The 144179-nt window shown below is 34.0% G+C and overlaps 1 protein-coding gene and 1 long non-coding RNA gene across 2 annotated transcripts; one reads left to right on the plus strand and one right to left on the minus strand.

Moving 5' to 3' along the window:
- Positions 1-3720: 3720 nt before the first annotated feature.
- On the minus strand, positions 3721-48777 carry LOC116419761. Its single transcript, XR_004230059.1, has 4 exons — positions 48270-48777; positions 42218-42349; positions 42070-42120; positions 3721-7218 (listed from the first exon to the last, which is right to left on the minus strand). It is a non-coding gene; the product is annotated as an uncharacterized LOC116419761 (long non-coding RNA).
- Positions 48778-51137: 2360 nt separating this feature from the next.
- PCDH10 (protocadherin 10) lies at positions 51138-109884 on the plus strand. Its single transcript, XM_031944121.1, has 5 exons — positions 51138-54734; positions 56466-56524; positions 57104-57210; positions 66427-66732; positions 106426-109884. The coding sequence occupies exons 1-5, from the start codon at positions 52086-52088 to the stop codon at positions 106443-106445; spliced, it is 3141 nt and encodes a 1046-aa protein (XP_031799981.1). The 5' UTR covers positions 51138-52085; the 3' UTR covers positions 106446-109884.
- Positions 109885-144179: the final 34295 nt, after the last annotated feature.

Here is a 144179-nt window from a genome sequence, read left to right on the forward strand (position 1 = left end):
AATTCTGAAATCAATTTAAAAAAGGACACAAAGTCACTAAACTGTGCTTATACTTTTTTTTTTCCTGCATATACTTCTTATTCAGTAAAATCATATACACAGATAGATATATATAAACTGAATATATATGTGTGTGCATGTGTGTATGTATATGCGCGTATATATTCCCAAAGAGATTTTCTTTAAAAGAGGGACTCCTTATTCTACAAAATTCTCTATAGCAACACTCTTCATTGTAGTGGAGAAATAAAAACAAAATGATCCCTATCAATTGTGGAACAAACAAAAGAACGATGGTATATGATTATAATGGGAAATTATTCTAATTCTATGAAATAACAAGTTTTAGATTGAGCAAAACTTGAATGATTTTAGGCAGAATGAAGTAAACACAAGCAGGAGATTAAGTTATATAATGAGTATGGTATTATAAAGAAACAAACAAAAAATAGGAAGGACTTATGTATTCTGATCAGTGCAATTGCTATTCCAGTATGCTTCCTACCTCTTGGCAATAAGAATCAGTGCGATGTTTAAACTTATATCTCTTAAATATTCCACTAAATACTTGTCCCATATGCTTAAAAAAAGCCATAGTGATTAGAATAGTGTAATTTCTATAAAGTACAGATTTACATTTTCTTCCATCTTTCATGACAAATAATTTTTGAAATTAGTTATTGATATCAATATACTGATGGAAAATACTGTAGTTTAATATGTGAGGTTAATAATGATAAAGACATCAGCTGGATTTCTTCACTAGTCTAATTTACCTCTTGACATTGTACAATTAGTGTTGAATCAACAAATTGTATGATAAGTATAGAGTATCCTAGGAGATACTGCTTTAGTGATCTTTAGCAAATTGCCTAATCTTTCCTATTGCCTCAATTACCCTATCTCTAAAATGATCAGTTAGAATTAAAAGACTTTCAAGGCTTCTTTTAGCTTCAGATCAATTATTCTATGATCTCATTATGGTATGGTTTATTATTAATAAAATAATTAAATAATTTAGCTACATTGCATGTCTCATTGTTTTCAAGTAAGTTTTATCCAAGTACATATGCTTGTTAAAAAAAAAAAAAAAAACCAACACTTTTTTATCACATCTGGGAAAAAAAGGTGATTTTTAATCATACAAATGGTTTAATAATATCCAATCAGCATAATGCAACCAGACTCAGCATCAGAGGCAGTTATCAGACTTGGGTTTTTGTTCTGACTGATGCTAGCTGGGTGTTGTTGGGCAAGTCATGTTAGCACTCTAGGCATAAATTCTTCATCTGTAAACCTGTAAAAGCCCATTGCCTTAGAATTTAATAAGAAGAATTCCTATTTCTTTACGAGACATTCTTTCTATTATTTAGTCCATTGTATTGCAATGTGAATTTCTTGAGGATAGGGACATTTTTTTTTTCATTTTTGACTTTTTAATCTTGGTTCCTAGCACCAAAACCTTACATGTAGCAGGCACTTAATTAAATCATTGAATGGAATAACTTGTTTACTTTGGTCTGTACTGAATTGGTCAATTCTAGAATGTTTTAAAAGAATAAAAGTAGTACAGTACTTTGGGAACTGGAAATAGGCAGAAAAAAAAACAACACCAAAACACCAAAACAAAACAAAACTAGACTGTTTAGAAGAAAGCCTGCTTTAATGAATAGATAAGTGATCTGTAATTAGCATATCAAAGCAATAGCTTCAACCATGCTGGTCTCTACTTACTTTGTAATTACATGGTTTGTATGTAAATGATACTTCTCTAGTGCTAAAAAAAAAAAACAAAAACAAAAAAAAAAAACAGTTTTCTGTCCCAAGGAAGTAAACATTTCTCTTTCACTTTAGTTTAAACTATTCATTTGCTTGGTAAACCCCTTTCCTCAGTAAGTTGGGTAAGCAAATTCAGATTCTTGAAGTCTGAGTTTATGCAATTTAATCATTCTCTCTTTCTATAGGTTTCAGACATTTACAACGATTAAATCCTTCCTTTGAATCAAACGAGAATTGCAAGGAAGCAAGAGAAAGAAAGAAAGGAAGGGAAGAAAGGGAAGGAAGGGAAGGAAAGGAAGGAAGGAACTCAGGACCTCCTGATTTCAGGGCTGGTGCTCTATCCACTGTGCCACCTAGCTGCTCCATAATTAAACTTTATGTTTGTGATGAACCTCTTCAACAATCTGGTAATGCCTATGGATACCTTTTCAGAATAGTGTTTTTAATACAAAACCAAAAAAACCCCCACAACATTATAAAGAAAGTAATTCTATTAAAATAAAGTTATTAATATATTTTACAGATTCCAGGTTAAAAACTGACTGTCCCAAGAGCATTTTTTTTTTAAAGTACCCTGATAAAACGATGGGAGAATTATGAATGTATAGAATTTCACTTTTCATTTAAAAATCAGGGAAATCACGAAATGATTTCTGGGGGTGGAGGAGTTGCAGCCAAGGTGAGCCACCACTTGTTCTGTTCATAGTTCCCCTTTTGGGAATGTTAATTCACAAAGAAATTATTCTTCACTTTCTTATCAAACTGAAAGAAGGGTCAAAACATTACCACAATTGGTCCAATGCAAATAAATTTATAAAGGTGAAACATGAAAGTTAAGTGGAACCAGGCACAGAAAATCAAATTAGCTTAAGGGTTTAACTATGCACCCCTGGAAAGAAAGGTTATTCATTGTTGCAAATACAAAGTAGTCTCAGACTAGTCTAATTAATGAATAGAATTCTTGTCTCTTTTACAATAGACCTTTAAACTTTTTCAACTCAGCAGGCTAGAAATGACTTCACTGGGGGTTCCAGGGCTTATGGTCCTGAAATGGCAGCTGTTGTTTTCCTTAATCTAGAAAGAATCTGTGAGTCACATTTGGCCCACTAACACCCCACTTCTAGACACACATACATATATACACAAGCCCACACATGCACAAACTTGTTTACAGACACAAAAACAGTCACATCATTAGCTTAATATAAAAAAAAAATCAAGAGAGAAGTAGGATTTCTTTTTTAAAAATAATTAAAAGAATTATACCAATTAGTCATTTACTATTTCCCTTATTGTCTTTCTATTCCCTGTGCCTTACAGAGTGCCTGGCATATCCTTAGGTATTTCATAAATGTTCACACAATTTAATCATTTATTTATTCATTTTTATCTTAGGAAATCTTATTATTGAGCAGATAAAAATTATTTGTGATTAACACATTCACTATAGTCAAGTTATAAATTCACTATTAGCTATGGGGAAAAAGGAACTACTCTTTTAGAAAACAGTGAAATAAGACAGAAAGGAAAATTTAGCTCATTAAAAGTCATCTTTTGGATCATAATTTGGCAAATATTGGATGTATGCATTAATTAATGTGTGAATTACAAATATCACAAATAATTATCTGCTCAAATACAAAAAGACCAAGGACTGGATTTTTAAAAAAAATTCAATAGTATTTAAGTTTTCCAATTACATGTAAAGATAATTTTCAACATTCAATTTTGTAAGATTTTGAATTCCAATTTTTCCCTTCTTCAATTACCTCCCCTCCCCCCCAAGACAGCAAGCAATTTGATATGTTATACATACACAATCATTTTAAACATATTTCTATATTAGTCATTTCATGAAAGAAAAATCAGAACAAAAGGGGTAAATCATGAGAAGGAAAAAGCAAGCAAACAAACAGCAACAACAACAAAGGTTAAAATAGTATGCTTTGATCCACATTCAGTCTCCATAAGTTCTCTCTCTAGATGGCATTTTCAAGGACTGAATTTTCATGGACAATTAAGGGACCAATGAAAATAATATTCTGATGAACTGCTTCTCATTTCCACCAATATCAATTGAACCGGTTGCAGAATGAACTTCAGTTACAACAATCTCCCATCCCCACACTAGTTCATACTTAGTCACTTCACTACATATCTTCATTATAACAATTATATTGAGGAATCTTCCACTGAAAATGTTTTCTCCAGCTCCCACTCTGCCACCCCAAATCACATTCTAAGATGATTCCAACAAGTTTTACACCTTCTTCTCCCTATCAAAGAATGATTTTTTTTCTGAAGGAAATGAAAGAAATTTTTAAAAAAATTAAAAAAAAGAAATTTAAAAAAAATCTATATTTATTAAACTGTGCAATTAAAAGAAGGGTGTTAATATGTAATACCGGAGGAACTGATCAAGATAGAGATTAAAAAGTATTTAATAGTTTATTAAATGGAAAGAGATACTGGGATCAAATGGATCCATGGTTTGGTCCCAGGACTAAATGAGACTATCGTTTCCAAGAATCCAGGAAACAATGTGAGTTCTCAAACATGTGGCTCAGAGGCAGGGGGTACACTGAGGTAGGGGTGGACTCAGGGTACTGAGAGCCAGAACAGAACTCTGACAGGGTGGGGTGAGCCTCAGAGATGGGATGACATACTTAAGGGGAGGCACTCCTGGACAAGGAGAGGCATCTTGATAAGACAGTATCTGACATTCCAATATTTTGGGATGGGGATTGGCATTCTGATATTCTAAAACATAAGATCTTTTATCCTTATCAAGTATTCTGCTAAAGAAGGAGGGGAGGTTTTACAAATCAGAGAAACAGGGAAACTGAGTGAGGACTGGGTCAGGATAATTATGGAAACTGAGAACTGTGGCATAACAGTCTGGGGATGTCAAGAAATCACTGGACCACATTAAATATTTAATCAATGTTATACTAAGGGAGAACTGGATGACAGCAAGATTATGATTATCAGGACATATTTGAGTCCCCAGCCTACATTCAACAATACTCTACTACAATATTTCAGGATGAAGAAAAATGACCTTTGAAGTTCATTATACAATGATCCAATGTCCAACTAAATGACATTCAGAGGAGTACATTCATAGGGCTTTTTTGGCCAGTGAGTTTGTCTGAATACTTGAAGAAATGGGAGGTAGAATGGTACAGCAAATTTGAAGTAAGAGGACTTGAGGTCAATTATTGTACATTTATTATCTAGCTGATCTTTGTCCAGTTACTTAGTCTCTCAGTGACACTTCTTTCCCTCATCTATGAAAGAAGAAGGGCAAGTTTGGATTTTCAAGACTTTAACCTTTTCCATTTCCAATCCATTTTCCTGAAGAAATTTTTACATGACTCCAGGCAAATAGGTGCATAAAACAGATACACAAATCAAACATTCACTAATAATAAATCAAAATTGTATGACCCCTACATTTAATTATGAAATAACATATGGATCAAAAACTTTATAGTTTGGAGATCTTGTGAAATAGGGATGGTCAAACTCTTGATGGAATAAATTAACCAGGGAAGGATTATTGTCTGTTGCCCATTTGTTGGTTCTCTGTGAAGCTTGCAGAAGATTATAAATATACAGAATAAGTGAACTAATAAGTATTCTCTTACTGAAAAGACAATTATTTCTAAATTAAAAGGTTCTATGATTTTGATGGTATAAATGCAGGACACTATTACATCTCTAGGACTGAGTTGATGGTTTCACTGGATTGTTATGGAAAAATTCATCCCTCCCATAGCTACATTGGGAGTGACCTTCTCCTAAAATTGGTTGTATCCTTAATCTTCGCCCCACCCCAAAAATGACAGAATTTATAACTGAGTCCATAGATATCAAGGTTTCTCAAATGTGACTTTTACCATGATCTATGAAGCAAAAATGTCACCTGTGGAAGTGAATCTCTGCAAGCTATAATGTTAGTTAATAGGAATATAAAATTCAATATAAATTTTCACATTTTTGCTTCACATACAGCCTTTCCAGACCTTAACAAGTTAGGTTGAGCTATATCTGGATTTCAGAGAAGTGAAGGGAAAACCAAGCAACGCACCTCCAAGAGAATTCTTTCATATTTCTCTGTTCTACTACCACTTCCCAAAGGATCCTCATAGCAAACCTGTCCTCAGCCAAGTTCAGACTATGGATGAATGGTTGGTCACTAACTCCAGCCTCCTGATTCTGCAAACAGAACTGGGCTCTAGGTACCAGCCTCCAGAGGTGAAGTTACTCTTCTCAAATTTAACAGAATTCACTTGGGTGGATAGGACATTCTCCCAGTGTCTGCCAACTCCTTCTTGACCCTCTCATGTCAAAAGACTTGCTTTTTGTAAATTTCAAGAACTTGTTGGCTTTTTCTCCCTAATCTCCAGATGCACCCTGCTTGACATCAAAGGAATTGTCATTATCCTGAGAATCCATCTCATTCTTCTTGTTTTCTATAAAGGAGAGGATGCCTTTTTCTCTCTCTTGCTTTGAGAACCATATTTGAAGTCTGAGGCTTTTACTTCTTCACTTTTGGGGCCGCTGGATCCTTCTCCTTTTCTTCACTCTCCCTAGGAGGACTTGACTTCTTATTGTGGGTGAGTGGAGGGCAAAACGCACTGGCCACCAGGATAGAGCTTTTTTAAGGTTTGGGGTTTTCTTCTTTTCATTGGATCTGCACGGGCTGAAGCAGACAGTCATTCTTGGCTTTGAATATTTTTGGCCAAGGTGTTTTAGGAAGGGCTGCATTCCCCATTTCAGATTCATTTGCATGATGGTGAAAGTTCATCCTTTTTACTACTGAACATCTCTGAGTCTGAACTGCTGTTCTGGGTGGTTACTTTGGCCCCTGAAGATGAGATTCTTTCCCCACTTTAGGTTTAGAGACAGTCACTGCTGCTATTGTTGCTACTGCTGCTATTGCTCTCCCCGGCTGTGGAATTGGCTAATTTGGAGGGAACTTCACAATTTTATCTGACTTATCTGGTGTATCAACTGAAATCTGGGCTTAGAGTTTTAAATGGAGTTTTAAAGGAAGTCCTTCATTTCTGTCTTCATCCTCTAAATTGCAACCAGTCAGGTTCAAAATCAGATATGGAGCTTTTAGTTTAGTCTGGCTTGTTAGAGGAAGGGTTGCCTATCTTGGATAGGAACTTGAGTCCCTTATGGTCAAGCTTCTTCTGCTTCTGTTGTCTTTTTCAATAATGGAATCCTCACAGCTACTTCTGTTTTATACTGCTTTGTCAGGGATGGTTGATTTCTCATACGGAAAGGATGCACCAGGTAACTTGATTTTTGTTGTTTAGAGGCTGTTTGGTCTCTCCCTTTATGACTGGCATCAGCAGAAGCACTTGATTTCTTAGCCTTCTTGGCCCGCTGTTAGGCTGCAACTTCTGCTTTGGAGTTTTGGAAGATCTATTGAAGCAAAAGGATAGATATCAAACAGGAAAGTTATGTAGTCATTCTATTGGGAGGTTCCTGTAGCCTCAGCAAACTTGCTGAGTGGAACAAGACATTGAACATAAAGAGGAACACCTATGTGACCCTTCCTACTCTGCCATTTTCTAGGTCTGAATGCATCATTAGCTTAGGACTAGAACTAATTTAATTTTTTTTAAAAATTAATTATTCCATAGTAGGAAGTTACGGGGAAAACCAAATAAATTCAAGACCTCTCCTAACAAGTTAATACACAAAAAAGATTGGAAGTTTCTTGAGGGCTAATATTAATTTTTTAAAAGTTTTCTTTGTTTTCTATACCCTTCACATAGTACACATAGTGACTGGCATATTAATACTATTTACTTCTGTTCAGGTCTCAAAGGCCATCCATTATCTATAAATGCCCTTAATTTTATAGAAAAGGAAATTTAATTCAACAAGCATTTACTTAATACTTCCTATGTGCCAAGCATTGACATGGGTCCTATTAATTTCAAGAGAAAATTTAAAACAATCCCTGATCTCAAGAATCTTACTTGCTTTTGGAGGAATTTGAATTACATTGGAAAAACTCATGATCTATTGGGGAAATCAGAGTAGAAGTAAGAGAATATAATTTTCTTCATTAAAAAATAAGCCAATAAAATATTATTAGTGATTGTAAGGTGCAACAGCAAGAAACTAAATTTAGAATCAGAGAACCTGGGTTCATGTTCTATCTTTGACATTTATTTTATGTGTGGCCTTTAACTTCCTTGCCTCTCAAATTTCTCACCTTTAAAATATGGTCTTAGAGTATATAAATGACTACAAAATTCCATCTATTTCAAAATTTATGCTACAATGACTTCTTTATAAATTAAAAAAGGAAAGATGATCTAAATGTGGTTTGTATATAATTTAAAATGTTATATACATACATATATGTATATCATTAAAAGTTTTATAAACCCTAGTTCAAATTCTTTCCAAATTTGAAATTACCTGACCAAAGTCAATAATTTGGCAAAGCAGATGCTGTGAATATGAAGGACATACATAATATTTACATGAAAAAGAAGAGTAAAGCTGAGAAAAATGTCAACAAATCAAACATGAAATTCATCAGAAGACTTGGGACCTATACATTCCAAATTTAACTTTAGATAGAATGATCTTGTATTTACCCAAGATTACATGAAAATTAGCTTTTTCATATAAAGAAAAATTTCATATTTTAAAATGTAATCACGCAAAATAAAATTTTGAATTTATTTTTAATAAATTTCCCTTTACAAACAGATTACATTAAACATGTTAGCTCAATTTTTCATAACTTTCCCTATAAACACTAATGTGTCATTGTGATTCTGAATTTCGAGTGTAGGGCTCAGTTTTTAAATATAGATTCTGTCATATGATATTAATGTAGCTACTCATGAACAAGTTATTTTGTCAATCCTTATTAGTAAATGATGTGGGAGTAAAAGGGATAGAAGACAATGAGAAACTCAATGATTTTTAAATTCCTTTATAGCTTTTTCTGTGGTATGGGGAGGGATACACTCGCAAACTGTTGAATGATTAGGATTTGCCAGGCTACTCACTGGAGTTTTTAAAAACTATATCTTACATTTTCATTCTCAGACTCTACATGCACTTCTCTCCCACTTTGTTCCTTCTAATCTGTTCTATGTTGTAATACAGGAAATTGATGGTTATTATAGGAAACTAGATCTGATGGCTGTTCAAGAGAGATATTAGACCTATTCATTTTAAAGGGTTGAAGTTGGAGATGGGGTGGAGGAGGGGGGAAATTGCAGAGGCAAATCTAAGACTCATTAGTGGAATGTACAAATAATTAGAGATAATTAGAGAATGTACAAAGAATTAAAATGTACAAACAATTAAAAGAAGCTGACTGAAATATGGCAGGTTCCCTTTTACTGAAGACCTTCAAGCATAACATGAAAGTTATCCTTTTTTTTTTTTTGATATTTTGTAAAAGAAATTTTGTCAATTTCAGATTAGACTAGATCTTTTCTCAATGTGTGGTCCAGAGATCCTCTAGATCTTTTAGAAGTATCTCTAAAGTCCAAACTATTTTTTTAAAAATAATAATAACATGTTTACATTGTAATATAGTAAATATCAGTTGATATTACTCACATAAATAAAAACTCTTCTGGTGGAGTCTTCAATGATTTTTAAGAGTGTAAAGGGGTTCTCATTCCAAAAAGATTGAGAACTTTTGAACTAGATAAATTTTGAAATCCCTTTCAACTTTGGGGACTGTGATTCTGTGATTCTCATGAAATATATAATATGTAAGGTTTGAGAGTAGAGAAAGTGACAGGGTTGGTGATGGTAGTGGAGGCAAGATGCAGTTGAAGATAAAGTTCTTTTTTTGCAGGCCCATAAAAAGATGCCATGGATTACCTTCCTGTCTTTGATGTCTAGCAAAATCTCAAAAGATCAAAGTCCTCCATGACTGGCTTCAGTCATTTTCATAAAAACTGGGCCAAACTATTCTCATTTACTCATTCCTTAGGGAAATCTTTACATGCTTGGAATAGATATTCTCCCTATTCTCAACCTGCCTTAGCACATCTGCCCCAGACAGTTTTACCTGGGTGTTGCAGCTGTGCATACTACAGCTTCTTGAGCCACAGGTGAAAGTTGGGGGAGAGATGAGCACCAAAAGTTAATGAATAGCCCTGAAAAGGTCTTAGTAAGCCCCTATACCAGAAGTTTTAGTCTTCCTTGAATATCCCACATTCCTCATCATACCTCTTTCAAACAGACAAATCAGTTTTTAGATACAGAAATTAGCATAAAATACCTTGATTTTAGGTTAAATGAATTATCCCTAAGGCCTATTCCTCCTAAACTGTTTTTCAATAATCTTTGATTCCTTGAGTTGAAAAGAAACCTCGGTTTTGTGGGGGGGGGGGGGGGAAACAGAGCCTTATGGTACCTTTCTTGGCCTCTTAATTTTGGGTGCAAACTTTCTACATGTAATGTAGGAAGAATTTTATGATACTTAATTCCAATAGGTCATTGAAGTCAGATTTAACATAATAACTTAAAGATTGTAAGAGCTTTAATAGTATTTTTTTTCAATTGAACTTATTTTTCCATTTCTATTTTTTTTGTTTTGTATCCTGGATGGTACCTGGATGGTAAATCTGACTGTGATTTAATTCAGATGTGTAAAGAGTGCCTGAGATAATGACTTTTTTTTCTAGGTATGAGTTTTAACACCTTTATTTACAGTGAGTTGCAAGAGGATTGATATAAGCCATCTATAAATCTATTTTATTTTATTAAAAAAAATTTGGTCTTCTCATTTTCTCAGTCTGGAAATTCAGAGACCCAATTCCACTACTGATTGACACTGGAACTTTAACCTACTCAATTTTTAAAATCTGGTCAAGTATGACCCTCAAAAGGGCCTTTAAAGGCCCTTCAAATCCAAAAAACTCCCCATATTAATGAAGAATTTGCAACAGATAGCTTATTTAAACAGCCCCAAAGCATCTCAGAACTTCAAAACTCAAGAGATCCACCAGCCTCAACCTTCTAGGTAGCTAGGATTAAAAGTGTGTACACCATACTCAAAAATAATTTATTTTAGTTTAGCTGACAAGGTGCTTTCTGGAATTAAGGACAAATCAAGAGTTGACTCCTTTAATGAACATAGTAGAGAAATAATACAAAGAGGCTCAACTGCTTTAATTGGAGTAATTTTTTCCATACTCCAGAATTCTGTATAGAGAATAATTGAATCTCAGAGCTATGAGGGATTTGAAAACCTATCTAACCATCCAACCCATCTCTAAATAAGAACATTTTCCATATCATATCTAGTAAAGAATCATTTAGCTTTTGCTTGAGACCATCTAGCTAAGGAGAATTTACTAAATCTCTAAAAAGAAGTTTATTATACTTTTGGTAGCTTAATTATAATCAGCAGGAAAGTTTTCCTTATATTGCCCAGTAAATTGGGCCAGTTTCTCTGTCTCGGTGTCTTTGTCTCTCTCTTTTCTCTTTTATTCTCTTTCTTCTTCCTGTTGCCCTCCTTCCTTCTTCCTCTCTCTCTCTCTTTCCCTCTTTCTCTTTTCTTTCTTCTTTCTGCCTTTTTCTCTTGTTTCCTCTTTTCTCTCCCCTTGTTTCTTCCATATCTTTGTCCCCTTTCCCTTGTTAACTGCCTACCTCCTATCTACTGAACTTAGCTTAAATTACACAACTTTCCCTCCAACATATGGAAAGTATATTTGTACAATGGGGGGAAAAAAACACCACCACCAAAAAAAAAAAAAAAAAGAAAAAGAAAAAGAAAAAGAAAAAGAACACTGCCCATACAGTCACATGACTGATATTCAAATTCTGTCTCTGCTTTACTTTTTTTTGAGTGACTTAGAGCAAAGAGCAAGTCATAATTTCACTGGTCTTCAGTTTCCTGTTTTGTAAAATAAAAGACTGGACTAGAAGGCTTCTAACTCCTCCATTTTTATTTCCATTTTTTTCCCATTGCCCCACTTCCCAAATACTCCCCCATTGATCTAACTTATGCTCTAATCAAACTAGACTGTTTATTGTCTCCCAAACGCATTCCATGACTGTCCTTCTCTATGCCTTAGTTCATTTTGTTTCCTCCTAGAATACTTTCCTTCACTATCTTTATATGTCCAAATCCACTCTATTTATCATGGTCTATATTATATATTACCTCCTTACACATAGCAGGCACTCCACAAATCATCAGTTAAATGTTGAACTTATAGGAGAAAAAGGTTTGAAGGGACAAAAAAATTCCTTGGTATATCATACAATGTCTTGACTGGAAAAAGAGGTAAGTTTCTAATTGATGAGATATACTTACTATTCAGATATAGCAACAGGAAAATGTGACTGCCCATTCTATGATTGTTTCTGTCAGAATAGGAACTCTGATAAATGGAGTTCAGAGATATCTCAGCAATATTTTTTTCATAAATATTAAGTTTAGAAGGGAGGACAAATTAGGAGACTCACAAGAAAGAAGTATTTACAAAACATTTTGTTGAAATGATGTAAACAAACCTTTGCTGAATCACTACATTTACTTTTTCCTCCTCTAGCAATCCATTTTTATATCATCAGCTGTGACTTGATCAGATTTTTCATTTTTAAAATGAAAATATTCAATAAATCTGAAGATTTAATGTTTAGTTTATTGACATATTCTCTGATTCTCCTTGGAAGATGAGAATGTTCAGTGTATTTTTTTGGCACTGGCTCCTAGAATTAATTTCTCAGCATTCTGTTCACATATCAGTAAAGGGAAGGCTACAAAGTAGAGATCTGATCCCTGTCATTTTAATCAGACCTCGTAGCAGGGTGGGGAAATAGGATGGAAATGCAATGAAGCAGTCATACCACAGATGTAAAAATAATAAGGTAACAGCTTTAAATCCTTGTAAAACCAACTCGATGTTAATTTAGTTTGTTATCTAATAATGCTTATTTATATAAAGAAGGTAATTTATAAGAAATTAAAGAATATTTCTCTGATTGTCATTAATTTTTCATTCCACACAATTATAAAAAATAATTTATTTTAAAAAGTAAGTTCACTCTCTTCACCAGTTAAATTATCCCTATCGATTTAGGTATTAAAAGGTTTGTGTATTAAAAATTAATTCAGCTTAAATCAACAAACACTTATTAACCAAATACTAAGTTTCAGGCACTGATTTTTTTTTTTAACATTAGGGACATAATGATAAAATCTCTACCAGTAACTCTTCTGGTTGACAATACAGTGGAAACAGCAGTGGCTTTAGAGACAGAGGACTTGGGTTTAAATTTTACCTGAGTTACTTATTACTTATGTGGCATTAAATAAGCTAATTTGCCTGAGTATGACCCTATTTCCTCAGCTGTAAAATGAGAGAAGTTAAATTACATGGGCTGTAGAGTCTCTTGCAGTTCTAAATCTAAGATCTAGAACTCTGGGTCACAATTTCCTAAATGAATATAAACCCAGTCTCAAAATCTATTATCGCTTTGGGATTCTTTCCTTATGGGTGATGGAGATCAGTGTTCTCAGCTTGTGTAAAATGGGATGAAGCTGGAGAGAGAGGCACTCATAAGTTCTTCATTAATCGGACTTCCAACCATTTTGGAGAGTAGTTTGGAACTATGCTCAAAAAGTTATCAAACTGTGCATACCCTTTGATCCAGCAGTGTTACTACTGGGATTATATCCCAAAGAGATTATAAAGAAGGGAAAGGGACCTGTATGTGCACGAATGTTTGTGGCAGCCCTTTTCGTAGTGGCTAAAAACTGGAAACTGAATGGATGTCCATCAGTTGGAGAATGGCTGAATAAATTGTGGTATATGAATATTATGGAATATTACTGTTCTGTAAGAAATGACCAACAGGATAATTTCAGAAAGGCCTGGAGAGACTTACACGAACTGATGCTGAGTGAAATGAGCAGGACCAGGAGATCATTATATACTTCAACAACAATACTATATGATGACCAGTTCTGATGGACCAGGCCATCCTCAGCAACGAGATCAACCAAATCATTTCTAATGGAGCAGTAATGAACTGAATTAGCTATGCCCAGAAAAAGAACTCTGGGAGATGACTAAAAACCATTACATTGAATTCCCAATCCCTATATTTATGCACACCTGCATTTTTGATTTCCTTCACAAGCTAATTGTACAATATTTCAGAGTCTGATTCTTTTTGTACAGCAAAATAATGTTTTGGTCATGTATACTTATTGTGTATCTAATTTATATTTTAATATATTTAACATCTACTGGTCATCCTGCCATCTAGGGGAGGGGGTGGGGGGGTAAGAGATGAAAAATTGGAACAAGAGGTTTGGCAAATGTTAATGCTGTAAAGTTACCCATGTATATATCCTGTAAATAAAAGGCTATTAAATAAAAAAAAAATCGGACTTCCAGTTTTTTCATGTCCCATAGTTGTTTGAGGTACTTCTGGCTTACAGTGGGAAGACAGAAGATGTTTATCCTACTTTAGCTTGCTGAAGAAAAATTATTTGGAAAGAGATGAGTGGACCTAGCAGTCCCATCATGTCCCTCTCCCCAGCTCACCATACTAGAGACTTCGGGCATTTCTCACACTACTTTGCATCTGCTACTCTACCTAGTTTTTGCTGCTTCAAAAATAAGCTCATCACTTCTAGCCTCATCTCATCAACTTGCTGCTAACTCAAGACTTGAATGATATCATTTTTCTCAGTTTCTTCTCTCCTCTGTTTTGGAGGGTTGGATGAACATGGAATCCTATCAGATCAATAGATATACATTGCAAAGAGACAGATTTAAGAAAAAAATTTCCTAACATACATGCATGCATGCATTCATATATACAAACACACATAAATATATGCATGTGTAGGCTTAAATGGCATCTGAGGATATTAGTGGCTCTGAGACTGCAATATCACTTTATTCTAACTCGTAAATCAGAAACTAGGAATAGAATGTCCTTGTTCTATAATTTACAAATATCTTATACTTCCTAAAAGCACAAGTATTTTCTGTTTATTTGGGAGAAAATTGTATTTGTGCTTCACCTCATTAGGAAACTCCGATGATTTTTCACTGAAGTTTCTTACATGCATAATTTTAAGATCATGCAAGAGAACTAAGAACAGGGGGTGGAAGATGTTAAGCAACAGAACTGGGCTATTTGTAGAGAACAGAGAAATCCTAACAGAGCAGGCTTTCTTGGGATGATGGTGGGTTCTTGATCACTGGAAGTTTTCAAGTGAATTTGGTATTCCTTGATAGAGAAAAACAAAAATAGTTTTTTTAGGTATAACTAGGTATACCTAGTTAAAGGTATATTTTTCAGCTAGGTAGTACAATGAATAGAGTACCATCCCTGAAGTCAGGCAAGTTTAAATCTGGTCTCAGACACTTAACACTTCCTAGCTGTACGACCCTGTGCAAATCACTTAACTCCAATTTCCTCAGCAAAAAAAAAAATATATATATATATATATATATTATATATATATGTATATATATATATATATATATATATATATCTTTTAAAAAAATCTTTTGATTATCACTGTCAAGTAAGATATAAGACAGAAAACCAATTGTCAAAGATGCTTATCACCATCATGGATGATGTCCATTATAAAGATTCAAAAAGAAAGAAGGATTCTCTATAGTTTGTGCTCCAAGTGTTCCTGGTTACAGAAAACTTTGTAGAGATTGCATCAAGATATCCAGCACTGCAGATTTTTCTCAGTAAATATTCAAAAGAGATCATGCTAATGATCTTGAAGAGGGGAAATATATATATATATATATATATATATATATATATATATATATATATATATATATATATATATTTCTATAGTTTATACAAGGACATGCAGCTGGATGGGCAGACCAATGAATTAGTGCATTATTATCTATACTTTGGATAGGTATTGTAGATAATGGGCCAGGATCAGAATTGAATAGGAAGATTAAAGTTTATTGCATTTTGGAAATTATGTAGCACTTTTAATACTCTCAAAAGGCTCCCTCACAGGGAACAGTGGTATGGAAGGGGCATTCCTTTTTAACAATATTCTGTCAGCAGGGATAAAGGGATTCAAATCACAGAACACCAAAATGTTCAAAGAAATAAAATTTGAGATCGTCCAAAAGTCAATAGAAAGGCTATCCTAGTTCAAGACCATTTCACTTCTCATCTAAACTATTATAATTTACTTTTATTTGAAAACTTAGCTTCTTGTCTCTCTTTTCTCCAATCCATCTTCTGTGAACTACCAGCAAAACTTCCAAAAATACATTCCATCATTTCACGCTGTTGCTTGAGGATTTTTGATGAATCCCACTTGCCTCCAGGAAAAAATAAAAATAAAAAATAATAAAAAAAACCTACCAGACTCCTCAGCTTTTCACTTAAAGGCCTATTCAATCTTGCTCTAATCTACCCTTCTAGACTTATTGAACATTATTCCCTCTAAGCCTTCTATATTTTAGCAAAATTATCCTATTTGTTCCCTAAACTCTATTCCTTAACTCAGGTTCTATACAAACTTTTCCTCATGTCTGGAATGCATTCTATTTTCTCCTGTCTTTCTTCAAATCCCTAGTTTCTTTAAAGCTTACCTCATGCACTATCTCCTAAAACTGGGATTGACAAACTGTTCTGATATAATATCAGAGGTAAGAATGGTCTTGGTATTTATTGAATGTTGTTGTTGCTGTTGAATGGTTCCAGTCATGTCTAACTCTTCATGACTTCATTTGGTTTTTCTTGGCAAGATCCTGGAATGGTTTGCCATGTCATTCCCAGCTCATTTTACAGATGAGAAACTGAGATATACAGGGTCACACAGCTAGGAAGTGTCTGAGACCAGATTTGAATTTAGAAAGATAAATTTTCCTGACTTCAGGTCTGTGACTCTATCCATTATCTTACCTAGCTGCCCTATTTTTTTTGAATAAGGCACAATAAATATAATTTATTAATTTTAACATAATCTATACATCAAAATATAAAAAAAATTATAGCTTAAAAACACCAACATTTTATTTTAAAATGTTAAAAAAACTACATTCTTAGTTATAGAAAAAATAGGCTAAATTTGACTTTCACACCTTTTTCAAAAGGTGCATAGATTTATGTTTATATGTTTTATTTTTGTTTGTTTGTTTGATTTTGTTTTTGGAGAGGCAATTGGGTTTAAATTACTTGAGCAAGGAATAAATTCCTTGAAGGAAATGTGGTATAGCAGAGGAAAGGCTAGATTTAGCTTTACTGAGTAAGATCAGTAAGAGCTGGACACAATTCTCAACTCAGATGCCCAAGAACTTAATCAATTTTCTGAACGTTAGTTTCCTTATTGGCAAAATTAAAAAAAAACAAGACTTGATACCCCCTAACGTCCCTTGTCACTCTCTATATATTTTCCCAAAGCAAGGACTGTTTGTGTATTTGTATGTGTGTGTGTGTGTGTGTGTGTGTGTGCTTCATTATATCTAGCACTGTCTTCCCCTCCTTGTTTCTTTTATGGAGCTGTGATGAATAAGGAATTCTCAATATGAAACACGCTTCACTGATGAAGATCAGCAATTCATCTGTAATATGTCATCCTAGAAATTTATTGGGGACACTGAAAAGTTACTACTATTCCATGATTATACTCCAAGCAAGTAGAGAAAGACCTTGACATTAAGTTTTCTAAAATATAAAAGCAGCTCCTTATATACTTATGCCATGCTGTTTTTTAGCCTTGTACACAGAAAACATTTTTAAAAATATTTTTAAATTCCCTAATGAATACTGATATAAAAATTGAAATAAATTATTAGCAAAGAGATTACAATCATTTATCACCTGGATAATACACTATGACCAAGTAGGATTTATACCAGGAATTCAGTGCTGATTTAACATTAGGAAAACTATCAACAGAACTGATCATATAACTGATCAATAACCAAACTAACAGAAATCATATTATCACAATAGAGGCAGAAAATCTTGACATTCTTATTAAAAACACTGAAAAGTATAGGAATAAATGGAGTTTTTGTTAAAATGATAAGCAATATTAATCTAAAATCATAAGCAAGAATTATATTCAATGGGGTTAAGCCAGAAGCATTCTTAATAAGATCAAAGGTAAAGCAGATAAAGAAGATATATATATATATATATATATATATATATATATATATATATATATATATATTTATAGTTTATACAATGACATGCAGTTATCATTCAATATTGTACTAGAAATATTAACTTTAGCAATAAGAGAAGATAAAGAAATTGAAAGAATTAAAATAGGCAATGAAGAAACAAAACTCACTCTTTACAGATAATATGATGGTATACTTAGAGGATCCTGGAAAATCAACTAAAACTACTGGAAACAATGGCAACTTTGGCAAAGTTGTAGATATAAAAATAATAGCACATAAAGCATCAGCAATTCTATATATTAACAACAATGTCCAACAGAAAGAAATAAAGGATAAAAATCAATAAAAATAACAGTAGATAATAAAATATTTGGGAGTCTGCCTGCCAAGATAAACCCAGGAACTATATCAACACAATTACACAATATTTTGACATAAATAAAGATCTAAACAATTTAGAACAGATCAATTGCTCATGAATAGGATGAGCAAATATAATAAAAATGAAAATTCTACCTAAATTAATTTACTTATTCAGTGCCAAACCAATTAAACTACCAAAAATTACTTTTACAGAGCTAGAAAATAATTATAAAAAAATTCATCTGAAAGAATAAAAGGTCAAGATGTCAAAGGAATTAATGGGGGGGGGGAATGCAAAGGAAAGTGACCTAACCATACCAGATCTAAAAGTATAATAAAGCAGAAATCATCAAAACTATTTGATACTGGCTAAAAATAATGCCTATAGTAATCTTCTGTTTGCTAAACCTCAAAACACCAGCTTCTGGGATAAGAACTCACTATTTAATAAAAACTTCTGGGAAAACTAGAAAATTGTACTGCAGAAACTAGGCATAAATCAACATCTCCTACCATATACTAAGCTAAGGTCAATATCATAGGTGATAAAATAAGCAAATCAGGAGAGCAAGGAATAGTTTATGTGTAAGATCTAAGGAAGGAAAGAATTTATGACCAAGCAGGTGACAGAAAACATTATGAAATAAAAAATTAACAGTTTTTTATTATATTTTTAAATTGCATAAAGCCAATGCAACCAAAATTAGAAGAAAAACAGAACACTGGGAAATAATTTTTACTATCAATGTTTCTGATAAGGACCTTATTTTTTTAAATAATAGAGAACAGAATCAATTTATAAGAATACAAGTCATTCCCCAATATAAATGATAAAAAGTCAAAGGATTTGAATAGGCAGTTTTTGGATGAAGAAATTAAAGCTATCTATAGTCATATGGGAAAATACTGTAAATCATTATTGATAAGAGAAATGCAAAGTAAAGCAACTCTGAGGTACTATCTCACACTTATTAGCTTGGTTAATATGACAGAAAAGGAAAATTATAAATATTGAACAAGATGTGGGAAAATTGGAACACTAATGCATTGTTGGTAGAATTGTGAATTGATCTAACTCATTCTGGAGAGCAATTTGGAGCTATGACTAAAAGTTTATAAAAATCCAAAGATATTATAAAAGTATGGGAAAGGATCCACATGTACAAAATATTTTTATAAAGCAGCTCTTTTTGTGGTGGCAAAGAATTGGAGGGAAGAAGGAAGGAGGGAGGATAGGGAGACCAAGAACAAGAAATTAGATTTATCACAGAAAGGATGCCTTATTTCTGTTACAACCCATGCTAGCAGCTTCCCCAAAATACATCGACATGGATACACACACACACACACACACACACACACACACACAAATACATACTCTTGCCTCTCTTCATTTTAGTCTCATTTTTTTCCATGGGGAGTAGCTCAATCTATGTCAAGGCTTCCACTATTTTTACTTTTTAATTTCAGATAAATCTGCTGGCCCTAACATTAGCAAATTTCTTGTTAATCTTCTTCCTTCCCCTTCTCCCTGAATTGTTTCCATCAGGCTGTATGTCACATATAATCCCAGCTAATCATCAGTAGGTGATAGCACTGAAGAGACTTCCACAAAGAACACATTCTAGGGGAAAAAAAGTTAGGAGCTGAGCTTTCTGCTACCTGCATAGTTGCTGGGATTAACTCCAGGTATGTCTGTTGAACAAAAAATAATTCATTTGAGGAAGGTAAACTCGAAGAATAATCCCAATTCCATGTCATATTCAATTTACAAAGCAATTTATTCACAAAAACCCTTTGAGGCAGGTAAAATAGAGTCTTCATTTGTAGATGACTAAACCAAGTTTAGATAGCTTAAAAATATTTGCTAAGAACCATAAAATTAGTGAGTGAGAGAGGCAGAGTTTGAATTCATCTATAATTTTAGGCCCAGTGTTCTTTTCATTGTATAATGAATGTACATTGAATATTTTCCATTTTAATTTTTTAAATATTTCTGGGGAGAGGGAGTAAACTGAGAGCTATCTGGGTGAAGGCTTAACATTCTGGAAGTTGATATCATTTTTTTCATTTCCAGCACTAACATTTTTGAAGGGCATTGATGAATTGGAAGAGATCCAGAGGAGTATGACCAGCATGGTGAGATTACTGGAAACCTTGTCATACAAGGATCATTTGAAAGATCTTAGATGTTTAGCCTCGAGAAGAAAAGTCTTCAAAGGGACTTGACAGATGTCTGCGAAGGATTGTCATGTGAAAGAGGGATTCAATTTGTTCCAATTGACCCTAAGAGGCAGAGCCAAGAGTGATGGTTAAAGATGGCAAAGAAGCAGTTTTCAGAGGTGATATAAGAACAATCATTCTAATAGTTATCCAAAAGTATAATGAGCTTCCTCAGGAGGCAGTGGTTTTCCTATAATTGAAGATATCCAAGTGAAACCTGGGTGACCATTCATAGACTCATATATTCAACAAATACTTTTTAAGCAATTGATATGTTTAAGTCACTATATTGTCTGACTCAAAGATATTTCCTCTTGAGTTAAGGAAAGCTTCCTAAAAAATAGCTTTGTCCATAAATACAATGGATTCTCTTAAGGAAAAAGTGGGTTATAGGGAAACTTTAGTCAAGTGTATTGAAGTGGAAATTCATGTTAAAATGTACATTGAAGTAGTGACTTCTGAGGTCCCTGCTGTCTCTGGGAGTCTGGGAGAATGGAGTGGGGAGAGACAGACAGACAAAGAGACAGAGACATAGAAAGAGACAGAGAGATAGAGAGAGAGAAAGAGATACACACAGAGAGAAGGGAAAAAGAGAGAGAGAGAGAGAGAGAGAGAACCTTCAAATTTCTGTTGACTACTTGATCACTATTAATTGTGGGATAGGAGAGGGTCTCTGAGGTGTCTTCTAAGAATAGAGTTGTCATTGGCAATCCAATTCCAACCACCCTATTGGATGTTGCATCAGTCAACCTGTTAAAGACCTTAACTTAAAAACGCCCAGGTCTCTCATTATATCCATATCATGCCATCTCCATATCTTGCTATTGCATCCAAATGGCTCTAAAGAACAAAACAGGGCTGGTGATCTTTATAGCCCTCCTTCACTTAAATTCAATTCACTTCCATGTCATAGCATAACTGCCCTTATGTCATGGTCCTCTTCAAGAACAAGGACAAACAGCAACAACAACAGCCCTCTCTATATCCCATCCCAGCTCCCAGTGGAAAGATCATCTCAGGGACAGAGGTATAACTAGGACTTTTTGTCCACAGTACAAATGATAGGTTGGGAAGGGATTGGTTACATCTGAGATGTGCCTTTCAGTTAGAGAAAACATATCCTGAAGCATGACAAGGTTCTTAACTGGCTGAAGAAAATTCCTTAAGACAAGGCCATCATTGTAACTTCCTAGAGCAATGAGCCAGTCAAGGGAGGAAGTTTGTCCTTGGACAGTATTGCTATCATGCTCTACGTTTTCTACAATGGGGCAAAGTCCCTGTTATTCGTTCCTTTTAATAATTCTATATTTATATAATGTATCTTCTTTGAGGGACTTTACAATCACTTGGGACAAGGGGCACTGTTTTAATGTATATAGTAACTAAACTACTCTCCTTCCCTTCCCAACAGGCTTTCCCTTAAAGAATTAAAGCTTTTTTGTTTGTTTCTCAATTTGTTTTCTGAGGTCCTAAGTAGCAAAACATGGGCTAAAAATCTCTAAGAATTCTGGGCAGCTGGTCCTCCTTTAGGGACCTCACCAAACCATAAATTGAAGTTGTGTGTTTCCCCAGACACATTCTTAAATGCTGTTTGTTACCTCAGCCAAAACCCCAAAAAGCCATCCTCTTTCAGATGAGAATCACTCTCCATCAAGCCACAATGAGGCTTTAAAAGCTTCCCTCCCTCTTCTCAGTCTGCCTGAAGCCAGAGTCACTTCATGGTTCTCCAGTTAAACCAAACCCTTCTGCTGAACTGACTACTAGGAAGACTTTCAATTTAGTGGTTAATGGGAAATCTGCTTTAAATGGTGTGGCACACCAGGATTGCCCAGCTCAAAGCAAAATAAAACCAAAATAGCTGAGGTTTCTGTTTTCTTTCAATGGGGCAACAGCCACCACAATTTAAATCTCTGAGAAAAGCCCAGTCTCAATAAAATTTGTTCAAGTTCAGCTTGCCTTCCAAAATATTCCTCTACAGAAAATATTGAAGAAATCAGAAATGACTGTTTGTTCTCATACTATCCCTCTGTCAACAGCAACAGTTCAGATCCTCTCAAAGTATATCATGAATCCACTTACTAGTTATACCCTTGGGAAGAATCTGAGCACTATGTAATCAATGTATTCTCTGGAGCAGGGGACAGCAATCTCCGGCATCTCCTACAAAGGTAGGACATGAGATGGTCTTCACCTTGTTAGGTCAATTAGCCCCCCACATACACACACAGATGTCAGCTAGGAAATATGGATCGATGTTATTTATGATCTGTCTGTGGAGTCCAGCAGGGTACTAATAGGTCAGATTGAACAAAAAAAAGAACTCAAAAAGGAGGAAGGGAGTTTAAGTTTACAACCCAAGAGATAGCTCTCCGAGGCTCTTATATCTTTTCATAGCTTCATCCTTCCCTGCTATCATTTTAGAATCTGGTTGATTAGTGACCAAAATAACATCACTATGCTAGAATCAAGTTACAAGACCAACAGGAGTTCAGAATGTTCTCTGATAGGTGGGTACAAATATTCCATGTGAACATTTGGGGTGGATTCTCTAAATTTAAGCATTTTATGTTTCTTTTAAGCTACTTCAATTCTGCTTTGCTCCTACAAGACAGACCCTACCCTGATGAGAGCACACCATTCTGGGTGGTACTCTGGCAATGTCTCCCATGTCATACAGTCAATCCAAAGTTCTTAAAAGAGACTTTGAGAGTGGCTTTGTATCACTTTTTTTTTTAAACTACTATGTAAACACCTGCTTTCTCCAAAGATTCAGATTATTTCCAGCTCTGCCCTCCATAACTTTCGCGTCATCCGCTGCATTACCAATTTATTTAGTACCACAGATGCCATTTTGTTCCAATTTTGTTTTGGAGACATAATATGGGGCAATAATTCCTTAATTATTAGGATACTTTTGAGTGGGGAGGGAAGCGACCCATGTCAGACTAGCAGCTTGATACCTACTAGCAATGTCACCATGTGCAAGTTACTTAAACTCTCTTGAAATTTAGTTATCTCATATGTAGAGACAGAATAATGATACTGGTACTACTTCTCTTACTAGACAGTTATGAAGACAGTGCATGGTAAATTATAAAGCAAAATTGGAGTTTTACTCTTTTAAAGATTACATAAATGATAGGGAGCACTGCACAGTATTTTAAAGAGTAAAGAAAACTTTTGTTCATATTCTATCTCTGAAACACACTAGCTGTGTAAACTTAGGAAAAAATCAAAACCAAAAAAAAAATTAAGTTTAAAAAATGAACCACCTGCCTTAATCTCTCAGTACCCAAGGCAACTTTATTTGTTAAGGCAATTTATTAAATCTCTAAGTAGCTGAAAAAGTGCTAGCTTGCTTTAATAGGAAGAATTTCTTCATCAAGAATTTCTCTATATCAACAAAAGCTCATGACCATATAAAAACCCAAGATTTAATAGTCCATTGGGAGACCTTGAATATAAGTATGAATCATTATTATATACATGTTATTATTCTGAGTCATTATGGTCTAGTGGAAAGTACAATGGCCTAGGTTTTCTATCCCATTCTACTACTAACTAAACTTTGAGTAATCCAAGTCACCTCTTGGGTCTTGGTTTCTTTACCACTTGAAGAAAGTGTTGGACTAAATGACTATGTGTTTATTCATAATTTTCTACATATTCCAGGAGAATGTAAATATTCAAGGGCAGAAAAAAATTTTTTTGTATCTCCCATGAACAATGCTTATTACTTCATAGCTTAAATGTTTGTGGAATAGAATTAAATAATTCCCCTCATTTATTTTTAGAAGTTAAATATATCCAAAGTATCTGAAGGAAGAGGATGAGGAGAGATATCCTCATACATATGACTAGATATGATCATATAACATATAATATATGATCTACCATTATTATAATTCTTCCATATAATACATTTTCATAATACCCTAAAATATTAGAATTTTAAAGCTACATGAATGTTTTTGTAATGTTTCTAGATTCTAAAAACTATCTATAAATGTTTGTTGAAATGAATTATGAGTATATAGTTCCATTATAGAGCTGATCATGCCTTCCTTTCAAGATTCAAAACCAGAATCTTCCTTTGTAGACATTCCTTATAACTTTGTGCCCCTTAACCCTGAATTTTCTTTCGTTTGCCTGTCCCTGCACTCTCTCGTCCTGAAGACACCAAAGGGGCAGGGAACATGGGGCTTTATGCAGCCAGGATTGTAATAATTTTTTAACAACCAGGATCTCTGAGAGAAAAAAAAAATTAAATGTGCTTAGGATACACTTTTATGTTTAATATGTACTATTTATATTTTTGAGATTACTTTGTTGAGATAATCAACAAAATAAAAACCAAGCTCTGATTCGTGTTATTTGCTTATTTCTGAGATATAAATAATCACACAGAAAATTTAACAACTGGGTCTCCAAATCAGTTCAGATTTTCTCCATAAAATCTATGTATTAATCCCTAGGGAATGAATATAAAACCAAGGCCTCCAAAAGGGAAGGCTGTAAAAACAAACTACCTTACTCTAAACATTCTAGAAGAGAATGGGAGAACACTTAAAAAGAACATGTGGGTTGCAACATGAAAAGTGAGAGTGCAGTATGATATGAATAATCATGAAGTCAAAGTTCAGGGAAAGGAAAGGGAATGATGTCAGTGGTCAGTGACATCTCCTAGTAACCACTAGATTCAAGGTATTGCCTGGCAATTTTCCATGAAGCAAAAATTAACTTTACCAGGAACAGCATGACAGTCTCACATGATGAGATTGTTGTTTTCCCTCTTTTGTGACTAACACTGGAAAGATGCTTGTTAGTGCTTTTCTTTAAATGATCTCTGGCTGTTGCTGCTGGAATGGAGAGAGAAATAGATAGGAATAGGGTCTAAGATATTTTGTTAAAATTACAAAATGTCTTGACACTATTTGTATTTTTAACCCCAGATTAAATGAAACATGACTAGGATTTATGCATAATCTAAACTAATCTGTTCTCCCAGAACACTTAATCTAGAAGCCTTGATGCTTATGGCACCACTTGGTGGCTTATGCAGAGACTGCACACCAAATAATTTTTAACCCCAACAACCTTCTTTTTCTGCCTCTGGTTGGTGTCCATTAAAAGTAGTTGCTCCTGTGTAAGGAAAGTTGCTTATGTGCAATTCCTGTACTTCATATTATATTTGTGGAAGTTCTTTTAGAAGATTTCATAAACTAAAAAAGGTAGTCAAATACTATGAGAGTAAATTAATGATTTTTTTTTAGTGTTTTATATGTTTTATCAATGTATTCATGTTATTATCAATGTGGCTACTCTTAATATCAATAAAGATCACAAGTCTTCATGGCTTCTTATTCTGGAAAATTCTTGTTCCTTTATGTAATAAATTCTGCAGAAAGGATTATTTAACACATAATCTTCTTCGGGTTTGCATATTCCTGTATAGCTCTAAAGCTATCCATCTTTCTTCGTAATATATGAATAATCCCCATGTCACCGTGCATGCTCTCATTGATACCTTTTCCCTACTTTTCTTGTGGGAAAATAAGCATTGGAAATAAGTTCTAGCCTATTTAAAATCCACTCTGCCTCTTTCCATTATGCCAGTCAAAAACCATTAAATTTCAACTCAACTATTAACATTTGGGACTTATTCCAGGATAACTTTTGAAGGTGTTGGTTAATTTTGACAAAACTCATTACATTTTAAAATTATAATACAGCACATATTGTGATTGATATGTGCCAGCTTGAAACAAAATGGCAACTAATATATTTTCAAGCATGCCCTTTTTCAGTAACAGAAGTAACTTAGCAAAACAAGAAAGGCATTTATTCATTCAATTGATATTTTTCAAAGGCTTACAATTTATAGAAATTGTGCTAGAAACTGGAGTCAGGAGTGGAATAGAGAAGTTTAAATTAAGAGTTAAGCCCTTGAGTTTTCAGTCTGGTTGAAAAGCTAAAACCTGTTAAGTTGCGAAACAAATACATTATACAAAATGCATTACATAGGCTCTCCCAAGTGAGGCAGTAGGGTTTTAGTAGGGAATAAAAGATTAGGTTTACAACAAGAAAACTTGGATTCAAATTCTGCCACCAATACTTATGAAGTGTGTCAGCCTAATTTATTCACTTTAACTTCTATATGTTTCAGGTACCTCCCTAGGATTTATCCACTACTTCATAGATGATTTACATAGATGCATTTTATAGTGTGGATGGAATTCCACATTTGAAGCTTCCCTACACTGATGATGTTCAAGAACTTTCGTGTATTTTCATCATGTCAAGTAGCACTGGGAAAACAAGTTATTTTTTTGGAGGGTGAGGCAATTAGGGTTAAATGATTTGTTCAGGTTCACACAGCCAGTAAGTGCTTTAAGTGCCTGAACTAAACAGGTCCTTCTGAATCCAGGATTTGTGCTCTATCCACTGTGCCATCTAGCTACCCAGAAAATAACTGATTTTGGTTGAAAAGCTTGACCCCAAAAATGGCTGGAGAAATTTAGCAACTTATGAAAATATACTGTCTTAACTTGAACTATGACTATAGAGTTCAAAGAAGAATCAAATGGCTATGAAATAAGTGACAACTCATTTTCCTTCTTTTCCTGTTAAAAAAACAAAAAACAAAAAAACTTCCCAGTAAATTTTAAGAGCTAAGACTTAGGGTAAAAATTTAAGGCACATCAACACATCACGGGGAAGCTTACCTTTTGTGAATGATAATAAATATGATGCTATGCTCCAGTCATGGCTAGAAAGACTTTAAAAGTCATCCAGGAAAAATTCTAATTAACCAATTTTCAAGGTTCAATCTGAGTGACTCAAGTGCATATATGTGTATATGTATATGTATATAAATATATATACATATATATATATATATATATATATATGTATATATAGAATTTGTTTATTTTTTGCAAGGCAATAGGGGTTAAATGACTTGCCCAAGGTCATATAGCTAGTAAATGTTAAGTATCTGAGGCCAGATTTTAATTCTGGTCCTCTTGATTTCGGGTCCAGGACTATCTACTATACCATCTAGCTTCTCCCTATATATAGAATTTATTTTATTTTTATTTTTTTTTTTTTTTTTTTTTTTATTTAATAGCCTTTAATTTACAGGATATATACATGGGCAACTTTACAGCATCAACAACTGCCAAACCTCTTGTTCCAATCCTTCACCTCTTACCCCACCCCCACCCCCTCCCCCAAATGGCAGGATGACCAGTAGATGTTAAATATATTAAAATATAACTTAGATACACAACAAGCATACATGACCAAAACATTATTTTGCTGTACAAAAAGAATCAGACTCTGAATTATTGTACAATTAGCTTGTGAAGGAAATCAAAGATGCAGGTGTGCATAAATATAGGGACTGGGAATTCAATGTAATGGTTTTAGTCATCTCCAGAGTTCTTTTCTGAGGTATAGCTAGTTCAGTTCATTACTGCTCCATTAGAAATGATTTGGTTGATCTCGTTGCTGAGGATGGCCTGATCCATCAGGACTGGTCATCATCTAGTATTGTTGTTGAAGTATATAATGATCTCCTGGTCCTGCTCATTTCACTTAGCATCAGTTCGTGTAAGTCTCTCCAGGCCTTTCTGAAATCATCCTGTTGGTCATTTCTTACAGAACAGTAATATTCCATAATTTTCATATACCACAATTTATTCAGCCATTCTCCAACTGATGGACATCCATTCAGTTTCCAGTTTCTAGCCACTACAAAAGGGCTGCCACAAACATTCGTGCACATACAGGTCCCTTTCCTTCTTTATAATCTCTTTGGGATATAATCCCAGTAGTAACACTGCTGGATCAAAGGGTATGCACAGTTTGATAACTTTTTGAGCATAGTTCAAACTACTCTCAAAATGGTTGGATTTGTTCACAACTCCACCAACAATGAATCAGTGTCCCAGTTTTCCCACATCCCCTCCAACAATCATCATTATTTTTTCCTGTCATCTTAGCCAATCAGACAGGTGTGTAGTAGTATCTTAGAGTTGTCTTAATTTGCATTTCTCTGATTAATAATGACTTGGAGCATCTTTTCATATGACTAGAAATAGTTTCAATTTCTTCATCTGAGAATTGTCTGTTCATATCCATTTGACCATTTTTCAATTGGAGAATGGCTTGATTTTTATAAATTAGAGTTAATTCTCTATATATTTTGGAAATGAGGCCTTTATCAGAACCTTTGACTGTAAAAATATTTTCCCAGTTTATTGCTTCCCTTCTAATCTTGTCTGCATTAGTTTTGTTTGTACAAAAGCTTTTCAGTTTGGTATAATCGAAATTTTCTATTTTGTGATCAGTAATGATCTCTAGTTCTGCTTTGGTCATAAAACCTTCCCCTTCCACAGGTCTGAGAGGTAAACTATCCTATGTTCCTCTAATTTATTAATAATTTCATTCTTTATGCCTAGGTCATGAACCCATTTTGACCTTATCTTGGTGTACGGCGTTAAGTGGATCAATGCCTAGTTTCTGCCATATTAGTTTCCAATTTTCCCAGCAATTTTATCAAACAGTAAGTTCTTATCCCAAAGCTGGGATCTTTGGGTTTAATCAAAGACTAGGTTGCTATATTTGTTGACTGTTTTATCCCTTGAACCTAATCTATTCCACTGATCAACTAATCTATTCCTTAGCCAATACCAAATAGTTTTGGTAACTGCTGCTCTATAGTATAGTTTTAGATCTGGTACAGCTAAGCCACCATCATTTGATTTTTTTTTTATTAATTCCCTTGAAATTCTTGACCTTTTGTTTTTCCATATGAAGCTTTGTTGTTTATTTTTCTAGGTCATTAAAATATGGTTTTTGAGGAGTCTGATTGGTATAGCGCTAAATAAATAGATTAGTTTAGGTAATATTGTCATCTTTATTATATTTGCTCGCCCTATCCAAGAGCATTTAATATTTTTCAATTGGTTAGATCAGACTTAATTTGTGTGAAAAGTGGTCTGTAATTTTGCTCATAAAGTTTCTGATTTTCCCTTGGCAGATAGATTCCTAATATTTTATATTATCAGTAGTTACTTTAAATGGAATTTCTCTTTGTAACTCTGACTGTTGGATTTTGTTAGTGATATATAAGAATGCTGATGACTTATGTGGGTTTATTTTATAACCACAACTTTGCTAAAGTTGTGGATTATTTCTAAAACTTTTAGCAGAATCTCTGGGGTTCTCTAAGTATACCATCATGTCATCGCAAAGAGTGATAATTTGGCTTCCTCATTGTCTATTCTTATTCCTTTAATCTCTTTCTCAGCTCTTATTGCTATAGCTAGCGTTTCTAATACAATATTAAATAGTAACGGTGATAGTGGCACCTTGTTTCCTCAGATCTTATTAGGAATGGTTGCAGTTTGTCTCCATTACATATGATGCTTACTGATGGTTTTAAATAGATGCTGCTATTATTTTAAGGAAAGTCCATTTATTCCTATACTCTCAAGTGTTTTTAATAGGAATGGATGTTGGATTTTATCAAATGCTTTTTCTGCATCTATTGAGATGATCATATGGTTTTTGTTAATTTGGTTATTGACATGGCCAATTATTTGATAGTTTTCCTAATACTGAACCAGCCCTGCATTCCTGGTATAAATCCTACTTGATCATAGTGTATTATCTTGGAGATGATTTTCTGTAGTCTTTTTGCTAATATCTTATTTAAGATTTTAGCATCAATATTCGATAGGGAGATTGGTCTATAATTTTCTTTCTCTGTTTTCAGCCTACCTGGTTTAGGTATCAGTACCATGTCTAGTGTCATAGAAGGAATTTGGTAGGACTCCTTCATTCCCTATTTTATCAAATAATTTATATAGCATTAGGCCAATTGTTCTTTAAATGTTTGGTAAAATTCACATGTAAATCCATCTGGTCCTGGGGATTTTTCTTAGGGAGTTGTTTAATTGCCTGTTCTATTTCTTTTTCTGAAATGGGACTATTCAAGCAATTTACTTCTTCCTCTGTTAGTCTGGGAAGTCTGTATTTTTGGAGGTAGTCATCCATTTCACTTAGGTTATCAAATTTATTGGCATAAAGTTGAGCAAAATAACTCCTTATTATTTCTCTAATTTCCTCTTCATTGGTGGAAGTTCTCCTTTTTCATTTTTAAGACTACTAATTTCATTTTCCTCCCTCCTTTTTCTAATCAGATTTACTAAAGGCTTATCTATTTTATTGGCTTTTTCATAGAACCAACTCTTAGTTTTATTAATTATTTCAATAGTTTTTTTACTTTCAATATTTTTAATTTCTCCTTTTAATTTTAGAATTTCCAATTTAGTATTTGATTGGGGGTTTTTAATTTGGTCTTTTTTTAGTTTTTAGTTGCAAGCCCAATTCATTAATCTTTTCTTTCTCTGTTTTATTCAAGTAAGCCTCTAAGGATATAAAATTCCCTCTTATTACCGCTTTGGCTGCATCCCAAATTTTGGTATGATGTATCATTGTCATTATCTTGAGAGAATTATTAATTGTATCTATAATTTGCTGCTTCACCCAATCATTCTTTAAGATGAGATTGTTTAGTTTCAAATTACTTTTTGGTCTATTTCCACCTAACTTTTTGTTGAATGTAGTTTTTATTGCATCATGATCTGAAAAGAAAGCATTTACTATTTCTGCTTTCTTGCATTTAATTTTGAGGTCTTTATGTCCTAATATATGGTCAATTTTTGAATAGGTTCCATGAACTGCTGAGAAGAAAGTATATTCTCTTCTATCTCCATTCAATTTTCTCCAAAGATCCAACTATACCTATATTTTCTAATATTATATTTATTCTTTAATTTCTTTCTTATTTGTTTTGTGGTTTGATTTGTCTAATTCTGAGAGTGCAAGGGTTGAGATCTCCTACTTTACAGTTTTGTTGTCTATTTCTTCTTGCAACTCTCTTAATTTCTCCTTTAGGAAGCTGAGTGCCATACCACTTGGTGCATATATGTTTAATATTGATATTGCTTCGTTGTTTATGCTACCCTTTAGCAGGATGTAGTTTCCTTCACTTATCTCTTTTAATTAGATCAATTTTTACTTTTGCTTGATCTGAGATAAGGATGGCTACCCTCTGCTTTTGACTTCACCTGAAGCATAATAGATTTTGCTCCAGCCTTTTACCTTTACTCTATATGTATCCCTGCTTTAGAATGTGTTTCTTGTAAACAACATATTGTAGGGTTCTGACTTTTGATCCAGTCTGCTATCTGCCTCCTCTTTGTGGGGGAGTTCATCCCATTCACATTTACAGTTAGAATTACTAAATCTGTATTTCCTGCCATCCTAATAACTCCCAGATTGTGCTTTCACTTATTCTTGCCTCCCCAACCCTCTTTCCCCCTTTTAAACTTTATGTATCCCTCTTGTATCACGATACTTATCCTCTTTATAATCCCTCCCTCCCCTTTGGTCTTTCCCTTCCTTCCCTTATTACTCTTTTTCTTTTCCCTTTTCCTCTCCCCCGTTTTTAATGAGGCAGAGAGAATTTTCTCTAAAACAAATGTCAATTATTTTCCTTTGAGCCAACTCTGATGAGGAGTAAGATTCACACAATGTTCCTCCCCTCTCTAAATTCCCTCAGATATGATAAGTTTCCTTAGCCTCTTTGTGGGATGTGGTTTCCCTCTTTTTCCCTCCTTCCCACCTTATTCTGCCATCATCCCTTTTCCATATCTACTTCCCTTTTTTATGTTATATCCGTACTATCAAATTTTACATGTATTTTTTTTTGTATATCACAATGAAATACAATTCTCAAGAGTTATTTTTACCTTTTTCTGCATCTCTTGAGTTCTATTCTTGGAGATCAAATTTTTTGTTTAGATTCTGGTTTTTCTTCAGAAACAAATGGAATTCATTTGTTTCATTAAACGTCCATCTTCTTCCTGAAGAAAATGCTCAACTTAGCTGGGTAGTTTATTCTTGGCTGCATCCCAAGTTCTTGTGCCTTTCAGAATATCATATTCAGGCCCTTCTTTCCTTTAATGTAGGCAGCCAGATCTTGGGTGATCCTTATTGTGGCACCTCAGTATTTAAATGGGTTTTTTTGGCTGCTTAAATTTTTTTTCCTTAATCTGATAGTTCTGAAATTTTGCCACAATATTCCTTGGGGTTTTTATTTTAGGGTTTTCTTTCAGAAGGTGTTCGATAGATTCTTTCAATCCTATTTTCCTTCTGAGTTCTATTACATCTGGGCAGTTCTCTTTGATGATTTCTTGTAAAATAGTATCTAGGCTCTTTTTTTCATCATAGTTTTCGGAAAGTCCAATAATCCTCAGATTATCTCTCCTAGATCTATTTTCCAAGTCTGTCATTTTGCATAGATAATTCATGGTTTTTCAGTTTGTCATTTTTTGGTTTTGCTTGACTGATTCTTGCTGTCTCAATGCATCATTAGTTTCAATTTGTTCAGTTCTAATTTTTTAAAATTATTTTCTTCATTAAGCTTTTTACTTCTTTCTGTATTTGTCAATTGGGTTTTTGAATGTATTGTTTTGGTCTGTGGAATTTTTTCCATTTCACTAATTTTTTTTTTTAGTGAATTATTTTCTTTTCAATTCACAGATCCTACTTTCTGCGTGTTCTTTGTCTTTTCAATTCACGGATCCTACTTTCTTGCAGATTCTTTGTCTTTTCAATTACAAATCCTACTTTCTAGTGAATTCTTTATTTTTCAATTCACAATTCTTACTTTCCTGGAATTTTTTATTTTTCCAATTCACCAATTTTGTTTCCCTGCACTTCCTGGGAATTTTTAAGCTTTTTCAATTCGTATTTCAGGAAGTTGTTGCTCTCTTGAGGCTTCTCTTTCCTTTCCCCATTTATCTTCTAACTCTCTTTTGAGACTTTAATGGTCTCTTCTATGAGAGCATTATGTAAAGGAGGACAGTCTGATGCATTTTTGCTGTTTGAGGTCTCTTCAGGTTTGCTGACCTGCTCTTTTTCTGCATAGAAGCTGTCGATTGTTCTTTTCATCTTTTTATTCATGTTTTAAAAGCCTTTAGGGGTAGGTCTCCTAGGCAAGGGGTTACCAGCTTCCTCTGCAGAGCAGGGAAAGATGTAAACCGATTTCCGGCTCCGAGGTATGGGAGTGCTCTGGGTAGAGTTTTCCTTCCCCCAACAGGAAGTGGATTCAGCACTGACCTAGCTATCAAACTCTTAGTAGGGCTGAGTGGATTATCGATTGCCCTCGGCTAGAGACTAAGTGGTGAAAGTGTCACCGCCCAGGCCGGAGCCTCTTGTGGGACTGTGAGTATTAGCAGCTGAGCGCAGACTGCAGAAGGCAGACAGCCACAAACTCTGCCCCAGCGTCTCTGCCTGATGCAAATCGGCCCTGGAAAAGCTCTATGGCCCCAAGCCGAGCTCCCCACTGCGCAGATTGGAGGCTAACCCGGGCTGCGTCCTCCTGCCGTGCAGGATCCACAACCTGCCCAAGGAAAAGCCCCGTACTGCGGGTTGGGGCTGCCCTTGTGCTGAGATCTGTGCCTTCACCCTGGGTTTGAGACTCTCCTCGAGACCTAATTTTCTCCCAGTCTGCCCTGATCTCCCACGCCCAGGAACCAACCTTTTTGGCGAGACTGCAGATTTTCTTGCGTTGAGTTGTTCTACTTCTTATCTTTACGAATTGTAGCAGTCAAGACTATTTTTGAGGCTCGATATAATATTGATAAAGAGGGTAAGAGAAGAGCTTAGAAAGACGCGTGTGTCTTCTCCGCCATCTTGGCTCCGCCCCCCCCTATATATAGAATTTAAAGAGTAACTACTCTGTTAGCATTTGAAACATTGCAGCATAGGGAGACAATCTCTTACTTAAGCTATTTAATCTGGCCTACCTTTAAGGTTTCAATATAAAGTGATTTGATAACCCAGCACCTAGACCCTAAAATTTTACTTTTAAAAGAAGGCAAAGTCCTAACTTTAATAAAGGGTTGTTCATATCACTTGCCTTAATTTTTCTGTTAATTTCTTTGCTTGTAGGATCCTTACACATCTCTTTTCTGATCTTCTGAAATCTGTTCTCCCAAATTCTAAGAGACATTGCAGAATATGACAGTGTTTCCCTTTACCTCTATCTTAAATTTTAAGATGGATTAGCCAATTCTTTCCAAAGTTCTTACATTTCTATTTTGCAATCAGTACCTCCTTCTTGGTGAGAATCAGATCTTGGAGAATAGTTCTCTTTGCTTCCTCCATCTTTCAAAGGATGAAATTACCATAAAGGCAAGCCAAGAAATGATTAGCTGCTTGGCTTTTGGCAGAAACAGAGCTTCAGCAGATGTCCAGATAATTGAAGTCTCCCATGACTACTACATCATGCCTCTGTGTTAAGCTTGGGAGCAGTTTCCTGAAATCTTCATCTATTTCCTCTTTTGGGATAGGTGAATTTTCAAGTTTGATAGGGGTGAATCTAACCATTATCAAGCTAGCATCCCTCTCTTTAAGTTAGAACATATCTACACAGAGATAAAGACTTGAATTCTAGAAGGAAAGTAATTCATCACAAATCAGGTCATTTCTGTTTGCTTACCTAATGTATGCTGCACTATAGTCACCTTTCCTTAACTTTTTTTTTTTTTTGCTTCTTCAAGTATATGTATATGCCAAGTTTTGCTGATTTATGTTATCCATTAACCTAGAATATTTCCGTCACCACCCAAGGGCACTGGTAATCCTGAAAAATCCAATTAGGAAGTACACAGTGTTGTTTCTTTTTATGAATTTTTGATTCCTATGATGTGTGCTTATATGCATAAGAATATGAGTTCTCTTCATTATATATAATCTTTAGGCATAATTCCCTTAAATGTAATGGTTTCAAAGTGAGTATTATAGCTTTAGAGAATACTGATGCTACTTGTAAATTTCCCAGGAAATTAAAATGACATACTATCTTTGATTTAAAATCAGAAAATTCCACATTTTTGTACTATTTAGAAATCATGGAATGTTTGAAAGAAGATTAATGCTTAAGATGAAAGAGAATGAGTATATGAAAGAGAAACTAGCATGAATCCAGGTCAACTTTGAAGATTTACACTGTCTCCACACTATTTTGCATCAGTCACAACCTACCTACATTAAAAATTTACAAGGGTTTACTAAATATAAACACTAAACAAATCCCATTTTTAATTATATTTCACCAAGAACTTTTTCCCCATTCATACACCTATTCATTCATTTAGTCCCCCTCTTTTTAGGGGAAATATATTTAAGATTCCTTAAATACAAATTTAAAAGGCTAGAAAGAGAATAGAGTAATTATGACAAAGAAGAAAATTCTTAAATTAGGTAGCAAACTATCTCCTTATACCTGTTCAAGAATACCATAGCTATAGTTACAGTTCCCAACTTGTTAGAATATATGCATATATATACATATATCACATATGTATGTATATACCTTTGTATATAGATATACATACACACATATATATGTATATACCTATATATATATATATATATATATATATATATATATATACACATACATACAAAGCACAATGAGTACCAGACAGATATAATTTCACAAATTCTAGCGTAACAAAATACAAATTGCACTGAGAAAATAGTAAGGTGTGTTGCTCAGTACTACTGGTATCAGATTATTTTTTGATATTCTTCATTTACTGTATTTTTGACAAAGATTATGAACTCATGGGTAACTGTCACTTTGAACTCTATGCCACAAAGCATCACAGGATAGTATGTAGAATCCTACAGTGAGAGGTAAGAAAAATTAGGTCCAAATCCTACTTGTCACTCTGACAAGTTGTGTGATCATGGGCAAGTAATTTAATCTCTCTGAGCCTCAATTTCCTTTTTGTAAAATAGGAATAATTAACAAAAATCATGAAATTTAATAATAATAGCAACCATTGATAATGATGGTGATGATTTTTTTTGGTCATGCTCAAATGAGATAATGTTTGGAAATCATCTTTTTCTACCTTTAAAAGCACACTATAAATGTCGGTGATAATTTATAATATATAGCATAGGAAAGGGGGAAGAAGAGAAAAAAAATTGTAACTACACAAAAGCATTAACTAGTAGGGGGATTAAGAAAGACTTTCTGTGGGAGGTGCCATGTGAGATGAGTTTTGAATTACAATAGGGATTCTGTAAGTCAGAAGGAAAAAAAATAAGAGTCTTTTAAGTATGAAATAGCAAAGGTATGTAGGAAGAAAATTATTTATATTTCCATATATTTACAAGCTGAGAGCATGAGTGTATTTTCACACCTTTCACTTAGTTTTTCTAAATCTGTTGAAATGAATAACTATTTTAAGCAAAAAAGTCTTTGCTTTGTATCCCTTTCACTAAGCATCTAGTTGGTGTTTAATAAATGTTTGTCAATGGATTTATTAAAATTAAGCTTAAAAGGCAGCTTTAAATCTGATTGCAGTTGGCCTTGAAAATAAAGCTAATGGTTATGGAAAGATTTTTGAGCAAGCAAATACTATAATCAGTGCAGTAGGAAGATTGATTTGGCAGGTATATGAAGGATATATTGGAAAAGGAAGAGAAACAGGAACATGATGTAGGATGCTGTTATGAAGAAAGGGATGTATGAAGAGAAAGGAAAGGAGAGACGTTCTGAAAGTCTGCTCCACAGGGTTTGGGAATTGAATAGCAATTGGATTTAGGGAACAGTCAAGAACATCTGAGGAACAGCTTGAATAACTTAGTTTAGATGACTCTCAGAATGGTTTTAGTACTAAGAGATTTGGGGAAAGTTCAGAGATTTTTTGGACTAAACTCAAGAGGAGATTCTTGCTTTGTTTGCTACCTACCCTTAATCTCTGAATGGGTGCAGCCTCAGTTAAACTGAGATCTGTTGAAGACCTTAGCTTAAAAAGGCCCAAGTCTCCCATTGCATCCAGGGCCATCTCTGGTTGTCTTGATCTATATCTTGCTACTGGACCCAGATGACTCTAGGGGGGAAAGTGAGGCAGGGGACCTTGCCCAGCTCTCCCACACTTAAATCAAATTCACTTGCATGTCATGGCAGCACCTCCCAGATGCCATGATTCTTTGAAAATGGAGGACAAATAACAGCAGACACATAGCACTTTGAAGTTTGTGGAGTGCCTTATGTACTTATATGTCTCCTGAGTCTCACACGATGCCTGTTTTACCTTTGTGAATGCAGAGATCCAGAGTCCACAGTCATACAGCTTCAGAGAGAGGATCTGAACGGAGGCTTTACTAATTTCAGCTCTTTTACCTACTGTGTTATGCTGCTTCTCCAATGGAGCCAAGAGAAGATGGAAACAGACTAAAGCTTGGGCATAGTTACACATTACACCAGTATTTCTAGTTAATTGATTTGGAGAAGTATCAGCCATAAGGGGGACCAAATAAAAGAAGTTGAGAAACAATTGAAAACACATAACCTAGTAAGGCTAAGTCAATAGAATCAACTTTGTATATGACATTGCATTAGTGACAGCTTGAAAGGAAAACATTTCAACAATTTCCTTCTAACTTAATCTTATACTTTCTGAAAATGAACATGTCCCATGGGGGGAAAAAAGTGATATGAATCCACTAGTCTCTATGTTATAACTTATTAGGGATTAGCTGGTTTAAAATGCATAATATTTATTCTAAATTGAAAAACTGTATTATCTCTATACGTAATCTTCACTTTTCTTTTTCTTTTTAAATTAAAAAAATTTCTGGTTATATTATTATGTATATTAACTTCTAAAAATATACATTTCTTTATGAATCAAAGTGGAAGAGAAAAATCAAAACAAAAGAGCAAAACCATGAAAGAAAAAAAAAAAGAAAAAAGAAGTGAACATAGCTTGTGTTCATTACTTTTCTTTACCACAAAATAAATTTATCACCAGTTCCCTAAATTCCTGAAATATATTCTAGTAGATCTGGGATCTCCTTGGCAATACTCCTCCCAGTGATGCAGTTTGTAACCCATCTGAGCTTGTCTATCTTCTATACCTCCACAGTTTGTTATAATAGTTCTATAGGAGGTTTGTTTGGGAGGTTTAATCTCAAGGATACTGATAGAATATAAGGACACTTCATCACCTATTTTTCTCTTTTACTATTTGTCTAACACATTTTTCATCAGAAATGGTTAAACCAAATTATATTCCTGTAAAACTAAGAACACAAGAAATAAATGGTTATCTATAAAAGATATATAAAAGAATAAACAAGAAATGGAGATCTTAACTAATTAAAATTCAGAAAGAAAGACCGAATCTAGTTGCCTGTAAGGCAAAAAAATATTAAAATTTTTCTTTTATCAATCATTTAGATAACAGATAAAATTAGAAGATATCTATTTCCTACATGATTTTTCAAATGTTAGCATATTCACTATGTATAATTAAATTTATCTTAGGAGGAAAAGGTCCAAGTCCAAAAATGTTTTTGTAGTTTAGTTAAGTATTCTATGTTTATGTGTACTTGATTTTCTAAATCAATTATTTTACTACCCAAACTTTTACACTAGAACCTGTCAATGAGACTTCAGCACCTTAATTCTGTTAAGGATTTAGTGATTTTTTTTTCCCCCCTGGGTACATTGCTGGGATTTTTCAATAAGTGTGCCCCATGGGCTGAACCACAAAAAATAAACACTGAGGATAATATAACAAATAAAACACTAACTTGAAATTATTAGAATTTGACTCAAACACTATTAGATGTGTCATCACACAAATTATTTAACATCTGAAAGTCTCAGTTCTCCTATTTGTGAAATAGTGATAATATCTGCTTGACAATATTAATAAGAAGAAAGCACTATAGAAAATATAAATAACCATATAGGATATCCCTAAAGCCTCAGTGCAGTTTTAAGCTATTAAAAAATTAAACTACCCTAAGACCTTGGGGATAACTTAGGTAATTGCATTATTATGATTGTGATTACTATGATTCTAATTATTATAAGAAAACATAATAAAGGAATCACTAAATTCATAGATTCTCCAGAGAAACTGCTAGCTTAGGACAAACATATAATACTATCAATAGTAACTCTGAAATAATAATATTAAAATTCGTAATAATAATCCTAAAAGAGCTATATATATATATTTTTTTTTTTTTTTTAGAAAGTAGAATAGCCACTCATCCTTCTTCTAAGCCCAATTAGACCCACCTTAACAGAAAGTGATTTCACTTCCCAATTCAGAAAAGTAGATCTCTTGTTTCTTATCTAATTGCTCCTCTACCTGACAGAATAATACTCAATAATCCCCAAAATTGTTCTATCCTCTAATCCTCCAAAGGAGAAAAGCATGATGGGATAGAGACAGGAACAGAGAATCAGAGACAGAGAATTCTGATCTTCTATTAGGAATGAAAGAGAATGACTGAGGGAGCAAACATTTAGAAAAACTTTTTTTTAAAGTTCTACCTATTATTTTGAATTGAATTAATTAGTCTGCCTTTAGTTGTATTTTTTTCTTTTTTTAGCATCTAGGTTTGCCTGTGTTACCATCATGAGGACTAGAGGAATACCTGACTTTTTTAGATTCTAAACTCTACTAACTCTTAGCATTAGTGGAAGTGTCTCTCTTTTCCAAAGAAGGAATATATGCTAAGTCTTATGCATAAACATATAGTTGTCTTATCAATCTCAAACACAGGGGACTACTATTTTCTGAGTCTTATTGTTCATTTTAAAAGAGGGAGGTGGAGGTAGAGGTGAAGGTGGAGATGGAGATAGAGATAGAGATGTTAAACAAGTATGTCAGTCATTTAAAGAATCAAAAGGCAACTTGATATCAAATGATTGTATAGGATATCAAGGAATGCTGAATAGGCAAGCTCCCAGCACAGGACACTGAGAAATTTGTAATAAAGAGTACAAACTTGAAAGGAAGATATTCTTAAACTTTTTGAAATGTATTTTAAAGTTTACTTTAAAACAAAGTTAAGCAATGTCTGGATATTTTTCAAAGATTCAAAATAACATGATATAACTTTATGGGAAAATATTTCTATACTAACTTCTGATTTGAAGAAAACTTCAAAAATATGATCCTATCTCACATAAAAGATTTAATATTTAAGTTTCACAGGCCAGGTTTACACATAATTATACAAAAGAACAGGATTGTTGGTTTTTATGTAATTCTGTGATTTTTGTGAATTTTGGTTTTTAGTTCAAACAAAGCTAAATGTTTCGAGTTTTTATTAAAGAAAACTGAATATAAATGCCATAAAAATGCTCCAATCCTAGGCTGGCAAAGTTCAATTTTTAAAATGATAGCTAGCCTGATATCAGGAATTTCAGGAATTAGGAATAAAGAATTTTTTCCTTGGTTCTTTCTTCTGGCTTATTTCATGTCTCCGATAAAATCCCATCTTCTAAAAGAAAGTAACTTTTTTCTAATTCCTCCTTAATGCTACTGCATTTCCTCTGAGATTATTTCCAATTTGTCTTGAATATAACTTGCTTCCATGTTGTTGTTGGCATGGTGCATACTCCTTTAGGTTGTGATTTTTTTTCCCTTTCTTTGTATACCCAGAGCTTAGTTTAGAGCCAGGCACATGAATAGCACTTAATAAAGGCTTGTTGACTCAATTTAACTTGAACTCAAGTAAGATTCACTTTTAGCAAGTTGCTTAGTCTTCTGTACATTATTATTTCTGTATATGTAATGGTCCATATTTTCTTCCTCCCTATAAATCCATGTCTATTATTAAAAAAAAATAGAACTAATCAAAAGCAAGATGGACTACTTCCATAATCAGGTAATAGAAGAAGATATGTACTTACTGGAGATTTTTCAGTAAGGATTGGATGAACTGTTGGGTATGATATAAAGGGTATTCTTGGTCAGGTATGGGCTTGCATCTTAGGTTCTTTCCAACTTTTGAGATTCATTGATTCTTTTACTCTCTTTCAAAACTTTTAATAAAACTTATCTATTCTAGTATGTTGAGTATTTTGTTTTGTTTTGTTTAGATTTTCTGTCATCTCTCTTATATGTACATATTTTGCATATTCAACTGAAGTTAAAGATTACTTATAGAAAGATACATTATTTCTACCTCTTTGACATCTTCCAATCATTCCTGGGGCTGGGGTTATTCCATATCAAATTCATTACAACTGTCCAGTCTTTCTATTGTCTATTTATTAAAGACTCACTGCAACTCATAATTAGGAGGAGCAGATGCCAGAGAAATGCCATCAAGAGAGATATGAAGAAGCTAGTTACATAAAAGAAGGAAAAGTCTCAGCGGCTCCTTGAAAAAAAAAGAAACTGCAGGGCTTTTGCATAAATTTGAGAACTTTAAGACACTATTCAATCCTAAGTAAATCTAGGGGTAAATGTTAAAACTTAAAAATAATTCAATTTTATATCTGTATGGAACATGGAGATTGTGTAGTTCAAGTCTGAATTGTAAAAAGAAAAGTTAATGTGTAAAATGAGAAAAGTCTTGTAAAGAAGCTTTGAGATTCAAATCAGCGTTGATACCAACATACCTGTGTAACCCTAGATATTCATGTCCCAGTTCAGGGCCTGACTCTTGACACCTGTAAAATGAAGAGATTTAGTTAGGTGATCATTAAGTTTCTAAACATCTCAAAATCCTATAATCTGAAAAAAAAAATAAAAAAGAATAGACTCTACCTTGGTCCTGTCTTTCCTTTTCTCTAAATATTAGGAATCTGTTACTAATACCAGACAGAGCATGTCCTTTTTTTTAACCATTGAGAAATATTTATAAATAGGGTTCATCCAATTATCAGAAAGAAACATCACCTGAAAGAAAAACAAAACATATTTTGATAAATTTTATTATTTGATAAAATGTATTATTATCAATAATAATAGATAAATTATTATGATCTTCTAAAAGGTCCTGGTTAGCTTTTGGAAAATGGAAAGTAGACTAGAGTCTAGTCATATTGGCATTATATATTAATTATTCCAGATATATCTTGTTTTCCCAATAAGATTGCATTTGTTTTTCATGCAAAAGAAGATTCTAAAAGATTACACACTAATCTTTAGGGGGAACATATGCATTGATGAGATTCCATAACCAGTGGAGTGTCAGAGTAAGTAGAGCAGTGCTCCATGCTTAATAAATGCAGTTGGTGAATATGGATTGTTTCAGCAAAGAAAAGTAAATCACAAAGAAAAGAAAAGTTTCAGGAAATTTGCTATCCTGTGTAACCTTTTCTAAAAGAATTTTAAACAAGTAAGGAATGAGAAATTCTCATTCTTTAGCTGGAAGTCGGAGGCCCTGGAGAGTCATACAATAACAGCAGGATTGGTATATTGTTTGTTTTTATTTAAAATAATATATTTCGTTATGTTTTTCTTTGCTACAAAGGAGATTGCAATTTTGTGGTTGAAGTGAAAGAGTTAATATTCAGAAATGAAGTAGAAAGAAAAAAAGCATTAATAAAATATTTTTTAAAGTAATGTTAACATTTTCTTAAGTGTAAAATGTAAAGATTCATACTCATACTGAACTACCACAAAGCCACAATCAGCTTTCCATGGACAATCTTTGGTTATTTCTCATCAATTTTCTTCTGATTTGTGTTTGCCTTTTTTTTCCTGCCAACATGAGTGCCATGCAAATTTAATCATTCACTTTAAAAAATATATATAAGCCACCACATGAACACTAAATCTTTCAATCAAAAGCTAAATGGAAGTGAAAACAATAAAGGGCATTATGAAGAATGATAAAGTACTACTGTTTCCATTTAAACTAAGGATCAATTCAGAAACTTGCATAAATAGGAACAAAAACTGTATCTTGCTTTTATAAGTTGTAAGAGCAGTTTGCTTGTTATTTTTTAAACTCTTTTAACCACTCTTGAATTAATTAGCTTGGTTCAGTAGCCCTATCATCATAATGTCTACCCATTATCAAAGAAGCAGAGATATTTTCCCTTAGGTTCTGTTCTTTTTATTCATTGTCACTTCCATTCATCAAATCCATTTTCCTTAGGATAAGTTCCTGCAAGGGAAGAAAATGTCCATATATAATTTCACTTAGCAAGGAATTTATGAAATCTAGTGCAAATCCTCATCAATATTCCCATGCCCCAGTGATTAACCAACCAATTGTCATTAGGGTACACTAGTGCTGCCTACTTGTTAACATTGTATAATATTAATTTATTATAAAAAGAAACTTGGAAAAGGCCTAAACTTTGTAATTATTAATTATATTTGGTTAATTCACCAAATTAAATACAAGAAGGTTTTTAATAAAATGAGACTAAGATAAATCATTTTAGAAAATATGATTTTTAAATCTACATGTTAAGAAAACACATTGAAAGGAATGATTTCTTCTTTGGAGAGTTAAGCCAATCATGCAATACAATAGAGAGAGCAGAATTCCTTCTGAGGCAGCTGGGAAAAACTGCCTTTGAATTCTTTAATGATGGGGAGTAGAAAGCCCTCCATCATGCTGTTTCCAAACTATGAGTGATCATGTTTTCTAAAACTAAATGCTGCTGTTTAAACAGTCAAAGCACTTTGCATACATTTTCTTATTTGTGTCTCAAAGGCCTGTGAAGTAGATGTTGTTATCTCTATTTTACAGGTGAGGTTAAGAAAGGTTAAGAAAAGATATATCATAACCAATGCAATTCAATGGACATGTATTATTAAGCAGGTACTATATGCATGATTGAAAGGCAGTGGAGGATAGTAGAAAGATGGCTGGCCTGAATAAGGACATCAAAATCAACCATCAATACATACTGGCTATGTGACCCTGGGCAAGAAAGGCACTTTAACCACTCAATGTATATACCAAGCATCTCTCTAGAACTGTCAGGATGGAAGAGAGGAAAGAAGGAAAGAAAGAAGGAAGGGAGGAAAGAAGGAAAGAAAAAAGGAAGGAAGGAAGGAAGGAATGTAAGCCATAATGCATACAAAAATAGAAGGAAATACACACACCACAAACACACACACAATGTTGGAATGTCTCCTTAAGGAAGCTACTCACAACTAGTGAGTGTTAAAGGCAGGACTATGAAAAGAGGTCTTCACACCTCCAGGTCCAGCAGTCCATCCATTCCACCAGAAACCTCTAAAGTCCTACCAGAATTCCAAGTGCCACCATAACTGGCTGACAATATTATTTGAAGCCCTTTCTGAGTACACCTCTCTACTTCTGTCCAGAATCAGGACTTGCTAACTCTCCTGCTGTATTCCTCAAATCAAGGGGCAGCCCTTTAGAGAAACAAGCAATTTATGCTTTCCAACTAGACTAAACATGAGGGCTGCCCTCATTTTCTATCATTGGCAAATAAGAAGAAAACCCATGGGGGAGGAGCAAAGAGACCTATCCGGGAAGCTTCCCTGGCACACAAATAAACTTCATCAAGCCTTGCAATTAATTTCAGAGATTGTTCTGTATCGATCTGGATGTTTGAAGCTGGATTTTTTGCCTCAGGGCTCCATCTGTAAAACCCACACATCTCCCTGTTAGTAAAGGACTTGGCTTTTTTTTTTTTTTTTTTTTTTTTTTGGTAAATGGTGCTGTTTTACAGTTCTTCTTTACAATCCTAATCACATCATTGATTTCAGTAATCTTTCAGTAACAATGCTTTTTTAATGCTGCGAAAAGCAGGATTGAGTTGAGTTCGTTCTTATGTATATGAAAGTATATGTTTGTAAACCTGGATAATTAAAAGTAAGCCAAGTAATGTGACTCTGGAGATCTCAGGATAAGAAGCTGCCAGATTAAGGTTTTCTTTAAAATAGTGAAACTGTTAACTCTATGTAAAATGTTAAAGACCAAGAAATAACCTCTTAAACAAGCCTTCAGGACCTTTTTCATCAAAGTAGTCATATTACAAATTATCGTTTGTAGCATATTCCTCTTACATGAAAGGATCATAGATTTAGAGCTTTAAGAGACCTCACAGGCCATATGACTAGACACTCCCCCCTTTACAAAATTTAACATAAAAAAAAAAAAAAAAACTGAAGTCAATGAAAACGATAAGCCCCAAATCACATAAGTAGCAAACATGAGAGGTTGGAGTTAAACCTAGGTCACTTGCTTCCAGAGCCAATGCTTGTTCCAATGTCCCTTAAAACACAAGTATCATTTTAAACTCTTTCTGTAATTGATACTCCCATGATCCATTCCAGAAACTGTGAAAAATCATTCATCATGTGAACCAAGTAAGGTTTCTGAATGTCTCACTCTTTGAGGTGTGGGGATCTGCAACACTTTTAGGAATGTATGTGAGTGAAGAACAAGAATGTTTCTTAAAATAATACAAGAACAAAGCAATAGATGGTTTCTGAGTTCCCTCCCGGGTCTAGATCTATGATTTTATGATAGCAACGTCAAGGGACAACAAGCGATTTTAAAGAAGGATGAATTTCTAATTCCTACCTGCACAAGGCTGACTAGTTAGGTAAGGTAGGCTAATATGTTTTGCTGGTATGTAAGAGAAATCCTGATAAATAAAGAGGTAGGGGTGGTGGAGGCAAATACCACATACTGAATTTAGTCATTTCTATTTCTGAAGGATAGTTTCCAATGAAATGCATATGTCCTAAAGCTTAATCTTCATTTATAAAGCAACTGTTACCTAAACATAAGCTGAGAGGACAGGAGACCATTTTCCTAAGTAGCCTAAGAGAAACTGGGTAGTGGACCAAAAAAAAAAAAAAAAAAAAAAATCCACATCTGAGGTCAGTACCACAAACTAACAAACAACTGAAAACCAGGCAAATAAATAAATAAATACCCAATTTATAGATAGTCATAGACTTCTTATTAATCAATACCTCCTATTGAAGAGTACAGTGTACAGCAACCCAGCTGAAACAGTATTATTAGAAAATGATATAGTGAGCATTAGGATATATAATTCATGGTGCCTTCATTTGCTCAGACCATCGTGAAAAATCTATAAATCATTTTCTTGTGCATGTATTGCCTAAGTGCAATTTGTCATTTTGCATTACAGTGCTGCTCCAAGTCGTCAGTGCTTTTAATTCACTGTTTAGAGTTTAACAAAATGCTGCCCCTGACTGATGACTGAAAGGGCAGAAAGATGGGAAGCTCTATCCTGGCAAGCAGTTTCCACAAAATGGAGATGTGGATTCCTCCTTGAAACGTTTAGATAATAATGTAGTTTTACCCCTCTAACGCAACACCGTATCCTACCCTCTAAGAATAACGGCTGAACAGATCCCAGGTGATTTTAATGCAACACAAGGTAGCAATCAAAATAACCATTTGAAGCCAGTGAAATTATTTTTCTCAGTCCCAGAAACTCCTTTAAAAATGTAAAAGTCAATCTTGGATACTCAATATCTATATACATTATTCGTGGCAGTGGTCCAGCAGGAAAAATGCCTTCCCTACTTAGTTAGGTTTCACTGCTAAAAATAAGCGTATTTCATGCTTCCCCGCAAAAGATGCCCTTGGTATCCTGTCCTGATGAAATGCAGTTTAAATATCCTTCATGTTGGCTCTCCTCTCTGTGCCTGCCTTTCAAGATAAATGTCAGAGATCGCTTTTTCTAGTGGCTGAGTGAGTTTGGCGTTGGAAGGACCGTTAATTGTCACATCCAGACTTTATATAAATATGTACATATATGTATACAAAATTCGTGTATGTCTATATGTGTAAGTATACGCACCAATACAAATATGCACACAAATATACGTATTCGTTCAATTACAACACCTCTCTTAAATCTCTGGACACACGGCAATAATAAATAAATAAATAAAGGAACAAATTGCTTTCAAGTGGCCTTAAATTACAGCAAATACTCATTCACCCGTCCTCTAACAGGTTAACTTAGCTGCTCCCTCCTCCCTCCAGCTCCAAGGGCTCGGAGCACAGAAATCCTGCAGTCTGCTAGAGAAGTTTGAGACAATATTTCAAATAAACATTTGTTGCATTCCAGTGGTTCCCCCACCCCTCTATCCTTTGTTGTAGCAATTAGAAAGTCCAGTGAAAGTCCACTACCCTCCCTCAGATCCACAAGGACTGCCGGGATGTAAAAATAGATTTCGATAAGTACTGTATCTTTGCAATGATAAAAAACCTCGCCAGCCCAGCTCCGAGATTTCTGATTCCCACTGACTCAGGCGGTGGGAACGTTTACCATGGGAGTAAACACACACCAGATCTACCCCCCACCCCCACCCCATACGCCCATCCCTCCCCAGCATCTAGATCTCAACTCCACGGTCACTAAAGCTCCCTAGGAAAAAACATGGCTAGACTAGTTCTTCAGCCACTTCAAAGCGCGCCTTAGCCACAACGTTTAGTAGTACCTTACTGCATCCCTTGCAGGGGTAGGATGCTGAAGTTCGAGGCTGGGGGCGGGAAGGGAATGCAAACAGCGCCGCGGAAAGACAGTAAACAAACCATTTGCACTTTACTAGGCACTGCAAAAAAGCACCCCTACTTGAAAAAAAGAGCCAAGTTTAGTGAGGGGGGAGCAGGGATTTAGGAGTTCGGGGAAGGGAGCAAAGGCAGGTTCCATCAGCAGCACAGCCCTCCCGTCTGGACCGTGGGTCAGTACCAAGGACACCAGCCAAAGCAGAAAAGCAGGATGAGCCTAGATGGAGATAAGGGGGAGAGGGGAGGGAGGGATGGAGGGGAGGGGAGACAGAGGCTCTAGGGACCCTTTCAGTCCGCACTGCCGCCTCTTTCGAAAATACCCACCGTGCAGTAGTTCGGTTCCAGTCGAGCAACAGCCGCGGAGACTGGGATCACAATGAGCGCAGTTTATTCCTGAAGCGCATAGGCATTTTTTTTTTTTCCCCGCAAGCGGCTGAAAGATCCTCTTCAGAGGTCTTGAAAATCGGGAGAAAGAAGCAGAGCCTGGAAAGAAGCTTCTTATCTTTCCCTAGCCAGGGCTCTTGCGAGCAGCAACCTGCTTGTAGTGAACTTCTGCGGCCGCTAGGAGACGCCTGTAACCCATATTTGCAAAGGCTCCCCATTCAGCTACATCTGGTTAAGGAGGGAGTGGGGGGCGGGGATGGGGGGGTAGAGATGGAGGAAGGCAGCTTAAGTGGATGCAGTGGTTATTTACAGCTACATCTGCCTATATCTATTCGAATTCATTTTCATCCCTGTATGTTTTTTGGGACAGGACTCAGTCCATGGGAATTTCATTTGCATTTTAGAAAAAGAAACCCTCGATCCTTGTCAATCTGCATTGCCATTCAGATCTCTCTCTCTCTCTCTCTCTCTCTCTCTCTCTCTCTCTCTCTCTCTCTCTCTCTCTCTCTCTCACACACACACACACACACACACACACACTCACTCACTCATGCGCGCGCGCACACAACCACACACAAACATGCAGACATGTCCTTCTCTACGTGGATGTACACACATTAAGAAAGGACTGTCAGAAGGGGAGAAAATGTACCGGATTTGATGACTCAGCTTTAGGATCTCAAAATATTTTGTGTGTGTGTGTGTGTGTGTGTGTGTGTGTGTGTGTGTGTGTGCAGGGGAGTGAGAGAAGCGATTGGATAGCTGTATTAATATTCGGACACACCATAATCGCCTTTTCATCGATCCACAGGTCCTTTTATAAACTGTAGCTCCTTGCTCAGCCTCAGACGTGACGCTAAAACATTTCATCTGCTGCGGTTGCCTCTGGGTTCTGGTCCCCTCTTAAATTTACTGCAGCTGGGAAAGGATTAGCCATTTTCCCCCTGGCTCCCATCCTTGTAAACTGCTTAAAGTCGAGACCTATTCCCGTGAAAAGAAGTAGGAAGAAGGACTGGAGGAAATGTAAGAGATACATACTTTATAAAAGCGTGCAAGTGCATAATCAAAAAAAAAAAAAAAAAGTAGGGGAGAAATGCAGTATCCTTAGCCCTTAATAGCACCAAATTCTCTTTAAATATCCGTGCACAGATGCTTTGCGTTCCTCGGCAAGAGACATGCCCTTTGACTATATGGTGTAGTGATATTTTCTGGATCTTGTTCTACTCTGAATTTTTGAGAATTCTTTCTTCCGGAAAAAACGAAGAGGTGCAGGGCTTTTAAGTGCGTATGGGGAGCCAAATGATAGTTACAAACGACGACTGCTTTCTCGTTAAGAGTTAAGAAGATGCCTTTTCTCTGAACATTTTCTCCAAATGTTTCATTAAAAAATGAATAGTTCAGGGACTTAAATAGCACTATTTTAACTTTACATCACCCAAGTACAGAATGCTACAGTGGTACAGAATGGAAGAGGCACGTATACTGAGCTGTCCAAAAGCACTTTCCAGCATAGAAAGCTCCACTTTTAGCTTAGATTACCCGAATCACATACACACACACACACACACGCACACACACACACACACACATTTACTAATATCACAGAAGTACAAGTACATACAAATGCTATGTAGCTTGTGTATATATTTCTACAACCAGAACTCCCCGCTCCTGCTGCATTGGTCTTTTGCTTGGGTGAGGTAAATTTCCAATACAAGGTTTACTACACGGTGATGAAAGTCCATCTTGGTTACAGGGGGTTATCTCCTTTCTAAACAAGGAAGAAAATCGCTAGCTTTCTCTTTCCTCTCCTTTCCTTCTCTTCTCTTTCCTTTCCTTCCGCCTGTCGAGTTGCTGTACTACGCCGCGTGAGGCGTAGGGATATCTTAGGTGATTCACTGAGCCTTGATGTACTAGGCAGAAAAAGCTAAAAAGAGCATTTCAGCAAAGGATGGAGAGGTGTGGAGTAGAGATACGGTAGTGAAACTACTCTGTCATTTATCAGAGGACTCGCTTTGATTTCAGGTGCCAAGGAAAGTTAATCCATTCTGAGACTAACATTTTATGCAAGTAGCGATCATCTTTAAAAGGACAGAGAGATAGAAGCTGTCAGCACAAATCGTTTGGCGGGAACCTCTGGGCTTCCCAGAACCCTTCCCATTACCTTGGTCCCCTAACTCTTCGGTCTTCACCATAATCCTCATTCGACCTTTTGTTCAAACCCACCCTCTTCTTCCAAGAGCAGACTAATCCCTGGCAGCAAAATTATTTGCATTTGTATTATTTCCCTTACTGCTCTCAGTCGCGAGACCGTACTAGTTAAGCTTAAGTCAGTCAATTCACTGCAACTTCCCCCCCCCCCCCCCGGCCTTTTGCCTGGAGCCGAAAACAACTATTTCTATGTCACCGAGGGAGATGCAAAATGGGGAAGGGGGGAGGCTCAGTTAGCATGCTAGGAAACACCTCTCCAAGGAGAGAACATTGCTGTTTTTGCTATGATGCATTAGTGTTGCTGATGCAAATAGGGGAACCTCTATTCCCCATGCACTGTCTGCAGCAGGGGAATATTAAGTTTCCGAAGCAGAGGTTCCCCTAGCAAGCGCTTCGGGACCTGCAGGGTTATTCTCGCTCTCACACTCACACACACATTCCCAGACCTGTTCTGGAACCAAACTCTCCTCCTCCCAGCCCAGTTGCCTGATGACGTCCATGCTTGACGTCCGGTCTATCCAATCAGTTTCTACCCCAGTGGGTGTTGCTGCTTGGCAATTGGTTGGCAGATGGAGGGCGCTGCGCAAAAACAGAGAAGCCGAGCGCTCGGAGCTCAGAAACTGCCAGCAGAGATCCCAGAAGCTGCATTTAAGACTGAAGGAGGGAAGCAGAGAAGAGAGAGATAGGCTAGAGACAGAGAGGGAGAGGGAAAGAGAGAGGGGGGGAGAGGGAGAGGGAAAGAGATTAGGAAGAAACGGCAGGCAAGAAACTGCTCACCACATTTTTAAAGAACAAGGCTGAAGAAGAGGAGAAGAGATTGGAAATGCCCCTAAATGTAAACAAGGGGAGAGAAATATCAAGAAGAGAAATTCAACCAGAAAACCGAATGGAATGAAAGTTTCATGCTGCAAAGCACTGGTGCTTTTTTTCTACATAAAATTTTGCTGGTTATAAACATTTTTTTTTGGCTTGTGCTTTTTACCAGTGGTTTATTATTATTATTTTTTTTTTTAATTAAGAGGCATGTTCAACGGCTCCAGCGGCATCTCTCCCTTCTGCTCCTCTTCTTCCTCCTCGTTCTGCTTTTCCTTCTCCTCCTCCTCCTCCTTCTCCTCCTCCTCTTTTTCCTCCTCCTCCTCCTCCCATCAGCAGGAAGACAAACCGAGGACAGTCTTGAAATACCGAAATTTCCTCCTTGGGATTTGCCTGCACTGCCCTGCGCCAAGACTATCGGAATAAATAAAAGAAGCTGAAATACTGTATTATCATTATCTTATTAATTGGCCAGTGGTAAGATTACAGATGAGGAGAGGGGACGTTTGCCTTCCTTCGTGTGCCAAGCGCGAAAAAGGAGAGGCTGTATGGTGGGGGCTAGAACCCTAAAATGAATCAAAAGGAATACTAAATCTTTCCAAGACACCCCAGCCCCGGCAGTCCTGCCACATAGTGCACTTTTATTCGTATTTTTGGAGGATTTTGCTAGGGGGTGGGGTGCTTGGGGGGCTTTTGGCTGCGGAGAAACCTTTCCCTTTTTCCCCATTGGAGATGATTGTGCTATTATTTTTTGCCTTGCTCTGGATGGTGGAGGGAGTCCTCGGCCAGCTGCACTACACGGTGCAGGAGGAGCAGGAGCATGGCACGTTCGTGGGCAATATCGCCGAAGATCTGGGCTTGGACATTACAAAACTTTCGGCTCGCCGTTTCCAGACGGTCCCCAATTCGAGGACCCCTTACTTGGACCTTAACCTGGAGACCGGGGTGCTGTACGTGAACGAAAAGATAGACCGCGAACAGATCTGTAAACAGAGCCCTTCGTGCGTCCTGCACCTGGAGGTCTTTCTGGAGAACCCGCTGGAGCTGTTTCGGGTGGAGATCGAAGTGTTGGACATTAATGACAACCCGCCAGCCTTCCCAGAACCCGACCTGACCGTGGAGATCTCAGAGAGTGCCACACCGGGCACCCGCTTCCCACTGGAGAGCGCCTTCGACCCAGACGTGGGCACCAACTCCCTGCGCGACTACGAGATCACCCCCAACAGCTACTTTTCTCTTGACGTCCAGACCCAGGGCGATGGCAACCGTTTCGCCGAGCTGGTACTGGAGAAACCGCTGGACCGGGAGCAGCAGGCGGTGCACCGCTACGTGCTGACCGCCGTGGACGGGGGAGGTGGAGGAGAAGGAGGAGGGGCAGGAGGCGCCGGAGGAGGGGGCTCACCCCCTCAGCAACAGCGCACGGGCACGGCCCTGCTCACTATCCGAGTGCTGGACTCCAACGACAACGTGCCCTCCTTCGACCAACCCGTTTACACCGTGTCCCTGCCTGAAAACTCGCCCCCGGGTACTCTGGTCATTCAGCTGAACGCCACGGACCCAGATGAGGGCCCGAACGGTGAGGTGGTGTACTCCTTCAGCAGCCACATCTCCCCGAGGGCGCGGGAGCTCTTCGGGCTGTCCCCTCGTACCGGCCGCCTGGAGGTGAGTGGGGAGCTGGACTATGAAGAGAGTCCCGTCTATCAGGTGTATGTGCAAGCCAAGGATTTGGGGCCCAACGCCGTGCCGGCACACTGCAAGGTACTCGTGCGGGTGCTGGACGCCAATGACAACGCGCCCGAGATCAGCTTCAGCACAGTCAAGGAAGCTGTGAGTGAGGGCGCGGCACCCGGCACGGTGGTCGCCCTGTTCAGTGTGACTGACCGCGATTCTGAGGAGAACGGGCAGGTGCAGTGTGAGCTGCTGGGGGACGTGCCGTTCCGTCTCAAGTCCTCCTTCAAAAACTACTACACTATCGTGACCGAGACCCCGCTGGACCGGGAGGCCGGGGACTCGTACACCCTGACAGTGGTGGCGCGGGATCGCGGCGAGCCGGCGCTGGCCACCAGCAAGTCCATCCAGGTGCAGGTGTCGGACGTGAACGACAACGCTCCGCGCTTCAGCCAGCCTGTCTACGACGTGTATGTGACCGAGAACAACGTGCCGGGCGCCTACATCTACGCCGTGAGCGCCACCGACCGAGACGAGGGGGCCAACGCCCAGCTCGCCTATTCCATCCTGGACTGTCAGATCCAGGGCATGAGCGTTTTCACTTACGTGTCCATCAACTCGGAGAACGGTTACTTGTACGCGCTGCGCTCCTTCGATTACGAGCAGCTCAAGGACTTCAGCTTTCAAGTGGAAGCCCGGGACGCGGGCAGTCCCCTGGCCCTGGCCGGCAACGCCACCGTCAACATCCTCATCGTGGACCAGAACGACAACGCTCCCGCCATCGTGGCGCCCCTGCCCGGGCGCAACGGGACCCCGGCGCGCGAGGTGTTGCCGCGCTCCGCGGAGCCTGGCTACCTTCTCACCCGGGTGGCGGCGGTGGACGCGGACGACGGAGAGAACGCCCGCCTCACCTACAGCATCGTGCGGGGCAACGAGATGAGTTTGTTCCGCATGGACTGGCGCACGGGGGAGCTCCGCACCGCGCGCAGGGTCCCGGCCAAGCGCGACCTCCAGCGGCCTTACGAGCTGGTGATAGAGGTGAGGGACCACGGGCAGCCCCCGCTGTCGTCCACCGCGACGCTGCAGGTGCAGCTGGTCGACGGGGCGGTGGAACCCTTGGGCGGCGGCGGGGGGGGCGGAGCAGGAGGGGGTCCCGGCGGAGAGCACCAGCGCCCCAGCCGCTCGGGCGGCGGGGAGACCTCGCTGGATCTCACCCTCATTCTCATCATCGCCCTGGGGTCAGTGTCTTTTATCTTCCTGCTGGCCATGATCGTGCTGGCCGTGCGCTGCCAGAAGGAGAAAAAGCTTAACATATACACGTGCCTGGCCAGCGATTGCTGCCTCTGCTGCTGCTGCTGCTGTGGGGGCGCGGGCGGCGGGAGTTCCTCCTGCTGCAGCCGTCAGGCTCGGGCGCGCAAAAAGAAGCTCAGCAAGTCGGACATTATGTTGGTTCAGAGCTCCAATGTGCCCAGCAACCCCGCGCAGGTACCAGTAGAGGAGTCCGGAGGCTTCGGCTCCCACCACCACAACCAGAACTACTGCTATCAGGTCTGCCTGACTCCGGAGTCTGCCAAGACCGACCTGATGTTCCTCAAACCCTGCAGCCCTTCCCGGAGCACTGACACTGAGCACAACCCCTGCGGGGCCATCGTCACTGGCTACACTGACCAGCAGCCCGACATCATCTCCAACGGCAGCATACTGTCCAACGAGGTAAGGCTCAAGCGAAAGGACCACCATCTATCATCTCCTCCATCAGAAAGCCTCCTCTAGCCCGGCACATCCATCACTGGTGCACCGTACTCTCTCTCTCGCCTCGGCTGCCCTGTGTATCTATTTATTTATTTAATTTATTTATTTTTAGGATCTTAGCTTCCTTGTAATGTTGGGGAAGAGGCTGGCACTCTCCTTCCTCCTTGTATAATCAGATGCCCCCGATCCTCTGTGCATTCTCCTCTCCACAATTATTTCGATTCCCCTTCTCCTGTACCCTTTTCTCCACTTTTCCTCCTCCCCCCCCCCCACTTCCCTCCTCTCTTCCTTCTTTCAAACTCCCTTTCTGTCCATTAAGTTCCCAGAAAGCCAGTGTGGGGAGGAGGAAAAGGGAGGAATGGAGGGGGAGTGAGTTCCAACACACATTCAAACATCTTTCCTGCTTTCTGCGTCTGTCTGTCCCAGTGTTTAATAAAGTGGATTCTCATTTGCTTTGTTTATCAATGCTTTCAATCGCCTGTAAACAGAAGCTAAAGTGTGTTTTAACTCTACACAGTTGTCCAAACTCAAATGTACCTTTGATCGAATGAGTTCCCTTTCTTCTGAACTCCCATTGTAAAAAGAGCCAGCCAGCAGTTCTCTACTCTGGACAGCAACACAGACACTGTTGCAGCCACATGCCCACACCGTGTGAATTTGAATGAAGCTGGTCTGGCACTGCCCGTTGCTAGATTAGACTAAAGGGATGGTTTCACAATCTTCAGTCCAGCTATATTTCTCTTAGTGAATGACCAACCTCTTGCTTTTCTTGCCACTGTTCTTTGATCTTTCGATGCTGTTAGCATTCTTCTTAAAAGCATTTGGCCAAGCAATCCAGATTTAGTTTTTTTTAAAAAGATGGAGAAAGGGCAAAGAGCAAAAATGGGGGTGGGGGTTTGGAGTGGGGCAGAGAATGTGTGAGAAGTTGGTTTAGACCCAAGAATGTGTGTGCCCATGAAAGTGTGTATGCTGTGTGGGAAAAAAAGAGTGCAGTGGTTGACTGAAAGAGAAAAGGACCTCTGGGGTTTTATGAACTCTTCTCTTGGCAGGTGCTTTACTCACTTTGAGAATTAGAGCTTATTAATTGACTTTTCATGACTATTTGTATTACTCATTTGTATGGAAGCACATTTTGAAAATAAAGTGACAAAAAGAATTTCCATGAAAATATTCAAACTTTTTTCTTATTAAGAGTGTGCTGTTTATTTTTATTGCATTAACTAAGTATTCACTCCAACACATTTATTGGGCCAATGAAGAGAGATTATACATTAAAAAAAAAAAAGAAAAAGAAAAAGGTTAACATTAGCAGCTATGGGTAGAGTGGTATATGCCTCATTTAAAATTAAAATCACCTTTGAAATTTGAGGTCATTTAAAAATAGTCTTTTTTTTTTCCTTGCAAAGTCTAGCTTTATCCCCAACTCCCACCCCTTTCATCTGCCAGGCTCCTCACCTTCAACAGAACTAAAAAAATCAGTTTATAATGTATGCATGGCTGCAAGTTTTCTACCTCCCTTTCACTTTTCCTCCAGCCATTAGTTTGAGGTCTCAAGATAGCCTCTCTAAGTGTTCAGATATGTAGCAATGGATGCATATCTGCTTTTGAGGCTATTGTTTTCTTTTCTTTCTTTCTTTCTTTCTTTTTTTTTTAACATTTGGAGTTCAAATGCTTTTGATTTATTTTTTCTAGACTAAACATCAGCGAGCAGAGCTCAGTTATCTAGTTGACAGACCTCGGCGGGTAAACAGGTATGGAATAACTTTGCTCCTAGAGTGGTGTGTGAAGACTTTGTGACCTTCTTAGTGATAATATAAAGTAAGAAGGGCAAAAAGAAGAACTTTAAAAACATAGAATTGAACAAAAATGAAATCATAATTACACTGATGTTTAGGAATCAATATAGTAACACAACTTGTATGTCTTTGCTTCATTTACACATAGGTAATTTAACTTAGTTTTCTATAAATCCACACACCTTGGCACCTTCTAACATTATGTACTAACTGATCTGGGTGTGATTTTATGTAAGGGACAAGAGCAAATAATTTTAAAATATGGGTACTCTGGATGGCAACAATAATAGGAATGTGATTCAGTGAAATCAGCAAATGGACTATTATTAGTCATTATTATTATTATGATTATTAGTGCTGATTGCTTTTCAAGCTTAATTAAGAATAAGAAAATCAGCATCTTGCAAAACTACATGCTAGCAAAAGATCTGTACACATGCAGCACCATCTGTGGCCATGTGATGGCAGAAGAATATTTTCCCAGTTTCTTCTTTATGATGTTTATTCTAATACTAACATTTTTTGCACTTCTAGTTCTGCATTCCAGGAAGCTGACATAGTAAGTTCTAAGGACAGTGGACATGGAGACAGTGAGCAAGGAGACAGCGACCATGACGCCACCAACCGGGGTCAGTCTTCTGGTGAGTGTGACCTTAGGTGACTAGAAATGTTTGCCTTTTAGAAAAAGATCCAGAGAGTATAATCTTTGAGGTAGTTTCATGAATGTTATCTATGTATGTATGTATACATATATGTATGTATGTATGTATATATATGTATGTATGTATATATATACACATACACATACATATGTCCAAAATGTATGTTTATATGTATCATGCAGAAAGGCATAGATCAGGAAGTAATATGATGCTTTTTTGACAGTCTTTAAAAAGGTAGATAAGTATTGTAACTTATGTAGAAGTAGATTTGGTTTAAATATAATTTTTTTTGGGGGGGAATAGTCTGGATTGGAATATCTAAGTCTTATATTTGTAAGGGAATTGAAGAAATCATCTTTTTTTTTTCCCCCAAAGTAAAAAAACATTAATTTTTCATTCTATAGATCAAACAACTAAAACTTAGAGATGCTAAGGTCAAGTCACTTATCAAAAGTCACACACTCTATAAATCATGGATTGAGGTAGAAGCTACTTCTCTTTCTTCATGAAGCAATGAAATTGCCACTATATCAAGTACTAGACAGGACATGAGATAAAATTGTCCCTAAGCGAATGGAATGCATATTTGGAACATTGCTGTTCTTAATATATTTTGGTGGTCAGTTTTAGAAAATGTGATGTGATAATGTATTTATGATTATCTTTTCCTCTACATGGTGTATTAATGTTGTTTATCTCATAGGTTTCTAATCCATGATTTTTGCAGACATAGAGATAAAGATATTTCAATTCTAACATGTTAGCGGAATCATTGAAAGGCCTGATTTTCTATCTCTATAAATATTTTAGATTTCTAATTTGGGGTTCATAGTTTGTATTTTGTAGAAAGAGAAACAAGACAGCCAATACTATTCTTGTGACTACTAATAATATATGTCGCTTGACCATTCATGTTCAGCAAAGTTTGAGAAGACTTCTTTGTCCTGTTTCATTTGGGACCATAGAATTATGGACAAGTCTGAGTCCTTATATAAACTGTTATAGGGACCCCCCACTCCCTTATATAACATCGTGTTCAGAATCACTGAGCAGTATTGGAGCAGTGTAGCAAGGGGTTTTATACTTCCCCAATTCTCTTGGCTGTGGTGGTTGCCACAGGCCTCCTACTTGGCTAATATGTAGTGTGTCTGCTGCTGCCCTTTGCCTTGGGAAACCCAGGCTGGAGGAAGGGAAAAAAAGGAGGAGCTGCTCAAGGGTCCTTTATGTTACTGCAAGTCATTAATATGCAGACCTAATGAGACTTGAGAAGTGCCAAGAGTCCCTGGAGGTCCCTGCCCCTTGCGAGCCTTCACGCTAAGTGAACAGAGCATCTATTTAGTGTCTGGGAACCTGACAACAAACCAGATCTTGCCAGAAGTTTTATCTGAGGACAAAGTCCCTTTCATTTTTGGCCTATATATGGGATATGATTTATTGTTTTCTTTTAAAAAGCTATGTATTTTGATTTTCCCATTCCTTTTTTTTTTAGAAAAAAAAAATAGGGTTTCTGATACAGCAGTGAGCACTCTGGTTAGTTTTATTTTTGTGTTTTAATTAAAGCAGTATCATCTCTAAGTTTATTTAGATGCATTTCTTTCTTTTTTTTGTCACAATTTACCACACAATTCCCGTGTCAATGAACATTTCTAATAGTTTAGACCATCAGACATAATTAGCTATAATAACTTAACAGGAGAGGAGGAATAAATAGCTGCAAAAAGAGTTGCATTTGAAAGATGGATGGGAATTTAATCTTATTGTTGTATCTTCCTAGTAGCTATTTTATTTTAGAAGAACCAAGGATTGCCACTGTGGTAATGTTTCTGACAAATTCTCCCTGAGGCCACAAAGCATTTGAAAAAAAATTAAAATGCTCCAATATGAACTCCTGGGACATATGACAAACTGAAGCTATTTGTTCATTCTTTCTTTTTTTCTTTCCTTTATCTTATCTTTCTTTTTTTTAATCAAAATAAAAACTTTCTTATTATAAAATTAAGATTGAAAATTACTCTTTTGAAAGTATATTTATTCATTTTGTGGGAATCCACAAAATGTGTGATGCAATATTAAATATTAGGAACAAAATCACTTATGATATAAATATATACTTTAATGAGATGTAATCCCTCCAATGATAATTTTTACTATTAAAAAAAGCAAACAACAGCTGCTTCTATATATTGAAGGGTATTGGAGTGGATGGAACACTAGGTTCAATTCCCCTTCTGACTTATAGTTGTTGTGTCTCTCATGGTAATCCACTTAATTTATCAGTGCTCAAAGTAAGTTTCCAGGACTATTAGTATAAGAGAAAATTCATGCTGGGTTTTCATAAGTTAAGAAAGTTTTTCAATTGGAACTACCCTATACTAGTGAAATCACAGGTCTTGTCTATCTCCTATGCATTGAATATTAAAATTATTTTCTTTTAAAATCTTACAATAAGCTGTCTTTACAGAATATATTGCAAACCACTACGACTGTTAAACTCCCCCAAAGAAAGATATCATATTGATAATTTCTTTTTTAAAAAATCCTATTTCCTTCTTTTAATCTGAGGATAAATATAGATGATATATCAGAAATGTAAGGAATCTACAGGTTTGCAGAGTAAGAAAAACAAATATTTAATGAAATTTAGCAGTTTCCTTAATCCAAAATTGATGCAATTAACAGATTATCGGGCAAAGAAATATTGGACAGATATATTTATACTTTTATTATACACACATACACGCACATATACATTCTTATATACCCACCATTAATTGACTTTTATGTGGTTGTCCTTCTGGACTTCTTTTCTTTTGAGTTTTCCCATTTCTATTCATAAAAATGTAGATAAAGAAATTCAAAGCATTGATCTCTTTCTGTTATTTATCTATCTATCCATCTATCCTTCTATCTATGTATCTGTCTCTCTGTCTCTGTCTGTCTGTCCATCTGTCTGTCTATCTATCTGCCATCTATGCTCTTTGTTGAGCTTTTTCTCCCTTTCCTTTTCTCCTCCTGAGGGAGGCTCCTCACAGCCATAGATTATCACCAATCTTTTGCACAGAGGAGCTTCACACATGCTGGCAGCTGCAGAGAGAATCACATGAGCTTTGTCAGTTTCCCTCTGCACCTGGCCCCATGTGGGGAAACTCTTCTGCTTGATCACTGCTCTGTGGCACTTTCTGTCTATAGCCTTGTCAAGGTGCTTCCCGAGGTTTTCAGTGTGCTATTGATGTATTGCTTAGGTATGGCAGGGAGCCAGGGAAATGTGGTAGGTTCATGCATAAGCAGCTCTAGGGAAAATCCGAATTAACTATCCTTAAAATCACTAAGATATTCAATATGTTTAAAAAATACTCTGAAATGATTTGTGATTTGAGAAAGTGTGCCAATAACTTGAAGAAAGGAGACTTTTGTTGATTTACAAAGCTAATAAAGCATCCTGGGGGAGTAAGGACCCAAATATTCCCAATGTTGTTGGTTTATCTGAGATGTATATAATATCATTTATTTATATACATTAATTATGGATGGCAATGGACTAAGCCATGAATGAAGTTATATTTCTTAGTATTTTGTAGGAAAAAGGTTGAAAAGGCAATCCCAAATAAGGATGTATGTTGGTATAAATAGTTTTCCGTGTCACCAAGTAGATACAGATGCATGATCAACAGGGCTCAGATCAACTCATTTTATATGGGATTCTAACAAATGTTCAGTTATTTGTGGTTTTTTGCCCTTTTGAATTTTAACTTCTGTTCCATTGGCTTACTTCACTCATTAGCTTCAGAGGCTATCTTTCAGGAAACTGGGAGAGTATTTGGTAGAAATTCCTGGAAGTATGTCTCCTATAGGAAATAATGAGAAGAGGCTGACTTTTGGTACTGCTACAAAAGTAAAATGTCCTTTGCATTGAAATCAGTCTATTTAAATGAAAATAATTGCTAAGAAAGTTGTTTTTCATCTTGATGTCTAATGTTTCATATAAGAATTTAATTTAAAAATCTCCTTCCCCTGAATTGCAAATAAAGCATGTTTTTTGCTTCATTTTTTCATTGGTGACATAATATTTAAAAAAATACAACAACCAAGAATTCAGGTGAAGATTCAGAGATATCTTCCTTTTTCCACTCCCTTCAAAATCTAGATGCAGGCAAATCATCTTCTATGTTGTTATGGGGGAAAGACAGGTTGCAACTTGTCCACTGTGTGGAAAGGTTGCTTTCTGGTTTCTGGTGAAGTGCTATGATACAAATTGATATGGAAAAAATATCTGTAAATGAAAGAAAAAGAAAAAGATGAAGTGTTAGCAGAGAAATTAGGGGGGGAAATTCTCCTAGGTTGGGCAATTTTATGATAAATCTAGAGGACAAGTCTATTCTCCATAAATGTTTGTAAGTATTGTGATGGTGATGTCTTTAAAAGTAGTGTGGGAAGATTTTTTTAATTTTCAACTTCAATTCGTTTTATGTTTTTAAATATCTTTGCTTTCCAATTAATATCTGATTGCCTTAGAGTTAAAATACCTAAAAGTAGGACTGAAGGTGACCTAGAAAAGTGAAAAATGTTGATATCCTTGATATTTATTTAAACAATTCAATGATTGTATATTATATGTGTGTGCAAGTTCTTTGAATGATTAAAAATGATATGCATAATTTTGGGAAATTAGATTCAATAGAAAAATAGCACAAATTGCAGGCAGATTGTCATATTTTTGAAATTACAATTTGTTTTCAGTTGTGATTTTCTATTTTCCTTAATCATAAGAGAAGACTTACTCCGTAGCTGAAAAATAGGTATTTTGAATTTTGACTAAATATATCTTTGCATAACAGGCAGTCTATCACATCAGCTGTCATGCATCTTGCTAGAAATTATTTCTGAATGGTGAAAAAATAAATATGTAGGGAAACCGATTTTAGAGGAAAAGATATTCTGAAATCATTTTCAAACTGACCAAAATATTGAGAAATCAGTGTATTTCTGCTATGTAATCTCTCTTGGTTTTGATATACTGAGGATATTATAAGAATTAAATAGCAAGTATTAAATTAAGCTTTCTTCCTGGATTTTTCATTTGTGCTCAAATTTAAGAAAAAATCAGATTTTTTTAGTGTTTAGTTTGTAGAGCACTCTATATTAGTACCTAGTAAATCTATTCATAATTAATGTGTATTTAGAATGCATAAGCAAAACATAACATAATACTGTGTATTTGTTAATTGTCAGTATCTATGTAACTTAAATTGGTAATTTTTGGTGGATTGTTTAGGTTTTTGTACTGAGATTTTTAAAAATCTGAAATGCTTACAATGTGTGAGGATAGTTTTCTCTTAGAAATCAGGGCCTTTGCTTACACAGCCATTCTAGTTGTTTGCTTTGCCTTGCTGTGCTCTAAAGACTGTTACTTTCCCAAAGAAAAATAAACAGAGGGTTTTTCTCTGCTTATTGAAACATCCAATCTCAACTATTTATAGCCACTTGAACTCATTTTATAACAGAATTCCAGAGTTTCCAAAAGAAAGGTTATTTTAGAGGGTCAAAGGAAATTTTTATACTTTTACTAGAGTGATTATATGAACATATTGAAAAATACTACAGAATTTAAAAAAGAAGAAAAGAAAAAAGAACCAAGGAGCTTTCTAGACAATTGCTTTCTCTGACCAAATACTCTGTTATTGCAAAAGCGAAGGATTTTTGACAGAATCTGAGGTTTAATCCATGGCATTATGAACATTTGCTTTTTATAACAAATATTAATTCTTGTAATTTGAAAATCCTTCCAGAAAACAATGTCTGTTTTTAACAAGAAAAACCACAACAGTCATGATAGTGATAAATGGCATTATCTTACACTTTAAGAATTGCAAAACCCTTTGCATATATTATCTCATGTGATCTTAACAATAATCCTGTGAAGAAGGTTCTTATAGTATTATTTTACATATGAATACACTGAGGGATGATTTAAGTGACTTTCCCAGGTTCACTTGGCAATTCACATGGCAATTGTCTCAATTATCATGCAAAATGTCTATCTCTCTATCCACTAACAAACAAGCTTCCACATGACACATATTCTTTTCCTTTAACCGTTTGCTAAATGCACAGTGAACATGTTCTTCAACTAATACTGACTGATAACTTTGTTAATCTAGACCTACAGTTATTAGGAGATTTTCAGTTGCATGTTAAAAAGCAAAGAATGGAAAAAAAAAAAAAAAGGCACAACCTCAAAAGAAAATATTAAATACAAGAATACAGATATATAGGAAATAATGGAGAAGTAAAACAAGTACACAAAAAAGGAAAGATGGTAATTAAAAACCTATGCAGCTATCGTTGAACATAATATCCTTAGAATTCTTGCTTAATATGCTAGAGGCTACATTTCTTTTCCTTCAAAAAGGAAATTCAGCAAACATATAAGAGTAGCCTAGGAAAAAAGACAGAGATTAGTAACTAATATCAAAGTAGCTCTTTAAAAACACCTAATTGTTATTAAATTTAAAAAATCAAGATTAAAGGTCTTTTGTTTTTACATATTTTAAAAATTATATTGCTTTGGAAAAAAGCATCAAACCTCCAGAGAGGGGTGTGTGTGTGTGTGTGTGTATGTATATGTATATTTGCAAATCATCAATACTTCTTCAGCTTGCAGTCTTAAAGTGATACCTGGCCATTGCAAGGTGAAGTGCCTAGTCCATGGTCATCCAGATGATTTTAAGACAGAGACATTTTTGAATGTAGGTCTTTCTGACTCTACAGTTAGCTTTCTTGCCATTATGTCACATGGTTAAATATTAACAGTTTCCTCAACTTGACATGAAGTTGGGCACACATAAAATGTCTTTTTGTTAGAGGGTGACTTAATTATAATAATTTCCTTGGTAGAGATTGAAAATATCATTTATATGACCTTGTGAATGAAACTACCAGTTTTATCTGATACTTGCCTATTCCTTTTGATCTTTATGGCTCATATGTTAAAATAACTATTTCTTGTCCTGCCTAGATGGCTGGAAGTTACATTAGGAGAATTGTCATTTTCATTAATACTTCTTTTATCAAAATATGACTTATGAGCTTTCTTGTATTCTATAGGAATTTTAGTCAAAGGCACACCAGGGAGATTTAACTCTTCTTAATTTTCTTAATTAATGAAACATATCTTCCATCCCCTGCACTATTTTCCTCTTTGTTTTCCATTCCTCCTGATAGAAATAGTATAAAAGACTGAGCTTGTCAAAGGTCTTCTATACCATTTTGAGTTTCTTTATGCTATTTCTAGTTTCTTCTATAATCCAAGCTTCAATTCACATTTGCATTCCTCAACAGCTGACTGCTCACTAATTTATTTCCAGACTTCTGCATACCAATTATCAATGGAATGTTAGAATTGGAGGCAGACTTGGTATCGTACATAGCTTAATTTAAAATAAAAAAGCCATTATAAAATGAGATTAATATGTGATAAGAACCCTGGATTTTCTTCCTTTATAAAAAAACCATTTACCTAAATAACTGCTCTTATCTCCTGAGTACTTGTGGATAATACAGAAGTGTTTCCTATTTCTGGGAAGGAAAATAAAATGTATTTTTTTCTATTTTCATCATACCTATTTCTCTCTTATGATGCAGGATAAGCTAGAATTTTAAATAATAATAATAGTAATGGCTCATAAGCGTAGGTTAGTCAAGATCTGATTAATTAATTAAAGCTAATCTAATAATCATTTCAGCCAAATCTTTATTTTGCTTTCTTTTGGTTTTAATTGAAAATAGAGTATATTCCACCATTCCTCAAAAGGGAGGTACTAATAATTTAATAACTAAAATTGAGTTTTGAAATATAGTTCATGAATGCTTGTCCACACTTAACAGAAACATAAAACTGATTTTTCTTTGTCATCCCAAATTGGGAGTTAAGTGATAAACAGTATTTGATACCATCAGAGACACAAATAGGAATTTTTCCCAGCGAGGCAAGTACCATAAACCATGCCTGGATGCAAGACATGAAACTGTTGGGCATGGGGTTGGTAGGGCAGGACAGAAGAGGAGCTTACTCAGACCTAGGTCTGAGAACTGACTATCTTTAATTAATTACAAGTTATAAACTAACCCATATTGATGTACCAGCCTTCTAAACTTGACTCTGAACAAAACCTTAATTCCTCACCCCTAACTTACACCTGTATGCCACTCAAAAAAGAATGCTCATCTTACTTAATCTCATATGTTTGCTTGACTTCCCAATAGAAACTATTTTGTATCATGCCATTCAGAGGAAGTCTTTGGGAATGGCATTTTCATTTGAAACCTTAATGGCATTAAAGTATTTGTAAATAAACAGCATTAAGTTGGCTGGAACAAATATTTGTTGGTATAGAACAAGTAATAACCTATTTGTCAATAGGATCTACAGCTAGGTTCACTCTGTATTTTGGCTCTGGAGTGTCACTAATTATAATAATTTGCTATAGAATTCTTTCCAGGTAGTGAGTTGTAATTAGATGGTGATAATATGGACTATATTGTCATCAGGAATATCCTCTTAAAGAGTTATTAAGTAGATGTAAAAATGGATTTTTTCCTTGTTAAGAAAATGAATTTCATTTAGATATTTCAGCTGACCAAGGTATGCTAATTTTCCTGATCTTTCTATGGGATTCTCATTTTGCTCTATGTCAGAATTTCAAAATATACTTTTAAAACCTCACAGTTCTCCCTTTTAAATAACACCTCCATTAAAATACCAGTAGAAAGTAATGTTCAGTAATCATCATTTAAAAGTTAGAAAAGTCTTTCATCTGAGTTATTTCAGTATCATATTTTCTAGAGGATCATAAGTGTTCTATTCCCCACCCACCCCCAAATCTGATAACTCCCTTGCTTGTTCTGAATAATATCAATCCCATTATTTTTCTCAGGGACCTTAATGAAATGAACCATGGCTTTTCAGTAGTCTGCCTACCAGAAATTGCTTTTCTCTTTTATGTATAGATTAGTATATGAACTTTAGTGATAATCTACATAATTCTATGATTCCAGCAATGTTACATTCATTCCATTTGAGAGTTCATGATGATTCTACCAGTCCCTCTCCATGTTTCCTTGGTTCTAGTACCTCTCTCAGGGATGTCAGTGATACTAAAGCTCCCATCTACAGTTTGTGTTTTTTCTGACTTATAGGAATGGATCTCTTTTCCAACTGTACTGAGGAGTGTAAAGCTTTGGGCCACTCGGATCGATGCTGGATGCCTTCCTTTGTGCCCTCAGATGGACGCCAGGCAGCAGATTACCGCAGCAATCTGCATGTTCCTGGGATGGACTCTGTGCCAGACACTGAAGTATTTGAAACTCCAGAAGCCCAGCCTGGGGCAGAGAGGTCATTCTCCACCTTTGGTAAAGAGAAGGCCCTTCACAGCACTCTGGAGAGGAAGGAGCTGGATGGACTGCTGTCTAATACACGAGCGCCTTACAAACCACCATATTTGAGTAAGTACAGTGCTAAAAGCTATATGAAAGGGTTCTCTGCAGAAATAAAGCTTGATCTTCCTTTCTGTTAGACAATATTCAGGTGCCACTGAAGAGGAAAATGATCAGAAAGACAGGTTCCAAACATTAAGATACAATAGAAGCATGCAAAAGCTAACATCTATAGAAGCATACTTTCTAATTTGGCCAAAAAAGAGGTTTCAAATGCCTTTTACATTCTTTTTGGAAATTATTTTCATGCTTATTTATGCTCATGTTTTTGATGGAGTAAAATAAGGTAGTGGAATGTTTTATTATGTTAATTATTTGATGGCTCTTTCTTCTTTTCTTAAAACTGAGATATTTTCATTCTTCCTTGGTGGCATGGAAGACCATTTTAAGGAGCTAAGGCAAGAATAATTTATCCTTTAAGTGTTATTAATTCTTGGCTATTCCAAAGATATATTTTTGTTTATCCTGTCTAGGTAACTTCTTAGCATTTGTGTGAAGTCATGTCTCCAATTATAGTCAGCACTGAAGAAACACTGAGAAAGGGGCACTACTTCCTCAGTGTGATTGGGAGTGAATGGGTATAGGCAAATCATCCATGTATTCCTTAAGACTCTTCTATCTTTGAGATGTTTTTAAAATCATAATCAGGACTATTCTCTAGATGTAGTATTATCGATCTGGACAATAAAAAGTAAAAATGTCCTATTCTTGAATATCAGCTTTTATCTGAGCATTTCAAATTACTTTACATATAAAAACCATTTGTTCTCAAAAGCATTCATTATCAGAGAAGCAAGAAGACAGGTTATATCATGATTTCCTTTTAAGTAATAGATAAATGTCAGAGGAAAGTCAAGTGTCTTGGTCAAGACCGCATGAAACAGTATTTGAGGAAGATAAACCTTTAGCTTCTTGATGAAAGGTGGTAACATTTTTCTATATAGAGAAAATTTAGTTAACGATAATTCTCTTATTTGGAAGAGTTACTATCTTCCATTGGAAAGATAAACGAGAATCAGAATCTGGAAATATAAGGGCTCATTTCTAAAAGAAACAAGTTTTGTTTTTTAAAGAAAATTCAAATGAGATGAAAGTATGGGGGAAAATCTTGAATGTAAAGGAAGGAAAGGAAAACTATGCCCTCCTAAACAATTATGGACTTAGACAACAAAACATTGTTGGACTTAATGCTTCAAATTTATTGGTATCTAGAATAAAGAACTGGCAAAGAACAGAGGGCCTTTCTAGGTTAAACATTGATAGGGAAACCAGTAGACTCCTTGTAGCTATCAAGGATTGTCTCTTTCTCATTTCTTTTCTTTTCAGAGACATTGATGCCAGTCTTTATCAGATGATCAACTATTTGTCAAAATCACATATTTAGAAAGACTAACAAAATCCATGACATAGTTGTGCCAAGTTTAACCTTCATGTTGTCTCTCAACATGTAGTAACATAGTAACTGTGTTTATATATATAAATATATATGAAATATGAAATTTGAGTAATTAGCTAAGTTAATATAATCCATTAACATGTAATTAATTCCTGGTTGTCAGTAGAACATTTTAAATTTCAAATTAGAGATAGCTTGGCTTGATGGATAGATGGCCAGCATCAAGTCTGAATGATCTCTGACATTTCCTGGCTGTATAACCCTTCTCAATTCACTTAATTTTTTTGACTTTATAAAAGAAGCTTTCTTATAATCAACTTCATACATATACCATGTGCCAATTTCAAAATAAAAGCACAATTCAAACTATATTATTTTGCATCTTTTGTATTTTTAGTAGTTTGTAAGTTGCCTTATTAATGAAATATATTATTTGATCAGCCAGATAATGACTCATTTTTATTACAATTTGCATAAAAACAGATTTAGGTGAATCATAATGATAATACTAATAGTTATTTGAGACACTAAAAAATTCAATACACTGAGTAAAATATTTTTTGTTCTCTAGCTTCATACTAGATTAAGAAGATATAGTCTTTCTTTTGTCTGATTATCATAGTTGCATAAATATAATTTAAACATACAATTTTCTTTGGTCATTATTGAATATTAAGATACCTTCAGTTTAACTGTAGACATTCTTATTTTTATTAAAAGGAATAGCATAACATAAGTATATAATTTCCTATTATTTAATCTTTCAGTAAGATACAATAAATATAGATGTGGGTTTTTTAATATTGATTTTGTGCTATGAACCCCATTAGCCATCTGATGAATTCTACAAATCTTTTCTGAAAATAATATTTGAAAATAAATTTAAATGCATAGAATTATAAAGAAAGCCAATTTTACTGAACCACAGTTAACAAAATAATGAATAAATAACACAATAATGCATATTTTATGGACTCCTGATGAAGAGCCCCCAATACAATTATGACAGTTCAAACAATACAAAAGGGAAATACTATAATATTAAGTTTATTATTGAATATAGCTTGTGGTGAACAAAATGAAATCTAGTCTTTGTACTTTATTTGATATAAAAAAAACTAAATCTCAGACAGTAAGAAATAACATGTGCTTGGTGCTTATACTAAAAGTATGAATTAAAGAATTTGATTAAATTTTTTTTTTGTCTTTTGAAGGGGAACACACATGACATATGATGGGAAATTTTAAAACATCTTTCTAAGTAAATGCCCATAAGTTTGATCATCCTTTGAAATATTTTGATTAACAAATTGTCCTTGCTAAGTGTTTCAAAAGTAATCACACAAGCACAAATACTTTCTAGCTCTGGATAAGTTGGAATTTAAAATTCATAGTGCAAATGATGCCTTTCTAGTTCTTTTTTCTTAATCTTATGATCAAGTGTGCTTTTTAGATGTTGAAGGAAATTTTAACATTTTAGAAATTAATTAGAATTTAGAAAATTCTTTAAGTCGTCAACTGACAATGTGAATTTCTATTTAACTGATAAGCATTTGAGCTATGGAAGAAAATTTTCTGTTTTGAAGCTTTAATTTTAGTAATTGTGAAAGGTGCTAAGGGTTTTGGAAGCCAAACACATTAATCACTTTGCTAGGAAGAAGTAAATTAAATATAACAAGAATTCCCTTTTGTCCACCACAGAAGAACATCAGGTTCATCTCTTAGTCAAACTCTGGCACCTCAAATTGTCCAGACTTCACAGTAGGGGTTGAAATGAGGATATGTCAAATAAGGAGAGAGCTGAAACATCTATCTTTCTCTGTTCCCACTTCTCATGATCTATCTTTAGTCTTAGTCACCCATTTATCCAAAGTTCTTTCTGATCTAATATGTAATACTATCTTAGAACTCAAATGTGCCTCTAAAGTGGTATGGCCACTCAGGCTTAATTGAAAAAGTTTGACCTTTATTCAAAATCATTCATGAGCACAATTATCATTAAGGTTATATTTTTAATACATAGTTATATTCCCTCTGACATTTACTTTTTATGTGACTGTGGGAAGGGTCTTTAACCTCTAAATTTCCTCATGCAACCCTGTAAGACAATACATTTTGAAAAAAGTTCTAATCAGTATTAGTGGAGTGATATTCCTTAACTGCAGCAATGAAATCCCAGGTCAAGAATTTTTTTTAAAAGTACATAGTTTTAAAACTAGTAAGTGAAACATTGTCATTAAAGATATTATTTTCATCAAAAATTTCTTAAGTAATCACCAGGCTTATGTTAGAAATTAATAAAATAATATTGTATTATTAATACAATAATAAGTATCTCTGTTGGCCCTTGCTCTCAAGGAACTGTATGTGTGTGTGTGTGTGTGTGTGTGTGTGTGTGTGTGTGTTTAATCAGTAACAATAGGGCAATTGAGGAAAAAAACCTTAGGTAAAATATGGCACTTGATCTGTTTTTAAGGGAGCAAAGGATTCCAGAAGGTTGGTGTGAGGAGAGAGAACAAAGACACAGAGGTAGTTGTTGGAAAGGTGTTTATAGGAAATTAAAAGATTCTCAGGAATACTGTATGAAACAGACCAATGAGGAATAAGTCTAGACTTCAAAGATAGGTTGGAACCAGATTGTGAATAGGTTTTAAATATATAACAGAGAGGTTTACTGTAAGGATGACATAAGTACCCCTTTCTTATTTAAAAAAGAACTTGAAAATGGACACTCATATTTTGAGTATGATAGTAATTTTTTTTCTTGGGCTACAAAACTAGCTTCTAAAGTAGGAGATAACTTTTGGTTAAATATTACCTTTTTAAATACTCCTTTTGGTGAAATACTACCAAAAACATCCACACTGAGATCTCTCTATAAACGTATTATTCATCTTTAAAATTAAAAGGTTTGATTATGTCTAACACTAACTCAAAATTTAATTCAGATCACAGATCATTTCTAAGATACTGACAGAAATTTCATATGAATTCTCCTCAATCTTTGATACAGGATCATTGACTAAAGGGAATTGATTTTTCTTTATACAGCTCTAAAATATAAATCTGAGTTATCATTTAAATTTGTTTGCATACAGAATTCATTTCTACATAAAAAGCTATATATTTAGATCCATGATTTTCTTTTTAAGAAAATAATATATTAAAATTTTGTCAGGTATTTTAAAGCCATTAAGTATTATATATTTGATATGCATGGTAAAAGAATTAGATTACATACTATATGTTGTAATGTTTTACTTTCTTTTGACTAATTAGTGAGTGTTTTGTAATCCCTTAATCATCATTTTCCAACTACTCAAAAGAAACTCATGAAAAAGGTTTTTGTTTTCAAGTTCAATATAATTTTTAATTGTCATAAAATAAGGACACAGAACTTAATATTCAAGTACAGTGAAAATTGATTCATCCAAACAGTCAGAAAAGGAAACAAAAAAAAATTAGGTGGTAGATTTATAATTAAATAATCAAATCATTATTTAGGTTCTTTGTAAAATTAGTTAATTTTAATGATATTTCTCCCCTGGATTGTATTTTCTTGCTGCTATATAGTAAAAATGAAAAAAAAATTAAACTTTAGTATTGTTGTTTTAAAATTAAATATTTAATTTCAATTTTAAAACATAGGATATAATATAGGACTCTGAATACGCCATATAGTAAACCTGGAACATAAAGAGCAGAATAGCAAAAATCTGCTTTAAAAAAAAAAAAAAAAACATGCCTTTGATTTCACTCAGAAAAATTCGAAAGATATAGGAAATGTATGAATAGTGTACAATATAAATTTTTTACCACTCAAAATGATGTGATGGTCGTTTGGGAGTTAAAATGTTTCCACATAATAGCAGAATACAGAGAAGCAATTATCAAAAGATGTAATTTGGAAGTAGCATACTAGTTAAAATACCCTTCATTAATAGGATTTCCTGCAATCATACAGAACTTTTATAATCATATTTTATAATTTATAATCATAGTCTTTAAAGTGCAACTTTTCCTTTAAGAAGGAAGCAATCAATTGTGATAGTATTTAGTGCTGGAGGGGACAGCAGATATGATTTGGTTCAACTCCCTTTTTTATGGATCAGTACCAGAAGGATGAAGTGGTTTACCCAAAATTATATCGATACTAAGTAGCAGAGTTAAATTTTAAACCTGAATTCTCTGATTCTAAAGGCACTGTTCTTTCCACTGTATCATAGGAGTTGATTCAACTTTTATAGAGCCTGGACGTGAGAGAACTGAAGAAAGTGTAGAAATTATTGGGTATATTATAAATGTATGTAAGCCCTTATTGAAGATGAGAATGCTATTTAGGAAATATTTAGGAAATAACTGTAAAGAATATTTTATTTGAGGCAATATTAAAAAGAGCTTGGAAAAGGAAGTAGACTGGGAGCCAGGAAAGTTAAACTCCAGTTCCCGTTCTTCCATTAAGATAATTGTCTTGGCTTTTTTGTTTATTTGTTTGTTTGTTTAAGGAGGGTAAGGTAGAAAATAGTTGAATATAGAAACTGAAGGTTCAAAATTACATCTAAATTCTAAAAGATTGTCATGATGATAAATATAATAACAATAATGATGACAATAATTAAGATGCTTGCAGTTAGCCTATAGAAAGTGAGCTCACATCTTAATGCTTTTACTCAACTAAAAAACAGTGATTTCCACTACCATGAACATGTTCAATAGCCTACAGAATATTAAATGTAAAATAATAACAACTTTTCCCTGGATCATTTCTATCTGAAGTCCACTGCAAAGATGACATTTTTGAATGATAACCACAACAGTGTCAATGCTTGTGGGATGATGTAGAAAAGATTTTGATCTAATTATAAATGGGTCACTATATCTTCAAAGGCTCTCAAATCTCAGGTTCTGTGATTCTATACCAAGAAAATCTTTAGTAGGGATATGTGTCAAAATTTGAATTCCAGTCTAAATTATCAATTGTCAAATTATAGGATAAAAGAGACTCACTTTTCTTAATGTGAAAAAGGTCTTAGGGTTTTTAGCAGATCATAAATTTGCTGTTTGCTAACAGTGAGATAATGCAACTCAAACCCAAACCAAAATGACCAAACCTGTGTACAGTTACTGTGTTCAAAGTACAAGAATTAAGAATTACCCTATTTTCTATTTTTTTTTTTTTTGGTCATAGCACATCTCTTAAATGAACTCTAAGGTTTCCTCTAGATTCATTTATCCATATGTGTTTGAACTATAGGACTTATGCAACTCATTTTATTGCTCTAAACTTTGGAAATCATATGTAAAATAAGACAAATAAAATGTAATTCTTGACCCCACTTTCTCCAAAATTTTGCAACTTGAAATAGCTGAATTTTAGAGATTTATTATTTTAATATTTTAAAATTTCATAGACAAAACCAAAAATTATTCTCATAAGAATTTAAAGGAATAAAACATTAAACATTGGCATAGATCTTAGAACAAGTTATGCTAAGCTAATTCTATTTAATTGATGAAGGACAGCTGTTATGTCTTTTCTAATAAAAGAAAGTTAGAAATTTAGGGTTAGAAATAGAGTTAGAAATCAGCATGTGTGTGTGTGTGTGTGTGTGTGTGTGTGTGTGTGTGTGTAATTCTAAATCTTTTGCTTTCTTCCTAGATTTCTAGAACTAGAAGGAACAATCTTAGGAGAATCTGTTATCATTCCTATGTTTATCAACAGATTGAGAAGACATTAAGTTCACGTGCACATGAACATTAATAGAAATAGAACAGTTCTTTTCAAATAAGATGTTTCCTCTCCCTATCACTGTTTGTTTGCTTAAATACACAACTTACCAGAAGTAAACATGTAGGCCCTTTTCAAAGGTGAGGATTTTTATAGTTACCGTTTATTGCATCTTATTTTCCAATTTTTAAGTGAAGTTCTATGTTTCTTCTGAGTTCTTAGTTCTTAGAACATAATTAGAATCTGATATTAATAGGGTAGCTAATATAAAAGAATATTGTACTCTCTAATGCCATTTATTTATCATATTATGATGTCTGTTCTATGATGGTCATGCTTATCACATCTAAAATAGAATACCGCTATTTGTACTCCTATATCCTTTTATGATATGCTTCATAAAAAACTGAATCAAAACAAAACAAAAAGAAAACCCAATTTCATTAATTTCAGTTGAGTTTTTGGATATTTCAATTCAACTAAATTTATAAAGTATTTATTTTATACTAGATACTGTTTCTTGTTTTCTGGACACATGCATCATTAAATGAACAGTTCCTACTTATGCTTTTTTTTTTCTCTTTAAGCAAATGCTGTAGTTTTTTTCTTTTTCAAAAAAAATTGTTGCTCAGTGCTCTATTTTTATTCTCATAGTTTCTTCATGTTTCTAAAATTTTAATTCTGTTTCTATTCTTTATGAGAATGCATCCTAATTTGTAATAATGATAATTGTCTTCCTTGAAAAAGTTTATTTATTGAACTAAATTATATTTGGCCTTAATGGTCTAATTGTCATGATGGCTACAGTAAATTCTCTTAGTCCAGAATTTAAACCACAAAAAAGTAATATAATAGAAATTCTTTGTGCATTCTACTTTTATAGGAGACAAATCCCATTAGAGTAATTAGTATAATTTCCAGTCAATCTCCTCTACCTTTGCTTATTTTTAGAATAATATAATGATTATTGATGCTACTAATGATAATCTTAGGGAAGGAATAATCCTAAAATAACCTCTAATGTTTTCAAAAGAAGGTGAAGTTATATTAACTAATGTTTCATTTTTCTGCTTTAACCAGTGCAAAATTGTCTCTTCTGTAGATAATATTTTGAGATTAGATAGTTTAATAATACAATTAATCTCCTTCCATTTGATAGAGAAACTTACTAATTTTTCACTTTACAATGTTTTCTATCTTCATAACTTCCTAGACTATTTCAAGAACTGCATAAGATGACAGAATGGTATTTATTTTCTTTTTACTTGTCAACCTATTTGTCCTAACTTAAAGGATTTGTCGTAAAGATTTTTATTATTATTATTATTAATCTTAGTATTAGTATTATGGATCCTTTTAGCCGTGATACACTGTGTTGTATACTTGATATTCATGGTGATACACTATGAATTTCTTCCAGAATAATGTTTTTAAATGCATAATATAAAATGTGTATAATTGCAAAGGAAACTAATATTGCAAATAGCTAGCCACATATTAAATACACACATATACATACAAATACACACAGAGATTTGTGGAATACAGGTTAAAGTGTGTGTGCCCACACATATACTTCTGTTAGTAACTTTTTTTTTGCATCTTATTTTGATTCTGAACTTAACAAATACAAGGTAAAATAGGCATCTTCCTGTGAACAAATGTATGTGTAATGTGTATGTGTATGAATATATATGTATATATATACATATATATGCATATAAATGTAGTGTGTATAATGTGTGTATGTGTATGTGTGTAATAATATTGGTAGTAATAGAGAAAACAAACAGATTATTCATGAAATAGCATATCTCTATTATATATAGCTGACTTTTCAAAAATACATCTTCCTTCATTATCCCATCCTGTTCCTTTTCATTCTCCTACCCCTAGCCTATTTAGAAAAAACAAACAAGTAAACAAACAAACAAAAACAAAGGAGAAACCAAGATCTACTAACAAATATGTGTAGTGACACAAAACAAATTCCCACATTGGCTGTGTCCAAAATATCTTTTATTTTGCTTTTTTTTTTAATCCATCAGCTATCAAAGTGTATATAATTTCATTCTTTATCTTCTAAAATCATAGTTGGTCATTACATTGATCAATGTTCATGAGTCATTTAAAGTTGTCTCTACAATGTTATTATTGTATCTAAATTGTTTTCCTGGTTCTACTCACTTCTCTCTCCAATAATTAGTGTAGAGAGAATCTATTCAAACTATTCTGAAGCCATCCATTGTCTTATTTTGTGTAGTTCAAATTCAAATAATTTAATTGTTAATATTGTTATAATCTATTCTCATGGAATACGCAACTATCAATTCTATATCTCCTCATTTATTTTGGATTCCTGAAAGGAGACTCAATACTCAAAATTATTGCTTGCTGATGGGGTGGTATATTCATTTCTGAGGCGTTCTTTTCCCTCTCTCTACATAAAATCCTTGACTGATAGAAATTTCCCTTTTTTAGTTGTTATTTATATCTGTTTCTGAATTTGTTTTTCTGCATCAAGATTTTGCACAACAGAGTTATAGAAATGCTGAAAGTAGATTCTTCAATAATATTTAAATAAGTTTTAATCACTATGTTTTACAGCATTCTATTGACTTTTTCTATTATTTGGCTATGATTTTCCTTTCTATTTAATAAAATAGAATAATAAAATTCAGTTCAATAAATATACATTTTCTTTGGGGGAACTATTTCACATTCTAAAAAAGAAATCATCTACAAGATTCACTTTTTTGTTGTTCTCTATTCCTCAACTCTTTCAAAGTTATCACATCATATTTCCTCCTTTTATTTCTTTGTATGATGAATCTGATGTTTTCCAGATTACTCTAAGGAGCAAAAAAAAAAAATGCATTCTAACACTGGCTTTGATAATTACTAGCTCTGTCACCTTAGTCAAGTAACTTTTCCTCTATGTGTCTCAAGGCAATCCCTGAAACTGAACTTCTAAGTCACAGAAAAGTAATCTCATAGACAGGTAATCAATAGAAAACTAATCTGTGGAGTTTCCATACCAAAAAATCCTCAATCTTATAAAATCATAGAACTCAGGCAACTTTTCCACTTCCTGGTTACTATTCTTTCCCATGTTGCTTGTTTCACATGGCTATTTCTAAATAAGAGATTCTTATAATTTTGTCTGGTTGTATTCATTAATTTTCTTTGTCCATTCCAAAAAGTTACTATGAGAAATCATTTCATTTCACAATTTTATTCATATGCTTATCTATAGAGATAAAGGATTGTTACAAACTCATGATGAGTATGATGACACACAATCATAGACTAAAGAGAGAAGATTTAACTGATGAGCATTATTCATATATTTGGTCATTTTTCTTTTTCCACCTCACTCTTTTATAGATTATCTCTATATTCAATATTAAGGGTATTATTTCTCATACCCTGCATTTCAATGTACTAGACATTATTACCTAATAATATTTGTATATTCCTCATTTTATGTTGCAGATCATTTCCATCCTCTTTCTTGTTTTGTATATTGGAAATAAACACATACTGACATTCTGACCCTCAAATGATTCTTACCAAAGAAGATTCTCAATTAAAATGGGGATAAAAGGATAATTCAAAGAAAGGAATAAGACCAGGTGATTATGTCCTTGATGCATCTTAAAGAAGAATTCTGGGTCCACAAATGAATTAATTAATGAAGACATGTATAGCAGGCTGGAATACTATTGGGTCTCAAAACAATATTATTAAATATTACTTAATTCTTTTTTTTGGTGCAATACTATTTTTGGTGGATGGAGTGCATGCATGGAAGGATGTTTTCAGATTTAAAATGGGATTTATGTAGCATCATGTTAGGCAATAAATATATCCTGGTAGGGAGAGGCAGCATAGCATTGTGAGTAGGGTAAATTTATAATCAGGAAAACCCAGATTCAAATCTTACCTCTATATTTCTTAGTTTTGTGATTCTAGGCAAGCTATTTTGATTCAAGGAATCTCAGGTTCTGAGACTTCATTAAATTTGGGATCTACTTTAGTGAAAGAAGTTCTCACTACCAAAGAAAACATAGATCCTTTGCATATTGACATCTCTTGGTATATAAATCCTGTATGAGAGGTTCAAAAGGTAAGAAAAAAAAAGAATCTTTTGAGTTTGAAGGAAGTTGAATGAATTGGATAATGAATGGAATGGAATGAAAATACTGAAAACAGTGCAGCAGGTAAATGCAACCTTTCTCAAAGTTTATTTAGTTACATTTCAGTCATGTTCATCTTTTTATGATACTGTTTGAGGTTTTCTGGGCATTTTAGAATGGTTTGCTATTTCCATCTCCAGCTCATTTTTACAGATGCAGAAACTGAAATAAACAGGATTAAGTCACTTGCCCAGAATCACAAAGCTAGTGAGTATTTTAACCTGGATCTGAACTCAGGAAGAGGAGTCTCCCTGACTCCAAGTCTCGGTCTATTTCATTGAACAACTCTGCTGCTCCAGAGTACAAGTCCTGTTTGAGCCTTCAGTAGTTTATGTAGGAGGAGTACTAAAGTTGCCTTTTTGAAGTCTGATGATAAGTTATAGACATTAAAAATAAAAGCATAGTATCAACATACCTGTAAAGTTGATGCTTGTCATTAAATATCTAAGGTGAAAAGGTAGAAAAAGACTGGAGATCTGAAGTTGATATGTTTTGTCACATGGGTTTTATTTTTATTTGTTCACTAACTTTTTCTATATCCCAGGACACTTTCAGCCTCAAAAGATGCATAGATTAAAAATTAATCTGCAAGTGTTAAGATTATAAAAGATGTAAATTAAAGAGATAAAATCTAGAATTCTTTAAAAGTTTATCCAGAAATTCTAGGATGTGTAATTTGAATTAATAATCATCATTTTCAAGGATTTGGATTAAATAAGTTACTAAAAATATATATTTTTATTTAGTGATATTTTATATGTGCATATACATATATATTCCTGATATCTATGTATATGTTTAAAATATCTATGTGTAAATTTATGTGCATATCAATACATATATTTAGCTATAATATCTAACTAGATCATATATGTTTGTGTATATTTTACATGTATATGTATATTTATATACATAATATACATGTGTGTATGTATCAAAAGTATCTAACATCTTGAATTAACTAAGATCAGACTAAGTTTGCATTAACACATATTCTTAAGTTAATGGTTTCTTTATTTAATTTATAGATGCTTTATAAAAAGGAACTGAGAACTCATCAAAATGGTATATGGTAAACTTAGCCAAATCATGAATTAGACTTCTACTTAGCCTTTGGCTCCTAAGGTTAATTATGGTTTTATTTTACTTGTCATTTAGAGATCATGATCCCCCAAGTTTATGTAATGACATTAATGGGTAAGTTCCTATTTACCAGGAAAATAGGAGTTTGACCTGAGGGACTGGAAGTTCATCTGAAACTTCAATAGCTGCCTTGGTTGCAGACATATAATAACAATTTATTAATTTCCTGGTATATCATCATTTTTGTTTTTTCTTTATTTTGAGAACATAAATTAGAATTATTCAGTTGGATCCAACTTTATAAAGTGTTTGTTCATAATTCAAAGAGAGAGGAATTGGACCTATGATTTCTAAGGTATCAGAAATTCTCAATGGAGAAAATTCTGACTAAGTGCAAATTGGCAACTTCTTTACACCTTAGTTCTTACAAAGTTGCCTAAAGCATTGAGTAGTTAAGTAATTTCCTCAGTTAAATGAAACAGTTACTATGTTTCAGAGGTGGCCTTGAATCCAAATCTTTCTGTGTGGATTTCAATCCACGACGCTGAATTCCCTACCATTATGTTATATATGGTTATACTCATATGTAGTAGTTTTTTATTTTTTTAATCATTGGATACTTTTAAAAGTTCTAAAATTTTATATATAAAAGTTAAGATAATATTAAGGATTACAATGTTTGATCCAGAATTATCATCAGTGTAGAAACTCCCTTGACCAGATTAGCATATCCTGGAAAACTTTTATTCTTAAAAAAAATTTCTTAGAGTGGAAATTAAATATCTGGCTGATGGCCATTGAGCCAAAAATATCAGGAGTGGTACTTGAACTCAGTTCTTCCTAATTTGATGGCCAGGCTGCTATTCATTACTCTATGCTACTTTTCAAATATTATATCACATCTCTATGTATTTTCTTAGCTATTTTCTCATATTAGTATAATTGATTGAATGTCACTTATAATGTCACCTTTATTTATCTACCCTTTAGTCTGGGGCATACAAGTTGTAAATAAATCAGATCTGCCTTCTCTTCTTCCCTAATATTAGTCATAAATCACCTTAGAATACAGTATAACATTTTTACAAAGTATATGTCAAGACTAAAATCCACATTCTGACAGATATTATCAGGACTTTAATGTAAATAAATAAGAATTAATGATTGATTTCTCAGCACATATTTTTGGAGAACACAGGTTGAATCTGAATCTTAGGAAAAGTAAGACAATTTATATGGTTTATAAGTTATAGGGAAGGCAGATAAACAATATTAAAGGAAAGACACACAGAGAGAGACACACAGAGTCTGCATGTAGTAATCACTTAATAAATACGGGTTTGATTGAACTTATCTGATATATCACTTTATATTTATGGGAGGTGGTAATTGAAAAAGACTTGGACAAGAATAGCACAGTTTGAAATTTTACTGGAGCATTGTGATTCAAATCACTGATAATGGAAAAAGAAATGCAAAGAAATCATGGAACTATGGATTCATAACTTCATATTAATTATTGTATTATTGTTGTAGGGATTGACATCAGAAGAGACCAATATAATGTTTTCATATAAAAAAATTAACATTTGATCAGTTGTTTTACTCCAAAGATTATGTCATTTATGGAATAAGGGAATTGTACTTTTTATTTCTATTCTTCCTTCCAATGCTAAAATGCCATGATATATTCATTTGTTTCTCTTTTTTCTCCTTCTCTCTCTCCCTCATTTTCTTTTGCTCTGTCTCTCTCTTTCTCTATTTCTCTCTGTGTGTCTCTGTATCTCCCTCTGTATCTCTGTCTCTCCGTGTATATCTCTTGAGCTTTTTGTCTCTGTCTCTTTTACGAGGCTCTTTATTTTAGCTTCTCACGATGATATGTAGGCTTTCAGAGATGTCATAGGGAGGACCATAAATTTTGAGCTCAAAGGGTTCTTGGAACTATTAAATCTAATCTCCTCATTTTACAGTTGAGGAAACTGAGTCCCGAGGAGGTTAAATGATTTACTCATGATCTAAAGAGAGCAAGCTACAGAGGCAAGATGTGAACCAATGCCCTTTGTTTGCCAATTTTTTTTTTTTTAATTATCCCACATTGCTTCTTAGTGTGTCTGTGATCTGGTTTTATTATTGCCTTCCTAAAGAAGATTATTCATCAAATAATGCAGTAATATTATCATAGAAATAAATACTCAAAGATATAGACACGTGTATAATATGTAATTAGTGGGGAAAATATGAGGTTTGCATATATATTTCCTGGATTACCATGGTCAAAGAATTCATAAACCTCTTATTTATTTATAATGATCAACCATCTCTGCACTTAGTTTGAGTTGTGATTTGAACACTTTGACTGAGTTTATACTCGTATTAAACTCCATCTAGAAAAATGAGTTTTTAAAAAGTAGTTATTAAATGACCATATGAAAATAGTCTGTATCTAGGTAGAGAGACAAACAGATGTGTTACTAAGTAAAATGAAAGCTTCTTTCTTCAAAAGCTTTTAGAGCAACCAGGAGACTCATGATGGTTTGGATAGAAATCCATTTTATTGTGAAAAGAGAGGCTAGAGAGTCTCTTCTTGTCCCTTTCAGCACTATACTTCTGGCTTTTTATCTTCTGAGTGTACTTCTCTTTTAACTCTATTACTGTCTGAGGAAGAAAATGAAAGAAACCATTTGATTTCCACTTAAAAAAAAAAGAAAGAAAGAAAACAGAGTAAGAGGAAGGACAAAAGTAAGCCTTCTGAATTATCCTCCTTTGTTCCCTGTTTATATCACTCTAGTTAAAGTCTTTTATATCTCTCTCTCATTTTCACTGTCTCTTAGTGACATTGAGTCATAATGAATGCTTCCTACGATCAGATCTTGCCACTGATCTTGATCTTGAAAATCATATAATTTTTCTAAGTCTCAATTCTTCATCTCTATAATGGAGATAATACTTGTAGTAACTTCTTCATCTATCTTTTTTGAGGTCTAATAAGATATCAATATCTATGCATATATGTATGTGTATATTTATGTATATATATTATATATGTATAAATACATATCTGTGTGTATATGTATGTATATGTGTGTATCTTTATGAAGTGTCGGAATATATAAATATGTTATTCTAGCAGAAATTGTTATTTCAGTAGTATATGGTCTGTAGGGCAAGAAGTTGGTTTCCTGAATAGTTTCGTTTTGTTTTTTCCCCTTGAATTGCATTAGACTAGAAATGTCACAGAGAGGAAACCAAAGAATCAGAAATTTGATAGGACTTCTAGTTGAGGTAGCTGAGGTGTCTATAGTGGCAGGTGAAACTGTGTTTCAATTCAATTCAAGTCAGTTTAACAAATATTGATTTTCCAGTTGCTCTTTACAGGTATTGTATTTGGTACTGAGGATATAAAAACAAAAGTCAAACTATCTTTGTCCTTATGGAACATATATCTTATTGGTTGGAGAAACAGAAAAAATAGTATAATAAAAAAATAATTGATGGAGGAAAGGGGGTCAGTAACAACTGGTGGATCTGGGGAAGAAGGGGAATCTGATTTGAGCTTTAGAAGTCTGAGATGTGAAGATGAAAAGAAAATGCTTTCTAGAAATGGGACATTGTTTGCATAAATGCGCAGAAAGCAATAGGAATATGTAGTTGTAGGAAAAGTTAAACCTAATTTGGCTGAAATGCAGAGATTCCAGGAAAGGGAAGGTGAGTGACATCTAGATTATAGAGGAAGTATTTTACTTTATGGGTAGTGAGGGTTATTTTGGCAATGGTATGGAGGATAGGTTGTAGTCTTTTTGTATACAAATACCTTTTTTAGGTTTTATTTTTTAGATGAATATAGAAAACGGGTATGTACTGCCTTTAGGGTGATAAATTATCAGTGTGAAGGCTTAAATATTTTCTGTATAAAATGAACTCATAATACGAATAATAATGATGATTAATAATATATTTTCATAGGTAAGCCAGATAATTATAGATTAAGTGCCTACTAGCATGCTTCCACAACACTGCAGTCTTCCTGGCAGTAAGCAGACCTGTTTCTGTTATGGTGAGATTTCTACTTCTGGGATCATAATGTTTTCCTCTGTGTAACTTTTAGAAACCTCATTGGTGCCAGCTGCTTGCAGAATGGCTGCTCAATTGACTAAAAATGCAACAGAGTAACTATTAATGCTTCAAGGTCAAGTTGGGAAGGGCACAGCAATTGCTATTCTGAAACTTATTACTAGCTCATACTTTCATATGCATTTTGGAAGATGTAGTGAAGAATATGATAATTACATTTTGGGATAACAGTTACTTTTGAGAATAAATTAAAATGTAGCCAGGCTTTCATCATTTGAAGACCTGGGCTAAGAGGAGACTCAATAAAAGTAAAATGATAAAGATGTATTTCATCTAGGAAAAATAATCTAATATAGAAACAGATTTGAAAGTGCTACCTAACACTAATAACAGCAAGTATCATTCCTAGACAGATGGAATGTAAATAGTGTTGGTACAGCCTACACATAAAACAAGGAAAGATGATGATTCTTCTCCCTGTTAAGTCTTAGGGCATTGGTTTATTGAATTAATATTTGGAGATGTCTTAAAAAAAGATATTGGCAGATTGTGGAGAGACAAAAATTATGTTAATAAGGGTAAAACATGCCCATTTTAGAGCAAGTAAAAGAGAGGAAATTTTTTTTTTTTTTTTATGAAACCCCATAGCTATGCTGTCACAAACTCCATCATTCTTATAAGTCAAGGAACATAGAATAAGACTGAAGAATCTCAGAATCTATCAAAGAATATTATAATGAATCATTAGAAAAAATGGATTAAAATTGGCAGTAAAAAAAAAAACAAACTACCTGTAAACAACATAGGATCATAGATTTAGAGCAGAAGAAATTTTAGAGGTCATTTATTTTTAATACCTTTTAGAGGTCATTTGTTTTAAATATCTTATTGAGCAGATAAAGCAACTGACCCTATGAAAGATGAAGCATTTTGCCCAATATCATGCAGGAATCCGGGACTGAAAAGAACCATGTCTTTACACTCCAATTCCAGTACTGATTCCACAGTATCATGGGACTTTCCAACTACAGTAGTTGGAAAGGAATTTTCCAATCATCTAGGCCACCCCCCTTATTTCTTTTTCATATGAGAAAAGAATAGCTTCAGTTATGATTCATTACAATGGATTCCTATCCCTTAAGAATAATCTATGAATAAAAATTGGGCCAGCTCTTCTTACCACATTACTCCATGGTATTAAGATCATTCCCCAGGCAGATACAACCTAAAATATTGGCTCCTAAAACTATGTCTGGGGCAGATAATCATTTCAAAGAGTCTATCTTTAATGAAATTGATTTTAAGGAAAAATATTTAATTTCAAATTATTCCATTTTAATTTTTCCACATTAAACATAAACAGGAAAATACATTAAAAAATCAGTGACTGAACATTTGCCTTTTAAAAATTCATAATATAGGTGAAGTCCTGTTAAGAGATAGCTACCTGATCTTGCCTATTAAAAAGCCAGTTGAAAATGGAGTTAGAGAACAGCTTCTACCTCTTCAAATCAAAGTGAGATGTTCAGTAGTCACTAATTTGTAAAATGGAAAGGTTGGTTTTGAAAGTAATTTTAAACGTGATTTCAGCTTGATATCTAGTCCCAGAAGTGGTCATCAGTTTCTATTTTTTTTTTTTTAACAATGAATATGTGTCTAACTGTTATCCAAAATTCTAGATAAATTAATATAAGCATTCCCAGGGCAACCTTCTATGCATGTTCTTTGAATGCTAATTTAAATCAGGTTTCTCCTTAGATAGAGGAAGATCAGTCTTAGTTTGGGTTCAGCATCTAGTAATATGAGTAGGATTCTATTTTAGATGTTTTAAGGTAATAGGATCATAGATTTAGAATTGTAAAAGAATAGAGACTTCTTTTTTGTCTGTTTTCCCAGCACCTGGCACAGTGCTTGCTATGTAACAGTTAGTAATGTAATAATATCACAGAGTTATTGTGAGGCTGAAATAGATAGTGTGCATAATATGTTTGCAAAACTTTAAAGTACTATGAAATTTTGAATTATTGTTTATAAATATTTCTGAGAGAGGATTGTCCAAGATCACACAAGTATTAAATGGGAGAGCTGGAATTCAAAATTTTTTTTTCTTTGATCTTATTTCTGTTTTGTTTTTTTTATCCCACTCTAGCAGAGTTCTGTTATTATTTTCCAGCTTTCCATTTTTAATATTTGGGAACTGCTATACATAAACAAGATGATACATATTTTAAAAAGCACAAGATTTATCTTGTGTTTTATTTGTTATTGTAGTTGACTGGAATGTTTTGCAAACTTTTGCCTTAGTATAATTCCTTGGACAATGGATTATCAAATGTAATTAATCATTGAGACCGGATATGTGTATGTGTACATGTATGACTTTTAGAACACCCTGTATATATGCACATATATGTTATATAATCTGCTTATCAGCCCTGAAACCATTTACAAAATGAAGACGATTTAGAGATCATCTCTTGGTATGAGGTAATAAATATAAAATTAGCATTCTGCAGCTCTTGACTTCTCTTTTTTTATTTCATGAATACCTCATTTTAAAAATATCTACAATAATGGAAATAATTTGATGATTCTGCCAACAAATAGCACAGAATGACATCCGTTATTCCTTTTAGTAGCTAATGCTACCTGAAGAATATTAATTGAATTTTCACAGTGCAATGAATAGAATAGCAAATAATGACTGGCAATGGGACAAGGAATAGCTCTTCTCTTTCTACATAAATAAGTAGAACATAAATATCCAATAGTTTCAGATTAATTCCTATATATGTATGAGTTTTTGCTACTGGGTCAGTCAAATTAACTTTAATTTGTACAGAAAAATTGAAATTTGGGGTTTAAACATGCTGGTACTAAAATTATATTATGCCATCTATTCTAAAAAAAAAAAAAAAGGATTTAACGTGTTCTTTCATGCTTTGTTTCTGTATTTGTATTTTTCTTTTTGGTAGGAGGGGAAAATCCCTTCAAAAGTCCTACCCCAGGCACTGAATATTTTATCTAAGAATTCAGAATTCTTCTATTAATCCCAACTCATTTATATAACCACACCCAACTCTCTGAGTCAGTTCCGAGAGATTGGTTCAAAGAAGTTTTCTGGTAAAGAAAATAAATCAGTGAGATCTTCTCCTAAAATATTCCAAAGTGTATCACCCCAATGAATGTCACCAAAGAATCTGCATGCATAAAAAGATGAGAAACAGGGAATCTTTTTTTTTTCCCTTTTTGTTTCCTTCCTAAAACCTCCTTTAATCTTGTAAATCCAATTCATTCCGACATCAGATTTACACTTTTATCTTTGCCCTTTAAGAAACTGACAGAAATCATAAATGCTTCCAAGGTCCCTGAAAAAAATAGCTCAAACTTAATTTTCTTCTGATGGTTTAATTTTTGGAATCGCCATGTCATTTCCAAGTTTAGAATCTTTCTATATGTTTTGTACTTTTTCTGCTAACAAAATTCTTCTTAATATAATTTATTTAGACAATTTAAAATATGCTTGTCTATTACTATACTCTCAGAATGCCTTTCCCAGTGGCTCTACTCAATTTAGAATTACCTGAAATTACTCTGGCTTCTTTCTTAGATTTCCGCTAAACTTTTTTTCTTTTGAGATAAATGCCATTTTTAATGAAATCCTGAATCTTTTTGCTTCCTATCTCCTATCTCCACCCCTCACTAAGTACAAAAATTAAAGTTTTAGAAACAGATTTCCTCCCTGCCCCAGGTTCATCAGAGTAAAAAAAGCTATTGTGTATTTGGATTTCCTGTGGTTCTCTTTCAAAATATGTAGCTTTTCAATGATAGTATTATGCTTAGTTTTATAGTTGTAAACAGCTACTTGAATAAGTAGATAAAAATTTAATTATCACCAATTCATTTTCCATACCAAAAATAATCTCCCATTTATAGTATGTTGATCAAATCTACTATGATGGGATGCCTGGAGCTTTTCCCAAAAGAATCAGCATCTGGTTATTGGTACATGTCTCCTTCCTGTAGTGAACGTATATCCTCATATGGTTATGTGTTTTTGTTCAATCATTCTATCTTGCATGACTCTTTGTGATTCTGTGTACCATAGGGCACTAATAACATCCATAAATTTTTCTTGACAGAGATACCGTAGTTCTTCATTTCCTTCTCCAGTGAATAAAGTTATGATCACTTAACTAATAAGTATCTGAGGGTCTTCCTGACTCCAAACCCAATGCTCAATCTACTGAGCAATCCAGCTCCCTCTAGACTTGTACTATATAATGATATTCTTAAAGTCCTGTATCTCTTTTAGCACCATCTTTCCCCAGTATCTTAGCCCTTTTCTATCACTTTCCCCCCTTTGTCTCCTTCCTTCTCAGAGATATGACTCTTAACTATTTAGTGGAAACTTGGTCTTGACTTTCTAGGGGACAGGCTGTTCATTCCAGCCCAATTTCACCAGACTAGGGATTCCCCTACTCCCAATCAATTTTTTCCCAGTCATCAAAATTCCTAGTTAGTATTACGACTAGATATGATAGTTCCTTTGGAAGATAAAATTGATAGCAGTGTATAAGCTGGATCAAAAGGTCAAAGTTGAAGCAGGAATATTAATTAGAATAATTTTTAAAAAGAATGGAGCTTTTGCATAGTAATTATTGAGTCTGTCAGACTTAACAACTTGTAACAGATAAACAATTTGATATTGATTGCTTCAATTGTGAAAAGGAGAGTTTTTGTTAGTAAAGACCAAAAATAAACAAAAAAGATCACAGAAAACTTAGTATAATGATTATATTACTAATTTAAAAAAAAAACATCAGCAGAAAATTATATTTGAGATTTTATTGTCCCCAAATAATTATGAAGGAAGTGGTGACAATGATAGAGAGGAAGATACAATCAATAGAAACAAAATTTTGAAAGAAGAGACTATTGAGTTGGAAGTAGGGAATGGAGTTGGATTAAGGGTAAAGAATTAAGAATTACTTCAAGATTTCAAGTTTGATGACTGGGAACATAGTGACAGTAACAGTAATCAATTATGTCAAAGACAATGACAAATAGTAATCACAAGATTGTTGGGGTGGGGAGAGTTGGGGGGTATTCAGTCATTTATCAGTGGTATCCCACTCTTTGTGACCTTATTTAGGGTTATGGCAAAGATCCTAGAATGGTTTGCCATTTTCTTCTTCAGCTTATTTTATAGATGAGGAAACTGAGATGAACAGAGTTAAGTAATTTATATTATCTAGAGTCACACAACTAGTGAGTGCCTGAGGCCAGATTTGAACTCAGAAAGAAGAATTTTTCTGACTCCAGTTTTGGCATATTATTCATCATGCTATCCATCTATTTTAGGAAGATTGGGAGCAAGTCCTGTGTTGTGTTGGGGTATGAATGATAGCCATTGAATTTTGTCATTAACCATCTTTGGGTGGGCTGTTTCAGCTGATTAGTGAAGACAGAAGAAGACAGATTTTAAAGGATTAAGAAGAAAGTCAGTTTTGAAGTAGAATAGTAATGCTATAGACTACTCCTTCTAGGATTTTGATTGTGGAAGGAGATAGTAAAGAAACCTGAACAAGGGGGAAACAAGCTTTATAAAAGATTTTTTTTTTAATATAGAGATTCACAGGTGTGTATAGACATAGAGAAAAAGTACCAAAAATAAAATAAGTAAATGAAATTTCAATATATGTTTGAGCTTCAGAGCCAGAAGACCATTGACAATTCAGAATCTCACCTAATAATAGATATTGGTGATTTAAAAAAAAATTCCTGAATTCTTTGGTTTCCTATGAGTTCATTTCTAAATAAGCAGGCCTAGGCTGCTGGAAAGAAATTTATGTGATATGTTGGAGGAGGAGAAATGTGACTCATTCCTCCTTTTTAAGATAGGAAAAAAACTCACAAAAAACCAAATATTTAAGTTGCCTTCTTTTAATTGAGTAGGAACAACTTCCTATGTTAATAGAGTCTGAGAAAAGAAAAAAAAAATCACCTAATCCTATTATTGACATCCTTATTAATTTGTAGTCATTACCTTTTCATTTTCTGTATATTTAAATGCACAAAAAATCTGTGATTACCTTATCATGGAACTTATGTTATGTGTATTCTTCCTACTAATGCATAGAGTATTTAATCAATGATTTATTAAATATGTCCTAGGAGTTTACCTAAAGCACAAAATAGTTGCCCCTTGTTCTTAGTTACAAATATATAAATGTCAAAAGTGAGACTTGAACCCAGATCTTCTAGGTTTAATTCTACTTGTGTATGTTAGAAATTGTGAATAAATTTCTAGGAACTCTATATCAAGTTCCCAAACCTTTTTACTATCATTATAGGATATTCTTTGGATTGAGGCTAATTATCTATTATCTCCTATTTCTGAACTTAGTGCTTTGTATGGAGTAGGTACTAAATAAATGTTCCCTTGTTTGATTTGATCAGACACAAACACAGCCAATATTGGAGACTATAAACAACTGCTTTATATAGTCCCTAAAGTGGGAATTCGCTTGTCATTGGAGATGTTTGGAAAAATAATTTCGACTGAGCTAAAGAGTCAGAAATCAGATGTCTTAAAGAACAATCCAATTCTCAAGGTATTAACTTTATATAGGTGGTTACATGACAAATACATGTAGCTGTTAAAACATGTAGTTAAAATTCACTCTTGGTCAACTTATTTCCCAAACTCATTTTCCTAGTAAAGATAATTTGAAATCTTTGCTACTCCAAATGACTAGATTCTCATGCTGTTGCTGTTTGTATGCATATTTTTTCCTTTTAAATATACATATACATATGTATATACATCATAAATATACACACACACACACGCATATACATAGTTTTTTTAATAAATCTCAAAGCTTTTAAGGACATCTGTAGAAGCAGGGGACCTTGTTCAGACTCTGATTTTCCAGTTCCTCTTCTTGCTTTCTAGAATAGCTTAATTCCTTGCCCTATCAAACATCTCTGAACTCACCCCCATTTTTTTTCTAGTTTCTTGCTGTTCCCTATCTTCTTTTGCTGACTTTAACTTGATTCAGCCTTTTTGTTGTTGTTGTTTTCTTTTGTGTTTTAATTTATTCCTTGCTCCAACATACCCATTTCAGTTTTGTCTTTTACTCTCTGCTTCTCTGACACCTCACATTCATAGCAAAAAGATATCATATACTATCTCTAACTTCCTCATCTGTAAAATGAGTGGGTTGGATTCAGTGCTCTTTAAGGTTCCGGCCAACTCTAAAATTCTTTATCCTAAGATCTTATTTTGAACATATATGTAAAGAAGCCTATCTATAATAAACAACAGTCATCTAATGGTGAGAGAATTATTTATCACGTTTGTAGGTAATTATAATCTAAATGTTAAATGAGGTGAAGTGTTTTTAATAAGTGAGGTACAATATGTAATAAATATATTAATTCACCTTTGTTTATTTAGTGCTTTAGATCCCAGTTTTTCAAACTGTGGTTAGTGACTCCATATGCAAATTTGTAGATGTTGAGGTAGTGAAATTATGATTTATTATTAGTGTTCATCTATTAAATGTACATGTATACCTGGGGTCACATAAAATTTTCTCAGTTAAAAAGGAGTTGTGAGTGGAAAATGTTTAAGAAGCCCTGCATTAGAGTTACAAGAGAGATAGTTTAATGGATAATATATTGAAAACTAGGACCAGCTGGACTCAGATCTTACATCTGAGCATAAAAAGCTGTATGACCAAAGGAAAGGCACTTATCTGCTCTGATTCTCAGGTAACTCTCTAAGCCTTACCTAACAAATCAGAGTAAAGTTGAGATCACTATTGGGGAAAGGAATCCTCATGCCAATGGAATAACTGATCTTTGATGTATTATGTTATTAGAGTTACAGATTATTTTGTGTATAGCATGTTATATAACTGAATGAGATCTGGGGATCTGGGGAAAGAGATTTAAATTCTAGTATCACAATTTAATATCTTTGTTACCTCACTTTCATTTCTAAGAGTTATTTCCATTTATAAAATGATAGAGGTTGGATTAGGTGTTTTCTAAATATTCCTCTTGCCTTCAGTCCTATCACCACTTATGGTCATCACATCCCTTACATTCCTGTGATGTAAAATAGACACATATTCTAGCATTCCCAGTTTACAAATGAGAAAACTAATGTCCAGAAAAATGAGATTTATCCAAGATCACATATCAATCCTCTATCTTATTATGTTTGTTTATTTTGTGTTGTTTTTGATGCTCATGGGGGAGACAGCCAGGAGACAAATCTTGAATCTAGATTTATATTTGAATAAGGAAATGTGGTGCGATGGGGAAAACGGAAGACTTAAAATTAGAGAGCCTGGGTTTAAGTTCTGATTCTGCTAATTACCACCTTTGTAATATTGAATAAAGATCACTTAACCTTTGAAGACTTTGGTCTACTTAGTTGTAAACAGATTAGGTTAAACTAAGTTTTCTAATAAGGTCATGCAACTCTAAACCTAAAATCTTACTGAAAAAGATACAGGAAAAATGAAATTTAGCTTTTAACGCGAGTGGCACACCCTTTTTGAAGAATCTTAGTGTTGTTATGATTCAAGCAAATGATAATCTGAAGTTATTTGTTAATCAGAATCAGAGTTCAGTTCTAATTACTTAGAACAGTTTAAACAAAATTATTTGAAAATAGACCCTCAAAGTTTCAAGGATATGGCTCAGACAGAACAGCTTATTCCAAGTACAACTTATGCAGGAATCAACTTTGCATCCTAAAAGGAATGGATCATTTGGCTTTATGTGAGATATCTTAGGGAAATATATTTGATTTTATCTAGAAGTCTAAACTCAATCAATGAAATAATTCAATGGATAATGATAAAATTAAAAATTTTAGTCACAGGCCATGCAATCAATGGAAAGCTGCTAGTTTCAGGTTAGGGGAACTATATTCAAATTCTGACTTTGCTTCTTAAGAGCATTCTGCAACTCTGACCAAATCATTTCCCTCAGTTTCTTCCTTTGTAATGAAGAAGAGGGGGTAGTAAAATGATCTCTATAGTTTTTTTCCTAACTTTAAATATGATATGGATATTTCATTTAAATAATTTTTCCACCTAATCTTTCACTTTAATTGTGCAAACTGAAAATATTGATGAAACACGTTTTTGAATTGTAATACCCTCTTCAACAAATTTTTTCAGTAATTAATGGAAGACAATTTAAGACTTTTCTTGATTGCTGAGTTCATCATGATGAACATCAGTGATTCACTTTTCGATTAATTCATTCTTCCATTCATCAAATCAATCAATCGACAGTAATCTATAAAGCATTTATTATGTACTAGGCCGTCAGGATCCAAATACAGCAGTGTATTTGTCTTTAAAGCACTTTTCCTTCCACTAATATTGTTTGTAAGCATATAAGGACATTTGTTAGGTGCTGGGGAAATTACTAAAATAAATAAGATGTGGATGTATATATAAAGGGTGTTGCAATACCTAAGTTCCCCTTCATCCCCAACTCAGTTATCTAGCCACAGAATTCAGTCATAGATATAGGGTTTTAATCTAGCTATAAGGTATACTAAGCTACCTGTAAAATTGCATCTATATGGGCTATATGAATCCAGTTAAAATTCTTTGAATGGAACAATAGGCAAAGCTAATGATAGGTTTGAGCAGAAAGCCCATGTTTAATGCCTCTGAGAGCCACAACAGGCTTTGCTACTAACTGTATAAATGGTTCCAAACCATGGTCCAGAAATGAAAGTACTGGGCTCTTGGGGCATTGCTTTTTAGTAGTAGGGAGGAAACAATGTTTTTCTTCTTCCTCCTTTTCTCCCAGCCAAGCTGATTTGAAGCAAATATATTTAAACAGTAGTAAATGTTATTTCCAAGGAGAAGACACTTTAGACAGTATATACAGAATGATAATCATCCAAGGAGGTGAGCAGCTTCATGGAACGCAATCTCTAGGAGCACCAAGGAGAGCTAACTATGGACTCATAGGGGAGATAGCCTTGATAATTAAGGGCTGGACTACAGAGGGAATGCCAGAGAAGAGAAATTACTTCCAGATTTTGCAGTACAGCATTATGAATTGCTTTGACATGAATGATTCTTCAAAACCCATTATAATTAAAGTTTGTGCCTTTTCCTACAAATGTTGTATGTTTTGTGGAGAGACTACACCCCATGTTTAGAGAGAAAAAGACTTTTTCTATGCCATTTTAGTTAATGCCTTTTTACAAGATGAAATTTGTCTACTGGTCAATTGTTAATTGCAAGCACAATAGTGGTTGTTCATTAGGTATAGTTTATGAGTGCATATTTTCAGGAGACCAAAATCCTGCAAGTATCCTTGAAGTAATGGTTGCCTACTAAGGAATCCCATCTTTTAGGGAGAGGGGGTAGTAAATGATTAATTTGCTACTTGTGTATGTTAGAAATTGTGAATAAATTCTTGGTCACTACTGGAATGGATAGGGATATATATCCTTTATCTTTCTGTCTCCTGTATGCTTTGTCAACTGTCACTTTTCAATGACTTCCTTTATTCTTGACTTATTTGATATAATATAAAAGGCAATTTTTCAGGAAAAAATCATATAATTGGAGTATTTTTTTTAAATCTTGATATTTATTACTACTTTTAAGTCAGAAGATTTTGGCTTGAGGAAACAGTGGCCTTAAAACACTGAATCATTTATTGAAAGTCACAAAGCTCCTGATAGAGCCACAACAAAGAACTAATACTACTAGTACTAATAAGAAAGGGATTAGACCTGTGATTCATTAGAGGGAAAGTCCTAATCTGGAAGGTTCTCTTAATGTGAGTTACCACCTTCTTGGCAATTTTGGTTTTAAGAAATCTCTGAAAGCATTAAGAGTTTCCATGTCTCAGATAGTGAAAAAATTTGAATCTTTGTTACATCTTTGATGTATGTGTTTATATGTCAGTAAATATCCCTTTTAATTATTTCCAGGTTCTTGATTGCACTTTAGATAATTATAGGTGCCATTCATATATTATTTTATACATACATATAGATATTTCATTTGAACCTCAAAAAAACTTTGCAGGTACAATCATTGTTTATAAATGAGAAAATTAAACTATATAGAGAGTTAGTGACATACCTGATGATACATCTCATTTTCTTGATCTCAAGTTTAGTGCATCTATTAGGCAATGCTTAGTTTCTTTATTTTACCAGAAGATCCACTATTTAGACCCACCATGTGTTCTTCTTTAGGTCTTTAATTCCACAGAGACTATGGCATTTTATTGTTCATGGATATATAAATATTGCCAGGAGAGCATTAAGGTTAAAACAATGGACTTTTGTTTTACAGAGAAATTTAGGTCATTAAAACTCCTGTAGAATTTTGCAAACTCAGTGCAGCTCTCTTCCTCTTGTTGAATTCTGAGTTTGGCTTATTGTTCATGGATAGGGTGTTTAATATTCATGTCATTTAGGAAACTTTGCAATGTTCTAGGACTTGATGTAATCAGGTAAAATGATTCACAAACGAGATAATCTCAAAACTCACAATTTTTAAGGAACCCCTGTTCTATGTAAACTGTTTATTAGACTGTTGAATAAGTGGGCTTTATTTTATTTTTTGGTGGTATTATTCAGTTGTTTCAGTGGTGGGTGATTCTTTGTGACTCCATTTGAGATTTTCTTGGCAAAGCTATTGAAGTGGTTTGCTATTTCCTTCTCAAGTTCATTTTGCAGATGAGGAAATTGAGGCAAACAAGGTTAAATTACTTGCTCAGTGTTATACTGTTAGTAAATGTTTGAAGTCCAATTTGATTCCAGAGCTGTTACTCCATCAACTGTTCCACCTACATTGTTCTAAATGGGCTTTTATTGCACTATAAATTAGATACATATTTGGTATTTAAGAGTCCAATATTTAATTCCTATTTTTTTCCCTTTGCTCCTATTCTATATTTCTATGACTCAATCTTGATATTTCTATAGTTGTTCAAATTATGTTTGCTGTAAATAGAGTTGATATTTGGAAACAAAATTTTGATAATAATTATGATAATATCTGTGATTTCAATCAAAAAAATAGTAGTGATACATATCATAAGACTAACTATCTTGAGTTACTCTCCTCTCTAGTTTTCTGTAAGTACACTGTAGGAAGTCCTCCGAGTGTTCATCACCAGTGGGCTGGCCATTTAACAGATTAAAATTTTTAACCATGGCAACTTATGAAATAAAAAAAAAAGTTACAGAAAAAATTTTTGTGTGTCTAGCCCCAGAGGGATTCCTATATTATTTTTCTAAGGATAAATGAGCTCTTGTATGATTTTTGTTTCAGGTGATTTGAGGTCTAAAGGTATCTCCCTCTGGGAGTAGTCTAGACTTTCATCAATAATAAGCAAACTTTCCTTACCACTTCAGGGTTCAAGAGTGAAAAGATTTGATTAAAGTAAAGTTGGCAAATTCTTAGCAACTCCTAATAAGGCATGAGGATATATTTTCAGGCACTCACATCCTCACACCATTTAAGTTATTTTGCCTTCTGCAAACTTCAGCTTTTTCTAGACTTCTTTTATTAGGATTTACATGTGGCACAATTTAGAAACAATTTTAAATGAAATTAAGGTTATTTCTGTCCTGACAACATAATACAAATATTTTCCAGGCTGTCCAGAAAAATAAAAATCTATGTGTTTCAGTGACAAATTGGCAAAAAAATACCTGAGAATCACTCAGTAATATTAAAAAAAAACCAAAACAAAACAAAACAAAGAAACAAAAAACAAACAAAATCCACCCATCTCTCCTCTCTTAAAAAATAACTTTCAATCTTAGAAGTTCTCTCCACTCCCACCCCCAAATACTTTAATTACCTGGTCAGTGTGAAATCAAGAATTTAAAAATGATTTTGTACCCATCAAGCATATATTTCTAATTTTAGGACACTACCAAAACAAATGATTTCATACATTTCAGAGATTTTGTACTTGAAATTAGCACTAGTGGATATAGTCTAGATATGGAGTCAAGAAGATCTAAGTTCAAATTCTGTCTTTAGATACCTAATTAATACCTAATACGTGAGTTACTGGGCAAGTCATGTAGACTTTGTAAGATTAGGTTTTCTCATCTGTAAAATGGGAATATAACAGAATATAATTCATAAGATTGTGTATCAAATGCGATCATATATGTAATGGGCTTTGCAAAAGTTAAAGTAAAATACAAATGATAGGTATCATTACTTCTGTGAGAGATAGTGTGAAATAATCAATAAAGAGCTGGACTAAGATATAAATCTGTTAATGCTTTCAGCAGCCTTATAAAACTATAGATTGCCAAGAAGGTGGTGACTAGAGAGATTTTCCTCATTAGGACTTTCTCCATACTAAATCACAGACCCAGTCCCTATCCTATGGATAGTAATAGTAGTAGTAGCAGTAGCAGTAGTAGTAATAGTAGTAGTAGTAGTAGTAGTTGATAGTGGTAGTAGTGTTGGTAGTAGTAGTGGTAATAATAGTAGTGGTGTTGGTGGTAGAGGTGATGGTGGTGGAGGTGATGGTGATAGTAGTAGTAATAGTAAAAGGAGGATAAAAAAGAGGAGGAAGATGATAAGGATGATGAAGAGGAGGAGGAAGACAAGGAGGACAAGGAGGAAGAGTTATTTATTCTTCCTCTACCATGATCTTTGTGACTTTAGAGAGATGATTCAATCTCTTGGTCACTATTTCCTCATCTATAAAACTAGATGAGATGAACTTATAAAGCCTTTGCTAGGTCTACAATTCTATAATTCAAATTTCCTTCATAGATTTTTATATTTGGCAAGGGTCCAATCCATAGATGATGGATAATGTACCTGATAAGTTGGGGAGGATCCAATCTTTGCCTAACGACTTGAAATTTTCAATGTCTCCTTTTCTTTATTTTTTTATAAAAGCTTTTTAATTTTCAAAACATATGCATCGATAATTTTTCATCATTAAACCCTGCAAAACAATGTGTTCCAATCATCTCCCCTTCTTTCCCCACTCTCTTCCCTAGATGGCAAACAATTCAATATATGTTAAACATGGTAAAATATGTTTTAAATCCAATATATGCATACATACTTATATGATTATCTTGCTACACAAGAAAAATCAAATCAAAAAGAAAAAAAAGAAGAAAGAAAATAAAATTCAAGCAAACAACAAAAAGAGTAAAAATGCTATGTTGTGATCTACACTCAGTTCCCACAGTCCTTTCTCTGGGTGTAGATGGCTCTCTTCATCACAAGATCATTGGAACTGGTCTAGATCATCTCATTGTTGAAGAGAGCTATGTCCGTCAGAATTGATCATCATATAATCTTGTTGTTGCTGTGTACAATGATCCCCTGGTTCTGCTCATTTCACTCAGCATCAGTTCATGTAAGTCTCTCCAGGCCTTTCGGAAATCATTCTGCTGGTCATTTCTTATGGAATATAATATTCCATTACATTCATATACCACAACTTATTCAGCCATTTTCCCATTGATGGGCATCCACTCAGTTTCTAGTTTCTTGCCACTATAAAAAGAACTATCACAAACATTTTTGCACATATGAGGCCCTTTTTCTCTTTTAAAGACTCTTTGGGATATAAGCCCAGTAGAAACACTGCTGGATCAAAGGATATGCACAATTTAATAGCCCTTTGATCATAGTTCCAAATTGCTTTCCAGAATGGTTGGATCACTTCACAGTTCCACCAACAATGTATCAGTGTCTCAGTTTTCCCATATCCCCTCCAACATTCGACATTATCTTTTCCTGTCATCTTGGCCAATCTGAGATATGTGTAATGGTACCTCAGAGTTGTCTTAATTTACATTTCTCTGATCAATAATGATTTGGAAAACCTTTTCATATAACTAGAAATGTTTTTAATTTCTTCATCTGCAAATTGTCTGTTCATATCTCTTGACCATTTATCAATTGGAAAATGGCTTGAATTCTTATAAATTTGAGTTGATTCTCTATATATTTTAGAAATGAGGCCTTTATCAGAACTTTTGAATGTAAAAATGTTTTCCCAGTTTATTGCTTCCTTTCTAATGTTGTAAACATTAGTTTTGTTTGTACAAATTTTTTTTAAATAATATAATCAAAATTATCTATTTTTTTGGTCAATAATGAATTCCAGTTCTTTGGCCAAAAATTCCTTCCTTCTCTACAGATCTGAGAGGTAAACTATCCTTTGTTTTTCTAATTCGCTTATAATATCACTCTTTATGTTTATATGAACCCATTTTGACCTGATCTTGGTATAGGGTGTTAGGTGTGTCAATGTGTAGTTTCTGCCTAACTAGTTTCTAATTTTTCCAGCAGTTTTTGCCAAATAGTGACTTCTTATCCCAAAACCTGGGGTCTTTGGGTTTTTCAAACACTAGATTACTGTAGTCATTAAATATTTTGTCCTGTGAACCTAACCTGTTCTACTGATTGACTACTCTATTTCTTAGCCAATACCAAATGGGTTTGACGCCTGCTGATTTGTAATATAGTTTTAGGTCTGGCATAGCTAGGCCACCTTCATTTTCATTTTGTTTCATTAATTGTCTTGAAATCTGTTCTTCCAGATGAACTTTGTTATTATTTTTTCTAGCTCTTTAAAATCATTTTTGGGCGTTTGATTGGTATGGCACTGAATAAGTAGATTAAGGTAGTGTCATTTTTTATTATATTAGCTCAGCCTACACACGAGCAATTGTCATTTTTCCAGTTGATTAAATATGACTTTATTTGTATGTTTAATGACACTTTTTGACAACTCTGATTCTTACAGCAAACCTCAATTTATGCCTTTACAACTTTCATCCCTATCTCCTAGTTCTGATACCCAGGTCAGAGCAGAACAAATCCAATCTCTCTTCAGTTTTGAAGACTGAAGGAAGGAAGGAAGGAAGGAAGGAAGGAAGGAAGGAAGGAAGGCAGCAAGGAATTCTATCCCCACCTAACCTTCTCCAGTGATTTTACCATATAAACCATTACACAATTTAGAAACTTCTAACATTTCATTTTGATGCTAATGATCCCTTTGTCAGTGTGCATTAACATTGTTGAGTTAATTACTAATTTTAACTTATGATTTTGCTTAAATCTGCTTCAAGTAAATTCAGCAGTTGATAGCTGTTGTCATATTAAAGAAGATGAGTTAAAATAAAATCTTAGAGAGAAATCAGAAAGTTAAATATATATATGTATACATACACACAAATATATATATAGAGAGAGATATACATATGTATAGTTGTTAAAGATCTTTCCTATGAAGAGCACTGAAAGAATAGGACAGCATTGTCAAAAGTTGGACTTTCAAAAAAGAAAATATTCTCATCTTGAGGTTGTTTCTAAGGATTTCTGGATAGCTCTCTGGAAGAAGAACACATCTGACAGCATTTTGACAGAAACTTCTTAGTCTCCTTAGCTATGTGGACCTAATCTTGTCTGACACTATTTACATTTAATTTATACTCCCTTTATCTGTATTGCATCTCTAGAGAACCCACACACTACAGTCTTTAAGGTTGCTAATCCCACACTTTTGAATAAGAAAAAGGATGGACTTCTCTGTGTCCAGGTATCTTCCTGATAGTAAATTAAATGCTTAGTATATTGAATCAATTCTTTGAGACCCAAGAGTAACATGTAAAGTAGTAGTCTTCTTTAGTATGTTTGGTGGTAAAATTGGCTGAATTTGTATTATTTCAGAGCTGCATTGGTAGATATTTTTACCAATCAATAACTGCTTGAATTGCATGATGCCTTCATTTGATTAAAAATTTACTTTTTTTAGGAAAAAGAATATAATTGTGTTTACTAGACACTCCTACTGTTTCCTGATATGGTAGAAAAGATTCTGGAGTCAAAGGACCTTGATCTTTCCTTATTGCCTTTGTTACCTTACGCAAGTCATATCTCTTTTCTGGGTCTTAACATCTTCATCTAGAAATTGGGGGTGCCATTATTAGATGATTTCTAAAATGCATTAAGCTCTAGCTCTAAATTCTAAATATTTTGCTTCAAATCTTTATATTTCTCCCTCCCTCTTTCTCTTCTATCCTTCCCTCTCTTCCTTCCTCCCTTCCTTCCTTTTCCCATCCCTCCCTTCCTTCCTTCCTCCTTTTCTTCCTCCCTCCCTCTCTTCCTTCCTTCCTTTCTCCCTTCATTCCTCCCTCCCTTCCTTTCTTTCTCTCTTCCTGCCTTCCTTGAACAAAACCAACTTAAGTAGTGCTTTTTTGGATTGGGGGGGGGTGAGGCAAAATAATTTTTTATGTTCTGCTCTCTGAAGTTATTTTCAATATGTGTCTGAAGGCACATAATACAATCCAATCATGAGTAAATAATGTAAAGCTACACTTAAATAATGAGTTTGCAGATAAACATGTATAATATTAAGTCAATTATAATACAGCCTTATGGTTTTTTGATGGGAAAAAAATTGTCTTTTAGTTAGGAAAGCTGTTTAAGTCCCAGCTCTCTCACTCACACTTATTAGATGTGTGAATGTCTTTAACTCATTCTAGCCTTCCTGAGCTTCAATGACCTAATCTATAAAATAGACATTATAGTTTTTACACTATGTGAATCAGAGTTGCTGTAAATAAAGTGAGTTTCAGACTTTAAGGCACTTTCAAAACAAGTGACTCTCATCATTAATCAAATTCTTTCTAGAATAATGGTATCTGAGCAGTTCCTATGTCTATAAATAAAGGATTCTCTCCAAGAGAATTCAGAAAAGTTGCAAACAGAAGTTCAGAAAGTGAAAGGTTAAAGGAAATGGGGTTATTGAGCCTAAAGAATAGATACTGAGGGATACTTTAAAAAACATCTTTGAGTTTATTTAGAGTTATTACACAGATGATGATGAGCAGCTGTTCCTCACCTCCACTGAGAACTAAAAGAAAGAGGAAATTGGCTTGAATTACTGCATGCAAGATTGAGTTTACACATAAAAGTTTCCTGACTATTAGGCTCATTAAACATGTGAATAGGTTTCTTGAGGAGGTTAAAAGATCTTACTTTTTAGAAGTTTTTTTTTTAAAAAAAGATTGAGATAATTGAAAGATGGACATACTTAGTGGCAAGGAAACAGCTAAAATAGCTTATCAAGACAAACTTCTATGACCATATAATAGGATAAGGCTAAAAATTTTGTGTAAGAGGCAGTTTGACATGGTAGAGTACTGTACTTCAAATTAAGGTCTAATTTTGAATCCTGCTTCTGACATTTCTTATCTGTATAATCATGTGGACGCCACTTCAACTCTCTTGTGCCTCAGTTTCTTCATTTGTCAAAAGAGAATAATAGATTTAGTATCTATCTGAAAAAGATTATGATGTGTCTCAAATAGGATAATTTAAGTGCTATATATAATGGGAGCTTTCTACCATGCAAATAAGCTAATGGGAACATTCAGATATCTAAACTACTTTCCATTTTATCTGGGTATTTAAACTCCCTTTCCCCTAGGCACTTAATGTATGGTTGTGCTCCTTGGGATAATGTTATTTCTGCTAATTATGTTACCAATATACATAATCCAAAGTCATTTCTTATCACATGGGTAATTAATCAGTACTTCTTTTCCATAGGTTAATTTCACAGTTTGTAAATTATTAAAGGTGATTAAAGGATTTCACAACTTATGAAAAGTTCATTGTGAATGACAGAACTCTTGTAAAAATATCTGTAGGCTAAATTATGGGAAACTAGATATCTGTGCCTTTCTTTAATTTTGTTTGATCTTTTAGACTATTTTCAGGCATTGGGGAAGTGATTTAAGTCTGCCACTTATACTAATTATTTTAATATAGAATAATAATAATGATTATTTCTTTCTTCACTACTGTATTTTTTTTTTAATTTCACAGAAATATATCATTCATGTGAATGACCTTCCATAAATTGGTCAATTTGCAACTACCATTTGTTTTAACCTAGGGAAAGACAAACAGATACTATGGAAAGTATCATTTAACATGTCCTCAAATCACCATTATAAAGATGAGATGTTAGCTTCTCATTCTCTTACCTCTTGCTTTAAGGAGACTTTAAGACACCTCATACTGTTCTTGTAAAGGGGTATAGCTAGTTAGGGCTGATCTGGGTGTTTTCTTATTTTAACTCATTTTTCTTCAATGAGGTAGTTGCTGTTAAACTCTTATTTTTAAGCAGATGAAGGATAGCAAGTGCCTCCTACAAGTCTATGTTCTAAGATAAAGCCATTGTCATCAAACCTTAATTACATTGCTGTTCCTAGCTTTTGACTAGATATTGACTCATGACAGTAAAGTTGTAAAGAATTAGAAATTTGGCTAATGTTCCTTAATAATAGCCAACCACATTTTGCTTGGATCTTGAATTAATGTGTAACTACAACAGTAATAATAATATAATAATTTGAATAGTTTTTCTATAATAATAGAAAATTTATAAAAATAAAATAATAGAAATTTATGAAATAAATATGCCTGTAAGTGCTTCTAAAAGGCCATCACATGTATTCTCCATTTGCCTAATATGTATATAAGTTAGTCTTAATCCAGCCAGCCCAAAAAGAGCAATCAATGTTAAATCTTGGATTTTCAACTGGAAGGGATCTTAAAGGAACTATTCTAGTCCCTTCATTTTATAGCTGAAGAAACTAAGGCTCTACTAGGTTAAGGTCACATCAGAGGCAAAATTTTGGGTCCAGATCTTTTTTCTAGAGAAAAAAGGGAGCTTCCTTTTATGTGACAATGTTGCCCTTGAGAGTTCAAACACATTTTCACAAAGCCCTGAAATACAAAGTGCTTATAATTTTTGTCATCCCATACTCCTCCTCAAATTTACTCAGCAGGAGTGTTATAGCAACTCTTCCATACCATATGATCATAAAATAGTAGATTTAAGAGATGTAAGTGACCTCCATCCAACTGCTTCATTTTACAGATGGAGAAACCGAGTTTCAGAGAAATTATATGCCTAGGACATTCTTCTATATTCTGCATCCCAGTATTTTTTATTTACCCTTTCTATGCTCAACTCACATACCTATTGTGTATTTACATGTCAGGATTCATAAATAGCTATCATTAAAAAAATAAAGATAATCATTTCTAGAGTAATAAAAAATATGAAGATAAGGGTAAAGTAGATGGATCGCTGAAAGTCAAGTAAAATATGCCTTTTTGGAACTTTAGTTTACATTTTATATAAGTTTGTTATAATGTGTGCTGAACTTCTGGGTTTTTATAATTATAAACCATTTGAGTACTACAATTAGGCAGTGCAGCCAGATGAAATTAAATGAACACATCATATCTATGCTAATAGCTTCTCCCAAAGGTAATCTTCTAACTTAATTGTGAATGATATTTTACTAATTTAAAACATGTGCTAGATTGACTAATCTTTGTATTTAGACTGGGATGTGAGTTTCCAGTAGGCTCCCCCCACCTTTTTGCATATATATGGAAGGAGTTTGTAGTTCAAATTGTTTACTTGTGAGTTTCTTTCACATTTGATCAGCTTTTATTCCAAGAAATCTAATATGTACAAAATGTGAAAGAATTGGAATGAAATTTATGAAAAGCATCTATTTAACACAGATTTTCCTTTGGGGGAAAGAGTAATGTCACTTTTCTTTGTTTAAAAAATAGGTAATATCGGAACAGAAGTGAGTTCAAGGGATAATGTTGTAAAAATTACCCAGGAATATGTTCTGTCAATAAAAAGTTATAATAAAAAAAGATATAAAACAATGACAAAAAATAGGTAATATGTCCTTTAATACTGCTCAAGTATATCATTTGTTTTTTTCATAATTTTAAAATATTGTTTTAAAAAGCATCATTCATTTCCAAATGCCATCCACTCTAGCAGATTTCTTCCTTCTAAAAATAGTAATAAATTACATTTATTTAGTACTTTAACATTTTCAAAGCCCTGCACATGTGTGATTTCATCTGTACCTAAAAGTCCTATGAGGTAGGCTCCAAAGTAATTATTATTCCTATGAAGACACTGAAGCTCAGAGGTGTTAAGTGTTTTGACTAATGTCACACAGCTAATAAAGGTTTAAGGCATATCTCTGCTTCTGTGCTCACTCACATTTTAATATTCATTTTCATTGGTCTTTCTCTTCTCAGAGAAATATGTGGTGCCTCAATGATACATTGGAGTACTACTTTACTATTGAACAACCAGGATACTTTTCTAGGCAGTCCTGAGGTCATAGGCTGTATTTGAACTCAACTCTTCCTGAAAATGCTTTATCTATTATTCTATGCTACCTTTCTGTAGAACAAAAATGACAAAACAAAATATACTGACAGAATATTTTGTGTATCTTCCTAGATTTGTAGCTCACTTATCTATGGGGTCACTATCAGTCTTTTGGAGTCTAGATTGACACCTTTTTTTTTTTTTTTTGCTTTGATTTACATTCTAATTTTATTATTTGCATTATCAGGTAAATTATCTTTTCTGCTTACTTCTTTCTACATTAGCTTTTATGGATCTGAATACTTGTGCCTTAGTATTCTTTTATATCCATCCTTATATCTTACTGTATTTTACAGCACATTGGAGTGAAGGGAAGTGGATTTGGAGTCAATTTGAGTTTATATTTATTAAAACAAAGAAAAAATATGTAAGCAAATAGAATAATAAAACCTCTTAGAATTCATGGAAGAATAAACATTTGCTTCTTCAAGAATATTTCCAATTTCCAAGTTCTTTGGCTCCCCTTCCAATATTTCTGCCACATTTTAAGATCAAAGCTATAATTTTTAATGTTTTTCTTTCTCTGCCAGATTGAAATATAATATGGGAGAATTCCTATAGCATTGGTTTTGAAATCATGTAACAAACTAGATTAAATAAGCTTAGACAAGTAAAATAGGGAAAACAAAAGGTATCTGTAAAGCTGTTACATACTATGACATACAGATCTGTCTCATTATCTATTAAATCAGCATGAAGAGTTTTGGAGTGAATTGATAAAACAGGCAAGTAAATCTTCATAGATTACTCAGAAGATTGTGCTTATGCATTTTAAAACTTCTTTCTCCTCTTTTTTTTTAAATTCTTTTTTATTCTGGTCATTTCAGAACTATAGGGAGATGACTTTATAGGGTCATTGATATTTTATTTTAGTCCAGCCCACAGCTCTGTGGGCAATAAAATGGTGTTGCCAGAATCCACAGATGACTATATTGTGATTCATTTTGAGAACCTAACCTAGTTAGTGACTTTTTGTCCTAATGGATGCAAATGGGGTCTCACTTGTGATAATTTAGTTTATGCAATTTCATTTCCTATGTTCCTGAAAAATGTGAAAATATAGATTCAGAATCAGTAGATCTCAGTATGAATAGTGGTTCTGTTGTTGATCTATTTGTGATCACAAATCATAAAGTTAATCAACCTTGCTTGGCCTCCTTACTTTGTTTTAATTGTTCAGTTGTCTCCAACTCTTTGTGATCCATTTGGGATTTTATTGTCAAAGATCCAGTTCCTTCTCCAGCTCATGTTATATTTGAGGAAACTGAGGTAAACAGGGTTAAATGACTAGCCCAGGTCTGAGTACAGATTGAACTCAGGAAGATGAATCTTTCTGACTTCAAGCCCAGCACTATATCTATATCTAGCTGCCCAGTTTCTTCCTCTGCAAAATGAAGGCGTTTGTATCATGTGGCCTCTGGCATTTTTGCCAACTCTAAAGCTGAGAGACTTTTTGAGTCTCAAGAAATCTTCTTTCCCATATATTGCAGAATATGAATATGAGAATCACAGTATATGAGGTAATAAAAAGGTTTAAATGTATAAAAGTAATTTGAAAATTTTAAAACTATATAAATATATGATCATTTATTATTGCAAGTTAAAGAATGATGTTTCCTGAACATGACATTAATATTAACTGCCATGTTTATAATGCTTCACGGTTTACAAAAATGCTTTCAATTGCAATGACTTTCTGAGATTAGTAGAATACGAGCATTTTTATCCTGTCTGCATTTTCCTGGTGAAGAAACAAAGGTTTAGGAAGTAGTATTAAGATGTTTTTATAAAATGGGAATCTCAAAAAAGCTGTGCTCTCTAAACTTTGTTTGTTTGTCCACCAAATGAGGCTAAAATAAAGGACAAGAGCCACTTTTTTTTTCTGAGTGTTTTTTTTTTTTTTTTCTGTCTCTTTTCTGCAGCACGGAAAAGGATATGCTAGTCAATTCTACAGGACTTACCTGACGCAGCATGATTTGCACAAAAAGTCAACCAACAAAAGCATCAACTTTTCAACTTCATTATCTTGGCCATCCAGTTCTGTGTAACTGAGAATTCGATTGCTATTGGAGTCACCAGGGCCCACAATCAGACCGAATTGCTCTCAGCAGGCCTGAGAAATGAGTTGAAATGTGCAGAATTGTAGAACCTTCAGAGGCAACTGACCTTGCTTCTCTGATCAGTGTGTGCCTGTTTACAGCACTATATATCTTTCTCTCTCCAAAATGTCACTGAGCCCTCTAGATGTTTATATTCACCACAAGAAGCCAATTGTACAAGATAAAGGAAATTTGTGCATTATAAATGCAATATCACTGTTTTAAACTTGACTGTTTTATATTATTTTTGTGTGATCAAGTGTTCCCCCAACTATTCCAACTTTACAAGAGAGATTGTGATCATGTTCTTTTCACCTGTGGGTCATCGAAATGTTGTTCCTCCGAGGGCCCACAAAATATCAAAGACATTCTCTGTAGTTTATACACCGTGTTGCAAAGTGTTTACTGTAATATTTCAAAGCTTCTAAATAAATATAAAATATATATATATATTATATTATATTATATATAATTTTCCTGAAAATGTGGTACAATTTAGTTGATTTTTAAATGGATTCATAGAGTTCACAGCATACACTCAAGCAAAAGGTAATTCAGGGTCCCAAAGCTAACCTTACTAAGACAAAAACCATCTTTAATGGCATTTCCCCAGTTTTCATATTCTTGATCAATCCTGTTTTTCCTTGTTTTTTTTTTTTTTAACTCTAAGCGATAAAATTTTGTCTAAAACTTGTACTGAATTTTCAATGCCAAAGACACAGCTGTCAACGTTACCAGGCTGAACACTGACTATGTTGTCAAAGGATTGAACCTTTACATTCTTTTGCTCCTATTTCTATGGTGTTTAATTTAGGATCATGTAGAATTTTGTATAAGGGAATCTATAAATTCTCCTGTATATGTTGTTAAAAATGGTAACTAAAACTTAAAAAAAATTGGGTGTCTGTACATTTTGCAATGTAAAATATGTAGCTGAAAATACTATTTTAAGAAACTCTTCCCAAATCATATAAATCACACAGACCTTTATTTTACAAAGCTTTGTGGAAACCTAACTATATAGAAAGTAAACTTTTAATAAATCTCTTTATGTGACATATAGAGAGATAAACAAATATTATTTTGTCCTGATAAAAGAGCAAATAAGTTAGGAAGACTTCCATTAAAATTTAGACATATGAAATTATGGACATGATTCATTAAAAATTCACTTGTAGTTTAAATGTATTTGGAATGTTTTATTAATGAGAAAAGTCTTCATGAAACCAAGCCTTGCAAAGTAAAGCTTGCCTTATTTTTATGTCATCAGAGTTAATGATTAAATTTAGTGAGATTCATTTCCCTCTGTTTTACATATTTTATTGTTGTTTTCCTATGGCTGTTTATTATGTGTTAAAACACATTATAAAAAGTGTCTGTGTTTTCAGCAGATATGTTTAGAAAAGCAATTAATGGAGAGAGAAATTAGTCTCATTAGTTTGCAAGATAATCTTCCAAGGAAAGACAGAAGCCTCATTCCTCACCTCTAGCCTTTAACTTCATGTGCCCATGCAGAATTTTAGAAATGCTTTAAAAATATTTATCTTTAAATTTAATTGGCCCTGTATCTGGTGTTTTGGCTATTAGATCTATTTAAATGGGGAGTGATAACTACTTAGAACTGATCTTTCCCACAATTGATTTGTATCATTTAAAAAATAATTTTTAAACTTAATATTTATTGCCCATCACTATTGCAGCTCACCAATATTTACACAGACTGTGTATGTACATTTATCGTATATGTATTCAAAGGCAGAAATCCTCCATTTATAAACAAATAATTTTTGAATACTTCACATATTTCAGAATAATTAGCCCATCTTACAACATGTTATTGGGATTCATTTTAGATAAACCTAAATCCACAGGTAAAATGACTCTCCTGCCACTAAAACTCGGAAATGAATAAATTATTTGGATACCTACAAGAGAACTATATTTAGGTTTAAGTAATGTGATGAGTCACATATTTTCTAAAAGGAAACACTTTTAATAAGGTTTGCAGTGTATTTCATCTCTAGAAAGCTGACTATAAGTTGTCATTGCATATGAGGAAAGATTATGATATCCTTGCTGAAAATCTTTACTTTACTTTTAGGTGTTCCATGCATCAGGATCATTTTACCTCCTTGGGGAAAGAAACAAATCTTTTTTTCTTCATTACAGGTCCGTTAAATTAGATTTTATCTCCTTTTTATTTACTCAACACACCTACTCCATGCAATTTGAAAGGAATCAAAAATTATTTTTTAATTATTTGACCCTCTGCATGAACAAATGTATTCTCTCTTGGGCTTAAGTCTGTGTAATATCTATTTATATTTTATTTATCTTAATTGATGCCTTAGGGATTTATTCTCTTAGGTTGGACTTTAGTAATTGAATTCTACCATGAATCTTAAAAAAAAAAGACTTCAACAAATTATATAATAGAATTTCATGATTATAGAAATAAAATGACATAATTAGGCCCCTAATCAACTGTCTATTTAAAGAAAGCATGAGCTAGAAGTCATTGCAGTTCATAGAAAGTGAGGAGTGAAGTCAATTGGCTTCAAAGTTAACAGTGAGAAGAGAATTAAACTCAGCTGATGAAAATTGAAGGGTTTTTGGTTGCTGTTTGTATTTCCTGAATCCATATAACTATATACATATGTGTGTATACACACATACATATACATAAGTGAGTACAGATATGTATGTTATGTAAATGCATATATATTTTATTTAAATCTGGCTATCCCATTAATCAGATGATATTCTTTTGAAATTCTCCTATATGTTCTCTAGCAATCAAATAAAAAATATGGTCAGATAATTAAACAAAGTCTTCCATCACATGAAATTTTCAGAAGGGAAATGCAAAACAAAATCCAGTTATTCATTTCACCCCCTCCTAGCTAATATGTATAGTCTTTAGAGCAGTAGGGAATCAACAGATTTTCCTGTGGAAATAATGTCTTAATGTTTCAAAAGTATGTCAAATGACAATTTTAAAATATGTTTCATCCACTTGTAAACATTCTAATTTATAACTGGGAATCACATTGTGGAATCATTTTTAATTAAACATTGAGAATTACACTGGAGTTCTTTTACAGGCATATTGATTACAGATATACATATAAAATGTATCCTCTTTCGTGGGGCATAGTGAGACAGTATGTAGATATTGTTTAGTGATGATATTAAATGCAAAGCCTTTATCAATATGTAGTCTAAATAAAAAAAAAAAAACTGAGATAAGACTGATCTAGTGAATTGGAGCTTCCTGTTTCAGATCTGAAACTGACTTCTGAAGATATAGAGGTAAAACAAAACAAACAAAAAACAACTTGTTACTACAAGGAAGGAAAAACACTAGATAATAGGACCTAGATTTAAATTCTAGCTTTGCCATTTTTAACTTGTGTGATTTTTTTGGCAAAGTCACTTCACCTCACTAGGTCTTCAATTTTTTTTTTTTTAAATAAGTAGATTGAACTAGAAGATCTTGCCAAAGTTCCATTCTAATTATTGATTTAGGATCCTAAGAACAAAAATAACTTATCTTCCTCATTAATTTTATCAGGGCTTTCCTACAAAGGCTTAATTCTACTTTTCACTTCTTAAAATAAACAAAAACATTATCAAAAGAAATGAGATTTTCCTTTAAATTAATTAAGCACTCAAATATATTCAGTGTTATTTCTAATTATGATAAATTAGTCAGGTTCTTGACTGCTGATGACCATAAAATAGTAGATTTACTCTCGCTGTACATTATTCTATTAAATTTCCAGATGGGTTTTAAAAGCTTGAATATTCCTACATGAGTGTCAGTTTGATTATTTTAAAAGCATATTTGTTCTACAGTTTATTGGGTTCTTGAAATTAACAGTGTATTTTTTTGGTGATGAAGGCTTTGTACTTAAAATCCTTGCTTTGTTTTCATGTTCCTTTCTATCCAACAAAGAAAAAAAAATATCGTATTTGGACACCATGGAATAGATTATAACTTTACATGTATTTAAGCTTCAACCCTCAGATAGACAACAAAATTCTTACATAGTAGATGATGAAGCTGTTAAGATTTTTTTTTTCTTTCACAACTTGGCAAAGATTTTAAACTCTAGCATTCTATGAGAATGCTGAAAGATGGGCGCCACTAGAGTATTGCAGGCAATAACATGACTAAAATCTTAATAATTTTAGTGTGCATGCATGACTTTCTAATCACTGTTATTATTTTTTAAGTATTTGTAAATTTAGCAAAATGACTTTTATTTCTTAAGAGCTAGTCATATTTTAAGTTTGATGTTTTATAGTCCAGATGTTTTTGAGTGATGTGCAAATACTGCATTGACAATGGAAAAAAAAAAAGTTTCTTTCACATTGGACTCAAAAATTTCTGAATAAATAGAACTCAGACTTTCAACACATTAAAACAAAATTCACCCTTGAGCTGAAAGCAAGCAGGGAAATTGTCAGCTCTAAACACATTTTTGAGACAGTTATCTGTGAGTGAAAACAGGGTATTCTATTGAAAGATGAGTTTTAATTCTAACTATAGTGTTTGTTACTGTGAATGCTATAATACATAAATAAAAATACGAGTGTAAATGTAATATATTATTTTATACTGCTGTATATATATATATGTAATAAATAAAAGTAGGATACATATTCTGCCATTCTTCCATGCATGGGTTTTCCACTGCCTCCCATGGGGGCACTGAATAAAAAGTAGTGGCAGGATATGGCTCAAAGATAAAAAACAAGCAAATGATAAGTAACTTTTCATTTAGTATCTTCAGCTTCAACATCATAGCCTCAAGGTAACGTTGCCTCACAATGAACTGCTTTGGGAGAAGCACAACATAGGTTATCTAAAACAACTTTACTCGTAATAATTTGAAGACTGGCTTGGGCACTGTCTTCTGCATAACCAGACACTCAAGCTTTAGAACAATTTCTCCATGAGATCATTTCTTTTCATTCTATGCCTTTCTTCTATATAGAAATAAAAAGGGTACATACATATGAATACAAATGTTCTCATTCCAAGCATATCTAAATTACAAAATTCTGATAAAAAAAAAACTTTCTCTTATTCACATTTTTGGAAAGAAAAGCTTTCAAATCTAATGTCAATTGAAACAGCATAATGGTGTTGGGAGAGGGGAAAACAATTCAACCAGAAAATTTTCCTGCCAGAAATCTTTAAATTCTAGCTGCTGAAAATCTTCCTGAAGCAAGATGGAAAAAGACTGTGAAGGTCATAGAAAAGCTTGATTTATTCTGAAGACATTGATCCCTTCCTACTCAATATATAATTTCAGAAATTTCAAGTCAAAATCTGACACTTTAAATTCAGGAATGGACTTTTTAAATTATTAAATGATAATAATCCTAGGTTGAAAATGACCACTAACAATGATGTTTAAAGAAATTTAGGCTTAAAAATCTACATAATAAAACAAAGTAAAAAGTCAGTTTCTTCCACATTCCTATGTAGGTTAGTTTATACTGACTTGATTTGCCTCCCACACTATAGGTCCTATCTCCTATATGTCTGGGAACCATCAATATTAGATTTTCCTTTGAATAGACAAACTCCCCAAACAATTTGAGCCTTCCCCATACGTTTTCCCTTTTATTTTAGCATTTAGTAGAAATTCACATTTGCTAACTGTTCAGTTAGGCAACTATGACAATAACAATAATAACAATAATAGTAACTAACATTTACTTTGAGAATTACTTTATATATACCCTTCCATACTTGAATATTTTAAAATTCAATGAATTCATAGATATTGGTAATTCTTTTATGAATGCCTGGGTCCATCCCTTTGTTCCCCAGTAAGGGATCCTCATGAGTTACTTTGGTCAAAAGAAAATATTAGCTGATATCTGCCTTCTTTTGAAAAACTTTCTCTCTCTCTCTCTCTCTCACACACACACACACACACACACACACATGTACGCATGCACTCACAAAGAGAGAGACAGAGAGAGAGAGGAAAAGAGAGAGAGAGAGAGAGAGAGAGAGAGAGAGAGAGAGAGAGAGAGAGAGAGAATCATTCTTCACCTAGAAAGAGTAAAACTATAGTACTATGAAAAAAATATTGTGTGGAATAGATCAAAAGTAGTCTACTAGTTGGTATATGTGTGATCTGGGTCAAGTCATTTAACTTTTATAGCTTGTAAAATGAAGGGGTGGACTTGATGGCCTTAGATCTATGAGATTATAATCCTATGAATCTTTCCAGATTAGTTATAGCTTCCAGATTTTTTTTTTATTGATGGCTGTTATAGTCATAAAGCTCCAATACCAACTACAAGTCAATATGATGCAAGGAGACAGATTACTCAAATAGGACTGGAACTTACATTCCCTAAGAAAGTTTTTATAGGGAATTGGTTTGTGTAAATGAATTTCTGATTTGGTATATTTTCTCGGATAAGATGTATTATGGAACCTTCATATTACTCCTTTCCTTTCTAACTAACATTTCACGCAACCAAGGGAATTTGAGATAAAATCAATACCTTTTCTTCTTTACTTTTATAAGGTGAAGAAGTATAAAGCTTTTCACACCATTGGGATCAATAAAAAAATACACCTCAGGTAAGGTAGAGCAAATGAGTTGTTTTCACAAACTGCAAATATTAGCAAGCACACAATCAGAATACAGAAGGGCAGTCCTATATTAGAATCAATACAATAATAAGAAACAAAAATTTCATTTTAATTTCATCATCCTATTGATATATGTCTGCATGTCATGAAATCTTATTTTCTTTAAAGAGTTGAAAATGAATATCATCCAGAGCCTAATGGAGAGCTAACTGTGGATACTCAATACTTCACAAATAAAGGATTATGGAGTAGTATAATGTATAGAGTTGTGTAAAGAAGTATAACCACACAGCTAAAAAACAAAACAAAACAAAATGGTTAGCTTGGTATATATTTCTGTATAATGCATATGTGTATATACATAGATTTATATATATAAGGAGAAAAAATAGTTGAACAAAAATGTTAAAATACAATCCACAAGAATGAAACATAGAGAAATAATAAAATGGACAGGGAGCAAAAAATAAAAAAAAAGGAATTGATTAAAATAGAACATTTTGTTAAAAAAAAAAAAGGCAATAAAACCAAACTTTGTTTTCTTCAAGTAGCTATTTAAGTGATTACTGGAAAGTTGATTACATGAGATCACTAATGACTCAAAAGACAGAACACAGCCCCAAAAAATCCTGCCATGGATACTGCTATGACAAGGAGTGAAGTCATGATCACATTAGCATTTCATTAAACTCTTACCTACTGGCATTAGAAACTGTCTCTTGTGGTGAAAGGGCTAAGTTCTGTCTGAAATAGGTCAATATCAAAGCTTAGTGAACAGTGGGAATTGAAGTTTGGGAGATTGTTGATTAGGGCTTGAAGTAAAGAAAGAGAAATTTTATATTGCCCTTAAGTATAACTCTGCCTTCTATTTAGGTGAGAGAGTAATAGAAAATAATAAAAGAAGTGGATAACTTAAAACTGACAGCCTATTTAAACTGATAAAAAAGATATGTTTTCCTTGGCATAAATAGAGCAAAAGAAAATATAATACACATTTTTAAAATGTCTACTATACTCAGACAGTGGAGACAGCTGGGTGGTTCAATGATTATTGAACCTGGAACCAAGAATATTTGAATTCAAATTCAGGCTCAGACATTACTTATATGATCCTGGGCAAATAAACCTCTGTTTGCCTTAATTCAATGGAGAAGGAAATGGCATATCATTTCAGTATAATTACTGAGAAAACCCCATGGATAGTTTTGGTGTGCTGTGATTCACAGGGTCACAAAGCATCAGACATGACAACTGACTGTACAACAACACTTAGAGAACTGTGCTGTAAGATGCAAAGTTTAGGTAAAAAAACAAAACAAAACAATTTCCTCCCCAATTTTCCTTGCTTTCAAAGAGATTCAAGTCTAATAAGGGAATAAGACACCATGATCTGGAGTAGACATTATTACATGATAAATGCATTAGACATATATAGAAATAAAAATAACGGAAAGTGCTACATGAATGACAATAATTATAAACTTCCTTGAAAGCAAATGAAAACGGATATATACTTAATTCTCCCCTCCCCCAATACCTACAGTGTTAGATACAATACTTATATAACACTTTGTGGAGAAAAAAAACTACTTTTCAAAAATTTGTTTTTAGAAAATCAGCCCTCTAGAAGAATTCTAGCATAGAGTGCTATTATTGATTTCATTTTTATGAGGTGGGTGTTTATGGTTGAATAATTTTATTTTAATGTTTTTACAACCAAGAAAAGGGGTTTCATTTTCCTATGCTGCATTCTTCCAATTAGTATGCATACACAGATTTTTTGGAATGATATAAAATAAATAATGCATGCATAAGCACACAGTCCCTGCATGTATAGTTCTATAGTGATCACTAGGATCATTTAAGTTGTTTGTATTTATGATCCTCCAATCCTAACAGATATACATCATGAACTAATTATTAACTCTTACAAAACAATTTTGTTCTAAAATATCTTCCTTTTGTCATGAAGACAGATCATGTGATAAATTGTGATCAAATGTGATCAAATTGTGATCCCACATCTCTTTTCAATGTGGGAAATTATGTACTTCGTTCTGAAATAACTTTTCTCATATATCCCAGCAGAATTCAGTTTCCTGGAAGGCAAGGGATACTGCCATTTTTGTTTTTATATCCCCAGTACCTGACATGTAGTAAGAGCTTAATAAAAGTTTTTGAATTCAATTTTCTTAATAATAGCTGATCCAAAACAACCTCAACAAACTTCGGATAGAAAATGACATCTCCATGCAGAAAAAGAACTACAGAAATTGAATGTAAATCATCACATATTAAGCTCACTTCTTTTTTTCTCTCTTGTGATTTTTCCTTTTTGTTCTGATTCTTATCTCCCAATGTGATTTATAAAGCATTGTGCATTAAAAATAAATTAAATTAAGTTTTAAAAATAATAGCTAGTATTAAAAGTTTGCAAAATACTTTAGAAACATTATACATTTCATTCTCACAACAAACCTGGGAAGTGGTTGTTATTGTGATCTTCATTTTACAGATGAGAAAACTAAAATCACAAAAATAAAGTGAATTGACCAGGATCACATGGCTTGTAAATGACTGAAACTGGATTTGAACTCAATTCTTCCTGACTTTGGATTCATTGCTCTATCATGCCACTAAATTGCCAGAAATATGACACCATTTTCATGTATTTTGTAAAAAAGTCGAACTATCTCTTATTTCAATCTCTCTCTTGTTCTTGGTGGAATCACTGTTGGTTGTTATCTTTTTTTTTCTCCCTAAGGCCATGATTTTGGGGTTAAGTGACTTGCTAATTGATCAAATATTAAACCTTAAATGTATAATAGTAGGAAAGCATTTTGTTTCAAGACCATTTCTATTTGAACCTCTTTAAATAAACAAAAAGAATTAAATAATAATAGCATCTAATATCATATAATGCATTAAAAATTTTGCAGGATGTTTAATTCATTAATTTATTTAACTCATAGCATTGTTTTTTCTCCACTATCCCATACTGGCTACTCTCCTCCCCACTCCCAAAATATAATTAGGTCTTATCTGAGCTAGAAAATGTCTAAAACAAGGGAACAAATTTGGAGGAGGGAGCAAAACCAGAAATGTCCAATGAATATGAGTCAGGATTGGAAATAGACAAAATAGTCATCTTGAGTACATTCTGAATAAGCAGACATAATGTGAAACATTTGACAGATAGTATATGCTTAATAAATGCTTGTTGATTGTTCAATTGATCCAAAATTCCATTCTGGTTCAGACAATGCTATGGCTTATCACTTCTGGTTTTGCTAGAACATCTGGGATGCCATCACTTAAAATTCCAGGCTGTAAAATAAAAAAAAAAACCAAAAAACCCAAGAGATATTGATTGTAAAATCTCCTGCATAATCACTTTCCCTTAAAAGTTTTGACCTTATAATGGTAAAGATTCCCCTAATAATGAAGGTAGAGTTAATATGATAGTTCAAAAGAATGAGATTTTATCCTCAGGGATTTTCAAATTGAGCATAAAAGTAACTTTGACTAGGAACTTTTTTTTTCCTGTTCAGATCTGTGATTTCATTGGCATATGGAATTCCCTAGCAGTTCTTTAATGATTTATGACTTTCCAGAGTTGCCTGTGTCACTGAGAATATCAGCTATGGTCCCACAATCTGTATGTGTCATACAGGACTTAAACTCAGGATTTTACTGACCTTGCTGACAATCTGTAATCTGGCCTTTTCTTCCTACCAGGAAAATCATGAATCCTGACTCGGGACTCCAGAGATACAACTCTCCAGCTAGAGAATTTAATCCACTCAGTTTTGATATTTTTCCCATGACAGAACTGCCTGAACTGAAAGATGACTAAATCAATCATCACATTAGCTCTTTCTATCTGACCCAGTCTATGGAGCCACACATTAAATCACGTTCTAGCCAGCAGATCAACTTGTCATCTGTCTACTTGTTGTATACATACTCTCTTCTTTCTTTTCTCCTTTTTAATTCCCTCAGGAAATTGTAATCCAATCAGTATTATCACTACTACTAGAAAGAGCATACCATCTTCTCTAATGTCTGCTTTTTGGTTCCACTTAAAATCTCTGGGGCTACCTAGGAAAGTCTTCTTCCCTGCCCTCCACTTGTCCTAAGGCAGAGATTCTGAACCTGATTTTCTTGCATGGATTTCAGGAAATGATTAATTAATGTGTAAAAAAAAAAAAGAATATCTTTATTTTCACCAAGCTCTAACTGAAATAAGTATTGCTTCTAATTATTTAAAAACATTCTGAAAAAAAAAAAGAGCCTATAGCCTTTACCAAACTTCTAAAGAATTTCAGGACCCCCAAAAGGTGAAGAATTCCTGCCCTATAGAATATATGTGTGTGCATATATTCATACATATTTATGCATATATTCACACATGTGTACACATATATACACACATATATATGCATATACACACACATATACATATACTCAGCTGTATTTCTTCACAGGAAAGAGTAACTCATTTTTGTAGTTGTTTTTTTAATTTGTATCTCAAATATCTAGCACAGTGACAACACACAGAGATAGGGAATGGATCTGTGATTTCTTTGATGTAGGGAATTCCTGATAAGAAAGTTCTCTTTATTAATGTAGGCTATCACCTTTTCTGCAATGTATGATCTCTGAGATTTCTTAGAGCAATGAATGGTTAAGTGAGTTGCTTAGGGTTATACAACCCATGTATGTCAGAAATTGAACTCCCATCCAGATTTTCATGATTTCAAATATGCCTATGGCTAATATTTCCACTTTTACATCATTGCCTTTTGTATGGCACAGTGTAAGGTACTTAATATATGCTTAAACAATTACTACACCATACCATACTGCCTCATTAGAGAGACCGTAATAAAGTGAATGAGACAATGAGGAAGACCAAGGGTTACCAGAACTAGCATCAACTGACTCATGAGTGCAAATTGGTAAATTTTCAGTATGAGCTTTGCTCCTTAGAAATCAGCAAATACTACAAATAAGTGTTTGATTTATTGCTTTGATTATTATCTAGGTTTAAGAAAGTGATGGAGAAAATGTTGAAAGTTTATATGAAACGTAAATGTACACTGAGAGTATTTTTTTTTTCTCTTTGTCTAGAGAACATATCTATGAATACATATCTGGGAAGAGCTAAGTTAAAATCTCACCTATGACACTAGGACTCTGGGGAAATCAATTAACATATTTAGACTCAGATTCTCTTTATAGAGTTAATTATGGCTTTAAATATGTAGCAGTAGTAATAGCAGCAGCTGATAATGGCATTAGGTCTACAGCAGTAAGTCAAAATTGAGAAATCATCTAGGAATCAATGGCTCCACAAACATCTATTAAATATTTACTTGGTGCCAGGCCCTATGCTAGAGATTGGATAGTATCTTGGGGAGAAAATATCTTGACTATAAGATCTTCTGCCTAATCTGATCTGATACTGGAAAAGTTCTCTCAGACAATGAGGATGTAGTTTGCATGGAAATTCAAAAGAATGGGAATTTATCTTCAGGTATTTCCTAGCCGAGTATAAAAGTTATAGAGAAAAAAGGATAAATCTGTCTCACTCAGTCTATCATTTATCTATTTATCTATCCATCTATCCATCCATCCATCCGTCTGTCTGTCTGTCTAGATATCTAATACCCTCAAAGAGCTGATCTTTTATCAGAAGAAATAAACAAATACATATATAAGTAAATATAGAATCAATACCAAATAGATACAAAATAATTGAGGGGAGAGAAAGCAAACAGCAGCAGTTGGAATTCTCAGGAAATGTTTCATATAGCTGGTGGAGTTTGGGCTGTCTTGTAGGAGCCAAGGATTCTTAGAGGTGTAAGTGAATAAGGGATGTATTCCAGGTGTGAAGGAAGCAAGTATAAAGTAATGCTTTCGGATTTTTCTTTTCTAATGCAGACAGCAAACAAAAATCAGATCTTTATCATGTAGATGCTTACATTTATTGCAATTCTTTTTGTTTTAATTTGTTTGTAATCTCACTTAGTAATGATAGGCAATGAAGACTTCAATCAGCTGTGTTAAATCAGACTATATGTGTAACAGTCATTGTGGAGCAAAGGAGAGTTAATTCCTTTCATTGTCCTTTAGGTCATTAGTATATATGAAAATACAGTTTGATGCTAGCTGGAGTCTTTCTTCCCCTCATTACACTGGGTGATTCACCAAATGATGCTAGTGTGATTAGTGCCTGAAACTTGTGTCCAAGTTGTCTCAGTCTGCTCCAGCTTCAATGGCCGAGGTCAATTTAATTACATTGTGCAGGACAGAAACCAGGCCGTGTGGGCATTGCCTTTGCCACCAGCAGTTGACACCTGAGTGTTAATGAGCTGGTAATTAAGAGCTGGCACAGACAGACACATTTTCCTGTTTGGGACTAGGGTTACCATATGTTGCTACATAGCTCTGTGTGAAATGCCTTTAGTTCACTTCTAGAATGTATGACTAGCATTAAAAAAATTTTTTAAAAAAAAGGCCTCAAGATTTTCTTCAAAATACATTTAAAAGCCCCATACAACTGCTTTAATGACGAAAGAAGTAGAATTTCTTCTTACTGTACAAGGAATGATACATTTTTTTCTTTCAATGATATCTTTGGAATATAATGCATCTCAAAAAATTCCAGAGTTGTTTAATATTACTATTTATAATTCTGGAGCACAAATTTTAGAGTCTTTGTTTTTGGAAGAAGGAATAAAAAAGTTTTCTGTCAATTCTTGTAGGCGCTGTTATTATGAAAGCTTATCATGTGAGTGAGAAGCTTTGTTGCCTATTAATATTAAAATAATCAGTAATGATGTGGGCTGCAGCCTGGTATAGTGACAAGAATCCTGTATCTGGAGTCAAAAATATCAGCCAAATCCCAGCCCTATCAGTTATAACCTATGTGATACTGGTCAAGTCATTTAACTTCTCCTGAACCTCAGTTTCCTGAAGAAATAGATATATGTGTATAAAAATACATGTATGTTATTTGTGTGCATATGTGTATTTGCATGTATGTGTGTGCTAATATGTGTTGTATGTATGCATGCATATATTTAGAAAACACAATATACACATGCATTTACAAAAAATATCTATATCTACTGTTGGTGTTTTTCTCTTCTTTAAAATAATAAAGGTTTTTTCTGGGAGAGAGGTTTCTTGGGGAGGTTTCTGGAGGCAGCTTTAGTTTCAGTTGAAAGTAAATCATTACTCCAAAATGCAGCCAGCTGGTAAAAATGCAAACGTTTATTTTCTCCTTCCAAAATAGACCGGTTAATTGAAGCCTATCTCTCTGCTTGGTTCCAAGACTCTTGAAGCTTTGTCCTTGGCTTCTGACTCTGCTTTCTTCAGCCTCCAGCCAGCACCAATGTGGAAGATGAAATGAATCTCTCTTGCCTTGGAGAGAGGGCTTGTGGGCTTCCTCCCAGAATGCTCCTCTCCGACCCCAGTCAATGTTCCCAAGTAATTCTTTCGAGTGGCTCAATGAAGCTCTATTTATGCTGAGTGTAAAAGGCTGACTCTGCCTTCTGGAGGCAGGGATTAAGGGAGGTGTGAATTCAGATATATCTTTTTAAATCCTGAAATCTCCCAAACATGTGAACTCCAATGAGTACTTAAATATTTCTTGCTTTTATGAGCTCTCTAAAGGTGTGAACATAAGCATTGTTTCTATCAGTTGTACTTAGTACCTTGTTTCAAGTTCTGGCCCAAAATATCTCCTTCTAAGATCAAATCAATCATATTGAACCATGCTAAATTAGATAATTATTGTCTCTATCAACTCTAATGGCTTAACAATTTGTAAAGATTCCAACAGTCTACTATATATATATATATATATATATATATATATATCTGCACATATACAGATATATAATATATACATGTGCATGTAAACACATTTAACCTCTCCTGGACCTTAGTTTTTTGAAGAAATATGCACATGTGTATAAAGAGCACATTTATCTGTATGTATACACATATATATGCTCATTCAAACATGTACATGCATGTGTATATATATATATATATATATATATATATATATACTTAGAAAAGGCAATATACACATAGACATTTACACAAAACATCTATGTATGCATTTTTTGCATAAATATGCACATAAAATATATACATGTACACATACATATATAATCATTTAATGTCTCCTGGATCTCAGTTCCCTGAAGAAATATGTGTATATGGAAACACATATGTGTATGAGCACACGTGAACATGTACATGTGTAGATATGTAGAAAACATATCTGCATAAGCACATGTTCATGTGTGATCATACATGCATATACATGTGCAGACACATATACATACGCAATGTAATTAATTTAATAACTACCATATGTGTATGTATTTGCAACATACCGACATGTGGTATATGCATGTACACATACATACATGTGTGTATTATGTATGATTATGTATGTGTATATTATATTAAATCTTTCTATATCTATATGTAGTCTTTGTTATTACCTTCCATTCCTTAATTCCTATTTACTTTCAGCCACTCTTCCCCACCTTCCTCCCTCCCCAAAAGCCTGTCTCTGAGTGACCTGTGACTTGGTTAATCTTTGGCTGGCTTTGCCAGCCCTCTTAGACTGTTCTCATCAGATGAAAAAATGTATTAACTCCCCTGAATCTTAGTTGTGGGATTTACTTCTCATTTCCTTCTTTGAAAGACTTTGCTTTTCTATGGAGCCCTCTGTAGGACATATAGCCTTTTATATGCAGATTGCTGTAATTATGCTTTGAAATAGCTTTAAATTCCCAATAGCTTAAACCGAGAACATGAAAGGGCAAATGTTATATTGAGCTGAAGGATATAAAAGTGGCACGTACATCAATCCGAAATGAGATATCGAAATGAACAGCTCTTTACACAGTGATGTCAGTTTTTGACAGTTATTGAAGGCCCTTTCCAACTACAGCGGCTGCTTTGGGTAGTGTGAAAATTCTGCCTGGGGGACAGCCTTATCAGTTTGTATTTTTTTTTTCCTTTTTAATACCAAAAGGTGAGTAGATGTTAAGTGAAACAAGAGAAATCCACTCTGACAAAAAAAGCTTTAATTCCCTTCCCGGAAGAGTGACACCTGGCCCCAAGTGGTAGAACAGGGCCGCAATCTGATGATGGAATCATCTCCTCCATCTGTCAACTACGACTGGCAGCGGGATGAGGAGGCTACATGTGAGGGAGGAGATAGAAACCCCAGGCCGCAACCCTCACATCCACAGAGAGCTGTCTGACAGGCGTGGGGCTCCTTTGCACAGGAGGGGAGCTTAGAGTTTGGCTGACAGATGTGGCAAGGCTTGCTTAATGCATCCACATTCTCCCTTATCACAGGAAGGAAGATAAAAGGGAAACAGAGGAGATTCTTGTCTGTTGCAAACCATAAAGTCCAATGCTATTAAAAACAGCCTGGAAATTCAACAACTACACACCGAAAGAATATCTCTTGTCATGCAACAAAAGAACACAGTTTTAAAAAGCATTTAAGATAATAAAGCAATAGTATTGAAAAGTGGCTCTTGAACAGTTCTCCGAAGATGCATGTACAAAGTATGGCTGGAGAGAGAAGTTCATTTGTTCACCTCAAGGAACCGGGAGGGAAAAACACTCTAGGCTAGTTGTGTAGAGCCTGACTTGTAGACTTGGCTCTGTACTAACTTCCAATGTGACTTGGGCCAAATCACTTAAATGTTTCTGTACTTTATGTTGCTCCATTAGCAAAATGCAGGCTTTGGACTCATGCAAGAGTTCCTAACCTGGGATGAGTTTAGTTTTATTTTTTTTTAAAGTTATATTTGCATTTCACTATAATTCATTTTGTTTATACTCCTATGTATTTATTTCTTTAAAAATGTGACTCTCGAGTCTCTCTCTCTCTCTCTCTCTCTTTCCCTCTCTCCCTCCTTCTCTTCTTTCCTCCCTTCCTCCCTCCCTCCCCCTCTCTCTTTCTCTCTCTCTGTTTGTCTCTCTCTCCCTCCTTCTCTTCTTCCTTCCCTCCCTCCCTTCCTCCCCCTCTGTCTCTCTTTCTGTCTCTGTCTGTCTGTCTGTCTGTCTCTCTTTCTCTCTCTCTCTGTCTGTCTCTGTCCCTCTCTTTCTGACTGTCTCTGTTTTTGTCTCTCTGTGTGTTTGTGTCTGTCTCTCTGTTTCTCTTTTTCTGTCTGTCTTTGTCTCTGTCTATATCTCTGTTTCTCTTTCTATGTCTCTCTGTTTCTCTGTATTTGTCTTTGTCTCACTTTGTGTGTCTGTCTATGTTTCTCTTTGTGTTCATCTGTCTGTCTATCTGTCACACACACACACACACACACACACACACTCACCCCACTGGATTAAAGGCTCTTCTAGAAGTCTATAAAACATCAGTGATTTGTGAGATTGTGAAGAATGTTCTCTATCAAGTCAGAAGAGAACCTCCCTATAATTTATTAAGTTGTTTTAAGATAATGGGTTCTTAATCTTTTTCATGTTATTTTGAAACTTTCACATCACTTTTCTCATTGATATTTATAAATAAAGTGCATAGGATCACAAAGTAAACTAATTATATTGAAATATAATTATCTCTATCATCTATCTATCTTAAGTTCATAACCTCCTAGTTAAGAACCCTGTTTAATGTGTGAGATTCAGAGAAAATAAAGGGCTTGTCCAAGATCACACAGCTTCTAAGAGTTAGAGCATAGATTTAAACTCAGAGCCTCATTATTCCACCTCTAGTCTATCTATTCTGCTACTATATGCCATTTAAGTCTATATTCAAGATTTCTAAAATTAAACGTAAATAAATTGCAGAATACTAAATTCATACAGTTTCATTCAGAAAGGGGCAGCAGGAGAACTATTATTTCACAAAGATGTCCCTGAGATCAGGTGATTTTAAAACACAAAATTATCCAGCAAGAATGGTGAGTTTCCCTGCTGAAAGATACTTTTCAATTTGGAAGACATTTATAAATAGCTAATTTAGTCAGAATCAGATAGAAAATTAATCAGAATTTAAATAGCAAAGGTTAAAAATTTTTTAAAGTTAAATCCTTGATCCTTTGTTAACTTTACTATTTAGTAAATTACAGAATTTTATGAGTAATGTGACTATGTTGTAGGTGCAGCTGGATGGGGAGAGGAAGGGAAGCATTGCACAGTATAGATTTACCAAATAGAAGCATAGCCTGAACCCAGAATAAAATAGAATTGTGAAATATTTAACAAGCAAAAATACCAAAAATAAAAACTCAATAGAAAATAGTGATATAAGTTTTTTTTTTTTTTTTTTCTAAATCACTATAGAGCCTACAAAGATCCATAAGGATGGTTTAGTGGCCCATTTCTATTGGAGTTTGTTATCACTGGAGTGGATAGAGAGCTGACCTTGAAGTCGCATAGATTTTAGCTCAATGCTCAACTCTCACTAATACTGATTGAGTAAATCCCAGACAAGTCATTTGATTTCTAAGTACTTTAACTCTCAAAGATTATAAATTTCAAAGGAATTGCTAACAGGCATTGGTAAAGAGAGCTTCTTCATCAGAACTTCCATATAACAAAGAAATCATAGGTCCATTCTCCTTGTATATTATAATTTTTGAGTAGCATACTAAGAGACTAAAAAATGCCTCTATTTAAAAAGGATTTCAGTAAATTCCATTTATCATTACAAATCTTTCATTTTTACATCTTTTCAAATTTATGCATTTGCTTAGCACCTATCATAAAAGTTCATCACTCCAGAAAATGGACCAGAGTCCAAATGAAATATATATACTTACCAGCTGTATTATACAGCTAGAGATGGGTAATTTAGTTAGTTGGATTCCAAATCTTTAAAACAGAACCTTCTGCTTCCTTCTTCCAATTTGTCAGAGATTCAGGATTCTTCAGTAGAGTTAAACACATCTGATATAGTCACATCAATTTTTTTTTTCTTCTTCTGAAAGTAGTTTTGTATCAGCAATGCCAAATGAGCACATGTGTTTCATGGAAATTCAGTTGAAACTTCTCATTTATTCAACATATATTTTAAGCCCCTAATATTTAATAGGTCTCATCCAATTATAACTATCTATAGTTTCCTCATTATGTAGGCTCATCCTAATAGTAGTTATTAGTAACCTACTTTATGGTGAATCAGGACAATAACAAATCCATGAAGAACTAATGATTGTTACTCAGGGGACAATCAATTTGGCCCCACTTAAAAAAAAAGATGAATCAGGGTTTGAAGAGAATTCCTTACTTATAGCAGGTTTAAGAGACAGAGAGGTGAGTTTATTTTAACTGATCCTTCAGTGCAGATTTAGTCTATGAATGCAGATTTTTTTGCTTCAGATAGCTTTTTTTCCTTGAATTTTCTATATCCTTGAAGAAATTCTGGAAGATTTAGTCTATTGAAGCTTATTTGGAGAAACCCAATCAACTAATTAGCAAATATTTATATGCTCCTCCAGAAACCATTTTAAACGCTAGGAAATGTTCAAGCTGGGAATTGTTCATCCTTTATTTTCAAAAGAACCATGCCTTTTATAGTTGATCATCATGCATTCTTGCTGTTATTGTGCACAATGTATTTCTAGTTCTGCTTATTTTGCTCAACATCAGCTTACATAGATCTTTCTGGGCCTTCCTAAAATCTGTTTGTTCATCATTTTTTACAGAATAATAATATTCCATTACCTTCATATACCACAGCTTATTCAGCCATTCCACAACTGATGGGCATCCATTCATTTTCCAATTTTTTGGTACCACGAAAAGATCTGCTACAAACATTTTTGTACTTGTGGGTGCTTTTCTCTTTTTTATGATTTCCTTGGGATACAGATATAGTAATGACACTACTGGGTCAAATAATAGGCACAGGATTATAGTCCTTTGGGCAAAGTTCCACATTGGCCTTCAGAATAATTGGATCATTTCACAACTCCACCAACAGTACACTAATGTTCCAGTTTTCCCACATCCTTTCCAACATTTAGAAATGATTTCTTCTTACAACATATTTACTTTATTTCAACAACAGAAAGTTTTCTAGCTTCTGCATTTTATAGGAAATATATAAGAATTTATATAGGAATAGGAATACATATTAAGGAAACTAGTAACATTCTAGATAAATGGAAAAACATTCCAAGAAAATAGTCCGAGCCTTCCTACATTAGTTCAAATGATCTGGAGAACTTAGAGCTGCAGGAGACTTAAGAAGTATAACCTGGTCTATCATTCATTGTTAAGGCAAAAATCCCACAGAAAAGCTGTAGAGAGCTAATAGGATCTCAGCAAGGGTCAAATTGCATCTCTGCTGTTCAGTACTTTTATTTTTATTTTTTTAACAATTGGATTAGGTTTTGGATTAGGACTGATTTTAGAATGATTCCAGAAGACATCATCCCATTGTATAAACAATATGGCCACTCTTTCCTTAGAAAAACTAGTATCACAAGTGAGGGAATCCAAACTCCCATCCAGACAGTACAGCCTTCTTATGAATAACTATGTTAGAAAGATTTTTATACTTCTATTCTTTGAGAGGAAAGTAGAACAAGTTTAATGTCTATATTATAGCTCTTCAAATATTTGAAGGAATCTATCACATCCTTGCTAAACGTTCTCTTCTTCAAGTGAAATATACCCAGTTACTTCAATGGATCCTTACATCATGGTGTTGAAGATCCTATCCTTCTTGGATGCTTTTCAATTTATCAATATCATTAAAAATATGCAGCGATGCTAAACTGTTTCTTCTAGAAGTAAGACATCACTAATTCCTTCAAGTCACCCTTAAATGAGATAGCCTTGAAGGTCCTTAATCTTTTTTGTGTGCTTTTCATTTTATCATATTTTTTCCTAACATAGCATTCAAGAATACATCTCCAAACTCCTTAAATACAAAGCTTTCCCTCTGAAACTACCTTGTATTTAGCTACTATATTTTTTTAATCTTTATATTTATAGTCTATATATTTATACAATATCCTTCCAGATATCATAGTGATTAGAATGGTAGGCTTGGAGTGAAGATTTGAATTCAAATTCAATCTCAGACACCACTTTTATGCAGCAGTTGTCATCATTATCTTAGATGTTATCTTGCTTTGATTCTTAGGATACTTTTTCTGTTTTTTTTTCTTCTTACTGACAATCTCTACTCTGTCCCCATAAATGTTTCATAATCCTCCTCTTTCCCCTTGAGAGGTAGGGCTACATAAAGATGTGCACTAAGTCTTAACTTCTCTCTCTTTGCTTTTCCCTTAGAGATCTCAACTATTCCTGTGATCCCAGGTACTAACTTTATAGAGATTTCTAACAAATCAACATGCCCTCCTATCTCATCTGAACTCCAACTTTGTCTACATATATACTAAAGAAGACATTTGCTCAGCTTCCTCATCTATAAAAAGATCAAGTCAAAGAAATGGCAAATCACTCTTTTTTTTTTTTTTTTTTTGCCAAGAAATATCTAAATGGTCACCAAGAATAAGAGATGACTGAAGTGAATGATAAACAACAAAATACTTATTTAATTACTTAATATAATATGTAATGTACATTTAAATGCAAGTTCCTTGGGAGAGGGGATTGTTTCATTATTTGTATTTGCATATCCATGGATAGTATCTGGCTCATATAAATCACTTAATAAATACTTGTGGATTGACTGATGTTATCTAACCAATGCTAAGTAGAGAGGGGCCATTTCTCTCCTGGACACTCTGCCTCTCTTAATGAATACTTAGATTATATTGGTTTTGTCTGTCATATTACATTGTTGACTCAAGATGGCAATATACTTTTTCAATCAAACTGGTATCTTATTAGAGTCTGGCACCTTTTCTAGCCTGTCAAGATCTTTCTGAATCCTGATTTTGTCATCCAACATGTTAAGTATCTTTCCAAGTCTTGTGAAACTTGAAAATTTGAAAAGCATAGTCTCTATCTTTAACCAATTAATTTCATAATCATTGATAAATAAATAAATAACACATTTACACACACACATATATATATGTATATATTATATAGGTATATCTGTCATCTATCTGCCTATCTGTCTATCTATCATCTATCTATTTATAAAAGAAGATAGGGTCAAGCGTAATTATCCAGGATATTCCATTAGGTACCCCCATCTTTTTTACTAGAGACCTCCTTCTTAGACATTATTAAATTATGATAACAACTTTTTCTGGATCTGTCCATTTACGTTTTATTCACCTCTCTCTTCAATAAAACTCTGACCTCATTTCTGCACCCTTCTTTATTTTTATCCTCTTCAATCTTTACATAGCATTTGTCACCATCATCTTAGAGGATCTCTTCCTTTGGTTCTTTGCTTTTTCTGCTTTCTTCTTACTGACAATCGCTACTTTGCCCCCTTAACTGATTTACAATTCTTTTCTTTCCCCTTAATTGATAGGGCTACATAAAGTTCTGTGTCCAGTTCTCTTAGCTTCTCTCTCTTTGCTTCTCCCTGCCCCCCCCCCAACTTCCCCAGATTGCAACTATTCCTCTGAGTTCCGGTACTAACTTTGTAGAGATTTCTACCAAATCAATATATTTAGTCCTAATAGCTCATCTGAACTTCTATCCTATCTTTGACTAATTACCTGTATATTCCTGCCATTTCTTTAAAGTTATCCTATTCAATAATGAATTCATCATCTTTATCCTAAATATCCCCTACCTCTCAAATTACTGATTTTTTTATTAATATCACCATCTTCCCAGTCAGTTATATTCTAAATCTTACTCTTATCTTCATTATTCTCTTCCTGTCACCCCAGAAATCCAACAAGTAACTCAGTCCTATCAATTCTATTCCTACATTCCTACAATATCTCTAGACCACAAGACTCTCTCAGGCTCAAGGCTCCTTTCACTTAAACCAAAGAAATAGTATTATCATTCATTTCTCTATTTACATCTACTTTTTTATTTCCTGCTCTTCCTTCATATACCTGCTAAAATTATCTTCTGAATACTCTGATTTGTCACCCTGCCGTTCAAGTTCTTTCACTACTAATCTCTTGCCTAAAGGATAAAATAAAGGTTTCTTTGTTTGACATTAAGGCCTTACATCGTTATCTCTCCAACCTGTATCTCTGGCCTTTTTTTTTTATATATATTAATCACTTTCATAAATTTTCCATATATTTAACCTTTCAATCAAATGATATCACTAACTGTTCCCCCTTGCATTATACTATTTCCCACATGTGTCCATTTGCTCAGATTGGACTGGATTTAATCTTTATTTTTTATCACTAAAATTTGTCTCATCCTTCAAGAGTAGATTCAAATGCTATCTTATTTATAATAGAAGCCTTATTGATCTCCTCAGCTGAAAGTGATTTGTCCATCCTCATAATTCTCTAAAGTTCTTTGTTTGAATCTCTCTTTGGTCTTTAATCATACTACACTTGATATTACGCTTTAATTGTATTCAATTTAATTTTTAATTAATTCATTTGTATTTAATTATTTCATTAATTGCTAATGGTAGATGCATATTGGTCATGTCTACCTTGCAACACATTACTATTATTAAATGACTTAGGAAAAATCATTGTAAGAATATTATCATAGAGATGCATTCCCAAAAAAGAAGCTTGGCTTATATATAAATGGGATGCTCCATTATTATACATGAAATGTTAAGATTTAGATAGAAGTCCTCAGCTTTTTCAATGGACCTAATTTTGGACTTTAATAGAGGACATGGACAGATCACATAGGATGAGCAAATATATAGATGGATTGTGGTATGCACTGTTGGATGGAATAGCCGCACTATATAAATACAGATTTATTAAAACATTAAAGTTCTTTTAATTTGTATAAACTGAGGTGTTTCTTGAAGGCAAAGACTACTGTGTTTCATTTTTGCTCCTCCAGAAGATGGAACACTTCTTGTCCTCACTCTCGATAGATGGTTACTCAATCTTATTTCTCAAATATATGTTTCTTTTCTGACATTTTGTCCTAGTTGTCCTTCGTAATTGCTTTTTTGAAAATATGTTGTCACATGTATCTTGGAACAATGGGTAGAAATTTGAAAGAGGCAGATTACAGTTGAATATAAAAATTGCCTTCCTAACAAGCAGAACAACTCAAAAGTATGATGGGATATACTAGGAACTAGCACATTTCACCTTATTGGAGGACTTCAAGCAAAGCTGGATGACCATTTGTTAGGTTTTTTAGAGAGCAAATTCTTTCAAAAGTATGGGTTACAGTGTTTAGATACTGCATTCCCTTCCAATACTTAAGTCTTATGAAATCAGAAATTCTCTAAATAAAAAGGAACAGATTTTGCTTCTATTTTCTGTAGCTTAGTATGAGAATTTCCATTTTCCCCCCAACTTGCAAACATTTTAAAGAAACATTTCTGACATACTGTTTATGAAAATACAATGCTGGCACATATGAATGCATAATTCATTTAGATAAAGATATGCAAGGCATTTTACATTAACATATTATAACTGTCTTAAATTCTACAACAAGGTATAAAATAACAAATATATTGCTAAGACTAGTCAACCAGTTTTTAATGGCAAAGCTAGTTTGCTTTTTTACACATTACACTTAGTGGCAATATTAGTAAATATTGGTATTTATCCTCTACCAGGAGGATAGAGAATATATTCTTTGTTTAAAAAGATTATCAGTAATTTTTCCATATGAATTTAAATTCAATAAGGAATTATTTCAGAAGTTCACACATTATTTTGAAGACAGGTCTTGATAAGGAATTTGCATATATAGGCTGATAGGTTCTCATGCGAAGATTATGATAATTTCTCTAATATTTTCCTGCTATTTCTTGCCCCCTCCAATTTTTTCTCATCATTTTCTTTAATCATGTTAATGAACTCTAACTATGAAGTATATCGGTCTTTGTGCCTAGTTCTCAATCTTTGAAAAGTTCATTCTAATATGGAATCTTAAGCATTTCATTTGAAAATGCATTGGGGTAATTCCCAGGAAAGGAACTATTTGAATTTAAGAATTCTGTCCACATAACAAGGTTTTGATTTTTGTTTGTTTGTTCTAGTTTTATTTGGTTTTATGAGCAGCATTATAATGTCATCATTTGGAAAAAAAATACTTTGTCAAAATTTAAACACTATAATATTGATATGGGGTAAAAATTTTTTGACAGATTATCAAAAATAATACACTTTTAAAGGAAATTCTTAAATCATAGATATACTGTGAACTCATCAGTATAGACATATTCTATTCTTTTTAACAGTTAGAGGGCTATGTTTTCTGCTTTGAAGAATACTTAATCTAGTAGGGGAAATCAAAATACATGAAAAAGACAAAGCAACACACAAAGATATGTAAATAATTATAAGTTAATTAGCTATACAATTTTTGCTATTTGATTTATAGTAATTGCCATTTTTGTATATTCCTTTGTTTTTTATGCATGTATTAACTAATTTTTAAGCACATGTAGATAATCAGGTATATGAAAGCGATGAAGCATGTTGGTGATGAAGAGTTTTGAATTAAAGGTGGGGGAATATAAACTTCTGTATTATGCTTGGATATATTATTTCAGCCTAATTAATCATTTTGCCTTCATTAAATGTTGGGACAAGAGATAATTATTCAGAAGCATCCAGGATAATGGATAAAGATTGGATTTGAGTGAAAAGAATCTGCGTTCAAATCTCTTCCTCTTGTACAATATTTACTAGCTGAGTACCTGTAAACCATTTACCCTTTTTGATCTTCAGTAAAATGGGGATTATAATAGCACCTATTTTAAGGGGTTGTTGTAAGGATTAAATGTTTGTAAAACACCTTAAATACCTTAAAGAATTATGTAATACCTGCTATTTATTGTTTTAACATTACTTTTGTGTGACTCAGATAGAGAGGTGAGTGACTACCATATAATAAAATAGCTGGACATGTCTCTAGGAGAAAATGAAGGTTTACTCTCTTGAGAAGCCAGTGTCACTCAAGTAGGACAAGCATTCCAAGGAAGGAGGCACCTTATAGAGACAGAACAGCAGATTAATAGTTACTAATGCAAAAAATTCCCTCCCACCACTGATCCTCATCCTCATTGGCTGAAGGAATGGATCTTACATTCTAAAGGTGGGATTTACCTCAAAGACAGGAAAGTGAATTTTGGCCAATAAGAGCCAAGCTGCCTGTATTTGCTTTAGATGAAGGTAGCAAGTGAATGATGTCATGGAAAAATAGCAGGAAGGAGAGGTGTGTGTGGGTGGGTGAAGTCTTACTCAATTTTTAGGACTGTCTGAGGGATCTCACTCCACCTCATTCACTTTTTCATTTAATTGGTTTGTTGTAATAGAGTTAGCAATCTTATACGTTTAATATTAGGTCACATCATACAAAATAAAAAACAATAACAACAACAAACAACTAGCTGAAAAACCAAAGTTCCTATTAATCAACCATTTGCCCAACTCTCTCCCTAATGGTCTCATTGAGTTATTTACTCCCTTCTCCCATACTGAGTAAATTTTACATTGTAAAGTTGTGGTCAGATTCACCTTTTTATGGATAAAATTGTACTGACTCTATCAAGTCACAGGAAAAGTGGAGAAGCTTCAAGTGTGATCCATAATTGATCTTTTCTTCTCATCTGAGATCTAGTCTCAGCGTTTGTCCAGACAGCATTTGGTTTATCTTTGATGGGTTCACAGTCACCATGCAGCCAAGTTGGGAAAGAAAAGCATGGGAGGAGGAAGGATGATTCGAATACTCCTTCTCATCATTTCCCAAGTCTGAGGCTCAAATAATCCTGATGAGATGGCCAAAAGGGAAGAGAAGAGAGCCAGAGGGCAGTTCACTCCCTTTTAAAGATCCACCAAGCAAATGGCTCTAATAGCGCAAGTGGTCAATAAGGCAACTCCTTTGTTATTCCAAACACAAATCCTTTAGCTTTTAATCACATGGGTCCCTGAAAATTTCTGTAGACACTCTGGTGTTCATCCTCTGGGATGGCCTAGGACCATCACTATTCCATGGAGTGCCAAGGATCAATATCACCATTGCTGTTGTTGCTCCCACCACCAGTGCTTCCATTATGGGAAAGTGGGGGTGGATACTGTGTAGAAGTCATATAGAGCTAATACAGAAAAGTCATTACTCATCTGTACCAATATAATGGATGGCTTCTCCAAGGCCTTTTTTTAATGTGGAGTAGTTTAGTTCTGAAAAAAAAAATAAGGGAAAACTATATTTAAAAAGATTTAAATCAACTATCAAGGAATTCAATATTATAGATGAACATCTTGAAGCTTGAAAGGAATAGGAGAAAGGACTTTTGCTTAATAAAAAACTGCTAAAATATGTATATGAAAAAATAACTTTCAGATGGAATTTGTATAGTTTTGGAAAAATTAATTGTGGCATAAATATGAAAATTAAATCACTTAATTAAAGATGTAGGATCATGCCTGGCTTGTGTGTGAATCATTGAATGTTTAAAGGAATAAATTAAAAAAATTTTTTATTACAGTCTGGGGAAATATGAGTACAAAGAAACACAGTTTAAGCACACAAATGGTTGGAAGACCATGTTAGGAAATTTGAGCTTCAGGCCATTATGGTCCCTTAGCTCATTTACATATAACAGTTTAAATACTAATAAAGGTCAAGTTAAAAAAAAAAGTTATCACAAACTTTTTGTTATGGTCAACTACACAGAGAGCATTAAAGAGGGGTTTTTTTCCTCCCCCTCCTCTGCGCCCGCGCCTCCCCACCTCTAGCCTCCCTCTCCCCCCCCACCCCCTCGTTTGTGTGTGTGTGTGTGTGTGTGTGTGTGTGTGTATGTGTGTGTGCAGGTGTTTACTCAATATGAACCAAATGAATTTTATTGATATATAGCATTATGACTCACTCAAAACTGGCCTTGTCAATGATGTCCCTCTTAAATTACTCATTTAAAGAATGAGTTAGAGAGCATGGTTTAGGTAATAGGAACTTGGTAAGTAGACAATCAGAGTCACTTCCCTCAAACACAATTAATTTAGTAGTCTTTGATAGATTCCCTTTCTTTTGTTGTATTTCCCAAGCAGATTCAAGGAGTCATACCTGTCCTTACTTCCCTTCAAGGATCAAGATGAAAGTAATATTTGAAGGAATATTATATTCATGTGATAAATGAAGGGAGAAGCACAAAAAATTTTTTTTTTTTTTGTTCAGTCATGTCCAATTCCACTGGACTTGTGATTCCATTGTGGTTTTCCCTGGTAATGATATTGAAGTGGTTTGCCATTTCCTTCTCTAGCTTATTTTACAAATGAGAAAACTGAGGCAAAAAGCATTGTGACTTACCTAGGGTCACATAGATACATCATTGGAGGTAATAATTAATGAGATCATAAATTTTAATATTAGAATACTGGAGTAGGTATAACCTCCATTGGAACTCAAGTTCAAATATATTAGGAATCAGAAAGAGAAAATAATATTTAGTTCCTTTTCCATGATTAACTTTACTAACAGGAAAAATAACTTTTAAATTGAAATCTCTTTATCCCCAAAATGTTAGGTGAACAGTAGCATTATAAAGAAGGAAGTTCTCTTTTCAGTTTAGTTTCAATTAATGCTTTGTATCCATTTGAAAAACAATACCATTTCCCCTTAACATGGAAAGAAAGAAAAAAAAAATGATTTGGAGGCAAGATAGGAAATCTGGGAAGCTTTCCAAATTTCCCTAATTGGTTCTTCACAGTGTGCCTTCATTATTTTGTTTGAAGTGAATTTTCAAGACCATCAGATTCCTGTAGAGAAAATTGTACAATAATATAAATGTTTAAAATTATTTTCCTATATTTTGATATATATAGGATTATGTGTTAATATTTAAGAGAAAAAAGTCAACTATATTTTTCCTCAATTATGGAACCTTCCTTCAATATTTCAGTCATCAGCTATTCCTTTCTCACTTCTTTCCCTTCCAGGACTGTCTTCTTTCTGTATTTGATGTATTTTCTTTGCATAGAGTGATTGAAATGTGTAAAATTAATAAAAGCTACTACTCACATACCATTTTAAATTTACAAAGCCCTTTATGTTTATTATCATATTTGATCCTCACAACAACCCTTGAAGATAGATGCTATCATTATCCCTATATAGATACAGAAACTGAGGCTAAAATAGATTGTGATTTGCTCAGAGTCACACAGTAAGTGTCTGAGACAGAATTCAAACTCTGGGCTTCTGGACTCTAAATTCAAAATTAACTACTATAGATCATAATTTCCTTTAGAGAAGAATAAACTGACAGTAGGAATTATATTTTGTAACAAATATCTCTTACTCTCCAACTCAAAAACCTTTTATGGCTATTTAAAGCCCCTAAGATAAAATCCATATTCCTCAGACCTATTCTTAAGATCCTTTCAAATATGACTGTGATCTATCTTTCACAGCTTATTTCATATTTTCTCTTTTTCTTATTCTACATTTATTTCAGAAATAATTACAAATTACTTTGTATTACTCGAATTTATTAAATTAGTTAATAGAGATAGCTGTATTATTGTACAATATTGTACTATATACTTCATCTAAAGATCTCAACATACAATTCTTGCTAACCCTTCATATTAATCCTTCTTTCCTTCCTCATTTTTTTTTCCCAACGAAATTTCACATCTTAAATTAGATCCACTGAGCTAGAGAATGAGGTGAAAATGAGATCATGCAAGTGTTCCCATAATTTTTCAGTTTGAACCCTTTAAGGAGAGTGAAGTTAAACACCTTTCCAAAGCCAGAGACTCAATTGTCACTGCCATTTTCCTTTGCTTCCTTTTATGTGGTTAAAGCAGGAAAATGAAACAGGACTCTCCTTTGTCTCAGTTACTCAAAAAATTTCATCAATCCTCTGCTCCCCTTTCACTGTGGAGTTTTGACCAGGGCATAGAAGTTTCACATCTGTGAAAAATCCCAGCTGCTTTTTCTGTGTCATACTCACTATGTAACATAGCAACTTATTTTAAAAAATAGGGCAGTGAAATTTGGGTAAATGACCTATTTAAACATAAAGTTACATTGGATATTTGATAAATTAGGGATCTATTAGGTAGTATGTAATTATTGTAATACCCAATGAAAAGAAATGATTTGACCCTATTATTTCTCCTGCAGTGTGCTGCATTGAGACCAATTCTACATCTCACATTCGGTACTGCGACACATTTTTTTTATGTAGTTTTCCATTTGTGCTTTAAAAAACTACAACTTATAAGTGTCAACATAAGGACATTATTATAAGCAGTTTTCTTTCAAGGACATTATAGGAAACCCATTTCTTGGAGGAAAATGTGTCATGAAATGTTTAGTTTTATTCTTCCCCCCTCTATCAGTCTCATAAAAGATATTATGACATTCAAGATGACTGGGGATCCATTGTTTTAATTTGATTTCAATTCAATTAACAAGAATTAAGAACTTGTTTTAGGCATTTTATTGATAAATGTTAGGGATACAAAAACAAAAGTGATACATTTCTGATCTTAGAGAATATATTCTGCTTTGGAGCTATACAAAATATATAATTTCAACATCGTACAAACTAATATTAAGAGGAACAGATTGTGAATAGCTGGCAAGAGTCTTGCGGGGAGAAGTTCAGGAAATCTATTGTGGAAGAAATGATCCATGAGGTGGACTTTGAAGGAAATTAGAGATACTACAGGTTAAAGGTGAGGAGGGAACACATTTCAGACACAGAAAAACACTGTAATATTAAAGGAGGATGAAATATCATATAAGGGTAAATGGGGTAAATGAAGAGGAATAATACTAAACCTGAGAAATATTGGTGGGACTGTCACTCATAGAAGTCATTAAAAAAAGTAATAAACTGTACTTCAAAAAAATTACGCATTGCTCCACTGAATTATTTAAAGTCATGGCCACTGAAGAGTTTTCATTTAATTTGTCTCAATTGTTTCATCTAAAAATGGATGAAAAAATCTTAACCTACTTTATTAGGCTTTTTGCGTAATTAATGAAATTTATAAAGCACAGTTATTCCCCAAGTAATAATCTAACTTACAAAAATCTAAAATCTGCCTTTTTCTCATTTTAAGGATGGGGCTCCCAGTATGGAAGTTCTTTTTATCAAAATTCTGTTTGTCGAACTTAATCCAATAGAGTTGCCTGAGACTTAGACAATTTAAATGATTCAACTTGCTCAGTCTCATGGACTCAGTGTCAATCTAGCTTAAGCTAAGGAATTTGAACACTTTATATTTCCTTCCTTGCATTTCACATCTGACCCTCTTATGATACTAGTATCTGGTTTGTTTCCAAATAGTGATGGGGGTGGTTAGTTTCTTCTTCACTAACGCACATTTTCATTATGTATTTTTAAAAACATAATGAAAACATTTCTATTTTTATTAGGCTTGCTGACAACACCTTTTTCACATTATTTTATTTTTAGCTTGCTAAGTTTAGACTTGACAATGTGCCTTTTAAAATTCAAAGCCAAATAATCAGACCTCTTTTTTCTCATTTTCGATTAGCTAGAGGTTTTGTTACTTTCAGTAGAGTAAAATAGAATCAATACTGGCTAAATGCAGTCCTTCTTAGGCCATCCTTGAAGAACTACCTTTCCTATCTGGCAGCATTGCAAATCCCCAGTGAATTTGGCTAAAGAGGATACACCCTTTTCATCCAAGTTTCTGTCACTTAGCTAACAGTCCATTTTCATAAAAGGGAGACAAATAATAAAGCAGAAATCTTTCATTGTGAAAGGTAATTTTCATCTTCTTAGTATATATCATCCTATTGGATTACATAGGCTTTATGTACACTGAAGCAATGCTTCAATGCTTGAATCTTTCTACTCTGAGTGTAAAAGGAACCTCTGAGATCATTATCAGAGAGCCAGCAAAGCCTAGTGAAAAAAAAAACAAAAAACAAACCACTGCTTCGAGACTTGGCTCCTGTATTTCCCATCAATGTGATAACAGGCAATATGAAGGAATCAAATGTTGGTGTAATTTCTGCCTGAGACAGTAGGCACCCCTCTCCAGCAGCTTGACCTTGCTAATGTCAAGGGCTGGTACCCAAGTCATATTATCTCTCCTTTGCTATCTTTATCCATAAAGTGGGAATACACAATACTTGGAGAGTCCTTTTCATGGAATTGTTGTACATTCTTAATCTCAGAATGAAAAAGAAATAGGAACTGTTGTTATTAATCTCTGGCTAATTAAAGTTAAAAAAATCGTTACTTTTATTATAAAATAATCCAGGGAAATATGTTTTTACTTTGGTTATTTAATAGTAGACACAATTTCTTCTTTCTCAATTTGGGAATTAGGTTGCATACATCATGTGTAGTAAAAGAGTTAGGATGTTCAGTTCTCAAATCTGACACATACTGGTTGATTGTCTCTGGATAGATCACTTACATTCAGTGTTTCAGGTAACTTTCTAAGGCCCATAAATTGCACAGTAGAGACTGATTAAGATTGGCAATGGAAACTTTTTCTCCAATTCTTTCATGCGATGAAATCTAAGTCTTTTCCTTGCTCATTCCTACTTTCCAATTTATAACTCTAATTCTAAATTAATCTGTTGTAGTTGGGGAAAACCTATGGTTTTACACTATCTTGGCTCTATGCAATAATTTATCTTGATTGGTATGTCCTAACTTTTCTCAATTCTTCCATACATTAAAATTTGGGGTTCATACAGTTTTTTTTCTGTTTACCACTTCCTGGTTTTCTTATTGCCCATTTTTTGCCCCATAAGAAGTTTTCAGTATAGTATTTTATATCTCTACTTAAGGAATGACTTGAGAGTTAATTTTCTTAATTTATGTTTTATTAGATATCTTTGTTTGTTTTTATGTTTTGTTTTGGTAACTTTTTTTCTGAAGACATTTCAATATGTTATTTTGGTATCATTAACTTTAACATGATTACTCTTTTTATAAATTGTTATCTAGTCAATTCAACACTCAGGATATTAAATAACTTCCATTCAGGGCTATATATTTTGCATATATTTGTTTTATTTATTACTAATTTTATTATATTGATGGCTAATACAAAATATGCTTATAAAATCTTTGGTGACTCTTTTATATCTTAGTGTATAATTAATTTCATAATGATACAGTAAAATGCTAAAAAATTTATATTCTTAAATAATCCTATTTAGTAATCTCAATAAGTCCTGAATAGCTTGTTATTTGGGAGTTCTTCAACTTTTCCTTTTCCCTAATCAAGAAATGCTGAGATCTAATATCTTCCACCTATATTACTGATTTATAAATAATATGAAGATTTTTATTTCACTCCCGAAAGTCACTTTTTTCACCTACTTTTCTTCTTTATTTTTCCTCTTTCCCATTATAACTTCTGCTCATTAGATTCTTTATTTCATTAGTGTTCTCTATGCCATATCACTATCAAATAAATAGTATTCAATTTCATTTTGAAAGCTCAAATAATAATAGCAGGATTAACAACAAAAGCTCCTTCCACTCTATACTCATGTTTTGTATAGCCTATCACAAATAAAACTCCCCAAAATATTTCATTTCCTATTGTTTGTTTATTTATGGAGGCTGGTAGATAGTAAAGGAAATAGGGAAGATTCCCTAAGATAATGGAGAGGGAATACTCTGAGAAGCCTTTTCACTTGGGCATCTTTTCTTTTTCCCTTTTCTTCAATTGGTTACCTTTCCTCCAATTTTGAATTGTTCAGATTTATTTTCTTCAGTTCTGAATTATTATAATAATCTGATTTTCTCCTACATCAACTTTCTTATCTTCTTTCTTCCCATTCACCTGCATATTTTCTTCTCCTTAAATCTTGCAACTGACTTTTATTATTAGATTTTAGTTGAGTCTGGCAATGGAGTTCTCCTTAGTTCAATGCCATATTGTTAACTAAAAGAGTCAGTTTCCAAAAAAAATTTCCCAGACACTTGATAATTCCATTAGCATGGCAATTGCATAAGAGATGGGGATTCTGAGGAGGGAAGAGAAAAAGAACATCCATTCACACTGAAAAAGAAGCTCTTAGGTAGGATACCAATTTTTTTAAAATAGGTATTTATTATGTGCCAAAAAGTTTGTTAAACAACAGGGATACAAAGAAAGGAAGCTAGAAAACACACACACACACACACACACACACACACACACACATACACACACACTTTTTTTTCTGAGGAGACAGGAAATAGTTTCAGGAGACTACATACAAACAACTATGCACATAAAAGATACATACAATATAAATGGGAGTTGGTACTGGCAGTGGGGGCAAAGGACAAGGTTTCTTGTAAAAGAGTTTTGAGATGAATCTTGAATGAAGCCAAGGAAGCCAGGATAAGGAGATGAAGAGATATACTTCAAGTATAAAGAATAGCCTGGAGCTGAGAGATGGAAGGATTGAGCTGGGAGATCAACTGTCTTCTGGGATTATCAACACAGCCATAGTTTTATCATAGAATACATGAAAGAGACTGAGGTATAAGGCTGGTGATGTAGGAAAAAGTCAGGCTATAAAGTGATTTAAAAGAAAAGATTTGTTTTTATTAGATCTTAGAGATCATAGGAAGCCCCTGAAATTTGTTAAGTATTGGACATATGTCCCATACTTTCCTAAAATGACTTTGATACTAATAGGAGGATAGAATGGAACATAAAAGATGTTTCTCCAAATTGCTGCAGTCATGGACATCATGATATTTCCCTGGACAAGTATGTTATTTATCAGAATAGGGAAGACTAAACACAGAAGTTCAGGGAAAGATAGAGTGCAAAAATGCTGAGAACACTAGGCTGAATAAGCTGATTTTCAGTTTTTGCTGTTGTGTAAGAACTACCTTGGGTTATACTTTAGGTATTGCAGGGGATGGAATATTCAGCCTGAAGTCAAGTAGACTGCTTGGTAAGTTCAAATCCAGCCTTAGCCACTTAGTAGCCACAAGACCCTATCCAGGACAGTTAATTCTGTTTCCCCCAGTTTCCTCATTTGAAAATAATCTGGAGGAAAAATATAGTAAACATTTCACTAGCTCTGGGGTCACATAAAGTCAGATAGAATTGAAAAGAGACTTAACACCTATGATTAGGATGTTGAAGGCAGGGAGGAGTAGAAATCTTAGATAACTAAGATAGCTCTCACTTTACCATCTTCCTACATAATTTAAACAGAAATGTATTTTTTTTTTTGGTAGGAATCAAACTATTATTAAAAGAACTACATGTCAGTTTATGATGACAATGCTGTACTTATTATTAATTGCACATCTACTTGGAGGAGAAAACTTTTCTAATTAGTTTAAAATTTTCCCAAAGTTTAAAAAGTACCAAATCTTGCTAGCAACAATCACTTAATTAGATTAGCTGAATCATCTTTCATACAGACACTTAATCCCCTGAAGTGAGATTTACCCTGAACATTCCCAATGAAAGAGAACAGATTCAGAATGTATATAATTAGATTTCTTACCTATCTGTCTCATCTTTAATATTTATTTCAATGGGTTTTCATGTTATTTATGGTTTTATATATTATATTTTCTAGAAGCATATAGCCTTTCATATTAACTAAAGAAAAAATAAATATTGGGGTTAAAATAAAAAAAAAAAAACCTTTATCCAGAACAAATAACTTTTTCCTGAATGAGATAATCTTATTAAAGTCAGAAAACTAGAGCATAATTCTATAGAATATTCAATTTGCTAAGGACTCTAGAGATAATTTAGTCTAACCTTCTATCCAGTGCCAGAAAACTACCTTCTTTGATATGAGCTGATGGCTAACAGACTCTCTGAATATTTCTGAGAGAAAGTACACTATTAATGATTGAGCTCATTCCAATGATAATTTATAAAAGGAAATGAAATATGTCTTCTCCCTGTTCTACTTTTCCTCTTTGATATTTCATTATAATTTGGTGATAGCTTTGAGTTATTGATGACTATTCCAATAGAGCTAGCAGAAACACGTGTGGAAACATTTTTGACTATGGATGCAATGTTAAAGTCTGCTTACCCTTGATGGAATCAGTTTTTCTTTCTGGTGAGACTCATCTTATTGACTGCAAGGTGATCATTTTTCAGCCACAGCTCAAAGTTTGGGAGAATTGAAGGATTGTAATCTGTAGTAGTAGAGGGAATATTGACATTGAAGATGAAAGCATGGCTTGTTAAAGTATTGAAATAGAAGATGACTTCTAACCATCAAAATGATTTCTGCTCTCTGGATCAACAAAGGAAATATGATATATAAAAGGGTACTTCTGACACTTTTCCCACATTTATCAAACAATTATCTGAAAACAGCTACCTTATCTCCTTTTAGTTTTTCCTTTTTTTTCAGAGCAAACACTCTTAGTGCTTCTAATTATTCCACATATGATATGATTTCTGCCATCCAGGTTACCATTTCCTGTCTGTATTTCCATTTGTCAATGTCTTTTATAATATGGGGCACAGAAGTAAGCGTCATCCTCCAAATATGTAATACTTGATATAATGCTGAATATATGTGCTGAGAACAAAAAAAATTACATTAATAATGCAGTTGGAGTTTAATTACAAATAAGTTTATTACCTTACACATTATTCTAAGGAATGGTTCTGAATCGATCAAATAATATAAAAGGATATATGGAAAGGAAGAAAGGATGGAAAGGAGGAAAGAAGGAAGGAAGGAAGGAAGGAAGGAGAAAGGAAGGGAGGGAGAAAAGGAGGAAGAAAGGGAGAAAGGAAAGAAAGAAGGAAGGAAGCTATGTGAAGGAAGGAAGGAAAGAAGGAAGGAAGGAAGGAAGGAAAGAAGGAAGGAAGGAAGGAAGGAAGAAGGAAGGAAGGAAGACAAGAAGGAAGGAAGGAAGGAAGGAAGAAAGGAAGGAAGGACGGAAGGAAAAGAGGAAGGAAGAAAGGAAGGAAAGAAGGAAGAAAATCTCATATGATAATAAATTATCTTGTTAAGCAATTCTTTCCCTTGTTAGAAATTCTGGAACCTAAACATCATGTTTGGGGATAAAGGAGAAAATGATCTTATCCTTCAGCTGTTTATGATTCCACATATGTATCCATATGTGGAAAAGTTGCTAAGGAAAAGGTTATATAATGTCTTCCATGAATATATCATTATCTGCACCATTTCAATGGAAATTGGGCTTCATTTGAGACAAAGCCAAAACAAATCATTTGAACGTTGCTTCTTTTAAAGTTTGCATCTATGACTATACACAAATGGAATTTTTACTTATTTATTTGCCTTTTTTGTTGTTGTTGTTGTTTTGTCAAATGGATTACCAGGTTCCAGAAAGCAAATTTCTATTGATTCTCTAGATCACATTTCAGTTTCTAATTCTTTTCATTTTTCCCCCCTGTTCAAGTTTGGCCATAAACCTGACAATTAGTGCCGTTCTTTTTAGAAAATGATGATAATGATAATGTGCACTTACCTTTGGTTTGGCAGCCCTACCTAGTGGTTAGATCTGAAAGTGAAGTCTTCTGTGTTCTATTCATGATTTCTGAAGGCTATTAGCATCTCATCTAAAATAAGCTCTTACATAATGAGACATTAATGAGTACCATTTAGTGCATTACTGTTACAGGGCATAAAATAGTAGCCTAGTCTCCTGGAAGAGGGAATGTGCCTCTCTGAGTCTCTGACTTGCTTCTAGGGAGTGATTTAAATCCTGGGGAAACTAGGATTTATGGAATGAATTTCCATACATGTTCTAGATTGTTCCAAGGCATCACTGTGTGAAGCCTGAAATTTCCCTGGCAGCAGCAAATTTCTGTTTATTCTGAACTATTTCAGTAGAGAAGGGACTTAATAGAGACTGTTTCACTACAGAAATAAAGAAAATGAAGCCTTCTTTTTTCTGATAACATGTTAG

The sequence above is a fragment of the Sarcophilus harrisii genome, chromosome 6 (assembly GCF_902635505.1).
Source record: "Sarcophilus harrisii chromosome 6, mSarHar1.11, whole genome shotgun sequence".
Taxonomy (NCBI): domain Eukaryota; kingdom Metazoa; phylum Chordata; class Mammalia; order Dasyuromorphia; family Dasyuridae; genus Sarcophilus; species Sarcophilus harrisii.

Bases quoted from the DNA above. Each gene is read 5' to 3' on its own strand.
- PCDH10 (XM_031944121.1), top strand. From the start codon at position 52,086: ATGATTGTGCTATTATTTTTTGCCTTGCTCTGGATGGTGGAGGGAGTC. The intron at 54,735-56,465 runs GTAAGGCTCAAG...TATTTTTTCTAG, and splicing joins GCAGCATACTGTCCAACGAG to ACTAAACATCAGCGAGCAGA. The intron at 57,211-66,426 runs GTGAGTGTGACC...TCTGACTTATAG, and splicing joins CAACCGGGGTCAGTCTTCTG to GAATGGATCTCTTTTCCAAC.